Below are 143601 nucleotides of genomic sequence, written 5' to 3'. Positions count from 1 at the left end.
ACTGCGGGCCCCCCCACCCTCCTCGTGCTCTCTCTCTCTCAAATAGATAAAATCTTTTAAAAATTAAGTTTAGAATTAGTATCATCTTCCAGGTGAATTGAACTTTTTACCAGTATGAAGGGACCCTCTTTATCTAGTGTGTTTTTTCCTAAGGACAATTTTGTCTAAAGTTAATGTGGTTTCTCTAGCTTTCTTTTGGTAAATATTTGCCGGGTATATAAAAGCCTATAGCTGAATTTTACCTTTTTATCTAGTCTGGTGATCTTCGTGACTAGAGAGTTTTGTCTGCTTTTATTTGTGTTTACTGATGTGTTTGGATTTCTGGCTACCATCTTATGGACTGACTGGGGATTTTTTTCCCTCTTCCTCTTATTTTACCTGCTCCCTCCCCAACTGTTTGGAAGGTTTGTCCTGTATGTCAAATTTTTTTTCCAGTGGTTACCATAAGCATGTATGTTACCATATCTAAATTAAAGTCCGAAGTTACTCACTATCATTACCCTCCTACTGAATTACAAAAAGACCTTAAGATATTTAACTCCAATCATGTGCCCCAGTATGGTCAGTTACTGCCCAGTATTGTAATTCTGTCTTTTCCACCAAAAATTAGATGTTCTTTTTATTTTTTATACAGCTAATGTTTATTTAGATTTAATCAAATTTTACCATATCTTTGCTTACTATTCCTGTTAACATTCCAGTCCTCCTTTCTGGGATGATTTTCCTTCTACTTAAAATGAATTCTTTGGAATTTCCATTGGGGAAGATTTGTTGTTGGTAAATATTTTGTTTGTGAAAATGTATTTTGCCTTATGCTTGAAAGGTAGGTTTCTAGGTTGACAGTGTTTTCTCTCAGCATATTTGTAGGTGGTGCTCCCCTGTCTTCTATGGGCTCTCAGAGTTACTCCTAAGAAGTTAGTGGTCTGATGTTGTTCCTGTAAGATGGCCTGACTCCTCTCTGCCTGTTTTTAAGACCTTCTGGGTAGCCTTCCTACCGTGTAGTGTTACCTCAGTCCATCCATGTGTGGATGGTATTGGCATTGCGTGAACTTTATTGGGTATGTTGGGTCTGAGGATGGGAATTTCAGTCATTCTAAAATAGTGCAGTTAGTGGAACTTTCTGTGGCCATGGAAATGTTCTACATCTGTGCAGTCCCATATGGCAGCTGCCTGCCACGTGTGGCTAATGAGAATTTGAAATGTGGTTAGTTGAGGAACTGTGTTTTGATTTTTAACTTAAATAGCCACTCCTCGCTAATGGCTGCCATGGTGGGGAGTGCAGTTGTAGAGAATTCCCAGAAGTGATTATTTCGTGAACAGGCCTCTTCCCCATTCTCTCTCTCTGGAACTCGAATTAGCGTGACAGGGTCCAGAAGACCTCTGACTTCTTACTTTCAGCCCGCCATGTTCTTTCTCTTTGTGCTGCATTCTGGATCATTTCTTTGGCTCTTACCTTCGGTTCACTACTCTTTCTTTGGGCCTCATCTGCTCTTTTATCCATTACTTTTATTTCAATTATATTCTGTTTTTAAAAATTATATTTGGTTCTCTTTCAAATCTGCTTGGTCATTCTTTATAGTCCCACTCTTTGCTCATATGTTTAAGCTTCTGTTAAGCATATTAAACATTTATAGTTTGTGTCTGTTCTGGTATCTGAAGTCTAACTCAGCCATCTGTTTCTCCTCACTCTTACTCATGGTGCCTTGTTTTCTTGTGTCTTTTGTATGTTTGTATGTGTGTGTGTTTTTCCTGTGAGTTGCTCATTTTCCTTGGAACTTCATCTGAGGGAATTTTGATAACTAGATTGAAGTTACAGTCTTCCAGAGGGAATTTGTCTTTGCTTATGCCGGTCTCCTGGGGACACTACATTCTTGTGGCCACTTTAATTCCTGGCTCAGTGTTCTTCCATCCGTTCTGGTAGCAGAAATACCTCAGATGTCAGGGGAAATTTCCCTTATTTCTCTACTTGGGTCGATGATAAAACAAGTTTCCTTGCTGCCCACTTTGGAATGACAGATTTTCTCTTTTCCCCTTATTCTGAAGTCCTTTTGGGCTGCCAGTGTCTAGCTTAACACAGGAATCTCTCTCTCCTACCTCCCCCAGGACTGCCTGTGGCATACAGACTCGAACTCAGGGTCTCTGGGGTCTCAAACTCAGGGTCTGCAGGAGACTCCTGGAGTGGAATCCTGTCTCAGCACATATTTTTCTCCCAGGGTTTCTGCTCTCGATGCCTCTGTGACCTCTCTAGAGACTTTCCTTTTGTGCTGACTCAGCAATGTGTTTTAAAAGGTGTTTATGTGTGTGTCTTTTGCTTTTAGTATTCGGCACTTTAGTGTTTAGTCTGGTGGTGGGTGGTTCAGGGTATTGGCCTGCCATGTGTGCTGGGACAAAATCCAAGTCAGAGCTTTTTTTTGAAGATTTATTTATTTTAGAGAGACAGAGAGCACATGCATGTGCATTAAGTGGGGGAAGTGGAGCGAGAGGGAGTCCTCAAGCAGGCTCCCAATTAGTGTGGAGCCCATCGTGGGGCTCGATTTCACGACCCTGAGATCATGACCTGAGCTGAAATCAAGATCAGGCGCTTAACAGACTGAGCCATCCAGGCGCCCTCCCAAGTCATAGCATTCTTTTTTTTTTTTTTTAAGATTTTATTTATTTATTTGATATGAGAGAGAGAGAGAGAGAGAGAGAAAGGACAAGCAGGGGGAGTGGCAGAGGGAGAGGGAGAAGCAGGTTCCCCGCTGAGCAGGGAGCCCGATGTGGGGCTTGATCCCAGGACCCTGGGATCATGACCTGAGCCGAAGGCAGACACTTAACCATCTGAGCCACCCAGGCGCCTCAAGTCATAGCATTCTTTATAACAGACTATAAAGTGAGGGAAGGGAATATGTGCACACATAGAGTCAGTCTCTTCTTTGGAGGGGAAAAAGGTAAAAAACAAAGTAGTTACACATTTTAGTGGAAACCAAACCTTAAGTCAAGTGATCAAAATAACAGACTGTGGTGGGCATATTTCACTTTCCAGTTGGGGTTTCTTTTCTTCCCCACCCCTCTTGTTGACTATTAAAAGCACATGATGGATTTAGCCCTACTTATTCATTTTTAGATATTGTAAATACAGTGCTTGAGGATGTTACTCAGTATGACTCAGTTCTTCTAAGCTATTTTTAGTCTCTGAAAATGGAGTCATACAGTATCATTACCTGGAGAGGCAGGAGGCAAAATCACCTGTTGGTGGTGGTTCTTGACGTCAAAGAGACTTCCCAACTTTAGGGGTAAGTTAAGGAAGGTGAAGAACTTGTTCTTCACCATTTATCTGGGAGCTGTTACCCGTCATCATTCCGGCCTCCTTCCTTTGAACTCCGAATGAGCTCAGTGCCAGGCCCTCTGCTGCACTTGGGATGTCGGCATAAAAGGCCTCGTCCTAGCCTCAGAGAGCACTTCCCAAAGTTGTAGCTCCTGGAGTGTTGGCTTTCTGCTGGGCACAGTGGGGGCTCCTGGTGCTGCTTCTCAAGCCCACAGGGCTTTCTAAGGAGCTGAGTCTTGAAACGTCTGGTTTTTTCTTAAATTCACGGAGTGAAGTTTTGCCCTTATTCTATCACATCAGTCACTTTGAAGATACGTCTATAACACATCTTGGCAGTCTGCAAGACCAGACTGTCTTGTAGGAACCAGGCTACCCAGTTGAGCAGATACTTCAGCTTATCTGTGCCTCTCTTGTGCTGGAAGGATAAGATCTGGATCCTTGCCTAAGGGAGTTGACAGTCAAAAATTAAGGAGCTGTTTGAAATGTACCAGTTAAACGTCAGTTTAAATGTATTTTCTAACGCAAATTCACAGAAGAGGGCTTGAAAATGTAGATCTATGTGTTAATATGATTGGTCTGTCTCATGGTGGTTGTGCCCAGGAGCTTCTGTTTCATCTTTTAGCCTGTTTTGAATTCTCAAGATTTTGAGTAATGAATATTTGTTGCTTTTGTAATGAGGAAGAGAACAAGTTCTTTCCCATGTTTCCTTATTGTCATTAACCGGGCCCTGAACGCAGGTTCCCAAACTTACCCACCTTCTGTTAATTTGCTTTGAATTATACTAAGATGAAAAAAGTGTTTTTAATGAATGCTTTTAAATAGTAAGTGGCACTTCAATAGAAAAATGCTAATGCATGCAGGATTACAAACGGAAACTTAAAATTTTATTTTACTTCCCTAAGCACCGTGTTTTCTTCTTCCAAAGGAGAGAAAGTATGTTTTTTAATTTTTAAAAATAACTAAAAACTTACTGAAAACCAGCACTGAACCTGAAGTTACTAAAAATTGGTGCTTTATAAATACTTTTGTAATTTTAACCTGCCCGACTGTGCCCTTTCCCTCAGGAGCTTGAAGGAAGCAGGGCCTCTAGCCCTCAATGGGCAGGACTGGGTTTTCATCACTTCCTTATGTTCCCTGCCTTCATAAGATTTTGGAGTCGAGAATTGAATTTAAGATTTTACAGCCTTTTTGTTGATGTGTCAGACTTTGTCTTGTGATTGCCCTGCCCAGTTAGTAAAGCACATTCAATGTCCTCAAACCACCTCCCCAACCTAGAAAACCCAGTATCTTCTAGATTACTGAGATTTGTAGTTACCTTATATTGATTTATCTTAATCATTTAAAGCCAAGATGATACCAAAGAACATGGAGATTGTGTATAGAATTCTGATACTTAAACTACTTCTAGTATTGACTGCTCTATCTGTAATATTTTGAAAACCATTCCCCTTTCTGATAATTCAAAACATCTCATTCTGTTTCTATAGTTTGTGTTATGAAAGTAACAGATCTCTAAAATGCAAGTGGTAGTTTTCCTTAGACTCCCCTCTTTGACTCATTAGCAATCTCTGCTGTAAAGAAAGATTATGGCAGTGGTAATAAGCTTCCTTCTGAGGGAGAAATTGGACTCTTACTAAAGTGCGTGGATATTTTATGAGCTATGATCGTGTTTCCGAGACTTGAGGCACTGATGGTAGAGCTGTGGTACCCCAGCTGCGCCGCAGCCCCCCATCCGGAGAGCTTGTTAAATCACAAATTGCTGGGCTCCAGCCCCAGAGTTTCGGATTCAGGAGGTGGGGCTCAGAACGTGCATTTCTCCCAGTTCCCAGGTGATGCTGATGTTGCTGGTTTGGGATCACACTTTGAGAACCACTCTGTGGAAGATGAAAAAAGGAGAATCAGAACCCGAGTTCTACTCTTGGTTCATCCTGAAAATCTGTGGGCTCTAGAATGGGGGAGGGGGGGCACAGTAGCATGCCTGTGAGCAGTGAGTATGGTTTCTTGTGTTTCAGTGACTTTTCTAACTGGGTTCATGTGATGCTGAAAATCAAAAGATTGGTATTCTCAAGGAAAGGCTGGTTTCTTGTCAACTTGTGGGTCATTTGTATTGTATGCAAATGGGTCTCTGATGATTATGGTGGCGAGGTGGCTGTGGCTAATTATTAACTTTTCCTGTTGCTTTTAAGATTTTATTTATTTATTTGACAGAGAGAGTGCGAGAGAGGGAACACAAGCAGAGGGAGTGGGAGAGGAAGAAGCAGGCTCCCCTCTGAGCAGGGAGCCCGATGTGGGGATCGATCCTAGGACCCTGGGATCATGACCTGAGCCGAAGGCAGACGCCTAACGACTGAGCCAGCCAGTGCCCCTCCTCTTGCTTTTAGTTAGACAGAAAACAGGCCATACAATTGTGTATATCATTAGAGTTTACAGTAATCAGCCTTCATTTATTTGCTTTGTGGAGTATGTGTATAATGATAACAATTTCTAATTCACTAGGGGGATTACTAGGTAAAGGAATCCTGTTTTTTAATTATTTTATAATTCATATAATCTGATATTTGCATAAATCTAAGTTTTTAAAAAATCTTATTTGTAGTGTGTGCCTATTTTGGTGAATTTGAATTGCATCAGATTCAGTTTTCCTATTTTCTATTGAGAAACTATCCAGGTTTCCCCTGAAGTCCCCTTAAAAGCCTTAAAGAAGTAAAATTTTGTTAAAGTATTTATTAAAGCGAGAGAAAAGGTTGAGTGTAATCCCTGAACTAGAAAAGTCTACCTTTGAATAATTGATTGGTTTGGACCCATGCATGAAGGCAAAGGTGTGCTTTGGAAGATAGTTTTGTGATTGAGAGCCTGTCTGTGATCCCGTAACTTGCCTGTAGTATCTCTGAGAATTAACACGTGTCTAAATAAGAATGGTGCAGACAGATACTTTAAATCTTTGTTGGCATTTACGCCATTCAAAGTCTATTTGTTGGATCCATAAACAGTATATACTATTAGTTATGGAAGGAATACATTTAATTTTCACTGTCTAATGTTAACATTAGACTGTTATTATACATAAATACCAAGGGATATGTATGAGAAATGTTAAGTATGCCACCAAAAGTCAAATGCATGGGTTTGTTTGTTTTTCATTCATCAGCCTTTACCCAGAACTTAGAAATCCATGCAGAATGCATGTATATTTTTCTACTCTTGAAGATTTATAGTCTGATGGGGAAAACACTTCAGTGTCTTTAAATGTTACAGTTGCTGCTATAGAAGTATATGCCATGTACAGTTACGGCACAGTAGCTGGAGTCAGAAATGAGACCCTCCATTTTCCTGCATTCACTTTCATTGGAAACTTGAGTAGAAATGAATTTATGGCAGTAAAGAGACTGCAGTTTGAAAAGTTCACGTAAAAATAAAAGTGTTAAATACTCAGACATACATTAGTCATAATGCAGAGGAGGATCGTTTGTCTACTTGAGGACATTAGCGAGCAGTGTCAGATAAATGAGGACACATACTCAGTTCGAAGTCTCTTTTAAAGAGTTCTTTATTAGTGACTGCCCTTCCAGGACAGAAAGTACATTTCACAGAAAGCAGATGTTTCCAGTCTCCTGGTTGTGATCTAAAATTTTATCTGAGACTGATCACACTAAGCCACTTTTAGGAATCCGTAAACAACACGTGCCATGCAGAGAGTCAGGCATGGCTCTTTCTGAAACCCCATGGTCATAGACATAGTCTCGCAATGGTTAAAACAGATCTTTTGATTTCCAGCTTACCAATTTAATTAAAATGCTTGGAATGTTTTATATGCCTGGTTTGCAATACCTCCAGTTTATTCCAGATTAGGGATTCCCAGCTGGTGAGCTTTCAGGGGATGAAACATGGTCATAGACTGTGTGTCTTTTTCACATTTGCAGTACTGTTTTAAATATATGTGTCAGTTGTGTTATTAATAAAATATGAATACATTTATAAATGTGAATGACTTCAGGTGCTTTTTTGGCATTATGTACTTATCAATGAATTGTACTTTTGTATAATTACTGTTGTTTGTGGGGTGATGTATGTGTGTATGAATTAATTTTGAGGGGCACCTGGGTGGCTCAGTTGGTTAAGCGTCCGCCTTCAGCTCCGGTCATGATCCCAGCATCCTGGGATCGAGCCCCACGTGGGGCTCCCTGATTAGCGGGGAGTCTGCTTCTCCCTCTCCCGCTGCCCCTCCCCTCCACGTGCACGTGTGCTCTCTTTCTCTCTCTCTCTGTCTCTCAAATAAATAAATAAATCTTTAGAAAATTAATTTTGAGGTTGTTGAGATCCCTCTATGATTCAAGGTAGTTATTGCATAAAAGCCCATTTCCCTTATTAGTATTTGCTTTACCTTAAGTTTTATATTTAGGAGAGAGATTTTATTGGGTTTTCTATTAGAGATTCAATGAACAAATATGATTTTATATAATCATGAGAGTTTGTTTCAGTGCAATGGTGGTGGTAGAGCACAGAGATTGGGAGTGTGGGCTCCAATCCAGATCAAATCCAGCTGCGTTACTTAGGAAAGTTACCTAATGCTTCAGGTACCTCATCTGTAAAATGCAAGTAATAATATGAACTCAAGTGTGAATTCCACAGTCCAGGTAGGGAAAACATAGAACTTTATTTTCCATTAATAATTTACAGCAAAGTATGTCCCCATCCTCCCGGGGAAGTAGAACTGTCATCTGTGAGTTCACAGACCTCCTCCTCTTTCCTAGGCTTAGGTATAATTTGAGGATGGGCATCCCTTTATGACGTCATGGCCCAGGGGGGACCCCACCCTGCCCTCCACCACCTCTCTGCGCAGCGTGGAGGTACTGCTTGCTCTTCCAGTCTGCGCCCTCAGTGGGGTGGTTCTCTCCACATGCCCTTGCTGTGCCCGAAGGGGTGGGAACCATGCTGCTGTTGTCATGCTCTCGGGGACACAAAACTCTGCAAAGCTCAGACACTGTCTGTCCTAAAGCATTAATGGCTGTTCCCCTCCGGTCGATTTGCTGTTTCACTGGGGCTCTGCCCCGGGCTCACCATTGCCTCTAGACTCGGTTCTGTACTTCTCCGTCTCTACCCCAGGCTTTGGGAGTGGAGGTGGCGATGTGCAGTATTTCTCACAAGTGTGTTTTCTGTGTAGACCTAGCGTTCCCTCTTCTTAGGGCCTTTGGAACCCGCAACCGGGAAGGCTGTTATGTTCTGCCATGTCCTGTCCCTCTCCCGAGGCAGTGGGCACTGATGATTTGGGTTTGGGGAGGTGGGGGTAAAGACAAGGAAAACAAAAACCCTAGGGATGAAAGAATGACATTTCAAAAATACTGTCTCTACCAAATCATCTCAAGAATTAAGTAAAAATTCATGCCAAGGGCTTACCAAGTGTCTGGCTTATAGCAAAGGAGAGTTGTTACGGTTCAGTGGTGTTATTTGTATTGTTATAACAGTAAACTGTAAACTAAGATCTGTTAGACCCCAAGATCAAGGGTCCACCTTAACTGTATTCAGGGAGCTGAAACAAATTTTTCTAATTTCATGTTACACTTGTGGAGGCGATCAGCCTTTCTGTCTGCTTCATATTTATCCGAAACTTCGGATGAGTTTCCGAATTGGGGTGTCTGACAATTTGAATTTGAGTCTTTTGCCATGGCCTTGGTGTGCCTTGTTAATTCTGGTAAATTACCTTTCGTACATCAAAACAAGATAGAAACGAGGCCAAACGTTAGAGGCATGGAGGACAGAAGTGTGAATAAGTCCACGGAGTGCGCTAGCTTTGCTGGAAGAGCTGTGCTGTTGAGCAGACCCGCTCCCTGAGCTCAGATGGCACATGTCGCCGCATCCTCGCCGTGGTGGGTCACCGTGTCACCCTGTTCCTTCAGTACATTGTTGAATACCTGCAATGGGCCAGAAACTGTTGGAGCATTAGGAATACAACACTGAAGGAAAGAACTAAAAGGCCCTGCTCTCGTGAACCTTGCCTTCTGCTGGTGGAGGGGATGGCAGGGAACCAGGGCGGTAAGTCGGCAGCTACAGCTGGGAAGAAGAGAAGTTGTCCGTGAGCGCGCGTGCACACCCAGCGCTAGCCGGGCGGCCAGGGGAGCCTCGCTGGGAAGGTGGCCCGCCAGGAAAGGCCTGAAGGAAGGTGCGAGCACTGTTCCCCACCCCAGCAGCATCTGGGGAAGAGCAGCGGGACCCTGGCTGGGCCTGGGGTCCTGTGGGGGTGACGAGGCCTGTGACATTCATTCCGAGTGAGATGTGAAACTGCTGGCTTTTTTCTTTTTTTTTTTTTTTTAAGGACTTGGGCTTGCCTTTATTGGCCAAAGCTAACCGTGGGGAGTTAATACTCTGTTCACTTTCGTATTATTGGACTTGTCTTATTTTATCTCTTCTTGAAACTTGATTGTATTTAATTAAAGTCGCACTAGGAAAATTCCGTGCAACATTTAAGCCAGTCAATGAAAGAGCTATAAAAGGATTGATAGAGTATCCTTTTTTAAAAAAAAATTGTATTTTAAGAGCACACTTCTCGTGATGAGCACCGAGTAATGTATGGAATTGTTGAATCACTGTATTATAAATGAAACTAATATAACTGTACGTTAACTACAGCAGAATTAAAAATAGATAAATTATTCTTTTATATACGAAGACTACCTCAGTCAGGTCAGTTGAAAATAGCTTTTAAACGAAATTTAAAAAATCTTGAGCACAGTGAATTTTAGATTCTATCTGGTAGAACTTCTCAGATGTCTCCTGGTTATACTGAGAGCAAATACATACACCTATCAGCCCACTTGCTTATTTGGAGTATAGGATAGTTGGTTTGGCAGTCATCATCCTATCAGCTTAACTGGTGTTCACCCAGACAATAAGTAAAATATTTCCAGACTGAAAGATTTTAAACAGATATAAAAATATTTATAACCGGTTACAGCCAACGTCATTCGTCCTCTAACTGGAATCACTGCTTGCTAACGCAGTAACCTTTCTGAAGTTTCAGCAATTTTGAGAACAGTAGTGTGAGAAACCAACGAGAACACCGAGAATTGGGTCAGAATGTTCTCACAAGCTTAGAAGAAGTGGCACCATCCTGGCTTAGGCTTTTGAGATTCAATGAATCTTTATTCTTTTCCTGGTTCCATGAGTGATTTTTCTTCTGGGGGGGATAGGAAATATATTAGGGAAATTTCATATTGTGCTTTAAAACTTCATGTCTGTGATTTTTAAGATATGTCTAAGCAGTTTGGCATGATGCAGTATTTTTATTTTATAACTTTTCGATTTATAAAAATTTCAAACACAGACAAAAGAAGGATAGTACAGTGAACCCCCTCAGTATGTACCCATCACCAGCCTCAACAGCTACCAACTCCTGACGGTTTTCTTTCCTCAAACCTTCCTCACCTATTTTCCCCTTCTTTCATTATTTTGAAGCAGATTCCGGATGTATTATTTCATGATAAATATTCAGTATAGGGGCACCTGGGTGGCTCAGTCAGTTAAACGTCCAGCTCTTGATTTCTGCTCAGGTTATAATCTCAGGGTCGTGGGATCGAGCACCGTGTCAGGCTCCTCGCTCAGTGTGGAGTCCGCTTGTCCCTCTCCCTCTTCTCCCTCTGCTCATGTTCTCTCTCTTTCTAAAATAAATAAAATCTTGGGGCGGCTGGGTGGCTCAGTCATTGGGTGTCTGCCTTCGGCTCAGGTCATGATCCCAGGGTCCTGGGATCGAGCCCCGCATCGGGCTCCCTGCTCCGTGGGAAGCCTGCTTCTCCCTTTCCCACTCCCCCTGCTTGTGTTCCCTCTCTTGCTGTCTTTCTCTCTGTCAAATAAATAAATAAATAATCTTTAAAAATAAAATAAAATAAATAAAATCTTTTAAAAAAATATTGCAACATATACCTCCCCAAATAAGACTTTTTAAAAACATAACAATTATTCCTATCATACGTAAAAATTGAGAATAAATCCTTAATATCTTGAAATATGCAGTCTAATGGAGTATGTAAACATACTCATCAGTTAATAATTCACTGTATTTAAATGTCTTGATAATGCATTAAGATAAGGACTGCCATCTAGTTAACTAGATGCTTAGGTGAAGGTTAAAATGATTATCGATTGGCATTTGTATGAATCTGCCAGTGTTAATTTAAAGCAAATTTGGCCATAGGTGGTGTGTCTACAGCTCACATACCACAGGTTTTAGAATATATGTATTGCTTTCCACTTGTCGACTCACTGCCCTTAACAGAATCCTCAGCAGACAAGGCCCTTCTAAAGCCTTTCTGTGCAGTTCAGGTGGTGCCAGCAATGGGCCGATGCTTAGGATTAGGGGAAAATGGGATTATATAGTCATTTATTACATCAGATGTGACCTCCAAGTGATACCTGTAGTTGGTTAAACTCCAGTCAGACCTTGGCTTTCTATCACAGGATTGGTAAATGTATATTTATGTATTCTTAAAATAAGATGGTATTTTCATTCTTCACTTTCAGCATGTTTTGCACAGAGCACAGAGCACATGGGCGAATCTGGGAAGGTAATCCTAGGGGGTACAGGCTGCATGACCCTCTCATTGTTGATTGCTTAGCTTGGACTGTGGTTCTCCTGGACCTGTGGGCTTTGAGGAGAATTGAATGGACATGCTGAATTCAGTGTTTGTTCCTTACTCTTGTGCCTTGACCAGCTGCCTTGAGTAAATCCCTGTCTCAGTAGGGCCAGATCATGATTTAGACAACAATCAGAAGTGCTTTTGTGACATTTTCAATGAAAATGGGTTTTAGGCAATTATCTGAAAAACAATAGAATGTAGTTTACTAAAGTAATGCAGTACCATTTTTTTTTCCTGTTTTACAAACAAGAATGGTATAGCTCTTTAAATTTAGAGATCTTACAAGTATGGGGAACTTGACAGTTACAGTTTCTGTAGTAGTCTTTCCTTCTACCCTAGAAGTAAGGGTGGACTTAATCCTATGGGAAAAAAAAAATGTTCTCCTGGTTGTGATGGCACATAATCTTTCTCGGCATTTCGGTTTAGCCTATGTTCTTTGCTTACTAGAATTTGCAACTTTAAGCAACTAGGTAGGCTTACCTTAGAGGGTATAAAAAAAGTAAAGTCAGTCTCTGTCTTGAGGACCTCATGGTTTTAGTGTTGTAAAAAAACAAACAGCTGTACAAGACCATACTCAATATGAAAATGAAACATACAGACCACCTCACTGAAGCTCAGAACAACCTCTCCCCTGCTTCCTCTGCTTTGGGCCCTCCCGGCTAGCACCGCCCTCCCTGCCCACTGTGCCGCCTCTGTTTTACTAGTCTGTTCTCTTGATCACACCGTATCTCCCATTAGCCTTGGAGGACAGTGGCTCTTCCTTTCTCCTTTTCATATTCTTTTGGAGTGATTAGTAGTAGATACTCAGATGATTTTTTGAGTAGGAGCCAGGAGCCCCTGGGGGTGCTAGAGAGGCCAGGCGTTGCATCTCACAGCCCTGGGTGGAGATCCTGGCTTCACCGCTTTCTTGCTCTTTGACCACAGGCCCATTAATCACTCTGGGCTAGGGTTCCTCATCTGTAATTATGCAGGCATGTAAAACTTCTGATGTGCAGGAAGGTCTCAAAGAGTATGAAGAATCGTCCTCCCCTTGCCCAAATACGAATTGTATCATCACTGGGAAACCCTGGCCTAGGCTAGATCACTCCCTAGGGTAGACATGGGGTACCTCACCTGACTCACAAGAGGGAGGGATGAAAACCTTAACAAAATGGGGAGGGGGGGTGGTCCAGTAAAGAGGGAAGAAGAGGGCATGAATGTCGTTGATCCTGATGGTGTCTTACTGGGTGAGAAAGAGTAATGGGGGCCGGAGGGGGGGGGTGGTATTATGGAATGGGAGATAGGCCAGATTTTTAGATTATGGAGGACCTTGAATGTCAGGGAATGAATTTGAACTTGATCTTAGGTGATGGGGTATGATAAGTTTTTGATATGTGACTGATGCGTGTTTTATCAAGGGAGCTTTGCCGCAGCCTGCAGAGATGGCTGTGTGAGAGGGAGGGTCGCGGCAGGAAGATCAGTCCGGGGCTCCGATATCACGGAGGGTACAGGGCAGAGACCCGGGTTAGATGCCACTTCTTCCACTTACCGGTCATTTGACCTGAGGGCCAGGTACTTAGTGTGTGTAACTGGTGTGAGTTGCTGTTTTTCCTGCAAAGCTGAGTCAGCTGCTACCATAGGGCTCTTTTGAAAATTAAGTAAGGACATGTGTCGAGTGCCTCAGTCCCGGGGATGCTAGTCCAACTGCACTTTTCCTCATCCACTTGGTTTTCCCTCTTGGTCATGTTATTGATTTGCAGGAAGGACCAGCTGGAAGGGGAAGAAGAGGAAGCTGGCAGAAATCTGGTCAGAGGTATATTTCGTGTCTCGTAGAAGGTGCCTTGTTGGGACCTGGCCATGGAGCTTTCCTGTCTTCTCGATCTTCAGATGTTATGAGTCCCTTATTTCTAAACTTTTTCTGTCTCTTGCTTGCTTTGTAGCCTAAATTTCTTCATTTGATCATGTATGATTCATTCTTCTGTTTTTGGCATGAGAGACTTTAAGTTAGCTCTTTGCATTGTGCTTTATTTTCCTAGTGTTGGCAGTCTTATTTTACTACCTTAGACTTGTGATACATTAAAAACCAGCTCTAGTTTTGTGGTTTGCTGTTAGCTGTAGAAATCTAGAAGAGAAATTGTCCAAAAGAGGAACCACTGTTAAAAAGAAGTCATGATTGGGGCACCTGGGTGGCTCAGTTGGTTAAGAACTGCCTTCGGCTCAGGTCATGATCCCGGAGTCCCAGGGTCGAGTCCCGTGTCGGGCTCTTGGCTCAGCAGGGAGTCTGCTTCTCCCTCTGACCCTCTCGCCTCTTATGCTCTCTTTCTCTCGAATAAATAAAATCTTAAAAAAAAAAAATAAGTCATGGTTTAGAGTACTGCTCTTCATCCAAGTAGCAGTTTAGAGCAGGCATTCCTCATGTAACCCAGTGTGTGTGTATGGATGTTGAAGGAAAGTCATCATTTTGAGTAGTTTAATTTTAAAGATCTGTGTATTTCACTTAAGTATAGTAGTGTTCTTGAAATACTTTAATATAAAGTTTTTTTTTTTCCATTTAAGACAGGGGATATTCCATTCAGACCCTTCAGAGAAATGGACAGCCTGGGTCTGTAATAAAGTTGTGTTTTAAAGCATAGGTCAGTAATTGTATATGAGAATATATGCACTGCTACGTACAAATTAACTTCAGAGCACAGATCAGAGATTAGTATTCCTCTCCTTCTTCACCGTCCCCTTCAACAGAATCCACACCAACCTCCTCATAATCCTCCTGGTCAGCCACGTCCTCACGGGCCACAGGAAACTCTCCTTCCTCGATGCCCTCGCCCACATACCAGTGAACAGAGGCACGCATGGCGTATAACAAACTTGTGGTCCAGGTGAGCCCGGGCGTCAGCGGTGACCATGCTCAGCACGCTCATAGCTCGCTGTACTTTTTTTTTTTTAAGTCAGAAAACCAATGTTTTATTCCTAGAGCTCTGCCATATTTCTAGCGGGTGCTGATGGTCACCTGCCACACACACACCAGGTTGTCTGTGTAGCCGGCAAACAGAGTCTGACCATCAGCAGACCAGGCCAGAGAGGTACACTGGGGTGGCTCTGCCTTGCTGCTGGTACTGATAACTTCTTGCTTTAGTTCATCTATAATGATCTTGCCTTCCAAGTCCCAGATCTTGATGCTGGGGCCCGTGGCAGCACGGAGCCAGTATCGGTTAGGACTGAAACACAGGGCATTGATGATGTCCCCACCATCAAGTGTATGAAGGTGCTTGCCTTTGTTGAGATCCCACAGCATGGCTTGGCCATCCTTCCCTCCAGAAGCACAGAGGGATCCATCTGGAGAGACAGTTACAGTGTTCAGGTAGCCCGTGTGGCCTATGTGATTGGTCTTCACAACAGGTACCCCAGTGGGAGGCTGGTAATTCTGCCAACTTTCAACCTGTTCAGGTTAGCGTAGGTTCGGCGTTCAGTATGGCCTCGTTGTCCACCATGAGGCACAAGCAGAGCGCTCCAGGATGGTGTGGGTCGTGAGGATGGAGTAGGGCTCACCTACAGCTATGGAAACCCGGGGGAGGGTAAATGGAGAACTCCAGCGTGGACTTCTCGCCATAATCGACAGAGAGACGTTCCATCAGCAGGGAGGTGAGACCAGACCCAGTTCCCCTCCAGAGCTGTGGAAAACCAAGAAGCCCCGAAAACCTGTGCACTGGTCGGCCAGTTTCCAAATTTGGCCCAAGACAAGGTCAGTGATCTCCTTGCTGATGGTGTGGTGCCCTCGGGCAGTTCCTGGCAGCATCTTCCTTGCCTGGGAGGAGCTGGTGGTGGGCACCAGTGCCACTTCATCAATGACCGTGGGTTCCGGTCTATAAACACTGCCCCTGGCACATGCCTGCCAGCCCCCATCTCCCTGAAGACGGCGTTGAAGGCATCCGCTCTCCCCCAGTGGTTTTGTCGCTTGGCGTCTGACCGTCGCGCTGGACACCATGTTCCAGGGAACAATCTGGGCCCCAGGCTGGCCAGCGTGGACGGAGATGCGCTCACGCGTGGTGGCTGCTTTGTGGCTGCCCAGCAGATGGCCGAGAGCGGCAGGGGAAGGGCTTGCTTCTTACGCGGTGACTCCTGGGTGGTCGATGTACAAGAACCTGCCAATGTAAAATATTTAACTTAAATTCTTGAAATAGGGCCGAAGGGAGTTGCAGGTCATCTAGTCTAAGCCTGTCATTTTTCATGTTTGGAAGCTGAGGCCTAGAAACTCAATATTCAGTGTCTTTTACTTTATGAAATAATCATGGTTATGATGAGGACCCAGCATCATTAAGGAGAGACTTTTTTTAATGAGTACACTTTCAGGGTAATCTTTTTGAAACCAGGAAGATACGTAATACTTACCAAAGAAGGACCGTGAAAAAGAAATTTTTTAAAAATTTCATCCATTTTGATGATTGAGCTTTTAGGACAGAGAGGGCAAGCGGGAACTGCCAGGAGGGCATTGCTGAGAAGGACAGAGGCCACGTACAAACTCTGCTGGGAGATTAATAATTTCTACCCTGGGCCCAGGAAGGAGCAGGGGAGCTGATGTGATGTATCCTACATCTTCTGTTCTGGTTTTAGTGGTGCTTGATTCCTGTAATCTGCTCTTCATTTACTCACAGGTTATATATACAATATCCCCTTTTCCTCCTGAATGCTAGTAGGTTTTTTGGGGTTTTTTTGTTTTTGTTTTGTTTTGTGTTTGTTTTTTTTGCATAGAAACGTCAGGGAAGTCATGCTAAAAGTAAGGTGTTGATTTTAAAAACTCTTTTGTAAATGTACCTTTGTATTATATGACCTCTGGCTTATTTACACTTAGCAGGACTAGCACTTCACCGAGGCCTTTGCACTTGGCTGTTCCTTCCTGCCATACCTAGCCTTACGTCCTCCTCCATCCTTGTTCCTCACAAGCTAGCTCCCTCATTCTTCCGTTCTCAAAGTCACCTTCCCCAAACACCTTAAGGTAGCCCTCCACCAGCCCGTTACTCGATCACATCACCCAGTTTCTTTCCTTGTACTCACCACAGCTGGAATTGCCCTGTGTGTTGAGTGACTGTCTCTTCCTACTAACAGGCTCTGAGGGACGGTGGACGCGATGTATCTACTTGAACGGGGCCTGGCAGTGGTAACTGCCTGTGACATGTGATGACCACATGAATGCGTACCCACCATCTAGCTTCAGTCTGGTTGCCCGCCGTCAGCTTCAGCGATTCCACTGCATCCCAGGAGAATTGCCTCTGATGGCGTTAAGCTGGAAAAACGAGGATATTGGGAGAAAATTCTTCACCAAAACTGTGGTAGAGTTTTAGGAGAGTAATTAAATGATTGGGATAAGCATTGACATTGTGCAAGGTAATGTTTAGTTTATAAACTTGGGAGATTTATGATTACTTGTTAAAGTACTGGTTTTTGGTTCTTTTAGCTGAGACAGTAAACCTGGACTAATGAAGTTTTTCATCTCAAGAAAAGTGCACTTTCTGTAATTTCATCACGGAAATAGGGCGATTGGATTTATTTGGAAATGGCAGAGGATTCATTAGCTCGAACATCTACTAAACACCTGTTAGGAGGTAGCTACTGTGCTGTGGTGATGAATGGATTAATAATTCATCCATCTAACATCTATTTGAGTGCTGTCAGGTGCTGTGCTGAACAAGATAGAGAAGGAACTGACAGTGTAGTAGGTAAGTTAACAAGCAAAAATAGTGTGGTGTAAATACAGTGATGGAGAGGTACCGCGTAGGCCCAGCGGCAGTCCGCAGGAGGGGCACATAACAGATCTCAGAGGTCTTAGGGTGCTTCCCATAAGTGGAGCCTAAGCTGGGACCTGAGAGATGAATGGGGCTTAGGTAGAGAAAGAGGGAAGGTCTGTACAGATTTGGAGTTCATCAGTGTATGGATGGCAGACCCTTTACGGGTGGCCTGTCTCCAAAGGGAGCCTGAGAGAGGACAGACAGCAGAAAGGGAGGAAGTAGTGGGCATGTGCTCGAAGCTAGAGGGAGGAAAAGGTTTCAGGAAGGAGGGGGTAAACAGCAGAGTCAAGTGCGGCCAGGAGGCCAGCAGAGAGGAGGGCGCAGGGGGTTAGCTGTGGGAAGGTTGCTGGTGTCCTCGGCCAGAGCCATGCCAGGGGCACCAGCTGACAAAGCTTGAAGAGCGAGGCTTGAAGAGTGAGGAGCAGGTGAAGCAGACGCTGTGCACACAGAACACGAACCGCTGTTCTTAAAATTGTAATTTCTTAGATTAAGAGAAACATGCACCCCAGTGTTTATAGCAGTAATGTCCACAATAGCCAAACTATGGAAAGAGCCAAGATGCCCATCAACAGATGAATGGATAAAGAAGATGTGGTCCATATGTACAATGGAATATTATGCAGCCATCAAAAAATGAAACCTTGCCATTTGCAATGATGTGGATGGAACTAGAGGGTATTATGCTAAGCGAAATAAGTCAGTCAGAGAAAGAGAAGTATCATATGATCTCCCTGATATGAGGAATTTGAGAAACAAGACAGAGGATCATAGGGGAAGGGAGGGGAAAGTGAAACAAGACAAAACCAGAGAGGGAGACAAACCATAAGAGACTCTTAATCTCAGGAAACAAACAGGGTTGCTGGAGTGGAGGGGGTTGGGAGGGATGGGGTGGCTGGGTGATGGACTTTGGGGAGGGTACATGCTATGGTGAGCACTGTGAATTGTGTAAGACTGATGAATCACAGACCTGCACCCCTGAAACAAATAATACATTATATGTTAATTAAAAAAAAAGAAACATTGGTCAAAGGAACACTTGGAGAGTGAGGATGATGGAAGGAGATGGGAGAGGTTGAAAATCCTGGAATGGCTAGAAAGTGGAACTTGGGGAGTATTGTCCCAGTGGGCCTGGGGGTCAGGTGCAGATGATCACTGTAGTTCCCTGAGAGAGTTTCTTTTTTCTTTTCTTTTCCTTTTCTCTTCCTTTTCCTTCTCTCTTTTTTTTTTTTTAAGATTTTTATTTATTTATTTGACAGGGAGAGATACAGCAAGAGAAGGAACACAAGCAGGGGGAGTGAGAGAGGGAGAAGCAGGCTTCCCACCGAGCAGGGAGCCCGATGTGGGGCTTGATCCCAGGACCCCAAGCCAAAGGCAGACGCTTAACGACTGAGCCACCTAGGCGCCCCAACTTTTTTTTTTTTTTAAGATTTATTTATTTTATTGGGGGCCTCGGTTGCTCAGTCAGTTAAGTGTCTGCCTTCCGCTGAGGTCCTGGGATCGAGTCCCGCCTCGGGCTTCCTGCTCAGTGGAAAGTCTGCTTCCCCCTGTCCCTCTGCTGCTCTCTCTCTGTCAAACAAATAAATCTTAAAAAAAAAAAAAAAAAGATTTTATTTATTGGGGGGGCAGAGAGAGAGAGAGAATCCTAAGCAGGCTCCCCACTGAGCACAGAGCCCAACACAGGGCTTGATCCCAGGACCCTGAGATTAGGACCTGAGCCGAAATCAAGAGTCAGACTCTCAACCGACTGAGCCACCCAGGCGCCCCCCCAACGGAGTTTCCTCTTGGCCTCTCCTAAATTCTTCCTTTCTTTCTTTGTCTTTTGTTTTTTGAAGTTGGAGCCCAGGCGGTACGGTAGTTCGGTAGTTCGTGTAAGTCCCACAAATGCCCTAAAGCAAACATTAACCCTGAAGCTTATCACATCTGCTTTACAGTGTTTGGTGACTGTACTGAAAGTATCTTACTCTGCTTTAAGGCTTCTGTTGACCTCTGAGAGCCTGTCTTTGTTTCTCTGACTTGTTTCTCTGGCCACTGGCCACTGTAAATATTTGAGCACCAGCCATCAGCTACAGAAGGCTAATCCGTAGAAGGAAGAAAAGTGCAGTTAGGGGGCCATTCATTTTCCCCCACAATTGTACATCTTTATTTGTACAGTCTTCAAAATTGTGGTAAAATATACATAAAATTTACCATTTTAACCATTTTAAGGGTATGATTTAGTGGCCTCAGTACATTCACGATGTTGGATAACCATCACCAATTTCCAAGTGGGAACTCCGCATTGTAACTAGACAATAACTCAGCATCTCCCCTCCCAGCCCGTGGTAGCCCGTTCTCTTCTCTGTCCCTACGAATTTGCCTCTTCAAGGTGCCTGGTGGAAGTAGAGTCCTGCGATATCTGTCCTTTGGTATCTGGTCTCCTTCACTTGGCATGGTATTTTCTAAGTTCATCCATGCCTGCGTCTATCATTCCTTTTTGTGGCTGAATAATACTTCAGGGTGGTTGGTTATATACTGTTGATGGACTCTTGAGTTGCTTCCACCTTTTGGCTATTGTGAATAATTGCTATATCAATGTTTAAATAATTTAAAATTAATGTTTAGTTTTTAATGTTTATCAGTTACAATAACTGATTTAATGTTTAATGTTAACCTAGTCACAGATGATGGAATTAGTTGACATTTCTGGGTTAGTTTCCATTGATTTCCTCTCCTCATTGGGGTCTAGTTTCCTGCCTGGTAATTTTTGATTGGATGCCAGACTTAGTGAATTTTACCTTTGTGGGTGCTAGATAATTGTATATTTTTCAAAACTTTCTTGAGCTGTTTTCTGGAATGCAGTGAAGGTACTTGGAAACAGTTTGATCCTTTTGATGCTTTAAGTTTTGCAGGATGAGATGAGAAGAGCCTTTTGGGTGGTTTTCTCCCCACCACTGAGGGGATACCTGTCTGAGTAATTATCCAGTGTCCTGTATCACAATCCTTTTCCACTATGGCCACTGGGAACCCTAGCTATTTCCAGCCCTGGGCGAACTTTGGAGATGGTTCTACCTGCTGCTTCTATGGTTCTTCTTCCCTGGTTGGGCGGTTTTCTTGTCAACACGTGCTGCTCAGGACTCAGCTGGAGACTCAGAGGAAGGGCACCTCTGCAGATCTCCAGAACACAGTCTCTGTGCAGCTGCTTCTGCTCCCTCTTTGCCACCCCCACTCCCCCAGTCCTGTCTTCTGAGTCCTCGGTTCTGAGAGATGACAGGCTTTGCCTGGGCTTCCTTCCCGCCCCGTGGCCGCAGTCCCCGTGGCCGCAGTCCCGGTGGCCGGCAGTCCCCGTGGCAGATCTTGGGCTTACCTTGTCTCCCCTCTCAGGGAGCACTGTCCTGGGCCGCCTGTTGTCCACGGCCTGAAAACTGTTTCACGTGTGTTGTTCGGTGTCTGAGTTGTGGGATGTGGGAGGGTAGATCCAGGACCTAATATTCCAGCTTCTGTGAAGCTGAAGTTTGTCCCCTATTTATTATGACATTCTGAAGTAGGTTTTGTCCAATTGGCCTTTTCCCAGGACTGATTATCTTAAGAGAAGAGGGGCCCTGGTGTCCCGCTTCCCTCCTCCCTGCTCACCTTTCCCGTGTCCCGCGTAGCCGTTCTGCAGTGACCCCTGGCTGCTGGCTGCCTTCACGCATACCCGTGTCCGGTCGGCCAGCCATGCGGGGATCCCGAGCCTTGGTGGCCTCAGGCACGGATCTGATGCAGTCTCCCAACCGGCTGGCTTGCAGAGGGGGTCCGTCCTGTGGGCCAGCTGCAGCCACTTCCTTCTGCTCCCCTCGCCTGCACCCCGATGCGAGTGAGGGCCGCACAGCAGCGTGGGCCTCTGCAGCTTCATCCTCTTACTCCTCGGTCTTCTGTTCCATTTACTTCAAGTGTAGTTCAGTCTGTAGACCGCGCGCGTACAGTCGGGGTCTTGCTTTGTTACCAAGTCGACAGTGTCTCGTCATCGAGGTGTTTGGACTACTTATATTTAATGTGATGATGGACTTGCTTTGGTTAAGGTGTACCATCTTGCTGTTTCTTCATTTGCTGCATCTGTCTTTTGTTTCAGTTTGTTCTTTTCCGTTTATTTATAGATTATTTAATAGTATTCCTTTTTATCATTGGCTTATTAGCTATTTATACATACATGTTTCTCTCTCTCTCTTTCTTTCTTCCTCCGATTGCTTTCAGGCTCGCAGTATGACACCCTGACTCCACACATACGGGAATTCAGTCACAGTGTACTCCCACATCTCCCTCCTGTCCTCTGTTTGGCTGGTACATTTTATTTCTCGATATTATAAACCCCCCAATACATTGTTGTTGTTCTTGGTTTAAGAGTCAGCCATCTTTGGGGCGCCTGGGTGGCTCGGTCGGTTAAGCATCCAACTCTTGGTTTCGGCCCAGGTCGTGACCTCATGGGTCTTGGGATTAAGCTGCGGTGGAATCCGCGCTCAGTGGGGAGTCTGTGTGGGGATTCTCTCCTTCTGCCTCTGCCCGCCCCCTTACTCTATCTCTCTAAAGTAAATAAATAAAAGTCATCTTTTAAAAGTTACTTATCTTTTAGGGAAAGTAAACAATGAGATTTTTTTTTTATATGACCCACATATTTACCATTTCTGATGGTCGGTGTGTGGGGGGGTGTGCGTGTGGGTGTGAGTGGGTCTGTGTGTGCACCTGCATTCAAGTTTCCATCTAGAAACCTTCAGTGAAAAGAGCTTCCCTTAACATTTCTTGCGGTGTCAATTTGTGGTGATAAATTCTCTCAGCTTTTGTCTGTCTGAAAATGGCTTTATTTCATCCGTAATTTCTGAAAGATGTTTTTGCTGTATAGAATTCTAGGTTGATAGTCTTTGTTATTTTTCAGCACTTGAAAGATGGATGTTGACTTGTGTTGTTTCTGCTGGGAAGTCTTTGGTTGCTCTCTTTCCCTTTGTAGGTCATGTATCTCTTTTTTTCCTTTGATTGCTTTTAGGATTTTTCTCTTTATTGCTGATGTTCCATGATTTGTTTATAATGTCTCTTTGTGTGGTGTTGTGTGTGTGAGTGTGTGGGGGGGGGGATTTACTCAGATTCTTGAATCTGCGGGTTATCGTTGTCATCAAATTGGAAAGTTTTTGCCATTACTCCTTCAGAAATTTCCATACTGCCTCCCTGCCCCTCTGGGGCACATGTGTATTAGACTGAGTGGGTCTGTCTCACAGGTCACGAAGGCTCTGCCCATGTTCAGAGCCTCTTTTCTTTCTGTTGCTGTTTCTTCAAGTTCACTGATCTTTTCTCCTGGCATTATCCGTTGAGCCCATCCAGTAAATTTTTTAATTTCAGAAATTGTATTTTACATCTGTAGTCGTTCCATTTGGATCTTTTTTATAACATCCATTTTTCTCATTATAATCATATGTTCCTTTAAGTCCTTGAACATATTTATAGTAGCTGTTCTAAAGTGTCTGCCAATTTTATTATGTCTGTCATTTCCTGGTGTGTTTCTAGGGACTGATATTTTTGTCCTGGGTCACATTTTTCTCTTTCTTGGCTTGTCTGTTAATTTTTTATTAGGTAGTGGACATTGTGTTGGCATGTTGCTGAGTGTCTGGATTTTGTGTTCTCCCTTTAAAGGGTGTTCAGGTGTGTTTGGTAGGCATTTACATTACTTGTGAATCAGTCCAGTTCTTTCAAGACTTTAAGTTTTGTTGGGGTGGGGAGTCCAGAGTAATCTTACCTTAAGGTGCCTTTAGCCCTGCCCTAGCCCTGTTGGGGTCTCTACCATGAATGCTTTGGATGTGTTCAGTGAAGCTTCTCCACTCTGGTTCATCGTAGCTCCCAGCTCTGCCCTGACCTCTGAGTATTTTCTCAGCCCACAGCTCTCCTGTAGTTGTTGTTTGCTTAGTTTTAAAGAGTTTTACCCTATTGTGTGCAGCTTAGTATTCATCAGCAGGCTCACAGAGACCTCTGTGCAGGTTTCTGGAGCTTTTTCTCTGAGTAGCTGCTTTGAGAGCCTGTCCTCAGTTGCTGAGCCTCCTGGAGTTCTGGTCTCAGTGTCTCTTCACCTTGGCAGGGCCTGTGCTTTCTGCCTGGGGTTCTCCGCTTGGATTCTTAGTGTTTGGGTCAGACGGTGCCTCCAGGCAGAAAGCTGGAGGCTTCCTAGGGTTCACCTCATCTGCTTCCCTTCTCTCAGAGTTCACTGTCCTCTGCTCCCTGTTGCTCAATATCTGGAAACTGTTGTTTCATGTGTTTTGTCCAGTTTTCTAGCTGTATACAGTAAGAGGGAAAGTCTAGTACTGGTTGCTCCTGTGGCCTCCTATGATTTTGGTTAATTTTGTTATTTTAACTACTGAAATTTGATGTATGACTTATTCATTTAATGTACTAGTCTTTCTCTTCTCTATTTTATTTGGTCTGTACTATAACCTCTTTCATTCTGCTTTTAATAGTTTAATCCTTCTAAGGCCCTCAGTGGATTCAGGTTATACCAGGGAAATGATACTGAAGTTCCAGGGCACACAATTATTTTTGCCACCTTGCATAGAGTCAGTATCTCGCAGTTTATCCGCGAGGTCTCCGGATAACAGTGAAGACTGCGTGCTAGCTCAGATCCCCTTTCCTGTGCCTTTCCCTGGTGTGCAAGCGAGCCCTCTGAGAGTCTTTGTGTTGTTTAAGAAATACTGATTTTAGGGGAAATTTCAGTTCACATGAGGAACTTAAGGCACTGAATATAATACAATATTTTGACAGATTCCTTTGTGATGACTGTTTCTCTTAACTTTCATGAGATAATGTGTTTTTTTCCCCAAGTGGGATTGTTGGAGTACTTAGCACAAAGTAATCCGTGTAGTAAAGGGCCAAGTAGAATTTGGCCACCATGATCATTAGCACCGGATGAAAGGGGCTGATAGCTAAACAAGAATTTATTTTACAGGACAGTTTAATCTGAACTAAGTTTTCACTCTCATGGGGAAAATAAATATTTCAAGGGACTTTGTGCCATTTTGGAAACTATGCTGAGTTTATATTAAATTAAATATGATGAAATGTTGAGAGATTTTTTTTTTTTTTTTTTAAGATTTTATTTATTTATTTGAGACGGAGAGAATGAGATACAGAGAGCATGAGAGGGAGGAGGGTCAGAGGGAGAAGCAGACTCCCTGCCGAGCAGGGAGCCCGATGCGGGACTCGATCCAGGGACTCCAGGATCATGACCTGAGCCGAAGGCAGTCGCTTAACCAACTGAGCCACCCAGGCGCCCGAAATGTTGAGAGATTTTAACATGGTTCTTGCTTTTTGTTTGTGGCTTTAAAGTGCTAAAAATAAGGTGTTGTCATTCTGCATGTCTGAAGTCATAGTGAGTTTCAGGTGCCTTTTTAAAGTGATCACAGTATGTTTGGGATGAATTTATTTGTAATTCTCCCAAAATATCCCCTTGGGATTTTGGATGAAACTGCAGTAGATTTATAGACTGACATGTTTATGGTGTTATCCCTTTGTTCTCAGGAGCATGATGTGATTTATTGATATGTCTTTCTTCACTAAGGTTCTTCATGCCTGTGGTTATCTCTCATGCTTTATAGTTTGGTTTTTGTGGCTATTAGGAATATCCTCCCAATTGTATTTTTTTAATCAAGTTATTATTTACAGAGAAACTATTGACTTTTGCCAGTTTATCTTAGAATTGGTTTTATTAAATTTTCATTGTCCTATTATTTTTGCAAATGATTGGGGTTGAGGGACTCCCTGCAGACCATCCTCAGCATTGCTGTACTATCCCTACCTGCATTCTGTATTGCATATACACGGGGGTAGGGGGTGTCTGGAGGGGGTAGTTGACCCTACTTGGAGGTGGGGCTCGTCCTTACAAGATCTGATGAAGTGACAGATTACAGAAATACCTTTAGTGGGAATAAGTAACCCAGTCCTCACTCAGCTCTTTGTCTTGTACCCCAAGGCTAGTTCAGACCACTTGGTGGGCTGGAAAGAGGACACAGTTGTGCAACAACTTTTAGCCCAATACAGAATGTGTACATAATGTTCAAAAAACCCAAAGGTCACGATAACTGACATTTACAGGGCCCTCTGTGCCAGTCACTTTTCTAAGCACTTTGCATTTATGACTTCATTTATCATTTGTGTCACGAGGCACATGCTGTTATCCTTATCTTATTCTGGAGGAATTTGAGACAGACTTGAAGGAATTTGGCCAAGTTTAGAAAGCTGTTGAAATGGTAGTGTAGGGAGTTGACCCTGCGTGGTCTGGCTCCAGAGTCCACTCATCATCGCCATGTTACCAGTGATTACATTTCCTCTCCCTTTGTTCGGGGAATGAAAACCATTGTCAACAAACAGTGCTGAGGCCCCGGGGGACCGGGTGGGGGGCAGACCCTGTTACTGGGAGTGTGTGAGTTTTCAACCAGTGGTCTTTGGGATTTGGGGAACTGTTTTCTTTTACACTTTTGTGTCCCCTTTTTTGCTACAAGTCACATGTCCTTTAACAATCAGGTGGGGGGTAAAGTTATCTTCCTAACCACAGCTAAGTAAGTTTTTATGCGCTTTGCCCTGGAGGTTGCAGAGTGGGTTAGTAACCTTGCTGCTGTGATAGAGAACAAGGTAGATGTGCCAATATGAACAGTCCTAAGATTAAATACAACATGGAGTGTAGAGGAACATAGGTACTGTGGTTCTAATTGGTTCTCACGCATGCGAACACGTGTGCCAAATGCATGACTTTTTGAAGGCTACTTTCAAATCTGTTAGCACTTTGTGCCGTTTGCAGGAGGAGGAGAACATTTTGAACTTTTTACTTTTTTAGACTTCATTGTATTGCTTTTGTTGTTGTTGTAAAATGTATTATGTATATTATTTTTGTGCAGTGAAAATAACAGTACTCAGAATGAGAGCTCCAGGAAGATGTAGCCTTTTGTACAGATTCTGTCTGCCTCCCAGTCCTAGTCCTCTTGTAAGTTACGCTTTGGAGGAAGCATTGGGTATTTTCAACAGGATTCTGAGCTTCCTAGGTGGAGGTACAAAACAGTGCTTTCAATTTTTAATTTTGTTGACCAGGCAATAGGTTTATGTTAATTAAAAAACAAAACAAAACAAAAAAACAAAAAAGCACCAAGATTGTGCAAAAGGGATGAGGCTGGAAATTCCTCTCCTATCTGTCCCCTCTCCCAGCCAGCTGGCTTCTCTCCTTGGGGGCTGTTACCAGTTTCTTTTCTATCCTTACAGAGATAGTCCATGCACATACAAGCAGAGGCAATTCCCCCCTTTTCACACAAATGGTATACCTTGCTTTATTTTCACACACTCATTAGAGATGATTGCACCTCTGAAAAAGAAGCAAACCCCTAGTTCTTTTCTGCTGCGGAGCTTGGTGCTCCGTTTGGCTGTGCTGGGACACTTGCTATTGTAAACAGCGAGGCAGTGAATACCCTTTTGTGCATGTCACTTTGCAAACATGTGAGTATTTCTAGAGGATAAATTCCTAGAAGAGGAATTTCTGAGTAAGAGAGTATGTGTGTTTGTAATTTTGGTAGACATTACCAGAACTGCCTCTCACTTCCATTCGCACTATAGGAATAACCTATTTCCCCGAACCTACGCCTTCATCAACATGATGTTGTTAGGAGTTTCATTTTTGTTTCTCTGCCATGCTGATAGGTGAAAAATAGTATTTGTTTAGTTTTATAAGTGAGATTTTACATTTTTTAGAGTCATCCTTTTTTTACTGATTTGTAGGTACCCTGTGTAGAGTAGGGGAACTACCCTTTAGTCTGTGATAATGAATTGCAAATATTTTTTCCCTGTTTGTCATTTACTTTTTATCTTATTATATTGGCTTTTGCCAGGCAAGGCAGATATGCTTTATTGGGGCAAAGAGAAATTTCTCTCTCCCTACCTTTTAAGGATTGAAATTCTGTTTCACATTTGAAGTCCTCCTCTACTGCAAGATTATTTTTCAAATTCTCCTAAAATTTCCTTTGGTACTTTTTATAGTTCCCTTAAAAACCTCTTTTATTATGGAGAATGTCGAACATAGTAAAAAACAGAATAGTATAATGAAGCCTAAGCAGTCATTACCAAGCTTCAGCGACTGTTGACTTACCTTGTTTGGTCCAAGACCCCATCCATTTCCTTGCTCTTACATAATTTCTGAAGAAATGTCAGATCTTTTATAACTTCATCTGTAAATATTTTAGTGTATATTTCTAAAGATGGGTAGTCCTTTAAAAGTATAACCACAGGGGCGCCTGGGTGGCGCAGTCGGTCAGGCGTCAGACTCGGTTTGGACTATGGTTGTGATCTCAGGGTTGTGAGATAGAGCCCAGCGTCTGGCTCCTTGCGCAGCACAGAGTCAGCTCAAGTTTCTTTCTCCCTCTCCCTCTGCCTGTCCCCTCTGTGCTCATGCACCCCACGCTCCCTTCCCCCTCTCTCTAATAAATCTTTTAATTAATTAATTTATTTATTTGACGAGAGAGACACAGCGAGAGAGGGAACACAAGCAGGGGAAGTGGGAGAGGGAGAAGCAGGCTTCCCACGGAGCAGGGAGCCCGCAGGGCTCGATCCCAGGACCCTGAGTTCATGACCTGAGCGTAAGGCAGACGCTTAATGACTGAGCCACCCAGGCGCCCCTAAATAAATCTTTTAAAAAATGATTTATTAAAAACTAAATAAAAATAAAATAAAAATATAACCACAATACCATTTTGATACCTAAAAATTGAATACTTTTAAATATCACATAGCTCTTAAGTATGCAGACGTTCAATTGTCATATCATAACCTTTTTTTGCATTTTGTTGGACTCAGAATCTAAATAAAGTCTATGTATATTGCAATCGGGATCAATCTCCCAAATCTCTTAAGTTATGGGTTCCCCTATTCCACCCCCTCCCCCGACAGGCTTGTTTTTGTCTTTGAGATTTGTTAGAGAAAATGGATTCTGTAACTTCCTACATCTGTATTTTCTTACCGCATCCTCATTGCATAGTTGAATATATTCCTATATATTTCCTATAAATTGGTATGAGGATCTAGAATGGCAATAAGATGCAAATTCCTTTTTTAAGTATATTTCATAACTGGCATTGTATCCCATCAGAAGGCAAATAATTTCTGGCTGTCTTTTGGAGGCACTGTGCTTAGATGCATTAAATTATTAGGGATTGAAAATGATGTTTTAGTTCTATTATTCCTTTTTCATTTATTTATTAGCTGTCCTCAAGGTTCATCCACATTTATGCATGTTGCAGAATTCCTTCTTTTTAAAAGCTGAATAATACTCCATCGTATATGTATGTATATCACATTTTCCTTACGCATTCATCTGTCAAAGGACATTTGGGTTGTTTCCATACTATGGCTATTACGAATAATGCTGCAGGGAATACGGGAGTGCTGATATCTCTTTGAGATCCAGATTTCAATTCTTTTGGATGAAGACCCAGAAGTAGCATTATTGGCTCATATGGTAGTTCTAGTTTTAATATTGTGAGACATCTCCCCTCCCCGCCTCCCGAAAAAAGAGATCTCCATATTGATTTCCATAGTGGCTGTACGATTTTGCATTAGCTGGAATGTTTTATAGAGAGACACTTCTTCTCTGGTACTTGATTAAATAGTGCTACGGTTTATAAAGGAGAGGCAGGATAAATGCCTGTTTTTTTTCACCTGTATTTACCAGTTTTCAAAATTCCCTGTATCCTAAATGGTGATCAGTTATTTTTATCATTTTGAACTCACAGATTTAAATATATTTGATGTGTTAGTCTACTGCAATTCTTGTATTGTTGCTTATATTGTCCCGTATTTGGACAGCAAGCTCCTCTGCAGGTTGGAGCCTGTGTCCTTTTGATTCGGTCATAGCAGGTTTTGCTAGTGTCTTTCGTATCTGGTAGGAAAAGACGTTCCAGGCCCATCTTTGTATATTGTGTGTGGGTTTTTTCTTGTTTGTTTTTTTCCCTTTGAAACCTGAAATCAGCCATTTCTTTAAGTAAATCTAATTCCTTTTAATGAAAAATGCTATTTGAAGATTGTAATCTGGGCACTCGCTCTGTGATTCCTCCCTTCCTTCCTTTAGTGTAAATATTTGGACCATCTTGGAATTTATATTGGTATAAGGCATGAGGTAGGAATTCACTTTGGTCTTTTTCCAGAGATCTACCCATTATTATGAAACAGTATAATGTCGTCATAGTTCTTTGTTGTACTCTTGCATACTATTATTATACATGTCTTTGGGACTAGTTGTGGACTTTCTACTTTTTCTAGTCTCTGCTTGGTTTTTGGTGAAAAAAAAATTTTTTTTATATTCTTTTTGTTTTTATATGGCCAAATTTTAGAATCAGTTCTGTTTCAGGAAAAAAAAATCTGTTCATATTTTTATTAAAATCGGTGAACAGTTGCTATCTGGATGATCTAAAAACATGGGAAGGTTCTTTGTATGAATTAAGTTTTTGTAGCATAAGAAAGTATCCCCAAACTCATAACTTAAAACAACAGAGACAAAATTTTTCTTTAGTTCTGTGGGTAAGCTGTGGGTGGTTCCAACGATTTGGAAAGCCCAGCTGAGGCTGGATGAGCTTTGAGTGGCCTCCCCGCAGCGCTGGACTCTCACCTGGTGCAGCTGGGCTGGCTGGGGTGGGATGGCCTCATCTGCAGAGGCCAACCCGGGCTGGTTCAGCGGTCACTGAGGCGAGCCTGGTGACAAGACAGGCAAGGCTCCATGTGCAAGTGCTTTTCATGCCTTTGCTTCTGTCACATTTGCTGTTATTCTGCTGGCCAAGGCAAGCACATGAACAAGACCAGAGTCAAGAGATGGAAAAATAGCCTTCGCTTCCTCATGCATTGGAGGAGTGGCAAAGTCATATATTGCAAAGATGGTATTCTTATAGGGAGAGGAGGATTTCTTGTGGCCACTCTTGCAAATAATCTGCCATATTCCCCAGTTTTTCCAACTTTCAGGAACATTGTAAAGCTTTTTCCAGATCACTTTCTGCTTTCTGCTACTGTATATGGTGTCTCCCTCCTCCCATTTTAATTTAGAATTCTTGGGCAGGTGGTACATGTACACAATTAAAATGGAAATGATGTGAGGGGCGCCTGGGTGGCTCAGACGGTTGAGTGTCTGCCTGTGGCTCGGGTCATGATCCCAGGGTCCTGGGATGGGGCCCCGCATCGGGCTCCCTGCTCGGCGGGAAGCCTGCTTCTCCCTCTCCCTCTGCCTGCCACTCTGCCTACTTGTGCTGTCTCTCTCTCTCTCTGTCAAATAAATAAATAAAATCTTTAAAAAAAAAATATAGTGGCTCAGACGGTTAAGTGTCTGCCTGTGGCTCGGGTCATGATCCCAGGGTCCTGGGATCGAGCCCCGCATCGGGCTCCCTGCTCGGCGGGCAGCCTGCTTCTCCCTCTGCCTGCTGCTTCCCCCGCTTGTGCTCTCTCTCCCTCTCTCTCTCTCTGACAAATAAATAGATAAAAATCTTTAAAAAAAAAATGGAAATGATGTGAAAGGAAATCCACTGAGAAATGCACTCCTTCCCTCTCCCACCTCTATAGGTAACCAGTTTTAAAATAATTTGTTTCTCTAGTGCTTTTTGGTGGAAATACTGGCAAGTATAAATATCCTTCTACCTAGGAAAAGCAGTAGTCTTCTGTATGCCCTATTCTGCAGCTTGCTTTCTTCTCTCCGTGGTGCTCTCATTCCACACCAGTGCAGGGAGACTGTTCACATTCTTTCATTGCTGCCTAATACTCCCTTATGGTGACAGACTGTGGTTCACTTAACCAGTTCCCTGTGACTAGACGCTAGGGTCGTGTACAGCACCGTTTGCCATAAATACCTGGTACACAGAGATGCATCTAGAGAGTGGAGTCCCAAAATGAGATTTCTGAGTCAAAGGGTCAATTTATCTTTAAGACTATAGTGAGATAGCATTTCTCCCTCCCCAGATTGGCAGAATATCCAAAAGTTGGGTAATTTATTCTGTCTGTGAAGCTACAGAGAACCATTACTCTGACATATATATATTTTGCTGGTAATAGTTTAAATGGTACAGTCCCTAATGGAAATCTGGCAGCATCTTGCAAATTAATTTGTCTTTCTTTATGTGTGAAATTGAGCATTTTCTTTTAAATATGTTTAAGTGCCATTTATATTTTTCTATAAACTGTTTCTCTGCCCATTTTTCTGGGTTGCTGGTCTTTTTCTTAAGTTCAAGAAGCTCTCTATGTTAGGAAGAGTAACCGTTTGTGGTATGAATTACATCTTTTTCCTTTATAAGTTGTGCAATATATGTTAATGATTTTTTTTTAAGGTTTTATTTATTTATTTGACAGAGAGAGACCGCAAGAGAGGGAACACAAGCAGGGGGAGTGGGAGAGGGAGAAGCAGGCTTCCCGCCAAGCAGGGAGCCCGATGCGGGGCCCGATCCCAGGACCCTGGGATCATGACCTGAGCTGAAGGCAGACGCCTAACGACTGAGCCACCCAGGGGTCCCTATGTTAATGATTTTTTATAATAACTTTGTTCCCAGCCATGTTACAGGGGTCAGCAAATTGTGGCCCATGAGCAAGATCTGGCCTGCCATGTGTTTTTTGTAAATAAAGTTTAATTGGAATGCAGCCACGCTCATTTGCATAACGTGTCTGGTAACTTTTGTCCTAGAGCAGCAGAAACAGACCGTATGGCTTGCAGAACTTAAAATGTTTAGTATTGTGCCCTTTGCAGAAAAAGGAGAACCGACCCCAATTTGAAGCAACTACATCAAAGTGTTTCGTATGATGCAGCCATTTTGATCTGGCCTTAAAAATAAAAAAACCCAATTAACTTCTTGTGTGTACGTGCAGTTATGAAGCCGTGGGCAGAACAGGCAGTCACACGTGGGCGTCAGAAGTGTCTCTTTTGGCACATTACTTGGTCAAAGTGACGTTATGTATGATATAGCCCGTTTGCCACCACCTAATCAAATAACTATTAGAACACTTTTGTCCAGTTGTTCTTATACACAGTACATAAAGAAGCTTTGATCTGGGTGAGTTTGGGTAGGAAGTCTCTTAAAATCATCTCTGTCTCTAGCAGTTTGGTTTGGTTCCGAGGATTTCCTTGGTCCCAGTCCTTTCCAGAGCTATTCTCCATGTATGGAGTACAGGGAGGGGAAGTAATGTGGACATGGATGGTGCAGTGTGATTTATTTATGATGGCTATTCAGAACTTTTCTCTTCCTCTTGTGATTGTATAATTGCCCTTTGTTACACTCAGATTTAAGATTAGTCTAAATATGTCTTGGAAATTTATATTCCTATACTCAGTGAATTGCTATTTACATTTCTATATGTCTTGGAAATTTCCAAAATTGCTCATCTAGTTGATCACTAGTTAAAAAATTCCTCTAAGTGCATCATATTTCAAGAAAATAGATACAAGCCCATTTTAGGAAAAAACATTTAAAGAACATACCAGTTTCACTGGTGGTTTATTCCCGAAATTTTTGCATAAGAAAAGTTTTTAGCCATTCTTTATGGCTGCTACAATTCTTTGTAGAAATTTCTTCTTTTGGGAGAAGATCTTTTACTAGAGCAACTATTAAAATAAAACTTAATGGAACTTTATCATCCTGACTATATTCTTGAATAGGTCATAAACACGTTGCTTGTGAACATTTAAGGAAACGTTATTTTTTTTTTTAAGATTTATTTGACAGAGGGAGCATGTGTGTGCTGTCTCTCTTGCGGTCTCTCTCTGTCAAATAAATAAAATCTTAAAAAAAAATAATTAACATATATCGCACAACTCATAAAGGAAAAAGAAGGTTGAAGATCTGGTTAGAGTTCATTACAATGCAGTTGACAGGGAAATTTGGTTATTTTTGTGACATATGCTTCGGGATAATAACATACCACGGCATCATATTTCTAGGAGTTTCATGTAATTTTTAGAACACTTAATTTTATTTTATTTTATTTTTATTATTTTTTTAAGATTTTATTTATTTATTTGACAGAGAGAGAGTGAGAGCAGGAACACAAGCAGGGGGAGTGGGAGAGGGAGAAGCAGGCTTCCCGCTGAGCAGGGAGCCCGATGTGGGACTCGATCCCAGGACCCTGGGATCATGACCTGAGCCAAAGGCAGACGCTTAACGACTGAGCCACCCAGGTGCCCTAGAACACTTAATTTTAATAACATATCTACGTAAGTATAATGCAGGAGGGTTGAATATCACTTATTTGACAATGCTCCCATGTAATTTAACATACCAAATAAGCCTAATTACTTTAATTTCTCAAAAAAAATCTTTGAAACATTCTGTGGGCCCTTTGGAACACCTCAGATTATGTGGTCAAAAGACTTTATTTTAGAAATTGATTTGGGGGAGTAGGTCAGAAATATCAAAAGGTTTGGACATTTGATTAAATAGAATCAAGTCATTATGAAACAATTATCCATTTAATCACAATGACAGTACAAGATTTCAAAGGCAAATACAGGTTACAGAGTTGTGAGCAAAATTTAGCTCTTTTCCTGTTAAGACTCAGTTTTCTTAATCAAAGAGCTGATAAACATAGGAAATTATTTTGGCAAATAATAATTGTTATGCAGATAATGTAAAAGGTAAAGAAAAACTTTTGTTTACAATTTCTTAGGGAGAGCAGACCAATAGTTCAAGAGAACTTTGTACTTTTAACAAACAAAAAAAAAAAGGTTGCACCAGGGTACTTTTGATATTAAAACTCATTTACTTATTTAAATTTATCCTCATCTCAGCCAGTACTGACCACACATAAAGTTCTTTCTGAAGACTGTTTCTCCATAAAACTTCTACAAGTTTTTTTTACATTCAAATGGATTTTGCCCTAAATTTTCCCTCTTTGAATAACCAGTCCCACTTGAGGACAACATTATTTTCTTTTTCTCCAACAAATATGTATTTTCATTCCTCATATTTTTTCTTATGAAAAGCACATCCCACTTTCCTCACATACCAAGTTGTTTCCCTTGTTGTTTCCAGTGATCTTAATTATATTTGTTAGAATTCTTAATGCTTAGAAACCTTAATTTCTAGTGGAAACAGGGTAGTAAGCAATTGTGAACTGTCATGCCAGAATTCATTAGATTGGCAGATATATATTTTATATGAATGTGGTGTTTTTCCATAGTACAGTCTTTCAGTAAAGCATAAAGTATGATTATTAACAGACCCAAATTTATTCTTAGTTTCTGCATTGGTAAGACAGTAGATAAGCCATGTTCATTACTTAATGTTTCCTTATTTTATCTTATTGGAAATGATCTAGACAATCAATGAATTTAACTCATCATTTAACTTAGCAAGATTTTAAAATCTAGGTTACCAGAGATTTCGGAAGCTATTTAAAAGTTTACCTACAAACCTTTTTATTTTATTTATATCTATTTAATTTACTTGTTCTTAACAGTTATACCCATAAAATTTGATGAGGCATCAGACAAAGTCAGCTGTTATTCTAAGTTTCTTTTTCTTCTGGAAGATTTTGCAATAGAGATACCATGAACTTATTTGACTTTTAGTAAACAAGCAGAATAAACGTTTTATATTTAATGCTGATAACTCTAAATACATGTCTGCAACCTTAAGTTAGTTTTAATACCAAATATTGCCCCAGATCACTTGAACTTGAAAAACATTTGGGTTAGTTTCTATCTTTCTGAGCTTTAGGATGGCCAGTCCTTACAAGTGCATGCCTTCAAATCAACTAGCTCTTTTATAAATTAATTTTAGCAATACCATCCAGAGGTAGAGAAAATATCTCACATTTACAATATACATGGACACACAAAAAAATGGACAAGATACAAACAAAATCTTAATTTTCTTTCTACTAATATTTGTGGAGAGGACATTACAGTCCCAGTTTTTAAATACTTTTTTTTTCTTCAGTTTCAGGAGATTGTGTTTACATTTCAAAGATAAGATTTATAATTTCAAGGGACAGAGAAAGAATATAAAAAAATTTTTTCCTAGACTTTCAGGGTAATTGCTATTAATTGCTATTTAAAATTTACTTTTTTTTAAGGTATAGAACAATTGTGTTCCAATATCTTGATCTCTTATAATATGTACAAACATTTTGAGAGGAATAGGTGAGGCTTGGAGATTGGTAAAGTTGGTGAGCTTTAACTTGTTTCTAGAGTTGTAGTTCTGGTTTTGTAGAGGTTTGTAAAAGACAGTTATTCCTAATTCCCCAAAGACCTGGATTACAGCCTGAATATCAAGGGATTGGCCCTTATTTTTTTTTTAAGATTTTATTTATTTATTTATTTGAGAGAGAGAGCGAGCATGGGGGGGGAGGGTCAGAGGGAGAAGCAGACTCCCTGCTGAGCAGGGAGCCCGATGTGGGACTCGATCCCAGGACCCCGGGATCATGACCTGAGCTGAAGGCAGTCGCTTAACCAACTGAGCCACCCAGGCACCCGATTGGCCCATATTTTTAACTAAATTTGCTTCTCTATATCAGGAAGAATTTTAACTAAAATGGGAACCAAGAGATTTATGACTTTGTAAGGTATGTATAGAGCATTTTAACAAAAGCCTTTTTTTCTGGGTACAAAATTTACCCTTGGCTTTGATTACTCCCTGAACATTGGCCTTTTGCAGATCATTTGTATAAGGCCTAGGAGAAATTTTGGTCATCTATTTCCTCAGTGAAGGCAAAGTTGTGAAATATAGTCAAGTAATCTAATTACTCCCTAAATTAGGTAGGGTCTTTTGAAAGTAGAAGTAAAAAGATTTTAGAATTTTAAAGATCTGCAGCTGTCCAGGGGATGTGAATTCTTTCACAGCGGGGTAGTCTGTGAAACGACACTGTACAGGAATGCCCAAGGCAGGCAGAACGTGATCCCAGGGCCCAGGAGTGTAGGAGCGAGGCCAGCCGTATTGCCAGTCTCAGATGCTTTTGTTAGATTTATTTTCTGGCTTTCAGCTCTTACATGAGCATCCTAGATACCTAGAGCCTAGAGATTAGGCCGGAATGATCTCTGTAATTCAGAGGGAAGTTAAAACAGGCAGGTGAGCCTGGATTTTAAGAAGGGGAATTTACTTTGGGTGTGGACATTTATTTTTAAGTCTTAGGGCTAATTTCTGTTCTTTTGTCTTGTCAGGGGAGTCTCTGAGGCTAGCCATTACACTAATAACACAACTGAGCTCTCTCTCTCTCTCTCTTTTTAATATAGCCAGTTTAAGGGATCCATTGTCTGGCCATTGGTGAGTAGGATCTATTAGTAGCAACTCAAATCAATAAGCCTTTTAGTGGCTTAACCAAAGATGCAAGAGGCTTCCAGAGAAGGGCATAGATGATGCAGACCCCATGATCCAAAAGTTTACTCCCGAAACTAGTATAAGAACGTTTAAAGGCACGGGCAGTAAGGATGGTGTCTCCCGCATCCCACGAGAATGTGAGATGCCTCCAGTCACAGGCCTACTAATCTGTAACACCAGGCAGGTGCTTCTGGAATGGTACTCAAGCAGTGAAAGTTGAGATGACAAAAGTTCCTCTCGGCTGGGACCTCTCGTGACAGACACCCCTGAGAGCTGGCACAGCTGGACAGAGAGAGGCTCGGATCCCCAGTCTATTCGACTGGCCACCAAGGTGCACCCTCTGGATGGTGGAGACCAAAGAGAATATTCCCATTGGTCATAAAGCCAAGCTCTTGGAACATGGAACAAGATGAAAGGAAAACTCCAAAAGCTTTATGTAAGCCTTGGATCTGCTGGAGCCACACTAATACCTGGGAGGGATGTGCTGTGGGGTTGAGGACTGTGTGTTGTCTTAGAGTATACACCTCATTGTACAGAAGTTTTCTTGAGGTTGGCAGGTGACCTAGTGTTAGTCTACCCTGTTGTGGGGCCAACTTCTCCTATCACGGGAGTCCTCTTGAGGTGGCCAGTGCCCTAGCAGCTTTTAAGTGCTCGACCCCTGCCCACCAATTTTGTGGCTTTGGCTTCCAAGGTGTCCCTTAGCAACAGATGATAAACAATAGAAGAGACACAAAGGAGAACAGAGACCATCTCTGGGAGGAAATGGATCAGTAACCAAATGTAACCAGAGTCACTAAGCCCAAGGAACTAGTGCCACAAACATTTTCTCCTGCTAATCTGAGTTTAGAAAGTAAGAAGAGGACTCTCACCATCTTCTCCATTGACTCTGCAGGTAGAGATTCCGGGAGGCTGACATGGTAAGAAATCTCACCTTCTGTGGCTGCTGGTCCGATGTCCCAGGGTCTCCCAGCTGCACTTGAGTCCGGGGTGAGCGGGGGCTGGCAAGTTAAAGTATCCTGCCCAACCACGCCAACTGTCCAGGAGCATGAATTCCTGTCCCTTTCTAGGGACATTCCTGTCCTTCTAGCTGGACTAAGAATCAAATTGACATGAGACAGATTAACAGGAGAAAATGAAATTTAATAGCATACGTACAGGGAATCCACACAGGCAAAATGAGGTATATGTAGCTGAGGTACAGGGGTGCAAGACCTGGCTACGGGGGTCCCAGACAGACTGGTTTTGGCCATTCGCCACTGACAAAATCCACAGGCAGAGAAAGGAGCCGTGGTAAAAACAAGAAAGGAATTGATTTCATTGAGACCACCCACCAGGAAAACAGCACCCTAGCATCTCAAAGACTGTCTCCAGAGTGCTGAAAGTACTTCCAGGTCTGTATAAGGAAAATGTGGGGCAAAGGTGGGTGGGTACGTGTAGGTGGGTACGTCAAGTGTTGGGGTCAGGCATGTGGGGTCTTGCTGGCTCAAGGCAGACCTTATTGCTTAAGGGGGTAGTTTTGGTTCTCATGCTTTGTCCACGGGGACTTTTTTTTTTTTTTTTTGGCCTGAGTTAAAAGATAAGCTGGACAGAAGAACTTAATCAGAAAGTTTGAGGTCAGAATGCAGGTGGTTGAAGTCCTCCTTCAAATAGGAGGTTCTGAACTAAGATGGGGGCAGGGGTCTGGGGCTTCAGAGGAAAGGAGTGCATTTCCCAGGGCAGTGAGAAGAGCAGGTATCTGCTAATTAGATGGTTGCCCTGCCCTACAGCTGGGTCATCAGATACAGTTTATCTCAGCGAATAACCCTTATTCTGGGGAAGACCCTCAACGTGGATTCTTCTATGTGGTTAAGGGAAGGGCAGATGTTTCTCTTGAGCTGCAGGGTCTCATTGCCTTCAGCTGAGAATAATCTTCCTACTAACGTGGTCCATCTTGGGGGTGGCCTGCCCTTGGCCCCAACACCTTCTTTGGAAGTTTTAAGAGCAACATACCCAAAATGTGATAATCGATCCATGTCCTCTGGGAAAGAGTTTCTTAATGTGTGTGGCCATCTGGGACCTCAACCCGGCCCTAAATTCACAGTTTTAGTAACGACACAGGGGAAGCTGTGGAAAGCATGCATAGCAGGCTTTCTGAGGACTCTCGGGCAGGAAAGGATAAACAGTAGTTGGGTGGAGTTGGATGATGGCTTCAGAATTCAGAAAACTTAGTAGGTTGGGGCAGTGGCTAAATCTAACAAGATGAAATTTTACAGGGGTAATTTAAGATTCTCTGTTGGATGCAAAGTAACAGCTGAACAAGCGCAGGCGAGGATTGAACTGAAATCACAGATTGTTATAAACCGAAAAGCATTTAAGTCTTAATCATTTAGAATAAGGACAAATACATCTGCATATATTAAAGGTATAATAATGCTCTTAGAGTCTATTAAAGGAAGTTCTTTTTCTTATGATCTTGATGGTTATGTAAAAATGAGATAGAGGAAAGCATTAACGGTATACGATTTCACAAGAAGTCAAATGAGCGTGCTGAAGTAAAACACGCTTGGCATTTGAGGGCCGCCTGGGTGGCTCAGTCGGTTAAGCGTCTGCCTTTGGCTCAGGTCATGATCCCGGGGTCCTGGGATCGAGCCCGCATCGGGCTCCCTGCTCAGCCGGGGGTCTGCTCCTCCCTCTCCCTCTGACCCTCCCCCGCCAAAGCTTGCGCGCATGTGCTCTCTCTCAAATGAATAAATAAAAAATCTTAAAAAAACAAAAAGCAAGCTTGGCATGAACTAGTTATATAGAAATATCACTTACATGTAAAATTTCACTTCTCAGGGGTCACATTAATAAAGGATCTGTCCGTCTCTTGAAATTTTTTATTTTTAGTTTTTGAGTGTCTCTGTTTTTAAAGTGAGAGAGCTACATTACTGAAAATTTACTGCTTTTCCCTAGATTTAATTATGATTTATATAAAACCAGAGAAGCAGGTGCTTAAGGATGGGGACTTGTCCTCTGCATTTTGACCCCCACATGAACTTTCTGCAGCCCGTTTTGTTTTTTTGTCATTTTGAACTTTTTAATTCTCTTGTTCACTTTAGGTTCTAGTGTTTTGTTTTGCAAAATAGGAAACGCAGTAGTGTTACTACATCCAGTGTTTCTCTTTTATTTAAAATGTCGTCTTAATAAATTCTTTGGTTTGGGGTTATTGGTTTGTATCAACTTGGGCTCTCTTGGTTGTGTGACAGAATCTGAACTCCCATTAGCTTAGGCACGAAAGGAGACCCGATGGCTCTTGTGTCTGAGAGCAGGAGAGCAGCCTCAGGCTTGTCCCTCGAGTGATCCCCTCAGGACGTTCTTTCTCTTTGTCATTCCACTCTGTACCTCAGCTAGTTAGCCACTGGCAGCATTTTCAGAGAAAAAGACCCTTGCTCCCCAGCATCTGTATCAATTTCTAGGAAAGAGTTCTGATTGTCCCTGTTTGGGTTATGTGCTTACCAATGGCTTGGAGTCAAGCGGGAAGTTTCCAGAAGGAAGGGATGTGGAGCAGACAACATAACAGATGTTTGCGACGTGGTCAAGAAGATTGAATACTTTGATACCCCTCTGTTCTCTCTCAAAAGGAAATGTGTGTTAAGGATGATGGGTTCCGCACATACCCGCGGCGTGGCGCCACAGGTCTAGTCCAGTGCCTGGACCATCGAGAGCTTTGGATCTGTAATGTTTATTTTACTGTCGCTAGATGATGGAACTTATGTTCAAGATTGCGGTCTACTATCCCTTCACCTTCTTCTATAAGACTTTTTGGTATTGCTGTTGAAGAGATTGTTGTTGACGGTATGTTTTCAACATACAGTATCCCATCCCCTGCTGTCCAGGAACTGTGTAGAGACTTAGCTCCTGAAAATACTTGAGTCATTTCTTAAACTGTAGCCAACGCTGGAGAAAGCAGCATCAAAAAATGGACCTTTTCTCAAAGGCCGTACAAAGCATAGGGGGACTGATGGGCATTTGGGGTGGAGGCCAGCATCTCTGTATATGCTGTCAGTGGTGGAGCGAGGGAGAAGCCAGATCCAGATACCAGAAAAGCAGGTAAAGAGAGACAGCGCCCCGAGGGTTTCCGTTCTAGGGGCTTCCGGGCTACCTAAGCTTGGTAAGAGTGGTTGCTCAAATTTGTTTTCTGTTGACACGTTATGCTCATTTGGGGATGTGCTTTTTAACATTTTTTTGTTCTCTAAAATTTCTCTCAATTCTAATTTCTAAGAAGCATCTCTAGGATTTTTTTTTCAGGCGGCTTAAATCCATGTTTCCATAAACCTACAATGTTTATATATATTTTTCCATGGCTAAAGTTCAGTTATATTTAAATGTGGGAGTTTCCAGTTTTCGTTTTTGACTTGTTCCATCAAGTTGTACATTTGGTACACAAGAGGCTTTGGTATTCTGTAGTGGGGATTAGATTTAGCTGCATTAGAAAAAACTTGTTAACCGGGATCCCTAAGGAACAATAACCAAGCAGCAGGCGGTTCATCCGGCTCTTGGGTGCACACCAGGCCCTTCCCAGGAAGCTCGCAGTCCTGGGGGCCATGCCTGGCCCAGGGACCCTCTTCACCCTCCTCACGGATTTATCTGTATCTGCCCTTGATGCGTGAGGAATTGAGGTTGGGGTGATGTGGTTTTTAAAAAATACCCCACAACGTGACCAGCAGAATTCTGTCAACTATTGCAGCAGTATGAGAAAGAGCCATCAGGCGCCCCGTGTCCTGACCCCAGGAAAACTGTCGTGCTCACAGTTCTGCTCCGGCCTGCTCCGTCCACCCCCTTCCCAGCCTCTCAGGACGGAAGGCCAGGAGCTGATGCCGTTCTGTGACTGACAGACCGGACCGTTTGTTTCTTTCTAACATTTTGTTATGAAAAAACCTCAAACATGTAGAAAACTTGAAATCATTTTCCATTGAACACTATCAGCCCATCTAAATTCTGTAAACAACATTTTACTCTACCAGCTTTGTTGCATATTCATCCCTCAGTCTTATCATCCTTTTTTTTTTAATGTATATCAAAATAAATTAGTATTTGGAGGGTGGTTGTTTTTTGTTTTTTTGTTTTAACCTTTTACCAGTAGCTGTGAATCCTTAATCTTTGTTCTGAGATTTCAGGCATCATTAAGCAAGTGTGGGGAGACTGCACTAGCAAGCAGGAGGGCCTAGCGCAGTTCCAACCATATGGTGGGTGTTCAGTAAATATTTGTTAAATGAGTGCAGTTCCATTAGTCCTGTTTGACTAGCTCTGTACATATACTTGAACTTGCCACTTAGGACAGTTACTTTCCAAATAAATCGTCAGTTTCCTAGGTACATGAAGATGGACCTTCTTTTATGAGATAATCCATGAAAGACAATTATTTAGAATATGAAACGGATTAAAAATATATATTAAGTACTATAAAATATATATGATACCTACTTTTTACCACAGTGATCATCTTGGAATGTGTACATAGTGGTATTCCCGGGAATCCATGTTTCTGGGTTGACGCACACCACAAGGACCCTCTTGAGGAAGAGGCTGAAGGAGCAGCCCCACCTCCCATCAACCAGAACAGCTTCCCTTTAGTCTGTTTTCCATGGAATTAAGATTTTATTGCAGGAAAAGTTTGAAAATCACAGCTATTAGGTCAGCTAACCAGTATACACCACCCTGTGGAGGCTCTCGTATAGTGGGTAGTATTCCAGGAGAAGAATGTAAGTATATCTTGCTCCCTGGATCTTAAATTCTGAGTTTAGTTGGCTAGGGGTACTGCATCATTAAAATTCATCCCAGTGGCTCTAGATAAAGAATAGTGAGCATTTTCACTGCCAGGGAATAATCTAAACGTATGAATCTTACATGAGTGTACACATGTGTGCATCTGTGTGTTCCTTTAGTCCCTGAGAGTGAGTGTGCCCAGAATGAACGATGTCTCTATTTTCACTTCTTACCTCTGTAAAGAAAGGGTGTTGGGGCACTTAGGTGGCGCAGTTGGTTGGGTGTCTGACTCTTGGTTTGGGCTCAGGTCATGATCTCCGGGTCTTGAGATCCAGCCCTGTGTCGGGCTCTGCACTCAGTTCAGATCTGCTTGTGATTTTCTCTCCCTCTGCCCCCGCCAAATAAATAAATCTTTTAAAAAAAGAAAGAAACAAAGGGCATGCTTTTCTCTCCCCTCCCCCGCCGATGAAATAGGTGTGTTTTGAGAACATTTTGGGATCTGATCTCTGAAGGCAGTATGGGCAGCTACCAGAAACCTTCCCTGTTTCCAAAACAGAGTAGGGGCCCTCACCGTTGGTGTCCTCTTTCCTCACAGTAGGGCTGATGAATCATTTTGGTAATATGTCTTCCTTTATTTCAAAACAACCATAGCCACGGTCATGAGTGTTCATGCCAGCATGTTTACAAATTGTATGATAAAGATTGTTTGATTTTTTACTGTGAAGTTTACATTTGTAACTTCCTCTGTTTGTCTCTATTCCCAATAGGCTCGGGTTATGTATGATTTTGCTGCTGAGCCTGGCAATAATGAACTGACGGTTAATGAAGGAGAAATCATCACAATTACAAATCCGGTAAGAGGTTTTAAAATCTGATGGTCTCTTAAGGACAATAATTATTTTTAAGATTTTATTTTGTTTAATAAGTTGATAATTCAAACCCACACAAATTTTTACCCTGTTGTTTATGAAGTATTGATGGTGAAGTAAGACTCTATATTTTATAAACAGTGAATAAAAGTTAAGTCCCCTAAAGGTAGTTGGATGGGGTTCCATCAGACAGAAATGGAAGGCGATGTCCCAGACAGATCCCAGCCAGATCACAGGTGTAGAGATTAGAAAACATTCAGTTTCTTGGAAGTCACAGCTGAGGCTGATTGACAGCCTGTGCGCCAAGTGTTTGGCTGAATACTACACATGTATTCTTGACATGTTTTCTCCATGAACTCTGTGAGCTAGGGACTTTTAATCTGTGTTTTACAAATGAGGGTAATGAGACGTAGAGGGCAAGCAAACTTGCCCAAGATCACTTTGTTTATAAGTGACAGAGTAAGGGTGCAAAACCACATCTGCTTGGCCTCTGAGCCTCTGCTTTTTCTCTCTGCTGGGAACACAACACGTAAACAAGGGTCCCAGGGGTCCGGGGCACATATGTGCCAGTAGCAGACAGGCTAAGAAAACTGGCTCTTCAAGCCAAATCAGACAGGATCTGTGGGCCAGGATGTAGACTTTGGACTTCATTTGTAAGTAGTGGATTCATTTAAGGGTTTTCTTCTTGATGTTGTTGTTAGGCAGGTGATGTTGTGAGACTTGCATTTCCAGGAAATTAATCTAGCACAGGTGTATTGAGTGAACTGGCGTGGCGGGAGCCTGGGGATGCGACTTCAGGTCGTAGCAACAAGAATTGAAGAAAGCTGAACACAGGAGGCCTTGCAGAGTCAGACCCAGAGGACTTGGTGCCAGATTAGATACTGTTGGAGAGAAAAGAGGCAGGGATCCCCAAGAGTTTTGGCCTTTGACCTGAGAGAATGGTGGATTTATTAAGTACGTGAGTCAGAGAGAAAAGCTTCTTTGGGACGATTAAATGAGTTTATTGTTAGATATGTGGCGCTTGAAGAATAGTAAATAATTAACCCTTCCCTACAGCTTTGCCTCAGTTTAAAAATGGAAATGGCCGAGCTGGAGGTGAGAGCTGGGGATAGGCCAGCTCTCCGGGACACCTTTGAGAGTAGCATGTGAAGAAGGTGGCCGGGACAGCTGGAGACGTCCTGGGAAGGGAAGGAGGAGATGCAGGTGTTCCTCCAGGTGGGGGGACAGGGGCCTGGGACAGCGCAGAGACCGGGGAAGGAGAACGGGAATGACCAAGAGAGGATGGTGGCTTCTTAATACTGATAGTATTTTCAAAACCTGTCTTAATATGTTTTAGATACAAAAAATAATTACTGGGTAGGAAAAGTATATATAGTTTTAGATAATATACTAAGTGTATATAAGTAAATAGTTTATTTTTAATCATTAGAGAGATTAAAGATTCTTTATCTGATTTTTTTAAATGAAGAAATAGTCTTCATTTCCTGGTAAAATAGTATTTAAGTTGTTGTCATGCTCAAAAATGGACAAAGTAGTCGCTTAATGTGATTTTTATTTTTATTATTTTATTTAAAAAAAACAGTTAAGCACCTGACTCTTAGTAATAAGAGTAATAAATCTGTAAATAAATAGTAATAAATAAATCTGTTTTTAATAAATAAAAATAAGCCATTTATTTATTTAAATAAATTTAATACGCCATTTATTTAAATAAAATAAAATAGTAATAAATAATAGTAAATAAATAAATAATAAAAATAAAAGGAGAATGGGGAATGACCAAGAGAGGGGAGAGGCAGAGGGAGAGAACAGCCCCAACTCGGGGCTCGATCCCAGGACTTAGAGATCACAACCTGAGCCGAAGGCAGATGCCCAACCATCTGAGCCACCCAGGTGCCCCTTCAAATAATTTTTAAAAAATGTATTATTAGGGCACCTGGGTGGCTCAGTCGGTTAAGCACCCGACTCTTAGTTTAGACTGAGGTCTGATCACAGGGTCATGGGATCAAGCCCCACGTCGGGCTCCAAGCTGAGTCTGCTTAAGATTCTCTCTTCCTCTCCCTCTCCCTCTGCCCCTCCTCCCGCATGCGTGCTCGCTCTCTAAATAAATAATAATAAATAAAATCTTAAAAAAAAATGTGTTATCTAAATTCAGATAGGTATTAACTAATTGAGACATGATTCATGAACTTAAGACAACTCTTATTTTAAGGTGAAAAAGTAGGACTTTGTTGAGATAATAGATTGAAAAGTGGGAATTCTAGTATATTTTATAATTTAGTTTAGCATTGTTTATCCAGAAGAATGAAGGAACCATGGATCAGTTAGCTTTTCCTAGATAATAGGCAATCCCAAAGCTTAGTGGCTTAAACAAACAACCATTTATTGTCTTGCTCAGGAACCTCCAGGTTGGCTGGATGGTTCCACTGACCTGAGCTCCCTCACACGTCTGCAGGCACCTGGTGGGCAGCTGGGGGCTCAGTGCTTTAACACGTGGTCCTTCAGGTGTCTGGCGATTCCCCTGCTGAGGGTTGGCTGGCTTGGGGTGGGGAGTCCAGGAGACTGAGCCTTTTCTCTGTCATCTAGCAACCGAAGTTATTCACACAGCTCTTTTGGAAAAAGTGTGCAAAGCCTCTTGAGGCTAGACTCTGAACTCACTCTATGTTATTTCCACCTCACCTCATTCTGTTGGCCACAGAGGTCACAAAGGACAACACAGATTCCAGAAATGAGGGTGTCATTCTACTTCTTGACAGTCGGGGCTGCATTTTTGTCATCTGCCCCCACCCAGTGAATAGAGAGGAATTACACATGGATGACACTCTAGCCTATTGAATGGGCTACTTTTCAGTCTTTGATCACTTGTTTGATTTTTCTTGTTTTTAGATGATATCATTTTCCAGAGTAAAGAGAAGCCTTAAGAATTTATAACTTTGGGCACCTGGGTGGCTCAGTTGGTTAAGCGACTGCCTTCGGCTCAGGTCATGATCCTGGAGTCCCAGGACCGAGTCCCGCATCGGGCTCCCTGCTCGGCAGGGAGTCTGCTTCTCCCTCTGACCCTCCCCCCTCTCATGCTCTCTCTATCTCATTCTCTCTCAAATGAATAAATAAAATCTTTAAAAAAAAAAAAAAAAAGAATTTATAACTTTGAGGGCGCCTGGGTGGCTTAGTAGTCCGTTAAGCATCCGGCTCTTGGTTTTGGCTCAGGTCATGATCTCAGTGTTGTGTGCTTACCCTCACTCGCTTGCACTCCCTCTCTCTCATATAAACCTTTTAAAAAAATTTATAACTTTGAACAGTGTTAGCTCTGTGGGAATAAAGAGCTTAACATTAATTATTTTTTCATGTATAACAAAGCAAAATTTCTGTAGGAAATTCCAACTATAATGTCATATTTTTTTCTTTTCTCTCTTTTTTAAACTTTATTAGGATGTCGGTGGAGGATGGCTGGAAGGAAGAAACAGCAAAGGAGAACGGGGGCTTGTTCCCACAGACTATGTTGAAGTAAGAACTTATTGTCCTATAGTAATTAAACCTGGTCTTTGTCAGACATCTTTTTATGAATTATGGAAAGTAGCAACTTTATTTTTAATAAAAAAAATTTCCATTGTAAAAGTAATACCCGCTAATTATATAAAACATGAAAAATACATTGAAGTAGAACTAAGAAAAAATGTTACCTATAGACCCAAGCTCCAAAGAGTGACTCCAGATATTTAAATTAAGTTCCTTCTTGGGAGAGCAACTTCTAATTATTCTGGATGAATGTCCCTATTTTTCCTTTGTTTATATTGTGTAATCGCTGTTGCCTATAGTACTGTTTATATTACGAGTTCATTCACAAAGTTTAAAAAGATTTTTTTTTAAGTAGCTCTCTTTGCTCTGTGCTGGTTTAGGACCTATCCCTCAGCCCGCACTCCCATTCCCATAAACAGAGGGTCTTGGATGAGCTCCTGGGAGCTACTAACCTGGTTTAAGCTCTGTGCCCATAGATGGCAAGGATAGTGTTCCAGCCCCTGGAAGGAGCCTCCCACCTAGGACACACTCAGCTGACAAACCCCCCTCTGAGCCAACCTCCTGGCGCCCCCTGCTGGTTGTCTGTAGGTCACTCAAACTTGAGTTCTGGACACTTGGGTCAGCTTGCCTCTCCCCCCTCCGGTGACCAACTGAAACCAGGGTTGCCTGGTGCCCTGTGAGTCAAACGGAAGTGAGATCAAGAACAAGGGCCCTCTGGTTCCCCTCAAGCAGAGAGGAATGATGCCCCGGGGGGATGTTTACCTGGGTGCTGTCTCTCTCCCTGTTGTTCTTGATGGAGAGTTGGGGTGGGGAGTTTTGAACCCTCTGGAGAATCCGATGAATCTGTGGCTCTTCTTCTCAGAAATCTGTGCATGTGCATGCACCCCAGGCTCGCCTGTGCAGTTCCAGAGGGCTCACAGGCCCCTGGACTCAGCCCACCTGTCTTAATGTTTGTGTCATGCTTTACCTCTGTGCACTGTGCAGGCAGGATCCTAAAAATGGACAAAAGGAGAACAATCTGAGGATTTAAGTTGGTGCTGGCATTGATTGCATTTTCTAGAACTCTGCATACTTCTAGAAAGGAATAGTTAATATAGATGTTCAAAGGCTACCCTACCTTTTAAGAATATAAACCTCTTTTCCATAATAGATGACAATTTTTGCTTGCCTTTAGAGACTCTGTGAACTACCCCTAATCTATGAAAAAACTGTGGTTCTTTCTAATATTCAGATTTTGCCCAACGATGGAAAAGACCCATTTTCTTGTGGAAATTCAGTGGCTGACCAGGCCTTCCTCGATTCCCTCTCAGCAAGTACAGCTCAGGCCAATTCGTCAGCTGCCAACAGTAACAACCAGGTGAGTCTTCCGTCATCTGGCTGGACTGAGAGAGCAACGCATCTCTGACGGCTCACGATGCGTTCTAGCGGTTGCCGTTCCCTGAAAGCACAAAGTAGCTGTTAGATGTCTGTGTGGCATTTCTGTTGGGCATTAACAAAAACTTGCCTGTTAGACCGGCTGAAGACTGTTTTTAAAGTTGATTATAAGAGAGAATGCAGGGTGTCGTCGAGAGTTGCTTCTAGAAGTCTGGCATGATACAAACACAGACCCCTTAAGGTGCAAATATTCTCCCAAGTGGGGGAGGAAAGGCAGGGTCCCACGCTGAGGCGATGAGTGTCAGAGCTCCAGCCGGAACAGGAAATGATTTCTCTGACCTTGGCGTGTTTCTTACACTCTCATCTTGCAGATGCAGTGCAGGTGAAAAGTGGCCGCAAATCCAGCGCTCAGCACGCACTACTGCTATTGTATTGCCTCTAGGAAACTTAAAGCCGCGGGACGAGTTGAGAGAAATACACTGAAATTCGGCATTAATTTTAATGAAAGTTTGACCGGTTTAGGTGACTCTGCCTAGTTCAGTTATCGTTAAATGATTACCTTGGGTGAGCAGCAACAAGAAAAGTCAGAAGATGGAGATCAAAACGTTACCGCTTCCTACATCCTTAGAAACAAATGGGCTTTAGGGCATGTTATTTCTTGATATTCTTTAACTACATAGAAGGTTTTCAATTATGTGAAGCGTCATAGTCCTATCACTTAGTAATTATTTGCTTACAGAATGTTTATATCTTAACCTTCCAAGATAATTTATCCAAGTGCTGTTACCATATGTTAACTGCAGATTCTATACATTTTGATTTATTTATTTTTTAAAGATTTTATTTATTTGAGAGAGAGAGAGTGAACAGGGGAGGAGCGGAAGGAGAGGGAGAAGCAGACTCCCCGCTGAGCAGGGAGTCCTGACTCGGGGGCCCAATCCCAGTATCCCAAAATCATGAACTGAGCTGAAGTCAGACGCCTAACCAGCCGAGCCACCCAGGTACCCCGATTTTATACATTTTTAAATAGCTTTTGGTGGACATCCTGAATTACAAATTAGTCTGGCTCAATATTTAAAATTCAGAGGCAAAGTGGTCACCGTAGTTGAGCATTTCCCTGCATTTTGTTACTCTAGAACACCTGAGAACATTGGTCAGTTAAAGATTACTCAGGATAAAACATGAAGAAACAGTAGTCAAGCCTCACTTGAAGTTTACCAGGGATTCTCAGCATGAGTGCTGTGGATACTGGGGCTTGAGCTCTGCGTTGTGCGGTTTAGCAACACCCCGGCCTCTGCTCTCTGCGTGCCACTAACATCTAGTTGCCCTCAGGTGTAACCATCAAAATTATCTGCAGATGGTGCCAGATGTCCCCTGGGGGCAAAGCCAACTCAGCTGAGTTTACCGAGTTAAACAAAAACATCCATGAAATGGGTTTGCATCGAGTAAAAGATAACATTTTAGTAAAAGGGAATGATGCTGAGATGATTTAGAATAAGCAAAGGAAACAAAAGATGAAAAAATATTCATCCTATTTTAATTCAAGGACCTACTTCAGCTGCTGTCTCAGGATGGACTAAAGCACTCTGACCGCAAATTCACCATCAGGCTCAAGTCTTACTCTGTTACAAAGTAGCTTCCTTGGTATTTAAATGTAGCAGTAGGAACTGAGTAGCATAAGTCGAAATAAAACCAACTTTTTGAAGGTGGATTTTACTAATCCATTCTAACATTAAATCTAACCAGATCCTTTGAAAGCAAAGAAAAAGTGAACTGAAACTAGAAGTAACAAAATATAGAAAGCATGACCATAATTAATTAACTGAGCATTTGGATTTAATTTAAATAAAAAAAAAATTTTTTTTTGAGAGAGAGAGTAGGTAGGGAGGGACAGAGGGGGAGGGAGAGAGAGAATCCTGAGCAGGCTCCATGCCGAGCCTGGAGCCCGACGCGGTGCTCTGTCCCACAGCCCTGAGATCACGACATGAGCCGAAATCAAGAGTCAGATGCTCAACCAACTGAGCCACCCAGGCACCCCCTTCTCAAGTAAAAACATCTATGCTTTCAGTTATCTGGAATAGAAGAAGAATTTAAATAGACCAAAATGGTGGTGCGTTTATAAATACCATGAAAAATGTCATGAATAAGAAACCAGGCAGCCATTTTTAATTGGTAGCTTTTAAAACTTTTGCTGTCAGGTTTACTCATTCTTTCATTCTCTGAATGTCAATAGGAAAAAACTATTTTTGTTCCAGGGTTATGCCCGTTGGGATTTTCTCATTACTCTGGCAGTGTGTGCTCTCCCAGGGGACAGTTTTATTTGGAGGAGCCAGCCCTGCCCTCTCCCCAGTCAGGCAATGCAGGGCGCACCTCCCCTTTCCACCCTGCACACCACTCCAGATCAGTCTGTGTTTGCTCTCCTCAGCGCCAGTTATTTTAAATCTGGCTTTCTTCCCACACAGGCAAGGTGCAAATAGCCAATAAACGTAGGAAAATACTCATTTTTAGAGTCTGCTATTAAAGGGTCAGAGAATTAAAATGTTTTAATACCGAGTGTGAGGAAAGGCATGTTCAGACAGGCATGTTCCGATGCAAAGCTGGAGGAAGGATAAATTGATGAAGCATCTGGAAGGCAGTTTGATAACATGCATTACTATTTAAAATGCATGCACTCTCTGATGCAGCAGTTTACTTGCAGAGCTGCCCTTGGAACACAGCCATGTGGGCAGAAGCTTCGCCGCACATGGTTCCAGCAGCAGGAGGCTGGGACACATGCGTCGGGCAGGAGGGGCCTGGCCAGGCAGACCCCAGGGCAGCCCCGCAGGGGGAAGCATGCTTCCCGTGGGAGCAGGAATGTAGATTTAGACGCACCGATGTGGACGTGTGATTGTTTTCAAAGGCATATCAGTACGGTAATGGTACCTTTCCCAGGCTCAAATACACACACACCACAGATGCAAATTGTGTAGAATATTTATCAAAGGATAACCCAGAAATGAATCGAATTCTCATTGTTTTCTTACTCAAATACAGATTTTTAAGTTGCATGAGGACCGCTATTGCAGTACCTTTAGAAAAGAAGAATCATTTTTTAGTGGTTCACCTTAGTTTCACTATCAGTTCTCTATCTGGGATTTTACAGCTTCAAGGGCGATTCATTTGGGTGGCAGTGCCACCAGCCTCATTCAGAGACCTGTGGACAGTTGCCCTCATCTTGATTTGCACCCAGTTATCAGGGTTTAAATTATACCATTGCCCCGAGTCTGAAAAACTGCTCACAGTAGATCTTTACAAACCTCCTATATGGCTGCCTCTGTGGACTGCACATTACTTAAAGGTTCTATGAACGTAGATGTTTCATCTGAAGGTTTTAGAGATTTCTTTTTCTATCTTCGTTAAATACTGGCAAGAACCACCTACCTGGGATAAACTGCTTCTCTGTTTCTCGCGCCGCATCCCAGTTCCCTGGGAGTCTCTGGTTTCCTCCTTCCCGCTTCCTCACCCCCTGCCACCTGCTCTGGCTGCCCCACCCCCGGGGGCGGGACGGGGGCGTGGGCCGCACCTGAGCCTGGCGGTCAGACCCAGTGTGACAGACCGGCTCCACTGTATGAGCTTCCGGAGTTGGAGGACAAGAGCCCTTAGAGGAAGTTACACACGGAGACATTTCCTAAATACTCTTCCTTCTCGTCTCCCTTCTACCCTTCTCCAAGGGATGTTCTCGATGCCTTACCCTGGTTCATTCCAGCCTCTCTCCCTCTCCTCCAGCCACGGACATGTCTCTCCAATCTTGAGTTTTCTCTTCGGTTTACTCCATTTCCAGCTTCTTGTTGACCGTCTCTATCTGCCTCTCCGTTCTGTCCCTCAAGATGCATCATGAGCAGATCACTCAGCATTTCCCCACAAAACTGGTTTCTCTTTCTCACTTTCCCGTATCTTTTCTCGGGAATGTTCTTACTGCCCTCCTTTCATTCCTCTGTGAGACCCTCGCCTGACGGGCATGGCCTGCGCCCTCAGATGTGAAAGGGCAGGAAAACCCTCGCTTCTCATCCCAGGACTCTCGCTTCTGTGCCTCCACTTCCTCATCTGGAAACTCCCGTAGAATGGCAGGAATGTGCAAATGGAGAGACGGGCTCAAGTGTTCAGAGCAGTGCTTGGTACTCAGCAGGGACTTCGTGATTGTTCGTTTTAGTAGCTCGGATACCACTGCCTCTAAAATAAGATGGTAAGTATGTCAGTTCTTTGCTCGAGCAACTCTCGGGGCTCCCCCATTGCCTCCTGAAGCGCAAGACCAATTCTACATGTCGAGAGAGCCGTGTGTGGAGCAGGGGGTCACCGTCCTGTCAGTAATCATGCAGACCTGGGACAGCGCACAGTAGGGAAAGTGTGTGAGAAACTCAGCTGCACTTGAGGTGCGACTAGATACTTTTCCGGCCTCAGTTGTATTTCTCTGATTCCCTAGCATGGCCCCGTCCTTACTTTATTCTTCCTTGTGTATTAGGCTCCGGGCCAGACGGGCTCTTCTCCAGATACGCCCCGTGCCAGTCCCCCTTCTCTTTGTCTCTTTTGCGCTCTCCTCCAAGAATGATAGAATAACTCCTCCTGTCTTTCAAGTCTGCCCAGCCCCCAAGGTTCAGCTCAAATACCGCACCCTTTATGAAGCCTTGTTTGGTCTTTCCTTCTCTCGATTCCCTTAGTGCTATTTGTGACTCTTATCACAAATTTATTTGTAAACTTGCAAGCTTGGTGAGAAGCAGAGATTTTGTCTTATTTTTTTTCTATTCCCATAACCTATAAGAGGCCTCGCACCATACTAGAATGTTCTGCACATGTTGGAATGATTTTGTTGTTGTTCTTCCATAAATACAGCAAGAGGTATTTTACAGTGGAAAATGTTACGAGGTTTACTGATTTCAACCTGAATTCTGTCAAGGGAGGTTGTGTTGTTCTCAACATTGGCTGTAGGACTAGAAGCCATCATAACACCTCATTCTACCATCTGCTGATTCAGAAATAGTTCATTCCCTTATAGGAAATCCACTGGGATTGTTAATTACTTTTTAACCATTTAGATATTAAACAAATGCTCAAAGTTAAGTGGGTATTTAGGGAAATAACATCTTTTTATTCAGAGCTTTTCAGTGTAATGGTATTATGAAGGATTTTTAATTGGTTAAGGGATAAAGAAGGCAATAGTAATTTTATGTTGGAACTACATTTGACTTTATCATTTCTCCAAAAAAAGTCCATTTTTAGGCCATCCTAAGGCCATTTTGTAATTCATTTAAAAATAAATCAGAAGAGGGGCGCCTGGGTGGCTCAGTTGGCTAAGCGACTGCCTTCAGCTCAGGTCATGATCCTGGAGTCCTGGGATCGAGTCCCGCATCGGGCTCCCTGCTCAGCGGGGAGTCTGCTTCTCCCTCTTACCCTCCCCCCTCTCATGTGCTCTCTCTAATAAAATCTTTAAAATAAATAAATAAATAAAATAAATCAGAAGAATGCTTCACACAGGTATTAGGTTTGCTTATTATTTCATTATCTCAAGTAAGATCTGTAATGCCATAGACTTCTCACCATTGTTTATTGAGGTTTCCTCTTTACAAAACCCTATTGGAAAGGTTCTCTCCGTCTCCCCAGCCCCATATGAATCCCTTTTAATGGACTACAGGGCTTTGTAAAGAAGGTTGTAGACATCTGTTTAAAGGATTTGCTGACATTTTCTCCAGAACTGCATCAGGCTAGCAATACTAACTTTCCATGCTTTTTTGATCACAGATCCTTGCTTTGTATAAGACAGCTTTATGCATCTAGGGAACCTTTCCAAAAGTACATGCCATGAAGTTCATTGTTGAGGGTGGTTTGTCATTGTTGTTTGTTTTCGTCTAACAGGAAACAAATGACAAAAGGGAAGGATTTGTTTTGTTTTTTACCTGAACACTGCTTTGATGAAGGGCCAGTGAGTGTTGTTATAACACAGCCCATCATCAGAAGTGTCTGTAAGCCCATCTCTCGTGGACTTTTATTAGATCCATCTGGAAACTACTTGTAGCATCATCCTGTTTGGGACATACAGTGACCTGTTTTAAGACTTTGCGCTAACAAAATAAGTCAACTCTCTAAACTAATACAAATATTTCCTGCTTCTTAAGTTATAAAATAAGTTTTCATTTTCTGTATTTAAAAAAATAAATAACTGCAGTTGACATCTGTGGGTTTAGAATGTGAATTAACAAAGGGTTTGTTAAACCCGTTAAACTTTTTGGGTCATTTCCAATCAGTACAAACAGCTTTAATTGGTTCTTGTGATCCAGCCTCATTTTTTTTAAAGAATGTAGAAGTTTTATATTCTGACCAGTGGTTTTGTGATGTTAGTAGAGGTTCATCTGAATTAAATTAATTACAAATAGATAATGTCCTTTGAGCAAAAGATCGATAAGGAACAAAACAGGAAATTTTACAAATTCTTCTACATTCTGAGTAGAAATGGCTGGGCTCTCTACATAAGAAAATTTTATACCCTCTGTAGGCTCTTCTGAGAAAAAGAGTTAAGTCTTTGTCAGAAACTGTTGAAATGTGCTTGGGCATCACAGTATTCGCTTTCTGCCCCTACTTCCTAACACAGCTGGCATGTGGTCATCATATGTCTGATGAAGGAGAGATGTCACATAAAGACTTTGGTGCCTCAGTCCTACAGATGAGTTGTCAAAACAAAAGAAAAAGAAAAACATAAATAGCCTCAGACTTCACAGAGCAAGCAGTTTTCTTTTCATTCCTGTTGCAAATCCCTGGACAAAGTCTTGCCCTGGAAGGAAGGAATTTTGTAACTAGAAACTTCCATCTGTGCTTCCAAGCAGGGGACCATTCATGAGGTGTAGTGGAATGAGAGGCCATGGCAGGTAAGCCAACTGACAACAGACAGAACGTGTGAGTGTGGGATGGAGGCACAGCAAGAACTCCACTGTGTGGTGACAAGGGGAACCTTTGATTGCTTCCACGGCCTCTCCCCCAAGGTAACAGTGTAAAGGGTAGTGAGCCCGTGATTCGGGACTCCTCTTACCTGGCAGACTTATCAGGCCGAGGGGTCCGCATTGACCTGTATTGATTGGAGCATCTCCTCTAAGGAACCAGGTGGGCAACCAGGGCCATGACCACCCATCCGTTTCTTTTGAGCCGTCGTATGTCCTTTGTACTCACATTTGCTGGTTTGATAGAAAGCCAGATAGAAAGCGATCTTAATGAAATATATGTTACCTTTTTCATTAATTCTCAGACCTCAGTAACCCTCAACGTCCAGCCTAGTGTAGGAGGACGCACAGAGAAACAGTGGCATCATTACCCTTCTCTGCATCTTGTCCCGGTAACTCCTGTGTGGCTACTCTTGTGATGTGTGCAGTGAAAGTTGTCCTTCTCAGACCATGTCTTGTGTGCTTCCCGGGAGGCCAGTGAATGAGTCAGATCTCACCACTGTTATCCAAAGTAGGAGTGTGCTTCTTACTGGTCCGGGTTCCCCGAAGATGTCCTATAAGAAGCAAAATACAGCAAAATATAACAAAACCAGAACCTATCATTTTTGTGGACTAGTGTTTTTATTTTCTTTAAAAATAATTTTTAAGAAGAACCCTTTATTATTATTGAAGCAGTACATATACACTGTAGAACATTAGAAAATTCAGGCTAGCCAACAGAAAAGCATCACATCCCCACCATGCACTACTGTTTACACCTTGGCATATTCCTTATTTTCCCTGATGAACGTGGTTATCCACATGTATACCCATATGAGACACGTATAGTACATACTCTTTGTAACCTTTTAAAAGTTGACAGTCATTTTCAGTAAATTTTCATCTTATGTAATATCCAGACCAACTTTAATTTTCCCAGCAGACCCCAGAATGTCTTTTACAGCTTGTTTAAGAACTGGCGTTCAGTGTAGGGCCCAGGCGTTAGGTCTGGTTATGTCCACTGTGTCCTTCACATGTCTCCTTTCTTTCCAGCACAGCCCCTACTTTTTTATTCTTAGTTGGTTTTCCTGTACAATTCCCGTCTTTTGGATTTGTCAGATGGCTCCTTTGGTATTGTCCAAGTTGTTCCTCTATCCTCTGTACTTCTTATAAATTGGAAGCTGTACCTAAGGTCTCAAAGGATTCAAAGTGAACATTCTGGGCAAGAATGTACCATAGGGATATTGTATATTCATGCTACAGCACATCAGAATCAGCCCACCGTTACTGATCAGAATGACCTTGGGTCAGGTTAATGGCAGTCTTCTGTTTCCACCGTCTGGTCATGTTCTCTCCTTGTGACCAGAAGGTAATCTGGTGTTAATTCAGTGCTATTAACCATTTACCTAATAGTTTGCCACCAGTTGATATCTTTGCCTGAATCAATAAAGCGATTTCTTCCACATTTTCTGAGGTGGCTTTCTTCTGTAAAATAGCACTTTTCCTTTATCAGTTGGAGCTGGTTAGCTACCTTGGAAAACAGTTTCTACTGGAATTTGGTATAGATGTCCAGTTCTTTCCCTTTCACTGCCAGATTGCCGGGTAAGAAGTTGCTTTAATAGCTTCTCAAGTAGTGACAAATGAGTTTTCCTATTTTTTTGGTATTGTTGTGGACCCAAGGGTTTACACTGATCCCGTGTGTTCCCACTGGTATGGGTTTTTCTTTTTTATGCTTAAAATTATCACCCACTGGAAGCCCATCAAAATGTTTCCTCTGTCTCATCAATATCTAGAAGCTTTCTTGCTCTTAAATATTCTTGCTAATTCTGTTGTCTGTGTCATTACTGGGTCAGCTTTGATTGATTGGTTTTTCCTCATTATGGCTCGTATTTTTTGCTACTTTTCATGCCTGGTGATTTTTTATTGGAAGCCAGACCTTGTGATTTTTACCTTGTTATATGCTGGGTATTTTTGTTTTCCCATAAATATTTTGGTGTCTTGTTCTGGCATGAAGTTAGGTTACTTAGAAACGGTGTAACCCTTTCACATTATTTTTAATCTTTTTCAAGTGGGACCAGAGCAACGTTTAGTCTCGGGGTATTTTTGCTTCTCTGCTGAGGCAAAACCCTTTTTGGCAGTGTACCTGATGCCCTATGCTCAGGAGGTTTTTTCTTCTGGCTGGTGGGGGTACTTAATCCTTTCATGTGGTACACTCACTAGTACTAGCCCAAGACCTGGGGTACCCCTGTGCGGCTCTGTAGAGGGCTCTCTGTGCAGCTCTCTGCCCTGGGCTCCCCCTTCTATCTCCTCAATTCACAGGGACCACTGGTCTTTTTGTGGGTTCCTCATCCTGATCCGTGGCCTGGAAAGTCTCTCTAGGCGGGATCAGGTCCTTTATTGCCTGGTGTCCAATGATTGGGAAACGGTTTCATGTATTTTGTTGGTTCTTTTTTTAATAGTTTTAGTTTTAAGTGGAAAACTGGATCGTGTTGATAGCCTACTTTGCATATTAATTGATTTCCAAAGTCAAGTTTATCTACATCTAGAAAATGGAGATAATACCACCAACTTAACAAGAGAGTTGTACCTGAAAAGTGCATCCTCGTGATACCATGTGAGCGTTCTAGTAATGACTTCCCTACTGGAGAGCTGCGGAGCTGGGACTCAAAGCCTGGGAACAGGGCTCCACAGCTCTCCTCCTGACACCAGTTCCAGTTTGGCCTTGAGTAGCTTCATGGGAGTGTATCCATTACCTGTTGTCGCGAGGACGCTGCGTACCGAGCCAGGGAGAGCCTCCAGAGCACGCCCCAGAGGCCTTTGCTCGTGCGGGCACGGCCTGACTGGCTCCTGCCCTCACCTGGGCCCGCTGGGTGTCACTGACACCGTGCCTCCTCCTCGTCAGCCAGGTGGCTTTGAAAACACTGGTTCAACATCTTAACATTCTGAAAAGCTTGGCTTTGTGTTTCCTCTGGAGTTTCTTTCCTTGGCTGTGTGACTTGCATGATATTTGTTCCATTCCCTCTGTGCTGCTGAGGATTATTTTTGGCGCTTCAGTGACACCGTGATGTGACTGACAGCAGCAGTCTCCAGAATGCGCACTGACCATAACCCACTCCTCCTCAGTCGGGGCTTTGCTTTTGCATGTAAAATGTTTGTGAACGGACAGCATGCTAGAATTTTCTGGTGCACTTAGCCCTGCCACGAATTTGCTGTCTCTAGTTAAAAGCTTTGGTATGCTCTTTTTTTCTTCACTTACTGAGCACCCTTTTTGTTTTAAGGTGGATATTTTGGCTCAGATTGGTTGTATTGAAAGTCTCAGCCAGTCACCACCTTCTTCATCTTCTCCTTCTCCTTCTCCTACCATAAATAAGGTAAAGCTCAAACTTGAATGCAAGAGGAAATAAACATTTACAGCCCCTCAAAGTAGCCCTTTTCCGCAAGTGAGGTGATTGTTTCAGGTGAAGTATCTTCCAGAAGGCCTTCTTGGGGTGTGGAGACATGGGGTGGAATCGGTAGGAATTGGCAGGGCAGCTGGGATTTGCACCTGGGGGAGTTTGTCACCGAGACTTGTTTGGGGATCTGTTCCATGGGCAGTGAGAGCTAATGAAGGGTTCTCAGTCACGTGGTTGACAGAGTCAGGAGCTGTTTGGTACCATAAAGGGCAGGCAAGGAAGAAGTTGAGGACCTTACAGAAGGAGAGAGGAAGGAAAGCCAGAAGAAAGGGAGAGAAGAGGCTGCTCTGGGTTTGAAGCCTTGGCTCAGGAGCAGAATGGGTTGTTTGGCCAAATGCCTGCGGTTGGGGGCACAAGGGTTATTGGGATTGAGGGCAAAGGGGTCAGAGGCCACAGGGTGATTAAACCAGGTCCTCCTAGCAGGTTGTTACAGGAGGGGTTGGGCTTTGAAGGATCTGGCATCTAGCACCCAGAAAATGTTTGTGCCAAGCGCCCCAAGAAGGGATATTGGGGGTTGAAAACAGAGAGGTCAGAGGCCAATGCATGGCAAGGTGGGTTCAGAGAAAAAAGGAGACAGACTGTGTGAGCTGGCTCCTAGTTGTTGGTATTAGAGGAGGGGCCCTGGAAGTCAGTAAAGGCCATCTGAGAGCGAGAGAGAGTGGTCAGTGATCGAAGCTGGAGAGGTGTCCAGTGGGCCAAGCTTTGAAAGATTTATCAGCAAGAGTCACCTTGAAACAAGATAGAGGGAATGTCCCAGGAAAAACAACAGAGAAGGAAGCAAATAATTACTAGATTTGCCTACAGGGATTTCATAACCTTAGGTAGGAGCTGAGATCATATAGGTAACCAAATATATAGCAATTACTATAAGCAATTTATAAACAAAGTAGTTTTATTTATTTTTACCCTAATTAATTTTTTTTGTAAAGTCCATTCATTTATTTTTAAATTTAAGTATGCTTAGCATGAAGTGTTATTTTAGTTTCAGGTACAATGATTCAGTAATTCTGTATATTTCTTACTGTTCATCTTGATAAGTATACTCTGAATCCCCTTCATGTAGCTCACCAATCCCCCCCATCTCCCCTCTGGCAACCACCAGTTTGTTCTTTGTATTTAAGAGTCTTTTTTTGTTTGTCTCTTTTTCCCCCTTGTTCATTGTTTGTGTGTTTGTTTTTCTTAAATTCTGTATATGTGTGAAATCGTATGGTATTTATCTTTCTCTGACTTATTTCACTTAGTATTATGCTGAGGTCCATCCATGTTGTTCAGATGGCAAAGTCATTCTTTTTTATGGCTGAGTAATAGTCCCCTCTGTGTGTGTGTGTGGTCTTTATCCATTCATCTATGGATGGCCACATGGGCTATTGTAAATAATGCCGCAGTAAACATAGGGGTGCATGTATCTTTTCAAATTAGTGTTTTCATTTAAATGCAGTAGTTTTCAAAAGAACTTTTTTTTTTTAAGGATACTTGCTCTGAATAGTTCACATCTGATTGTTTCCTCGATGTCGATGAAAATCTTTCTTTGCTAACATTATAGTCTTAATGTTACAGCAGTGTTGACCTTCAGTCTTCTTATCCTACTTTATAACCCTCTGTTCCTTTTCAGTTTCCTTCATGTAACTTGCACCAGCCTTTCTGAATCTGAGGCAGACTGCCTCGTTTCGAATTCTAAGCCTGAAATTCCCGGCCAGAATTTCAGCCTGGCTGCCTGACCAGAACCCATGCCCTTGACTGAGCTGCCCTCAGCCTATCATTTCACGGGGCCGGGGGGCTCAGTCAGGACTTGATGGAAACACTAGACAAATGAATGTCTGTACTTACTGTCCTCTTACTATCCAAAATTTCTGTACTTCTTGAAGTTCTCATTCTGAAAATAAAAACCTCATAGAGTTTGGAGGGCACAGAGTATATATTGCTGAGTATAACTCCCCTCCTCAAAGAAAACCAGGGAGGAAGGGCTTCTCTTAAGTCAAGTGTGCTTGTCAGGCCCTCAGCATGACTGCCTTCATTTCCAGTATCCGCTAGACTGCCTTGCAGGTATCACCGTGTAAGCTTATATTCGAGAAGTTCACAGGCATCTGGATGAAATGTCCTTCTGCTGTTAATATTTGACTTAAATGAAATAGGATTCCAGCTCAAGAACATATCAGTTTTACTTCTAATTCAAACAGAAGAAATCATCCCACAGAAAGCAGTGATCCTTCAAAATCACTAGTAACTTCATTCTTTTTCTTGAAGGTGTAAGAGATGTTTGAATGGAATCATACTTCACATGTAAAAAATACACTCTGGTTCTGGTGTGTGACAGGCAGTTATCCCCACATCTGTCAAAAAAGGCCAACCGTGGTAGTATTCTAGAGAATTAGGTATTTTAGACAGTTTGGGTAACTTTCTTGCAAATTCCCCCTTTCTTTGTTCCTTTTTTTTTTTTTTTTTTGACACAAGTTTTTTTTTTTTTTTTTAATGTGAGAAAGAAGACCCAAAGGGGAAAATTTGCTATTCCATGTTCTTAGATAAACAGATTCAATATCGAAATTGTTTTTTTTTTTAAAGACACTGTTTGTTTTCCCTGAATTTATCTGTAAGTTTAAGGTGATACAAGTAAAAATCAACACATTTTTCAAAATTTGACATTCTGATGCAAAAGTTTAGATTGTTTTACTTTTTTTTTTTTAATTTTTAAATTTTTTTAAAAGATTTTATTTGACAGAGCATATGCAGGGGGAGAGGCAGAAGCAGGATCCCGCCCAGCAGAGAGCCCAACATGGGACTCGATCCCAGGACCCTCATGACCTGAGCCAAAGGCAGACATTTAACCAACTGAGCCACCCAGGCGCCCCTAGATTGTTTTACTTTTAAAATATTAAGCTGATGCTAAAGTTGATGTGTAAAAATAAACCAATAAAAGATTTATGCTAAAGTATTAATGTTGTTCTATCTAGTGGGCTCACAAGTCACTTGGTACTTGTACAAATGGATTCCTAGGAAAAAGAGTCCAGAAATAGGCCCAAGTCCAGCATACGAGTAAGGTGACATTTCAATTCAGTAGGGGAAAGATGGATTTTTCAGTAAATGGTATTAGGCCAACAGACTGACTACAAGAAAAATTAAGTCAGATTCCCACATTATTTCCCCCACCAAAGTAAATTCCAGGCAAATCAAAGATTTAAAATTTTAAAATCAAGGAAATAAAACCCCCCAAAACTGTGGTTGCCTCAAGTGGACAGGGCAGGGTGAGAAGTGGGCTGCAGGTTCTCTCACTGTAATAGTCCTTGAAACTGGATGCCATGTATTGTTTTCTCCAAAGTTTTATTTACGCTATTAATAATTGAACTGTAAAATTACTTAAAGGAATAATGGGAAAAAATATTTTAAAAATTAATTTTGGAGCATGGCAGAACCCATTGGCAAGTCGGTGGGAGCGTAGGAATGAAACTGTCAAATGGAACTGTACAATCTCTTTGGAAACAAGCAGTTTGACAGAATCTGTCAGCTGAGAAAGCCCATTCTCCTTAGCCCACCAGTTTCTCTTCTGGGGATTGCACATGGTTGTATTGGACACGTGGGGAAGGATGTACAAGGAGGTGCACTGCAGCATTATTTATGGTAGCAAAACACTGACAGCACGATACGTGAGCATCGGCATATGCTGGTGAAGCTGTGGGAGTTAAATATGGTGGAACAAGCCACGGGGAAGAGCCACGTCACCCGTATGTGCTGATGGACCACGGAGAACGCGTCAGGCCGCGAAGTGAAAAAAACAAACACAAGTGCAGAGCACAAAGGTTTAGAAACAAAAAGGACCTCTGTGCGCGGGATGTTCGATGAAGTATATGGAAGGAATTCATTGGTGGTAGTTGTCTGAAGAGAATGACTGGCAACCTGGTAGCATATCCTTTTATTCTGTTTGTGTGTTTGTTTTTTTTTTTTACTGGGAAGGTATGACTTTTCCATATAAAAATTAAAACCTAGTCAAAAATATAGTGGATTTGCTCTAAAACAGTTAAAGCAAATAAAACAGATCCTCGTCAGCATGGATAATCTCAAAAACATGATTTAAGTGAAAACAAGACAGCTTGCAGAGAGACACATCCCATGTGATGTTGTGTAGGTCAGTTTTAAGAACCTAAAGCTGTTACTTAGGACTGTGTATGTATGCAGTGGAGGTATGGAAACATCCTCAGGAATGGATACAGTTCAGGGAAGTACTTGCCGGGGGGGTGGAGAAGAAGGAGCGAGTACGACAGCCACGTGTCATAGTCCCTTTGTTACTGGCTGTCAAGTTCCAAGGAAGCAGGGCAAAAGATTAACATAAAAAAAAAAAAATGTATGAGGTTGATGCTGCTCTTTGTGCTTTCCTTATCTATTTATTTAAATGCAAAATTATTATTTAAATTTAAAATTGTTTTAAACTTCTGTCCGTTTTTTGCAGCACCCCTAGTATGTTCTGTTGTTAAGTGATTCCTACTGAATTGAGTAGTGCTTTTGAGAAGTCACAAATGGTCTTTCTCCCTTTTTTTTTTTTTTTTTCCCTCTGACAGCAGGTCAGCAGTGGCAATGACCCCTGGTCAGCCTGGAGTGCTTCCAAATCTGGAAACTGGGACAGCACGGATGGCTGGGGGGCCAAGCCAGAGGGGACCACGACCCAAAGAAACACCTCCAATAACTGGGACACTGCCTTTGGTCACCCCCAGGCCTACCAAGGACCAGGTGAGGCGGGGGCTCTGCCAGTGCCCGGGCCCACCCTGAAAGTGACTGGGGAGGGCATTCGAGTTAAAAATAGAATTTAATCAGGGGCGCCTGGGTGGCTCCGTTGGTTAAGTGTCTGCCTTCAGCTCAGGTCGTGATCCTGGGGTCCTGGGATCGAGCCCCACATCGGGCTCCCTGCTCAGCAGTGCCTGCTTCTCCCTCTCGCTCTGTCTCTCCCCTCCGCTTGTTCTCTCTCAAATAATAAAGAAATAAAGTCTTTAAAAAAAAAAAAAGGTATTTTAAAAATAGAATTTAATCAAAGGAGCACTGTGAGGCGCTCTTGTCACTAGCAGCAAACCTAGATTTCTGGACCCAAATGTGGGTAGTCATTAATTATAATCTCTAGTCCCAGCTCCGCGATCCATATCGGAGTCGCTTGCAGGGGCCAGGCTCACAAGGCAGGAGAGCAGAGCGGCCCCGTGGCTGTGGGAGATGGAAGAGGACGCGGTCCTCCTGTCGCCAACAGATTGATAGCATTGCAGGAGACCCAGCTCACAGTCCTGGTCCTCCACGGTGCCGGGGACTGGCCAGCTCCATTTTTATATCCTCTTCCCACTCTAAAATCTTAGCATCTGACACACATTTGTTTTAAAACCTTGGGCCCAAAAAGTGTGTATACAGATCGAGTATGATTTATCACCTGCTGGTTTATGACATCTGACCTAATGGTTTTTCCTCTTCCTTAACTACCTGTTTTAATGGAGATACAGAAGCAAAAGAGGAATTTGTAGACCGGGAAACAATTCAGGAATTAAGAAAAAGGGTATTTATGTCTGCTCTGAGATTAAATAAAAAGACAGATCCGCCCCTCATTTTTTTATGACCCGTGGATGAGCACATCCCGTGGAGAATCGAATGTGCTAGTGGCCGGGGACTTGTGCGCAGGAGACATGAAGGGCGCAGGCTCCCGCTCGTAGCAGGAGTCACGGGCCGGTGGAAGGGCTGCGACCCCACAGCTGACCCCAGTTCTGTACCAACTCGGCCCAGATCCTTCCAGTACCTTCTGTTCTTTTTCGTTTTCATTTTGGCCTTTGTCTCTCGGCTTCTCTTGGTGGCACCCTAGGGCCAAGATCCCAGGGCATTTTTCTGTCTAATGGTAAAAGGACACGTGAGGCCATCAGGGTGGGAGACAGAGGCCCAGACAGCGGGAGGAGGAAGTGGGGGTGGGGGGAAGCCGGCAGCAGCGTTTGTACCCGACAGAGACCACTGTTCAAATGGGAGGCTGCGGGCGCTGTTAACGCCCCCTTGTCTCATTTCTTCTCTTCCCCTCCCTTCTCCCCTCCCCTTGTCCTTCCCTCACCTGTATTATCCTTGGTGTTAAAGAATTCCTTTTCAAAGATCTATTATCTGCCTTCCATCCTTCCTCCCCAATATTCGTGACTGAAAGGGTATTTGATCTGCTTATTTCCAAGTGTATAAAGTGAGAGTTACCTGTGTGCTGGCTTGGCTTGTGTACCCTCCACGGAGCTGCTCCTAGTCTGCACTTCCCTGAAGTTCCTCACACTGACAGCCTCATTATTTCTAACTTGTCTTTTGCACTAAAAGGCAGAATCCAGGGTTGGAGCCCTTGCATGGACTAGAGCACCCTCACTCTGCATCTGCCTTACATTCCTGTGCTACAGCTTCTCTCCTTTTTTTTTTAATTGGCTAACGCAGTCAGTAGTCACTATCAGAAAATGAGGTCGTTCCATTTTTATTTTGTTTTTCTTCACCGGTGATCTTCTGTGCCCTCCCCTAGCCACCGGTGATGATGATGAGTGGGACGAAGACTGGGACGACCCCAAGTCCGCTGCTCCCTACTTCAAGGATTCAGAGTCAACAGAAGCAGGGGGTGCTCAGCGGGGCAACAGCCGAGCTGGCTCCTCATCCATGAAGCTGCCACTCAACAAGTAGGTTTAAAGGGCATCGGGGAACGTGAACTCCACGCAGAAACAGAGGGGAGATCCAAGGAGGCTTTCCTCTTTTCAGTGATCTGGGAAGTTTGGGGTGTCATTTGATCATTTCTATTTGGATCTTAGCTTTAGAAGCTCACTGGAAGAATTTTTTTTTTTTTCTTTTTAAAGTGAAATATTTGTTCTGTTTAATGATCTGCCAAATACCGTTTTTACCTTTGTCAACTCCATGGCACATTGATGTCACAAGAAAGCTAAAAATAATAATAATAATAGTAACTCCTTTAACTGTTTTCCTATTTGTTGATCACTTACTGTGGGCCAGGCATTGCGCAGAGTGGCTTCCATGAGCTGTCATGTGACCCTCGTATCCCTTTGTAGTACATAGACCCTGTTTCACTATGGGAAGAACTGAAGCCCAGAGAGGTTAAGTAAGTGTCCAGGCTTGCACAGCTGGTAAGTCAGGATCCCAGGCATTCCTTCAGTCTCTCAACTCCTATGCCTAGTATGTTGTAAGACTTTGTTTCATTTAGATTTCTCTGAGATGTAAAACGAGAAGAGTTTGGAACAGTATTTGTAGACTCAGTGCCTGACAGGGAAGCGTGTGGGAAGGGGTGAGTGTGGACGGAGCACCGTGGGATTCCCCGCGGGACAGACCTGCATGAGTCTGTAGTTCACACAGGTCGAAGGAGACACAATTTATGACTTCCCTAGGAATCCTCGAATTCTCTTCTTACAGCAGTGTGCCTAATAGAGTTTTTCTAAAACTACCACCACTGTTTCTCCGTGTTCCAAGTCCGTGATTCAGAGCAGGAAGGAATGTTAATCTGTGTCTGGAAACAGTTGTAAAGAGAACGTTTGCTGTGTACCTGGATGTCAAGGTCTGGGTCTAGATCCACACATGGAAGTTTGAGTCCTACTGGTTCCGCTCTGTATGTTTACGTAGCATCAAGTGATTAGATGAGCTGGCTTTTAGCTACAAGTTCTTCCTACTTGTCTATCCACTTTCTTCCATTATGTCTTTTCATGTTCAGTTGCATGCATTATAAAATTAGTCATTCACATTGACTCGATCCTTTTCTTAGAGTGGAAGGTGAAGTTCTCAGTGTGGTCTGCAGTGATGTAAATTAGCATAAATTACAAGTGCATTGGAACCCATCTTACTGTAAAGTATCTCTCAGCCCCATTTTGACAACGAGGAAGCGCAGACTCCATCACGTGTGTGGCCTAGCGTTCCTGGCTGCTGGTTAGGGAGGCTCTGCCTCGTGCCCAGGCTCCTGATCCTGCTTTCCCTGCCTTCCTGTGCCCCACGCTCACCTGCTCTCCTCTGCTGTATGATCTTGGGAAGTGGGGTGACCCGTTTGAGCCTCAGTTTCCATATCTCTGAAGTGAAGGGGCTGGCTTTAATTTAAAATTCTCGAAAATTTCAGTTCAGGCTGAAACCAAATCAGAGGAGTCCTAGATTGACCCAGTACCTCTGAGGCATCCCTCTCTCCCTCTCTCTCTGGTGCTGAGAGCTGTTTAAAATCCTGTGGCTCTTTTTTTGTTATTACTATTTAACTAGACTAGCATATAAATGACTCACAACAGTCATTAAAATTTTTTAAAGTATTAACATTTTTCAGCAGTTAATCCATTTTGTATGACAGCCGTGTTCCTGTCATGGAGCATAAACCTTACACTAGAAGAGATTAGAAATTGAAGTATACTCAAGCATTATAAGAATCCATCTTGATAATACTGAAAGAATTAATAAATTGCACTGCTGTTCAATAAGTATTAAATGAATCGGCCCTAGAGGTTTGCTGTGATCCCTAAGAATACCGAAGGAAATGTGAAATGGGACCTCTGCACTCAGAGGCTTACAGTCTAGTCAGGGAATTGTCACTCTGTGTAATCCTCCAATTTTTTCCATCAATATTTTCTAGCAAAAGTACAGGTTATTTAATAAAACTGTTCCAGATTAGTCCATTATGCATTTCGTGTATTCCTATAACTCCTCTGGGTCTTGGAAATACAAATACTTTCTCTAAGGTACTTATAGTCTGCTGTAATGTGTAAATGGATTATGGTGATTAAGCATGATAAATTATATAGCAGAAGTATGGTCAGAATGTCGAAGAAGCCCAGAGAGAGCTGTACCTGAGGCTGTAGGGAATACTTTCAAAGAGATGATGACATAATTAGAGATAAGTTTAATTTATGAATATATATACTAGGCTCTTTATATAACTCTCTCATTTAATTCCCTCATTCATTTAATTCCCTTATCTTAAAAGGCAGGTCATATTGGTCCCATTCCTCCCACAAGGAGACTGGAGCTCTAAAGGTCACATAGCTATTAATTGTTGGAGTTGGAATTCAAACCCAAGACCATTCAGCTCCTAGACCCCTCTTTGTTCTCTCATGTATGAGCTGTGCTTAAAGACTGCCTAGGGGGGCGTCTGGGTGGCTCAGTCGTTAAGCGTCTGCGTTCGGTTCGGGTCATGATCCCAGGGTCCTGGGATCAAGTCCCACATCAGGCTCCCTGCTCCACGGGAAGCCTGCTTCTCCCTCTCCCACTCCCCCTGCTTGTGTTCCCTCTCTCGCTGCGTCTCTCTCTGTCAAATAAATAAATAAAATCTTTTAAATAAATAAATAAAGACTGCCTAGGGAAAAGAGGTAAGTCATGTGAGGATGAAGGAAAAGACAGGCCTCTGAGACCATCACATTGGCTTTTAATTTGGTATATGAATGAAATAGAAGTAGTGTAGCTGGTTTTTTGTAGGAATAATATTTCTTTTTCTATTGTAGGTATTTTGCTTTCTGAGGGTCCTTTTTTTTCCTGTTTATTAAAAGAAATTCTAAAACCCAAATTAATCTTGTCCTCTTTAGAAGTAGTGCTTTGGATGGCTGTATGTTTATTCCAGCTTTTCTCTGATTTTAGAACGTTTGGGGTCTCTACTAAGGAGGAGACTGGTTTTCTTTTGTGTCTTGTAAACCAGTTCTGAAGACGAGTCTAAAAGAAGATGGCTTATGAACAAGTGCTTATGAACAGTGACGGTTTCTCTGGGATAATTGTGGCCTCCTGCAGGGACTATGTTGAAAGGCAGCTTCAGTTTGGATACAAATGCTGGCGTGTGGCCACGGCCCCATGTGTTCAACTCCAGGGGCTGTGCTCGGTACTTTCTCCTCCCGTGCCCCGGGGGACAGTTTTCTAGGCTGCCCTTCACTCTGTGGGGTGGTAGAGTGTTTCCGATCCAGTTAAGCAAGTAGAGCACCCATAAATATCACACTTCTGGAGTCAGACTGTTCTCTTACCAGATAAAGCTTAATTAAATGACTAATTGGCCATTGAACAATCTGATTACATTAGGTTTCATTTACCAGTTTTCCTAGTCCTGCTACATCTGAAAGGCAGAACAAGGTTAAAACTCTTGTATTAAGGAAATGTGGACCAGAGTTGTAGAATTCTGTAAGGAAAGACCTAAGACTCACACACGGCCATTTATCTTCATGACTAGATTTCCTGGATTTGCAAAACCTGGAATGGAACAGTATTTGTTGGCCAAGCAACTAGCAAAACCCAAAGAGAAAATTCCTATCATTGTAAGTTTGTTCACTTTTGTTTGCTTCCTTTGTTTCTAATTAAGCTCTTTTTATGATATCTTAAAGCTAAGAGGGTTATTAGTCTTCTGGAAGGTATTTTTAACACATTTAATGCTCCAAATAACTGACAGTATGTATTCGTATTGTAAGAGTAGTAAAGATAATTGGCATCAAGTGATGCCTGTTTTTATATTTAGATATTTTTTAATTTTTACCTCTATGACTATTAGTAATTGAACCAACCACGTCTATAGTATATATTCTTTTAATAATTTTTCTTCTCTAAAGTGTCTTGAAGACATGCTGTCTTCCTGCCAACTCTGTATATTTAGCTAATAAGCCCAATTCAGATATTTAGGTTTCTGCCCTGGCAAAGTGCATGCATATTATCCAAATAAGATGCCCTTTCCGGGGCGCCTGGGTGGCTCAGTCAGTTAAGCGGCTGCCTTCGGCTCAGGTCATGATCCTGGGGTCCTGGGATCAAGCCCCACGTCCAACTCCCTGCTCAGCGGGGAGCCTGCTTCTCCCTCTCCCTGCCACTCTGCCTACTTGTGCTCTCTCTCTCTCTCTGTCAAATAAATAAATAAAATCTTTAAAAAAAAAAAAATGCCCTTTCCACTGCGCTGGTAATAATTAGTCTTTCCTCCAATAAAGCAGCTGTCAGGTCATAGTAAGGACTAAGCAAATACAAGCTAGGAGTTAGTGACACCATTAAGAATCTCTCCCTCAGAATAACTTGATTATTACATAACATGACATATAGGCTCTCTGTTTTCACCCAAATGTTGATTGCTGATAGATTTTCTTTCTAAGCATTATCGAGTGCTATATTTCCAGATGAATTCTGGAAAAGAGAACTCTGGCTATCTTTTGACCCTATTGACTTAACCCTGTAACTGTAGGATGGGGACGGGGTTGGGGGAGAGTCTTGAGTGTAATTATCATAGGCCCAAACAAGGAGGAGGAAACATCTGGTCTTATTCTAATAATCTCTAGGTCCTGGGAAACTTGATAAAGTGCAAAAATGATACTGGATTATTATTATTATTATTATTATTATTATTATCATTATTATTATTATTATTTGTTCCTACATCTTTGAAAAGCTTGAAATCCTAGAAACTCCAGAAAAAAGGGCTGTGACCAAGAGCCCCTTTCCTCCTTTTTCCCTCAAAGCAAATTTGGGGTAATTATCTTCTGAGTGGTTAGATTAAAGATTATTTTAACTTTTAAATTTTTTCTTCAGACTTTTTAGTAAATACTGAACATGTATTGTTGTTGTTTTCACTAAATTTAAAACTCCACAAGACTAAAAGCCCTCAAAGGGGACTTTATCACAAACATGATAGTGTTGTAGCTAAAGTATCCCAGCGTCGGAGTTGTCCCGTAAGTGTCACGTAGACCTGGGCCCCCTATACCCTGTAAGCAAGCCACCTGTGCAGTCTCCTTGCATGGAAAGGGAAGCTGAGGGATAATGCCTTCGAGTCTTCAGAAAACCAAGAGAAAGCAGATACGTGGTTCTTTGCTCTTAAGGCACAGTAACCCTGCCCACTAATAAAATGTGAGCCCCTGGATATTGGGCCCTAGTTGATCAGAGTGGCCTCTCTTGGTCCCACTCACTGAGGGTGGTTTCCAGAGATTCCTGCCCTATAGCTTTCAGGGTTTTCTGGATCTGGGCTCCTCCCTGAGGAGTCATAGTAGCTTATTGTCAAGATCTTCTCTTTAGTCCCTTAGTAAGATTGTTTGAGCCCTGGTCACCTCCCTGACCTCATAACCTCTGAACTTTCTTACCCCACCCTACTTTTTCTTTCTTCTACCTTTAAAAAGAATTAGGACTGAGTATACGGAAAGTGAAAGTAAGCATTGAGAAAGTTTGAGGGCAGTTTGACATTGTCAAGACATCCAGGTGTGTAATTTCATATTTCACAAAACTACCAGTCTGTGATAGATTGGAAATCTTTTAAAACCAGCCCGTCGTCACAAATGACTAAGACAACTGGACTAGAGAGAGGAAATTGTGTTCCATCGTACACTCCCCTAGAGGAGAGGGAGACAGACATCTCTTCTCCATGGCCTGAGATGCCCACATGGAGAGCAGAAGGGTTTGTCCTAGCAAGTGTGTCTTTAAATATATAACCTTATCAGGAACAGAGAGCATTCATAGAACTTCACAAAGAGCAAGAATGACCCTCCACAGGACTTGTAGTCCTAAAAAGAATCATTTGATGATTTATCAAATATATTGACTATTTTTCCATATTACAAAATTAACTCTCCCTGAAACGTTGTGTAGGTTGGAGATTATGGCCCAATGTGGGTTTATCCTACCTCTACGTTTGACTGTGTGGTAGCAGATCCCAGGAAAGGCTCCAAAATGTACGGTCTGAAAAGCTACATTGAATATCAGTTAACACCTACTGTAAGTATTGACGTTATCAAAAACAGAATCATGCATGCATTCCTAGCTAAAATTTGCTTTTTTCTTCATTTTCCATAGTTGGCATTGGTAATGTTTTCTTCTCTTTCCCTTGTATTTTAGAACACTAATCGATCTGTAAACCACAGGTATAAGCACTTTGACTGGTTATATGAACGTCTCCTGGTTAAGTTTGGGTCAGCCATTCCAATTCCTTCTCTCCCAGATAAGCAAGTCACAGGTGAGTGCGTGTGACACTCAAATGACAAGTAATGAGACAGCAGAGCATCTGTCCTAATGTATATCAGTAATGACATTTTCCATCTTCTGGAAGAACAAGATGTAGGAGTTTGGAAAATACTGTACGTGTATATACACTGTATATAATATGTACACCTAACGAGAATGTTTCATGAAATTTCCTATCAGAGTTCTTATACACGTATCTTAAGTTCTAGCGAAGGCATTGTGTCCTTCTTGCTACATGATTTCCTGTAAAAGTAATATGTGAATTCTTTAAATACGAAAAATGACACCTGAGAAAATAGAAATGATCCAAATAGCCTGAAATGGAAATAAAAATGTACGATCCAAATGATGTTGTGCAGTCCAGCCGTGTTGCTTTCATTAGAGGTATGGAAGCATCAGATATAGAAGCCACAGAGCATCCAGGTATTAACGTAAGAAGTTGTCAAGTTTTCCACTCAATTATTTTGGTGACTATTAATATTTAAATGTTTTTGTTTATCATTGATAATGACTCTGTCCTGTTTCTTATTTATTTAACGTGTCCTATTTGCCCTGCTCCCCCTGCCTCAAATGATCCTCTGGTAGATAATTCACAGTGCTACCAAAGCCCCTTGTAAATATGCAGTCAGAGAGTATTTGTTTCTCTCTGCTTTGAGAACTGTCACTGATTTTTTTTTTTTTTTTAAATCTCCAGCCTCAAATAGAACCTGGAGTATCAGTACTCAGAACTCAGTATGTTTGTCTTGGAATAAATATGTAAAGAAGCTGAGCTTTACTGAAGATTAGAAAGAGTTTAGTATGTGGCTAGAAAATTTGCAGCTAAATGAAACTAGTAAGTATAGAAAGGAGAGGATCAAAGATGAGAGTAAGGCCTAAAAGGTCAGCACTGGAGAGGCCTCGAAGGAAGAGCGACCTCGAAGGGCTGACCTGAGCCCGGTGGGAGGATGCGTGGAATCTGTGAAGGAAAGTTTCTTTCCTGGGGGTCAGGGAAGACGGAGAGGGCTGAGTCCTCATTCAGCAGGAGCTGAGGTGGGTAGTTGGAGAGGGACAGGGAGTCTGGCAGCCAGATGGTGGAGCCGGCTCTACACACTTCCAGTGTCGTGGAGACAGGTGTCCCTGCCTGCTGGGTGTCCCCTGCACGCTGCTCGTGCACGTGCTCAAGTCAGAGCCGTTCGGCAGGCTCTGGTCCACACTGCTGAAACAGGGCTTCGAATCTGATTCCAGAGCTTGCTCTGTGAACGGACACGATGTGACTCCGCTAGTCCTGAGCTAGAACAAGTTACTTTAGGATAAGAAAGTCACTCTCCTTAAAACTTTACTTTGTGCTTTACTTTGCTGTATGTTTAGGTTTCTGTGAAATTTTTTGAGGAGATGGAAAGTTTTGTTTTTACAGAAGTTGTTTTGATTGTGACCTTTTTTTTTTTTTTCTGGAAAACTTTTCAAAAATTTCCAGCTGTGCGTAGCTGAGAGTGGGGCTGCATTGCCCAATGGCTGAGACAGCCTGGCTGTCACCTGGGGTGCTCCTGCACGTCCCTCGTGGAGCCAGGGTGGCTGAGTGGAGGCCGCGGCCGGGAGGCCAGGTTGGTGTAGACTGATTGCGGCTTCCTTCCACCCCGAGGGGTCACCGTGCCCCCCATTCAGATACTCACTGTTCCTCCTTATTGTTTGACATCACAGCTTTCCTTTTACAAATAAATTTAAATTGATTTCCATGAAAACTTCAGTTCTGCCTTTCTCCTCGTTTTCAAATTTCAGTCTGTTTCTTGAGTTTTATGTTCTCCTCTGTCAGCTTGGTTAGCACATTATGTGCTTCATGGTGTCCGAATAAACAGACTAATGAGCTACTTGAGGGTTGTAGGGATTTCTCCTATCTTTTAGGCTTTAATACATTGTTTATCCTGGACCAAGATAACTCAGTGCTATTTTAAAGCATCGTAGAGTCACAGTTCTCCCCCCATACGAAGGTTTGGTTTTTTTAAAGTGCAGGCCCGAAGCCAAGGGGGTGTCATAGAAAAGCAAGAAAGCAACAGCCGCTCAGTCTGAAGAAAGTTGAGCTTTGATTCACTGACTGGGATATGTGCCGAGGAAACCGAAAAGCACAGAAGCCACTTTTATTTCTCCCTTCTCTCGTTTGCCTCCTGCCTGTGGTCCCCACAAAATCATTATTATATAAACTCGCCTCTCACTTACATCCTGGAGAAAAGAGAAAGGAATGCCAAGTAGATGATGTCATGATATTTCTGTGGACTTGATAATCATTCCATGAGAAACTTACAGCTAACATTTTTTATTTGTTGATAGATTTTGGTTTTTTGTGAAATAATATTGAATGAATCTGGTTTTATTCCTGGGTGCAAACTGGTATACTCACATACTTGGTAAAAACCTAAGGTTTGTTGAAAATGGGGAATCAGAAATCCCCCTCCCCCGACCTTCTTTCTAGTTCTCTGGAATCTGGTAGGAAAATCCTAACGAGCACAAAATAACAATCTGAAGTCAGAGTTTGGAAATAAACCAGCAAAAAATTTTTCAGGAGGGATAAGAATGGTTAATGAATTAATTAATTTCAGTCAATGAGTACGTTATAAACTCTCCACTTTCTCCTAATGGAGAATTCAGTATAACCCAGGTTCATGTTGACTTACTGGGTCTTTTCTGCCCAGGAGGTGGGTCATCTTCTTTCCAAGGGGTGAGACTTTGTTTCTTCGTAGTTTAAGGTTCTGTAGCACTTAATCTCTACTCCTAGGAAGTGCAAAAATTGAATTGTTTTAAAATACAGGCAGTGTCTAGACCCAGCATGCTGTTCAAGTGACACCTTTTAGGTAATGAGTTTTTGCTGTGTGGCTCTGTAGTGCTCTTCTTTTTAAAAGAAATTTGTGCTTATTTGTACTTATAATTTCTAAAGGAAAGGCCAGGCTGCATTTTTTAAAATTTATTTGTAAACTTCTGTACAGTAAACGCACTCCTTTTGGTGTATAGTTTTAAGAGTTTTGACAACTATCACTACAGTCTTACACCCCCCACCCCCGCTGTATTCAACCATCACTCCCCCAGATTCCCTTGAGCTGCCCCTTTATACTCAGCCCCTCCCCCTAGTTCTAACCCATGACAGCCCTGATGGGTTCTTTGTCTCTACAGTTTTGCCTTTTCCAGAATATCATTATAAATGGAAGCATATAGACCTACCTCAAGAAGCAAGAAAAATCTCAAACAACCTAACCTTACACCTAAAGAGCTAGAAAAAGAAGAACAAACAAAGCCCAAAACCAGTAGAAAAAAGGAAATAATACAGAGCAGAAATAAATGAAATAGAAACTAAAAAAAGCAATAGAACAGATCGATGAAACCAGGAGCTGGTTGCAGGAAAAAAATGGAAGCGTACAGAGTGTGTCTTCTGATTGTGGCTTTGTTCACTTGGCATTGTGCATTTGAGATTCACGCATCTTGTGTGTATCAGTTTGTTTATCGGTGCACTCGTTGGAAGACATTTGGGTTTCCAGTTTGGGGCATTTATAAATAAAGCTGCTAGAAACATTTACATACAAGTTTTTGTATGAATGTAAGTTATCATTTCTCTTGGGTGAATACCTAAAGGTAGAATGACAGGGTCATTTGGCAAGTATAAGTGTCATGTTTAAGAAATTGCCTGTTTTCCAGAGTGGCTATTCCATCTTGGAATCCCCACCAGCAGTGGATGAGAGTTTCGGGGGCTCCACATCCTTACTTGCACTTTTCGATACTGTCAGTTTTTCTCTGTTCTAACAAATCTATTAGATATGTAGTAGTACCTCATCATGGATTTAATTTGCCTTTCCCTTGTAACTAGTGGTATTGAACATCTTTTCATATGCTCATTTCCCTTCCATATATTTTCTTTGGTGAAGTGTCTGTTTAAATATTTTGCCCATTTCTCATTAGGTTGTTTTCTCATTATAGAATTTTGATATCTTTATATTCTGGAAACAAGTCTTCTGTCAAATAATGTGATTTGCAAATAATTTGTCCCAGGCATGGCTTGTCTTTCTCGCAACAGTGTCCTTTGCATAACAAAAGCTTTTAATTTTAATGAAGTTCAAAGTACCAATTGTTTCTTTTATGGAGTATGCTTCAGATATCATGACAAAAACCTCTTTGCCCTAGCCCAAGTTCCCAGTAATATTTTCTCCAGAAAGTTTTGTAGTTTTAGGTGCATTTTGAGTTAGTGTTTGTGTAAGATGTGAGGTATGATAAGGCAGAGGTTTATGTTACGCATCTGGGTATCTAGTAGTTCTCACACTATCTGTTGAAAAGAGTATTCTTTCTCTGTTGAATTTCCTTTGCGTTTTGTCAAAAATCAATTGAACATATTTGTGTGGTTTTATTTCTGGACTGTATTCTGCTCTGTTGATTTATGTGTCCATCCTTTTGCTAATACCACACTGTCTTAATTAGTAAATCTTTAAATTGGGTGGTATAAATCCTCCAACTTGGTTCTTTTTCAAAATAGTTCTGGACTATTTTTCATTTGCCTTTCCATATTCATTTGAGTTAGTTTGTGGATATCTATAAATAATCATGCTGGGACTTTGATTGGTATACATACAGTTTGTAATTGTTATATCTTCCTGATGTAGTGACTCTTTTGTAATTATGAAATGTGTCCTCTTGTCTCTAGTGAAATTTCCTGTGTTAAAATCTATTTTGTCTGATATTAGTATAGTCACTCCAGTTCTCTTATGGTTACTGTGTGCAAGGCTTATCTTTTCCCGTCTTTTACTTTCAGGCTGTTAGTGTCTTTGAATCTGTATCTCTTGTTGACAACATTGTTGGAGCTTGCTTTTTTATCAGGTCGGGAAACCTCTACATTTTGATTAGAGTTTTTGGATCATTCATATTTACTAATTATTGACCCAGTTAGGTTTACATTTGCCATTTTGATATTTTCTATGTGTCTTGTTTGTTCCATTCCTCCTTTACTGCCTTTCTTTTGTGTTAAATATTTTCTGATGTGCTGTTTTAATTCCTCTCATTTTTCCACTAAATTTTAAAAATTATTTTCTTAGTTGTTGCCTCAGTGGATACAATATGCATCTTTCTATAATGTTACAGTGCACTTCATATTAATACTCAATTATGGTAAAATTCATAGAAACTTTTCTCCAGTATAGCTCTGTTTCCCTCTCTCTTTTTATGCTCCTGTCATCATATATTTTATATCTATATCTGTTATAAATTGAACAATACAGTATGATAATTATTGCTTTCTACAATCTTGTCTTTAAAAGAAATTAAGAGAAGAAATTAGGAAAAAATGCATCTTTTATGTTAATCCATGTATTTCTGCTGCTCTTCATTTCTCTCTGTAAATTTGGGTAATTTCCTTTTAGCCGGCGGCAGTATTTTTTTAGCCTGAAGGACTTCCTCTAATATTTCTTTAATACAGGTCTGCTATTGGTTAATTCTCTCATCTTTGTTTATCTGGGAATGTCTTTGTTTTGCCTTTATTTCTGAAGGATAGGGGTACTGGTTGTAGAATTCATGGCTGACAGTTTTCCTTTCAGCATGATGAATTTGTCTTTCCATTGCTTCTGATCTCCATTGTGTCAGATTCACACACACACACACCCACACACCCACCCACCCAAAAATCGTGAGGCATTTTTCACTTGCTGCTGCCAAGATTTTGTTTCTGTCTTTCAGCAGTTTGATTCTGCTGTATCGTGGTGTGGTTATCTTCATATTTATCCTAGCCAGGTTTGTTTAAAGTTTTCCATCAAATTTGGGAAACTTTCCCCTGTTACTACTGCAGATAAATTTTCTTCTTCTCTCTTCTCCTTTGGGGATTCCCATTACCGGTATTTTGGTGTGCTGTATGTTTTCTGAGGCCCTGTTCATTGTGCTTCCATTTTTTTTCTCTCTATGCTTCAGATTAGATAACTTCTATTAATCTGCAGATTCCCAGATTCTTCCTTCTGCCATCTTGAATCTGCATTTGAGCCCCTATAGTGAATTTTTAATTTCAGTTATTGTATTTTCAACTCCAGATTTTTCATTTTAATTTTTTATAAGTTCTTTTTCTTGAGAATCTTTGTTTTGACTCCATGTCATATTTCTCTTTACATTTTTAAACATGACTTCCTTTAGTTCTTTGAATGTATTTCTAGAAGCTGCTTTGTGTGCAAAATTCAACATCCAGAAACATTAAGGGACAGTTCCTATTGACTACTTTTTTGTTGATATGGGTCATACATACCTTGTTATATCTTTGCACTCTCTTAATTAATTTTTTGTTGAAAACTGAACAGTTTAAGAATATATTTTAGCAATTCTCGATTCTAATTTTTCCTCTCTGAAGGTTGTTGTTTCTCCTGTATTTGTTTGGTAAGTAACTTGCTTAGGCTCTGAAATCTCTCTCCCCTGAAGTTCAGTTATTTTTGTGTTTTTTTTCTTTTAAGTTTGGCTTCCTGGGGTTCACCGTTGTGTCTGTGTAGATTTGTGGTAAGCCTGCCTCAAGCCACTAAGGCTTCTGTCCTCTGCTGATGGATGTCTGTGTGGGTAGGAGACTGCATTCAAAGCTCAGATAATTTTCAAGTTGGCTGTCCTGGCTTTTACTTTTTTGTGAGCCTTTTTGTGTCTCCCTTACAAGTGTGTGCAGCCACAGAGTTGGCCAGGGGTATGTGGCTGGCTTGGATCCCATCTGGACTCCACTGTTTCTGCACACAGCCTCAGCCTGGAATATGCTTGGCCCAACCAGGCAATCTTGGCTAGTGGAGCCGTTGGCCCTTTCTGTTCCCCAGCCTCTGGATTGTCCCTGCCGCCACCACCGAGCACGGGCATGTCCCCCCGCTCCAGGTCAGGCCAGCCTCTTACCTCACTAGGGGACCTGCAGTGGCCAGTCTTCACGGCCTGTCCTATATGGGCAGACCTTCTGTGTCCACCGAGGAGAGGGTGGGGAGGCCGAGGGGCAGTGGGGGAGACAGGAGCAGCCCCACGCCAGACATTTCCATGCTGCAGATTTCCACGCTTCTTGCATAAAGTTCAGCCGTTTTGCAAATATAAACACTTCTCAGATGGCTGTTTGCCTTTGGTTGATTTCCAAAACACTTATTTTTGGTGGCTTCTGTCCAGCTTTATAATTGTTTTGGGGGGATGGGAATAGCTGATTGCCTCACTCGACTGTAGCTGGAACTTTCATCTCCAGAAGCCTTTTAACTAATAGTGGTTTTGTTTGGGAGGCTTATAAAAATGTCCAGTGTTCACTTGATGACTGGTATGTCAGGCTTGTTAAGCTGATTTTCTGCTCTTAAAACAGAAATATCACTCATTAAGCTATCTTTTAGAATGGTCATAAGCTCTGAGATGGTAGCTTTTACTACCGCATTAATGGAAAATGGCTTTTTCTATTTTTGGCTTAAGTAATTTAAAAAACCAAATGGAATAAAGAGCTCAGTCATTCTGAGTTACTTTTCATAAATACTAAGTTTAAGTTTGTGTATCTGAGATTATATTGCATTAGGACACATTTTTATAAATACAGAAATTTTATGCCCTTTGTAAGAATTATTTATTAAATTCCATTTTCTTGCCCCCCTTTCTTGCCCCATAAGGCTTCATATGGTCACACAGAATGGGCATAGTCTTAGTTTATCAAAGTTTTTCATACCAAGATAAGATTTGCTTTTGAATTTGTTGAGTACTTAGGGATCCTTGAAGAAAATCGCACTTTGTGGCTGTGGTTTTTCTTGTCACAATTAAAAAGCTTGTTAATTTGTTAAATCAGAATCTCATTCTTATAAACTAAAGTGTCTGTTGTATCTTTCCTGTGTCTCTCTGAGCATTTGCTGTGTTACAGCTTGTTTTTAGGTTAGTGAGAAATTACCATGGTCTTTACCTTTTACTAAATAATGTTCTACCAAGTACCCGTAGATACAAACGGCTTTTCCTTTGTGGTGACGGTAACTCGCTTTACACTGCAGTCTGCATCACTCTTGCTGTGCCCCTTGCAGGTCGCTTCGAAGAAGAGTTTATCAAAATGCGCATGGAGAGGCTCCAGGCGTGGATGACCAGGATGTGTCGTCACCCAGTAATCTCAGAAAGTGAGCTTTTCCAGCAATTTCTAAATTTCCGAGATGAAAAGGTAGGACCTGTTATTATGATAGTCTTAGGTCATATTGAGAATTGTCATGTTCACATCAGTTTTATGTCTGAAAGTTAAAATTATGTCAGTTAGCTATTTCTCATTTCCTCCAAAGACAAAGAGGGGACAGAAACCTAGGTCTTCACCGTAGGAAATAAGTCACGCTATGTGGAAGAATGCTTGCCAGAATGGTTTTCCATAAATTGGGAATGGATTGGCCCAGAGTTGGCAGGAAGTGAATGATGTGATAGTGTGAGGAATTTTTTTCCCTAGATGCTTTTAAAAATACCCAAACTGGATCCAGGATATTATCCATATGAAGTGAGGGAAATAGAGTGAATGATTTCTTGAGATCCTTTTTTTTTTTTTTTTTTTAAGATTTTATTTATTTGGCAGAGAGAGACAAAGCGAGAGAAGGAACACAAGCAGGGGGAGTGGGAGAGAGAGAAGCAGGCTTCCCGCTGAGCAGGGAGCCTGATGCGGAGCTTGATCCCAGGACCCTGGGACCATGACCTGAGCCGAAGGCAGATGCTTAATAACTGAGCCACCCAGGTGGTGATTAACATAACATTAAAAAAAAAAAAAAATCCTCTTTTGACCTTGCAGTGTGGTAACATCATGAAAAGAAAAGTAGATTCAGAAGTGGACCATCCTTCTCAAAACCGAGTCATTTTTTCCAGAACTATAGTTGCATGTCCAGAGTAAATGCTGGTCTCTTTGTCCCCGTGGATAGTCATTCTGCCAATGGCCACGTGTTCTTTGTTGAGAATCAAGAAAACATTGGCTGTTTGACATCTCATTATTGTCTGCTTTGGAAATAGTTTTCTCTCTCTCTCAGTAAGCTTTTACTCTATAGTATATCTTTTTATCCTGTAAAGATGGTTTCTCCATATTTCTCTCATAACAAATATTACGTATCTTAGAAAACAGTGCAAAGAATAAAAGCGTAAGTTAGCTCAGATGCCAACAGCAGATACAAAATAAGTTAGAATCCTAGAAAAAAAGTCATTAGATTATTTTCATGTCTAATCAAATACTAGCATATTATATACTTTGTTGGAACTTTCAGACAGATTTACTTGCTAAACTGCTTTGTAGTACTTTTCCCTTGTTAATGTGAACACATTTATAATAAGTATAAATAATCTGGCTCTGTGTATGCTTACAGACATAGGCGTACACTTAATGTAGTATAAAATATTTGGGCCTTATTCTCAGTTGCTGCTTATTTCTAGAATTGGCAGGCTCATTTGAGTGGGTTGCATGTAACCAGGCCAGGAGCTAGGAAACAGGGAGGTGCTTCAGCATTTTTTGTCTAGATCGTAGCTCTGGCCTTGCAAGGTGCCCTGGAAAACTGATTTCTCTGGTGAGATGTAATGTTCAGCCATAGTATGCCCTGTAACCATATAGTGGTGAAACTAGGTTCTTTGAGTGAGTTACTTTGTAAACTACATGGAATCCCCTCCCAAGTTTGTTGCCTTTAACAAAAGTCCTGATTTTCCAAAGATTTGATTTAGAAAGCACTTCTTAAGGTTGTGTCTTATACAGAATATTATTATTAAAAATACTAATACATCTAGACACTGCGGTTTGGGTGGATTTGATACAGTAGGAAAAAGAAAGAACTTGGAGTCAGGGCTCTGCTTCTAGCTCCTACTGTGATCTTGGCCACGGCATTGAATCTCTGGGTCACAGTTTCCTCACCTGCTAAATGACTGTGTAAAACTAGATAATCACTAAAAACTGGGATTCTTTGGCCAGAAGTAGCTTGTGTAGATGGATGGACATAATAAGTTTTCTGTTACTAGAAATAAGTGGTTAGTACGATAGCTGGATATAAGACATTACATATTTACATACCAGCAATAAATGAAAACAAAATGAAAGTCTAAAAAAACTATCAGAATAGCATAAAAATATATCTAGGAATAGTATAAGAAAATGTACAGAAAAACTCTACATAAAAAACTATGAAACATGTTTGAGAGAAATAAAACCTGGCTAAGTGTTCCAATGCTGTTTCATGGATTGACGAGCAGAAGAGATGCTATACATGTGGAAAATCAAAGCACCAAGAATAACCAAAGTACTCTTGAAAAAGAATGACGTGGGAGGAGGGCTTTATTGGATATTAAGACTCATTACAAAGCTAAAATAATTTTAAAAGCATGGTATTGGCATAAGGATAGACCATGGAACAGAATAGAGTTGGATGCTTGATTCATGGCAAAGATAGTGCCAAGAACAGTGGAGATAGGACAGTCTTTCCAGTCAATGGTGCCGGATCAACTGGATGGCGTCATTGAGGAAAAATGAGATTTGGTCACGACCTCACGACAGTCTACTGTTGATTTTGTTAGGGATGACACCGGAATCGTGGCCCTGTCTATTAAAGGTATTTATAGGTGAAATGATACTATATCTGGGACTTCCAGTAAAATCAGCAAGAAGAAAAGAAAAGGTAGAATGGAAGGGAATAGAAAAACCAAGACTGGCAAAATGTTGATACATGTTGCAGCTGAGTCTGGGTGGGGGTTAGACTTTTCTCTGTACTTTTATACGTGGTTGAACGTTTCTGTTGTATACAGTTTTGTTTTTTTTTTAAATCAGTTCCAGGTGGTTTGAAGGTCTAATGTGAAAGGCAGCATAGTAAAGCTTCAAGAAGGTTACATAGGGGAATATCTTCATACCCCTAAGGTAGGGAAGGATTTCTGAAATACGACACAAAAATGACTAGTCACACAGGAAGAGGGTGATAAATTAGACTACATTAAAATTAAGAACTGCTGTGTATCAAAGAAAGCCTTTAAAGGTGAAAAGCAAGCTAAAGATCTGAACATACAATAACCAACAAAGGGCTGCATTTTGGAATATATGAAAACCCATACAAATCCATAAGAAAGATAACCCAGTAGAAAAGGAGATTTGGTGTAAGGTACCTCACGAAACAAAGTGTCTCAGTCATCAACAGATATGTAGCAAACTACTTAACCTCATTACCTCATTAGTCATCAAGCAAATGCAAATTAAAACTACAGTGAATGCCACTGTGCACCTGCCGGAATGGCTGACATTAGAAAGACTGACCAAACCAAGCTCTTGGTGGGCTGAGGAGCTTTCAGGCACTGCTGGTGGGTGTGAAATGGGTAAGACCAGTTTGGAAAACCACCTGGCATTACCTGCTACAGCTGAACGTTTTCCACCCAAGCGCACCCCTGGCAAAAGGGTGCACGCGTGCAGCAGGAGTCACGTACATAGCAGCTGTACTCGTCACCTGGCGGGGCCTGGGGGGATCCCAGTAGCAGGATGAATGAATAAGCGGGGGGGGAATGCACACAGTGGAACGTCGTGCCACGGTGGAATCCGCAGACGGCAGCCTGACGGCACTGTGGCCATAGCTCCCGAGCACAGCCTGAGCCCAAGAAGCCAGACACAAGAGAGTACACGGAGAGTGGCCTTTGTTCAGAAAAGCTAGCAGACCCAGATGAGGGACGTGTGCTTAGACAGTGAGACTTGAAAGGAATGTGAGGAACTGGGCAACATTAAAGAGCGCATCCTGGTCACCTCGGTGCGGGAGGGAAGGGGAGGTGATTGGGAAGGGGCAGAAGGGGGCTTCTGGAGTGCTCGCTTTTTTCCCTCGGCCTTGGGGTAGTTCCCCACATATCACGTTGTGAGAACTGGTTGCTGTGCACTGTTGTTGGGGCACTTTTCTGTGGATGGATGGATCTATATAGATAGATCTTGCAAAAATACGTTTTGTTTTTTTTTCAGTAGCGCATATTACTGGCTCCTGTCTTGTGTTTTAGGAAAGCTTTTGTCTTTTTAAGAAAACATTTAACCTAAACTTTGAGGCACTTGGTTGGGACTCCCAGGGGTGCTGAGCTCACTGTGTTAACGTCGCCGCGCCCTGGGAGAGCAACGGGATGGAATTACCTCCCCCCCGAAGGGACTCAGGCTCCCAGGGACCACTCTGCACGTCGGCACTGTCCGTGTACCGACATTACACTGGGACGTGCAGACACCCCACGGTGTAGAGGGCGATGGCGTGGGAGCTGCTGCCGAAAATCAGAGCTAGTCAGTCAGTGAGCCGATTGCACTAGGGAGTTTGAAAGACCAGTTTGACTCCGCTCTCCACTGTGACATTATAATGTTCTTATTTGCAGGAATGGAAAAGTGGAAAGAGGAAGGCTGAGAAAGATGAGCTGGTGGGAGTTATGATATTTTCCACCATGGAACCAGAGGCGCCTGACTTGGACTTACTAGAAATGTGAGAGCTCTTGTCACACCTGCCTTCTTCCCAGCCCGTGTCCCCCTCCCGTGCGTGCAGGCCGCAGCCACAGTGCAGGGTGCGACCGTGATCGCGTGGGGGCCACGGTCAGGTGACCGGGAAGACTTCGCTTGCACGGGAAAGCACGGTCTTTCTAGCCATAGCATCAAAGTGTGCTTCCTTTTTACCTTGAAGTCCGTGGTTTCTTAGCTGACACGGAAATTTCTAGTCGTATCTAATACAGCATGATAAGACAAAGTAGCCCAGGGCCAGCGCACACCCACGTAACAGTCAACAAGGCAGAAGTCTCTGAACATCGCCTTGAAGGAAGCAAATCTCTAACCTGCTTTTTTGTGCTGTTTTTCAATTTGTTGTTTTTAATTATGTAATTTTTTTAAATGTAGGCTTGGTTGAAAATCAAGTAGTTCCTTTTTTATGTAAAGGCTAACAAGAAATCTTGGGGTTTTTGTTTGGTTTTTTTTAAGAAGTTTTTTCTTATAAAATTATCACTTATGTGTTACCAAACGTAAGAAGAGAAGAAAAAAGAAAAACACAATCTTGCAACTACCCAGAGAGAAAAATCAATGTTAATGCGTTGGCCTAGGTCTGTAGTCTTCTGAAACGTCCTCTGCACATATGTATCTCAGGGAAAAATTGTTTAAAAAGGAAAGACCTCACACTGTGCATTCTGTCTTCTAATCTGTTTTTGTTTTTGTTATTGTTTATTTAACATGATACTGGGATGAGTTTTTCAGGTTGGTACTTCTTACATCCTCAAAGAACTGAGATGTTCAGTATCACTTACCTGGCTGTGTCCAGGTTACCTTCGGTTCACTAAAGTACTTGCTGGAATGCATGAAGACCCACTCAGTACCTCCACTGATAGAATTCCACTCAATCATATGTTCAAGAAATCATGATTTTATATACTTTAGAATAATTTTAGTTGAAAGTCACAGGGAATTGAGAGGGGAAGGGAAGGAGTTAAAATTTAAATGGCAGATTTTTAAGTCATTCTTTAAAAATCTGTTGTTAGATTTTATTTATGTGAGAGAGAGAGAGAGAGAGTGAACCTGAGCAGCAGGCAGAGGGAGAGGGAGAAGCAGGCTCCCCGCTGAGCAGGGAGCCCGACGGGGTGCTCGATCCCAGGACCCCGGGATCATGACCTGAGCTGAAGGCAGCCGCTTTACCGACTGAGCCACCCAGGCGCCCCTTCTCTAAAAATCCGAATCAAGCCTGGTTAAAGAGCAGTTGTTACAATGCAAGAAAACAAGTACCCGCGGTTACGTTCGGCGGGAGTCTCCCCCGACCGTGTTGATTTTTCTCCTCCTCCTCGTCACACTGACTGTTTGGTAGCAGAGTCAAGGACATGCCTTCTTGTGTTTTGCCCCACAGAGAACAGAAGTGCGACGCCGTTGGTAAATTCACCAGAGCCATGGACGACGGCGTGAAGGAGCTGCTGACAGTAGGGCAGGAGCACTGGAAACGGTGCACGGGACGTAAGTGCCGTCCCCACGCCAGCTCTGGGCCCTGGTCGTGGCGGTGCACGCTTGGTCTGTGGCCTTCACCGCACTGAAGAGCCATGCGCTCGGACGCAGGTGCCTTAGTGAACTGAAGGAATGTCATACCCACAGCCCGGTGGCAACCTCACTTGTCAGCCCTACTCAGGCAGCAGAGAATCGACTCCAGCAAAGCCAGTTCCAGAACTTGCATAAAACACCGTGTTCCCTTAAGTGTTTCTAGTTATTTGGGGTTTGTAATCTACGGACCATTAATCTTTACTGCATGTGTAGAGAGTACTTGTTATTTTTAATCTCATGATTGTACTTTTTAGGCTTTATCCATTTGGTAAGTAAGATGTTGTGTACAGAATCTACCTCAACTTACGATGGGGTTGCATCCCAATAAGCCCATCCTGAGTGGAAAATAGCCTAAGTCGAAAATGCGTTCAATATACCTAACCTCCCAAACACCACAGCTTAGCCTGGCCAGCCTGCCCTTGGGCAAAATCCTCTCACACAGAGCCTGTTTTATAGTAAAGTGTTGAACATCTTGTGCCGTACTGGAAGTGAAGAACAGAATGGCTGTCCGGGTGCAGAGTGGTTGTCAGTGTGCTGGTCGCTGACCCCCGTGGTCGCCGGCTGGTGAGGCTGCCGCTGCCCAGCATCACAGACAGGGTCCTCCCGCAGATCATAAGCTCGGGACAGGAACCAAATTCAAAATTCCAAGTACGGTTCCTAGTGAATGCATATTGCTCTGGCATCATCATGAAGTCAGATTGTTAAGTCAGGGACCATCTGTATTTGCTACAGCCCTAATTTTTTTTTTAAGATTTTATTTATTTATTGGACAGAGATCACAAGCAGGGAGAGAGGCAGGCAGAGGGAGATGCAGCCTCCCCGCTGAGCAGGGAGCCCAATGCGGGGCTCGATCCTGGTACCCTGGGATCATGACCTGAGCCAAAGGCAGACACTTAACCGACTGAGCCACCCAGGCACCCACTACAGCCCTAACTTTTAGGAAAGGCCAGGATAGTTGGCTGTGGAAAGCATGAGCTGGGTCAGACTAGGAGCAACGTGAGCCCGGGGGACCCTGCCAGCCATGGCTTCTACCTGCTCTTTCCATGTCCTCGAGGACTTCTTATCCCCACCCCCACCCCAACCCCCCCTTCCCTTTGTGTCTAGACTGTCATTCTGCTGACCTATGTTGTCCTATATTCCCTGGCCCCTCACGTCACATAGTCCAGGCAAGGAAACTGTCACTGCCAGCCATGGGGGTCACACCAGCCAGCTGCCCTCCCACCTCGGAGGTTCCGCGGGCCTCGGAGGACAGGTCACCACTGCGGTTCCGTTCACATGGTCTTCGAGGGCCAGAGACGCTCAGGAGTTTCCTCCCCTGTCCACCCGTCCCGTCCTTATCACCAGCTCAGCCGCCTGAGTCCCAGAGAGAAAACTGAGCTCTAGTTACCCAGAAAGTGGTGCTGCGAGTCCCTGACTCAGTAACCTAACCTCATATGAAGGCTAGTAGGCTAGCCATAAGGCTGGTATCTAAGAATTTTCTGGCCTTCAGCTCGTACACCCTACAAGAATACTGGTTGTATTCAGTTTTATTTTGTTTTTCTCTTAAAAATGGCTTCTACTTTGAATAATAAAGCTAATACATACCCACTTTTAAACTGTGATACTCCGCATAGGAAGGAATTTAATTATCTGTTTTGTAAAGATTTATTAACAAATGGTATTTTTTTCTAAAGAAGGGAAAAAATAAAATTTGAAGTCAAAAAATAATTTTAACGAGTAAGAAACTGAATGTGGGGGCGCCTGGGTGGCTCAGTCAGTTGGGCGTCTGCCTTCGGCTCAGGTCATGATCCCAAGGTCCTGGGATCGAGCCCCGCATCGGGCTCCCTGCTCGGTGGGAAGCCTGCTTCTCCCTCTCCCACTCCCCCTATTTGTGTTCCCTCTCACTGTGTCTCTCTCTGTCAAATAAATAAATAAAATCTTAAAAGAAAAAAAGATAGAGCACAGTTAATAGCAATATTAAGATCCATTAAATCCAGACCTGAAATCTAAGCCTTATCAGGAGTTGGCAGACTGTGGCCTGGAGGCCAGATCTGGCCTGCTGTCTGTTTTTGTAAAGTGGAACACAGCCAGGCCCACTTCTGTACGGATTACCTGTGGCTGCTTTGCTCTTACAGTGGCAGAGTCAAGTACTTTCTTTTTTTTTTTTTTTTTTTTTTAAAGATTTTATTTATTTATTTGAGAGAGAGAGAATGAGAGAGAACACATGAGAGGGGGGAGGGTCAGAGGGAGAAGCAGACTCCCTGCCGAGCAGGGAGCCCGATGCGGGACTCGATCCAGGGACTCCAGGATCATGACCTGAGCCGAAGGCAGTCGCTTAACCAACTGAGCCACCCAGGCGCCCCAAGAGTCAAGTACTTTCAACTTTCAAGAAACCTGTGGCCCCACAAAGCCTGAAATATTTACTGTCTGGCCCTTTGCGGAAAAAAAAGGTCCTGCTTCTCACTGAATGATCGTCTACCATTCACATAATACTCGACATCAACAAAACCACTCGCAGCGGCGGGCCATCCGTTCGTGCTCGAGAACAGTTGCTCCATTCTCATGGCACGGCAATAGGATGCCATATCCTAAATATAGCACTAATTAGGCCTGGAAAGGGGAAGTACCAAATGCAGTATTAGAAAACAAAACGCACCGCCCTCCTTTGGTCACAGGGAGTCAACTCATGAATAAAAAGGGGAGTGACGCTTTTGTTAGTGATTTCATTGTAAAATAATTAATTTTAATTGATAATTAAGAGCTTAATAATTAAGCTCTTATGAGACCATAATAATAGTAAAGCATTGAAATCTGTATGTTCTTTGAAAGCTAGAAGGGCCCGCAGAGATCATTTCGTTAATCATGTTATACAGTTGAGAAAGCTCAGATCCCTCCTCCCTGGTCCTGTTGAGTCCTTCTGCCATATTTTTCTCCACACCTTGTTGCCTTCAGTTTTGCAAATAATCATTGATGCATACCTAACAGTGGGGAAAGCAAGGCGTTTAGAATCACAAGTACCACATCCACCATTTGTTAGCCATGCGACCCTGGGCAAGTCAGTTTACTTAGCTGAGCCTTATTTTCCTAACCCGCGGAACGGAGATGGTGTGTCTGCACGCGGTAGAGGGGTTGTCCTGGTGATCACCTAGGACTCGGTGCAAGTGCTTGGTCAACTAGAAACCCTCTTCCAGATGAGCTCCCAGGCGCTTCAACTTAATGCCATGAGTGAGGATGTGGGGCCAGGGTGGTAGTTCAGAATGAGAGCATCCGACCACGAACTGAACAATCAGTTAATAAAAAATGTCTTTGAAAAAAATCATGAATTTAAAAAAGCCAGTGATTTTATTAAAGAATATAGACTCTTTTGAGTCACTTCCAATTTCTTTTATGACAAAAGTAATCACTTTCAGGAAATAGTCAAATCCCATTCCTGTTTGCTCAGAGGACTAGTTAACAATGTCTTCTTCTTTCTCTTTCAGCGTTACCCAAGGAATATCAGAAGATAGGAAAGGCCTTGCAGAGTTTAGCAACAGTGTTTAGTTCCAGTGGTTATCAAGGTACGGCTGTATTTATTTATCCTTCGGGCCCTTAGTGTCTTGTGCGGACCAGCCACCCCCTCGGGCTCTTGCAAGCACACACAAACTCTGCAGCTAGGGACCTTTGTCACCGACACTTCAGCTGGCTAGGCTGCCCCACTCAGCACTTCTGTACCCTCACCTTAACTACTTTTGAGAAAAGTGGAGCGTGGTTGTACTCTGTGTTTCTTGCTAGCTTCTTAGCCTTTCTTTGCGCTCAGAGACCGCTCTTGTGTTGCCCTGGAACAGGCAGCTATGATAAGTCACCCTCTGCCCTTACTTTCATGTCTCTGCCAACCTCAGAAGTCAGGTCCTCCTGTTACAAAGTCCGGAATTTGTCAAGGCCGTTTGGAGGGAACATTTTGACTAAGTAACAAATTCTCGTTGCCTTAGGTCTCTGCGTGACCTAGAATTATTCTCAGCTGTGTATGGGGCGTCTTATGTACCATACTGTGCATCTTACCTGTGGTGTCTCGGATTCATTGTACTTTTACATTGACAGCACTTGTGAGAACAAGCTAGCTGTTCTCCTTTCTATTTTGGTTTACTTTTGCTTAGTTTGCTCAGTGGAGCAGGTAGCAAGTAAAAGTATTTGTCAGGTGAGTGGCACTTACTAAATTTACATGTGTCCAATCACTTACAGAAATGGCAGAATTGGTACTTTGGCCATGGTGTTTATTCTGATACTCAGGGAAGATAGTCTGTGGAGGTCAGTGTCTGAGCGTTTTTAGGAACAAGAAATGAGTCTCCCACCAGAATGGAAGATTTGGGGCTCCCACATATGAATATTTCTTTTTGTCCTGGCTGAATTGTGTCTTATAATCCCAACTTTTAGATTGGATGGGAGCCCTGAGGATTAGTTCATCTGGCCCCCTCATGTTCGAGATGAGGAACATAGGCCTGGAACGATCAGCCTCCTGGCCAGGGTGCCACAGGGGGTTGACGGAGGAGCCAAGTGTAGGGCCACCCCCATTGCTTAGGTGCCGGCAGGACTCCAAGAGCACTCTCATCTTTCTGCTTCTCTAGTATCTTGATGGGTGGAGAGCTTGTGTTCTGAAGATGCTGGACCCCGATCAGTGTCCCATGTCAGAACTCACCTGAATCTTGCCTTCCTTAAGCCTCCCCCCAAGAGCTCTCTGTCCTCCAGCCCTGCCCCCGCTTCCCGCCATCACCCCTTAGTGCACAAAACCCCTGTGGGAGAACTGGCTCTGCATTTGGGGCTCCCCCAGGTTCTGGTCCCTCATACCAGCCCCCATGCATCTGGTAAAAGCAGAGCAGAGCCTCCCGTCCCAGCCAAGTCCCTCTGCTGTGGAAGGCGCCCTTTTCCTCCGCTCTCCCCCGGCCTCCAGACCCGACAGCTTGCCTAGGGTGCGAGGCTCAGCCCTTTCTGAATTGAGTTCCTTTGGGTTTCTTCATTCCCGCAGTGCTTCCGTGACTTTACGGAGAAATATGATGGTTTAGTTTATTTTGTATTATTACACTGAGAGCAAAGGTCTTGGCAGTTGTCCCCATGCTAACTGGAAATAGAACCGCTCCAAGGTGAGATTGTAAGCCTAACAATGATCCTTCCAGTAGCATGGACCCAGACTTGACTTCCATTCCTTGAAGTCAGAAAACTTAAAAACCATTCAGAGCTAGAACACAGAATTTGTAAATAGCAATTCCCTTGTTCTCCGGGTCAATGCCAGGAGAGACAAACCACTCACCCTTCACTAAATGTGATATTAATAGAGGGCACAGATAATTGAACCAAAAGTCTTGAAAAGGGGGGAAGAGAAGACAGTTGGTAATCTGGGAAATGGGTCCTAAAGATGTCCTTTGTAGCTTTATACTGTACATAAGTCTTTCCATATATTTCTTGTTCTGTAAATTTCAGTAAAATCTGCGTACCTTCCAAATGATCGGCTTCTCTCCGGAGTTTTCTATCTGTATAACTTCAGCCCGGAGCAACCTGGCAAAAAGGCAGGATAGAGAGGGCTGGGGGGGGGGGGGGGTTGTGGAGGAGGCCCCGGCAGGATGAGGACATCCTGGAGGGGAGGTGGCGTAGGAGAGGACCCTGAGGATGCTGTGCCTTCTCCGCAGCGCCCACCCGTGTGATCCCTCCCAGCCATGCCTCACTTGGCGTGGCTTCCTTACTGTTTTCCCTGCTCAGAGCTATCAGTCCGTGTGTTATCAAGTATTCACATTGCAGACGGCACTTTGTCAAGTATTAAAAGTACTCAGTGTAATGTGCTTTACGGGGAATATCATTCAACTTCCTAGAGATCTTGTTTTCAAAGAACTTCTCAAGTGCCCACAGACTAGCTTTTCACGTTTCAAGGCAAATGAGGGTCAGCAGAGTTGAGTGCTGTGTCTTATCACGTCTTCCTTTGCTCAGCCGTGCTGGTGACATGGGGCAGTGCTGCACTCTTTGATCTTGCAGTAATTCAGAGGATTCCGGTTCCTAAGAATATTTCGGATTATGTTAAATATAACCTTCCATGCTCCCTCTCTGAGTACAGAAACTGATACTGGAACAACACAGAGACTATTCGCACGGCCTTTGTGCAGATCCATGAAGCACTTCATATGGATTATCATGGAAAAATAATGGATAAAAATATTTAGATGGTTATCTGGAGCAGAGAAGAGGAACGGGTGTAGAAGCTAGACCTCCGGTTTTATCTAGTTTTACAGATTTTACTTTGGAACCATGGGAATGTTTTACATTTATATTCTACATTTATTATTAGAAAACAAATTTAAAATGTAAAAGAAAAAAAAAAATCCCTAAAAAGCAAAAGCAAAATAAATCACTTGATACATCAGGATGAAGGCATAACCACGTAGAGAAGAATTATTTCACATCACCGTAAAACATTATATCAATGATTCTACATCCCTAGTAGCAGATTCCTTAAAGTCAAAAAGACTTCAAAAATATTTTGTTTTCAGTAATTATATAGTTAGCAATAAAATATTGGTATTGTTATTCTAAAACTTCTAAAACTATTTTACATATTGTAGGGTAAAGCAAATACGTAATTATGTTACTGTTTTTAGGAACTAAGTTTTTTAAATGAAAGAGCTAAACAAAAATCAAAAGTTTTAAAATACATTATGAAAAATCCTGAAGTCCTAAATTTGAATTGGAAATATCCATATGAGCTCATTATGGTTTTCCTCTTCTAAAAAAAATATATTTTTCCTTGCTGTGTTCATTGAAAAGGCCTAGAAATACCCAATCCAGTCACGAGAAGCACCTCTGGCGCCCCCCACAGGGGGATTTCTCAACACTGTTCCTCCCAGAGGAACCAGAGCTCCTAGCAGAACCCAGATGCTGATTTGAAAAGCCTTCCACTGGCCAGTAAATACAAAGAGCATTAGTGAAAATAATACTTTCTCTGCAATGAAGCTTATCAAGTATGTGTAAATCCAGACTTGCAATGATACTTTTTTAAAAAGTTAATCTGTGACCTTTGGGGAACGGTTAGAGGATCAACTCATTCTGAAAATGGTAAAGAGAAAGAAGCAGTGACCAGGTAGTCGATAAAGGAGAGTTCCTCTTTATAGAAGTGCTTCAGATCAAGAAGGAGTGATAGGAGTCGAAGAGCAACACTTTGCCAACCGTTCCTAAAAGGAAAGATCTAGATGGTACAGGGAACAGAGGACTGTGTTATCACCACAGACACAGTCAGCAAGACCCAGGCTGCAGGTACCAAGGCAAATACCTGGTTTCTTCAACGGCCCAAAAAGAAATTTGCGAGAAAAAAGGGAGGGAGGAGAAAGAACCTAATGATTGAAGAAACACTTCAGCTCTCTGCCATGTGGGCTTTCTCTGAGTCCTGAAAGCAGCCAGCTCGATTCCAGATACCAGGGAGCTGCCCACTGACCAGATAATTCTACAGGAGCAGTTCTCATTTCTCCAGTGTGATGTTGGTATTGTCCTTGCCTTTTAAAGAGTGCTTATCTCTGACATAGAATTTATGGGTGCATTGTAATGTGGCCAGCGAAAGGGGGAGGTAGGGGATGGATGGTGCAGGTGCAGAAAGACTGGCCATGAGCTATTCATTGGGAAGCCAGGTGATGGGTAGATGGGGACTCATTATACTGTCCTCTAGTTTTGAAAAGCGTAGTGTTTGCCATAATAAAATTTTTAAGTAAAATAAACGAAGAGAAAATACTCACGAGCCCTGATGTAGCTGTACTGATTTCCAGGCGAAACCGATCTCAATGCTGCAATAACGGAAGCAGGAAAGACTTACGAAGAGATTGCCGGTCTCGTAGCAGAACAGGTACCCCCATGGCCACCGGTCCCAGTCCTGGTGCAGATTGTACGCTGTTGGACCCCCGTGTTTCTTTAACCAATTTTAAAACAAACTTTGCAAATAGATCTCCTCTTCTTTTCTATCTTTGTTCATTGTGTATGGTAATAGTGTTTCTTCGGGTAAGCCAAAGTGATGGATACATTTATCACCAAGAAATCTAAACGAGTACCTTCCAGTGTCGGTGGCTCAGATCCATCCTCCGTCATCAGGGGGTTGGAATGTTAGGGCAAGAGCACCGTTCACGCCACTGTTTGGACTCTTGGCCTGCCTGAGGCCGGCTTGACTCGGCTGGTAAATGGCAGGCTCTCAGCATTCAGCAGCCTACTATGGAGAAGGCACCCATGCGGGCCCAGGCAAGGGGTGGGTCTCTGTTCCAGCCACGTGGCTTTTATTGGGGCCTTCAGTGGTCCAATTCCAGTTCTTTTTACAGAAAACAGATAATAAATTCCCTTAAGGGGAGTAGGCATCAATGTTGTTTCAAATCCCTACATTAAAGTTTCTCAGATGACTTCTTGAAATACGCGCACACACGCGCACACACCTTCATGTTGGTCACTGACTACCACTACTTATAGAAAAAGATTAATTTTTAAAACTGTGCATAACATAGCTATTAAAAATTATAATTCAGGGGTGCCTGGGTGGCTCAGTCGTTAAGCGGCTGCCTTCGGCTCAGGTCATGATCCCAGGGTCCTGGGATCGAGCCCCACATCGGGCTCCCTGCTCTGCGGGAGGCCTGCTTCTCCCTCTCCCAACTCCCCCTGCTTGTGTTCCCTCTCTCGCTGTGTCTCTCTCTGTCAAATAAATAAATAAAATCTTTAAAAAAAAATTGTAATTCAGAAAAATTGAAAAATATTAAGTTGCCACTTAAGAGGACTACCAGGTTTGTTTGGTTTTTTTTTTACGTTGGGTGAGGACTACCAGATTTTTAATAATAATTTATATTCTCTGCTAAAACTTAGACATTAAATGATTACATCTTATTTGCTTGTATATAAATAGTATTAACTAGTTTTTTCCCCTACAGTATCACATTTTGAGCCACCTCAAAATAACTAATTTTACCAACCAGCCTAAAAATGATGTAATGTTTTATCATTTTCTCTCCAATCTACGATTGAGAATGTAATAGTCTTGGAGGTTGTTTTCTTTCAGGAAAACTAGGCTGAATGTTAGCCCTTGATACACAGTAACTCGTACCTGAGGCTTGGCTCATACAGTCCTCCAGTACGACCCTTTTCTGGATTTCTCTGCCAGTAATAACCAACCTGTGTCTCGTTGTAGCCAAAGAAAGATCTCCATTTCCTCATGGAATGTAATCATGAATATAAAGGTTTCCTTGGCTGCTTCCCTGATATTATCGGCGCCCACAAGGTAACTTGATCCCAGAAGTGCAGACAAGATGACATGGGTGAGCCAGGGCCGTGACGCATGGCCACTGAGCGGGCCCAGTCGCTCAGTACGGCCCTGAGTCGGGGAGCTTTCTGAAACCGGCCGGAGCTGCTTGGGCTGTTTAAATAGTGAGGTCCCATAACACGTTTAGACTATGGGTAGTTTCTTGTTTCTTCGAGTCTATAAAAAGATTACTTTGAGGGAACAAAAATGTGAAAAAAATATTCCTTTATGCCTATACTTGGGTCAGGTATCAAACAACATAATCATGCTGTTTGAAATTCAAGACAAGATTAGGAATCCTGCTTGCCCTTTCTCGTGGGACCCCTGTCAGCTGCTTGGGCAAGTCCTCAAAGACCCTTTCCCGTCGAGATGAAGTAAGATATTCTGTCCCCCTGGGCCTGACGAAGGGTTTCCTAATGAAAATTTAAATGGTCAACATCGATTTTATATTTTTGTACTAATAAGGAAACTATATAATTCCCACCATAACGGTACTTTTAAACTGAATTTTGAAATGTTTTGGGGTGTCCTCACATTTCAATTCTGGTTCCTTTTTCTCTGTTTCAAACTCTACATATTATTTCAGAATAGGGGCATTTTATCAACTGTCGTATTCTGGGATACTGTGATGCACCTGGATTTACTAGGAGAATCTCTACAGAGGCTGGGTCTGCGACCTTCACAGCCCTGGCATGTGGCCGTTTTAGCATTCAGCTTAATAATCCAGGTGTCAGGAAGGGAAGCCTTGTGCAACTTCAGATAATTTAATGTCAGGATCAGAACATCGATGGACACTTAGGTGTTTCCACATCGTGGCTGTTGTGGGTAATGCTGCGGTGATCCTGGGAGTGCAGTGGTCTCTCTGAGATAGTGATTGCTGGGGGAGTAGGTCTTAAAAATTCTCATCACAAAGGAAGAAAACAAACCAACTTGTAACTGCGTGAGGTGATGGCTGTCAGCAACAGTTAACAGTGGTCGTCGTTCTGCAGTATATACAGACATCAGATGATTATGTTGTACACCTTAAACTCATGCAGTGCTGTATGTCAATTACATCTCCACAGAACTGGGGGGAAATAACATAAATATAACAAAAATTAAAATCTCAGTTAAAAAAGCAAATCAGAAGAGTTAGCTTGTCGTAGGGATCTATGTCAACAGCAGAGTTTGCGTCATGGAGCCTGATGTATGCATGAGTGTAAAGTTTTTCTTTGCAGACTGCTCTGATGAGCACTGTGATGATACTGAGGGGGAAACATTTGGCAGCTGTATCCCTACTTCTGCCTGAGTATTGATTTGAAATTGATGCAGCGCTCCTCCCGGAAACCAAAGTAAAGCTGCCGGTCAGCGCGCTCCAGCACCTGCGGCCAGCATGCCCCCGAACAGAGACAGAGAGCCGGGCGCAGGCACGAGGCTGTCCCTCATTGACCTTCTAAACCCCCGATGCCTGTGTCCGTCCCCTGCGCTCCTCCCGTCCCGGCACAGGCTCAGACATTACGGAAATAGAGTGCTGTTTGCTTTTCATCCTGTTGTAGCATAAAACTGTCCATTTTAGCTCAGTTCTGTTTTTCAAGAATAGCAACCCTCTTGCTTCCAAGTGACTTGCAGGAAGTTATATTTAGGCGCTTTCCTACGTTCTTTCTTTGTGGGAACATTTTTTTGTTCAGTAGCTGGTCAGTTGTAGAAGATGTAGGCATTGTTATATGATAAACGAATGACTAATCCTCTGAGCGTTGTTTTATTAACACTGTTGCATGTGTATTTCACAGGGAGCAATAGAGAAAGTGAAAGAAAGTGATAAACTGGTCGCAACTAGTAAAATCACCCCCCAGGACAAACAGAACATGGTGAAGCGAGTGGGCACCATGTCTTACGCATTGCAAGGTAAGACTGAGCAAGGTCCGTGCGCTGCTAGCGAAGATGGTCCCTCTCCCCAGCGGAGGTGCTGTTTTCCTGGCTGGAGAGAAACTAAGCAAATAAGAGCTGATTTCAGGTCCCCTCCCAAGCCTGTCGTTTGCAGGATCCCAGTGTTAATGGAAATGAACCCCTTTCCCTGATCGAGCCATGAATGACAGCCCGATTAAACCCATGCGTCTTTATTATTTCTCAGAGGCAGTGAAGATCCTTTTATAACCCTTAATATTAGCTCCGATCATGATGCTGTGTTAGGTCCCGAAGTTCAGCTTCCAGCCATTTGTAACCTCTATCCCCGGGACTGTAGAATGTAAAGGGAGCTTGGACATATTTTTGGGCAGAATTTGAGTGTTAGTAAAAAGAAGATAGTAAATGGTTTTTATATATTTGAGTGCTTTCCACCACACAGGAGCAGTGAACGGATTTTTCCTGTTTCGGTGGACAGACGGAACAGGCATGGGCAAAGGAGAAAGGGGAAGGATGTTCTAGTTTGAACAAAACCACACAAAATAATGGGACAGGATTTCTCATTGACGTTCAGGAATAAGATCGACTTACAGGCTGTTGGGGAATGAGTGTTGGTGATGGTGGGGGGCCTTGAGAGCCGGGCAGAAGAGCCTAGACTTGCTGTGGGCATTAAGAAGGCAGTAAAAGGTTTGATGGTGGGGGTCAGGGGGGTACACCACTCAGGGAGAGGGTGGGAGAGGTTGGGGGGCAAACGTCAGAAGGCCCACGCAGAAGACCACTGCCTCTGTGATCTGAGAGTTCTGGGCCTGAAGAAGACGTGGTGCTCGGGGAAGAGAAGGAAGCATGTTTGCAGACTTTTCCAAGGAACAGCCCTCAGGACTAGGTAATGAGTGGGACAAAAAGGGACCAAGGTTTCCAGAACTAAGACAAGTGGGGGCAGAAATGGGAAAACCTGAGTGAAGATCTTTCTGAAGGGTTTGACATGGGGGATTTGGCTTTGAAGTTTTCCAAACAGATAAATGAGAAGCTTCATACAACTTGAGATAATAGAAAACTCAGAACAGTGCCCTTTTCGTAGGAATATATGCCAGCAACTGGCTTTCCAGGTGCTCAGAACGAGGGAAGAGGCAGGTGGCGATGTGATGGGGCCTCTCTTGAGTTGGTGATAGGGGGGTTAGGGGCGAGTCCCGAGAGACAAATTCACTAAGGGAGTCCTCTGTGAATAGATATATTCAGCAGAGTTGAAGAACAGGTGTCCAGATCCTCTCACCTGGTAAGAGGTTGGGTTCTGGGAGCCCTGATGCTCAGCAGCGAAGCTCCATACAGAAGAGGGTCCCCCTGCGTCACACTCACCCGTACAGCCTTTCAAGGGCACCCGAAGAAACCCAACCCAAGAGGGAATAGGCCAGGGCCCACCGGGTGCCTCGCTGGGTCCTGCATCACAGATGACGTCCACAGAGAGTGACCACCACGTCAGCCTCCTGCTCCATCTGTTCTGGGAGAACAAAGTCCACATGTGGGTGATTGTATTGGGTTCACAGTATCTCCTCTGCAAGTCAACAAGTCATCCCTCTGCTGGAGAGTATTGTTTGCGCTCAGATTATTTTCAGATGAGTTTTCTAGCTTCTTTATAAAGTGATTTGTCAGGAACTGGCCCTGCCCTGAAGCCAACCAGATGAAACCGAGCAGAGCAAGCTGGCGCTGTCTGTGGAAGTTTGGGGGCTGATTGATATTTTGGTTTTGGTTGTAGCTGAAATGAATCACTTCCATAGTAACCGGATCTATGACTACAACAGCGTCATCCGCCTGTACCTGGAGCAACAGGTGCAATTCTACGAAACAGTAAGTCAGCCTCCCCAGGCCCTTTGCATGCAAGCACATGCGTGCGTGCGCACACACTCACACACACACAGGAGGATTCCTGGTAACATAACTTTGACCGTGTAAAGTTAATCTGCTTGTGTTTTTTAATCCTATGTAATAAACCAAAAGAGATTAATTATTGAGCAGGGGTTTTTTAAATCCCTTTTAATTATCTCTGCCTTTTCCTTTTTGAATCATACTGGGTTAAAAAAGGTTTCTCTTATGCAAGAAGGGGTCCTGACGCTGGTTGTGAGGCCCCTAGAAGTCCTTACTGGGAGGTTCCCCACCCCCACAGCCTCTCTCTGCCCAGGACAGTGAAGGACAGGAGGCCCCTGGCCCTGCAAGCTCTCAGCTGGGGATGGAGCCTGGCACCACGGGCAGGCTTCATGAATGAGCTTTCATTGTGCACCAAAGGAACTGTAGAAAGAAAACGAGAGAGAGAGAGAGAGAAACCTTAAATACTTAGGTTTGTGACATTTAGGAAACAGTCACAAAAATGTAAACTTTTGTAGTCTGCTTAGTAATTTGGTTGTTTACCAGAATGTCCAGAAAACAGGGATCTAGCGTGTAAGTGGAAACTTCGACATCTAAAGGCAGGTTCCGTAACTGTATCATTGACCATGTGCTGGCCGCCATGCTTTTACTCAGGGTTCCACTGTTGCCATGGTATTCTCGCGTGTGTGTTCAGAATGATGGTAGGCCAGCCCCACACTCCTATGTGTGCACGTGTCCTCTTTCAGCAAAACAGTGTGGAAAATGTCAGTCTCCAACAGCAAATTCTTGAAAGGGAGTTGTGATCAGTGTGCTTGCTGCATAGTGTGAATTGTGTGTTGGAAGCAGTTGGTTTTGGCCTGAGTTTCCAGAAGGAATTCCCTGAAGCATTTTTATCGCTCACAGCGTGCGGTCCCTGGGCTCTCTGTGTAGTAACCGCTGGCGCTGTGCGGTTGCGTCTCATGCATTAGAATCGAGATTGCATTTATTCGATGTGAGAAGAGCGTTGAAGGGCAACTTCTGAAACTCCGATCCTGTTGATTTGATAGACAATCTCAAGCCTAAGTGAGGTTTAATTATCAATGACATTGTGACTCAAAATAGGAAGCCGTGCATTTTAATCACTGTCCTCGTTAGAAGTAACAGTTCTATGAGAAAGTAACCCTTAAATACTAAAATTCCCATACTTGTTCATGCAGCAAACATGAATTGAGTACCTATTATATACTAAGGACTTACTCCAGTTACTTGGCTCCAAGAATGGCTGTGACATCTGTGTCCTCAGGGCAGGCCTGGGCACATAGCCCCAGCTGCGGTCCCGCACTGGCTTTATCATGGAGGCGCGGACGGTCTACACACGGCGGACCCGCAGCGGGTGGGATCCGGGCGGTGTGCTCGGCCGCGGGGACTTGGGAGTGCACGGGTGTCCGAGAACACAGGGGAGCCTCAGCAAGCACGACCCCCACCCCACCTGACTCCTGCTCTGGAAATGCTGCTGCTGAGACAGGCACCGGCTGTGCCAGAAAGAAAGGGGGCTTCCTGCAAGCTGGGGGCACCGCCTCTGGCAGCACCATCTGGGGTTTGGGGAGGGCCCCCCGGCTGGTTGGTGCTGGAGGAGACTAGAAGCTTAGCGCGGTTCAAGTCTGAAATGCTTGCAGTGTCTGACTCGTAAGAGATGGCAGGAGTAGGATGCCGTGGGTCCTAGTGGGACTGGTAGCTCAAGATTGTCTTGTTTCTTCACCAGATTGCAGAAAAGCTGAGGCAGGCCCTCGGCCGCTTCCCGGTTATGTAGAACACACCGGAACATGAAGAGAACTCCGAAGTGCTTCTTCCTGACTTTGGGCAATGCAATCTTATTTTTTTTCCCCCTTCATCAAAAACAAAAAGGAACGAAAGAACGAAAACCAAAAAGAAATAGAGTTGCAAAAAACTGCGTCTGTTTTATTAACCAACCTAAATGCATCAGTTACGTAGGGATAGTCATCTTTGGTTCATTTCCACCTCCGTTATTTAAAACAATGGAAATTGTCTCTATTTTTGGAAAGTACTTAAAGTTATCAGAATTTTGAATGGAAAATTAGGGGTTTCCCCCACTGATATTTTACATAAAATTGTAATTTTTACGTCGTCCATGATCTTCTGGGTCTTACCCAATGTCGGATAATTACTAATTGCTTTCTTAAAAATATGAAATATACCAGAATAAAAAATATATATGTTTGTATATTTTTATAACTCTTTCCAGTCCGGTGGGATTCCTGTCTATTTAGGAAAATCTACATGCCTTTCAGTGACATATTTACGACTCCAGTGCTTCTGTTTCCAGGAGGGAGGAAGCAAAGAGGGGCTCCTGGGAATTCTGGCGCCATCACGGTGGCTCGGGGTGGGGGGGTGCTCACGTGTGCCATGAGAGCACGCGGCTTGGCAAAAACTGAGGATCCCATTCACTGCCCCCGCTTCCCTCAGGAACGTTGCTGAGTGTCCCCTTCCACGAGGAGGGCTTCCTTCCCAAGCCTGGTTAAGGCATGGTTCTTGCCAGACGGAGTATGTTGAAAACATTGGGGGTATTTGTACAATGTTCCGACTCTGCTCCCAGGGATGGCGCCACTGCGCTGAGTCCTGTGCTCAGGAAGGAGTGCTCCCCCAGAGCTTCACCCTGAATTGGAGTCTTCAGCTGTTCAGTCAGAGATAGTGAGACATGTTTGTGAGGGCCGTCATTTGCCGCTTGATTTGGATGGTAGACAAGCGGGCCGGGGGTGTTATCTGAAAAGATGAAAAGCACAGCTTAGTAGACCTCTCCGTCCCCCCAGATGGAAAAGTTTAGGGACTGATAAGGGTGACAACCTGGATAATGCCCAGTAATCCCGGGAGCTTCTGTGTGTAAGAAGTTCAGAGTGATGTTCTTCCTGACCACATCCGAAACTTCAGATGGGATTTTTGTGATCACTAGGACTCCAGTTAACGGCATAAAGCAAAACCTAATCTTCGCAGACTGTCAGCTTTAAATCTGAACACTCACAGACACAATCTTCCTCCTGCAGATGAGCGTGTCCGTCCTCCACAGTTGCCTTACGACATTATCCCCACTGCTTTCATTTTCCTGACCTAGTGATTATAGTATAGAAAATGGAAAGTTTGGGCCAGCACAAATAAAATGAAACCAAAAAATAAGTAGAAGAGGAAATCAAATGAACATGAATAGGAGAATTTCTTGTTCTTTAATATCACGGGTTTTGTTAATGTTTTATAAGTAATTTTCCCTACCTGATTTTTCTTTCATAAAATCTCATAGAGCAATGTTTATGATACAGCCATTTAATATATGTACAAATTGTAAAGAATATGTATAAATGTTTAAACAAATGTAAGAGCATGTAGAAGCCAACATATAAATAAATTGTTAAAAAACCTGTACAGTAAATTCTGAAAGCACTTTTTCAAAACACTTTTTAGTGTTTGTGTGATTTATTTTCTTTCTTCCTTTCTTCCTTTTCTTTCTTTCTTTCTTTTTTTTTGGATAATTGCTTCTTGCCTCCAGCTCCTGAAAATAGTCCAGGTGATGGATTTTTCCCCCAAACCTAATTCTCCTGATAATGAATTAATAATTTAATTCCTTAAGTCAGAGTCACTGATCCTGGAAGCATGTCATAATCACCAGAGAGCTGTAAGAAGCAGATACTGGTGCTGATGGCAAGTATATTAGGGATCCACAGAGAAACAACCGGGTGTGTGCATGCGTGTGCACGCACACCTTACGTGATGTTTGCTCTTCTCCATATCCTGTAACTTAATTCTATGGTGTAAAAATCTCATGTTATAAGATAAGAGAATAAGAGGGGAAAGAAGTCAGATATTTGCTTTTACACACACGCACACAGGTATTCAAACAAAATGAGAAAACATGACAGTTAAAATCCTTTTATTGGGCCCTCAGCAGTGGCCGGGGCCGGGTCAGCCTTGGTGAGCGAAGTGCCCGCTGCTGAGCCCACGCATAACCTCCATCCCTGCCACCGTGGCACTTTGTTCGTGAGCCCACTGGGACATGACAGGGGTGGCTGGGGAAAGAGGCTGACTGGTGTCCACAGAACGGGCCATCCTATCCACTTGATTATTAAAATCCTCTTCCGCGGAGGTCACCTTTGGTGGGCATTTTTGGGACACCGAGATCTTCAGTTTCTTGAGGACAGGTCTGTCCACATTCCTCTCCCCCAAATTTCTTTCTCACCAGTTGTCCAGTCCTGTTCCTTTCAGGTATCTGACCATCCATCCGCCAAAGCATGGCCACAGCCCAAGAATGGATAAATATCCGCCCAGGAGGCCATTTCTCCTTCCGAGCAACATGAGCAGCCGGGCGCACTGCTCGATGTTCTGCCCACGGGGAGGATGTCCCTCGACCGTGTCCTTCAGGCATGTCCCGGGGAGGGGCTGTGGTGCTGCAGCCGTCTGCTTTCGGGTGGCATCTACATCCCGTGCAGAACCACCTGTAACCCAGGCCTGAGTCTTCTCTTCCTCCGTCAGCTGATCTTCGACAGCTCCCCAAGCAGCCATAGGTCAGGCTGGGAGAGAGAAGACGGTGTAGCAGGAGTGGGGACCGTGGGCGTTTGGGCCACTTGTCCCTATGGGGCCTGCTCGGGCCTGATCACGTATGTACCACTTCCGTTTGATGATGGAGTGCTGCCATGCGTCCCCGACTTCATGGCCCGATGGGTCAGATGGCACCCAGTTCACGAGGGGCAGCTCAGGTCTCGCCGTAACTTGGGGGCCCATGGGTAAGCGTTTAGTCTCTCCTGAGGCCCAGTAGCAGACAAGAGCTGTTTCTCACAAGGGGAGTCGTTATCTGGGTGGGGATAGCAAGGCTTGGCTCCCAAATCCTAAGGGCTCGCTTTATCACTCAGCCCTGCCGAAGGCTCCAGACGGCATCCCTGTCTGCTCGGACATTCCAGGTGCCTTTGGCTGCACTGGATCCGACGGCCCCAGCGTGAGAGCAAAGCAGCCTGCACGGCAGCCTGGATCTGCTGGGAAGCCTTCTCTTGTTCTGGGCCCCACACCAAGTATCTGCACACCCTGTGGCCTCGTCAAGTTGATGATACCTCCCATGTGTTCTGATTTAATCGATCTGAGGAAGGGGCTAGGAAAATGAAGAAGGAACCTAAGGGAAAAAAATGGCAGGAGGTACTCAGAAAAATGGTAGCTGACTGCGAGCCGGGAAAAGTAACAGGAATTTGAAAGTGAAAAATTACCCGTTGCATGTTGATACTTAGAAAATTCTCCTTCAAGTGGCAACATTTTAATGACCTACTGTATATTTCGTTCCCTATGGGTTCAAACACATCATGTGGTTCTTAGAGGATATGTTGATTTCTTATTTTATTTGTACCAACCGTTATCACAGAAGAGCTCTAATTACAGAATAATTTATAATATTAACAAATCTCGACCCTGTAAAAATCAGTATTTGGAGAGGAGAGGTAAAGGCACGGTGGAAGAATGGGGTCAGTCTCCTTGCCGAGACGGTCCACACAGGCCTCCCCTGCAGCGGGCAAAGGGCCCCAGCCCTCCCCCCAGGAGCAGACGGAGCAGCGGGACCGACCAGGTGCCCTATGACACACACACTTAGCAGAAGAAACACGCATCAAGCCCGGAGCAACGTAAGATATCCCCAAATAAAGAAATATGCCCCTACTTGTGTGTCTTAATTTTTTCAACCTGTTTGATTTAAAATTCTTTTCTCCAAGAAAGTAGAATTTGAGTTCCTTTGGCAAGGGGGGCACTTTCCCATGGGTCTCTTGCACTCTGCCTGGCTTGGCCCGCTGTGCCAAGAAGGAAGAGCCTGGACTGTTTTAGACCCGGGCCATTTCTCAGGGCTGTTTCCAGCAAGCATCCTTGATGGATGACCTAACGTCTTCTTCCCGGAAGAAAAGCAGCCTTGCTTACTGCTCGCTGTGAAAGCTTCAGGCTTCTCTCCTGTAAGACAACCCACTCACTCCATGTGCACGCGTCCCTCGGGGGTCTTCCGACCCCCACTGTCCCCCAGGGGCTTGCAGGTCAGGGAGAAGACGAAGCTCGTGCTGTTTGGGGCACCACGGGTAATAAAGTCTGTGGTCTGCCTCACCGAAGCCTCCTGCCAGTGTCCGTGACACAGTAACATTTATTTGCTCATAAATAGAACAAAATCAAATCCCAGACCCAGCCGTTACTTTTGTAAGAAAACATTTCTAAAAAAGAATAAGAAAATGAATAAAACCACCAAAAATATAGACCGTGAAAGGATGAGGAATAATCTGTCACACTCCACCAGCAAACAGTATAAAAGAATAGGAGAACAAATCGAAGTTTAAGCAAAGCAGAAAGGAGATTTTTTTCCCCCAGCTTTATTGAGCTATAACTGACATGTCATATTGTATGAATTTAAGTGGACGGTGTGATGGTTTGATACATGACTCTTATTTGCAAATGACCACAATAAGGTTTGTGAACATACCCATCCCCTCACGTAGTTATAATTTCGTGTGTGTGTGGCGAGAAGCTTTAAGATCTACTCTGTTAGCAACTTTCGAATATATTGTCAACAGTAGCCGCTGTGCTGTACGAGAATATCTGAATGCCGTTGGCAATTCAAAGGACCATGGTGAGCCAGTTGGAAGGCCGTGAAACCTCTGGGGAGAAGACCGTTGGGCTTTTCAGTCAACAGTAAGTTCGGAGGTCTGCAGGTGGAAGTACATGTCCACATCTTAGGCCAAAACAAAAAGGTCAATGAAGCGATCGGTCTGCAGGATTTGCAGAGCTCTGTGGGCAGAGAGAGAGAGAGACCGGTAAGGTGTGTAACTTGGGCTGGGCAAGACCAGCTGCTTGAAGATGTGAAGTAGTGTTCTGATAAAGGCTGAAGACTTCCCACCCAACCCATGGCTCATGGCTGGGAGCTGCCCTGCAGAGAGAGCGCCTGGAGCAGAGTTGGGGAAGCCCGGGAAGTGGGGTTGGTGGTGAGTCATTCATTCTGGAGAAAAGCCACTGACTTCCTGAAAGTAATGTTGGTTTACTGGCAAGCTGGAGTCATGCACTTCTCCCCGGGGTATAAAGTGACGTCACAGCATGTGGTGAACGTGAACACAGCCCCCTCGGCTGTTCTGCAGTGGTTCTCAGCCAGAGGTAATGCAGCCTCCGGAACACATTTCCTGAGGCTGGTCTTGTCGTCTGGTGGGTAGAAGTCAGATGCTTTGAACATCCTCCAATGTAGAGAACAGCCCTCGAAATAAAAAATTATCCACCCAAAATGTCCAGAGTACCCAAACTGAGAAACCCTACTTTAAAACAAACAGACAAGGGGCACCTGGGTGGCTCAGCCGGTTAAGCGTCTTGAGTCTTGGTTTCAGCTCAGGTCACGATCTCATGGGTCGTGGGATCAAGCTCCGAGCTGGGCTCTGCACTCAGCAGGGAATCTGCTCGAGGACTCTCTTCCCCGTCCCTCTCCCCAACTCGCATTCAAGCTCTCTCGCTCTCTCTCTCCCTCTCTCAAATAAAATAAATCTTTAAAAAAAAACATAAAGTGAACAGACAATTGCTCTTTGCCTGGGGACCAGTAGATGGTTTCAGGTATATACCGAAGGTGCTCAGTAAATGCATGTGGACGAGAATCAAGGCTATTATCGGTAAAATCTAAAAGAGCCCAGGGTAGTTGGGGAATAGAGGCAACAGGGGCCGCACTAAGGCTAAAACCGCAACACTTGAACCAGGGAACAGAGCAAAGCTAACAGTGAGTTTTGCTAGTGGTTCTTTGGGGGGATGTTCATGAGTGATCTTTATCATAAAATTACATTTTTCCGAGCTTTTTTAAATTGAGCTTGTATTGTAATTCAAAAAAGTGTTTAAGCTCTCGGAACAATTTCGTTTTGCATGTTAGTACCAACTCTGTTCCCTGCGTACTCGTTAGTACCCGCAGTGCGCTGGACAGACTCCCTGTCCAGCGCACGGACCTCAGCGCATGCTGTTCGCTTCAGCCCTGGCACGGATGATCAGCCCGCTAAGGTGTGAAGACCGTCCTTCCCCTGGAGAAACCCTTGGTAGCATGAAGAGACCTGAATTGTGAGTTGGAGTCCGGGACTCTGGTCCCAAGTGTGACGCCAGCGTCTGTCACCTTGAACAAGTCTTGCACGGTCTCTGCCCTCAGTCTCCTCCTGCACGAAGTGCCAAGACGAGAGCAGACTTGTCCCAAAGCCCTTCCCAGCACTGGGAATGTCCGTGAATCACTTAGGGAAGAGCAGGGCGGGGGCCCCAGGCCCATGGCCTCCTGGCTTCAGCTGGGGGGCAGCGCCTCTCTGGGACAGCCACCCCAAGTGACCCCTCTGGGGACAGTGCCAGTGGGCTTCAGGGCAAGGCCGGGGTGTGTCCAGGAACCTTCAGCTTCCATCACCTGGTGGCCCCGCCAATTCAAAAGCCGCACGTGGCCGCCAGTTGCACCAGCTGCTCCAGGCACATCTCACCGGGCAGGAGACAAAGGGGAGCCTCCCAGCAGATGGGATCCAGGGTGAACGTCGGGACACCCCCTTTCTGCTCCAAACCTTCTTGACCTCAGAGCGGTCAGCAAGCACGAACTCACTCTGCCGCAGTCACGAGGTGGGGCATGGCTGCCCACGCTCTCTTCCAGAATAGTGACTGGCCTGTTGTCATGCACGGGGATGGCAAAGCCCAGGAGTGGCACCCCTCTGCTCCAGCCCCTTCCACATCTGGAGAGCATTCCCGGATTCCCTTTGCCTTGGCGAACCCTGGTCCTTCACAAATGATGGCGGAGCTCCAGAATCTTCCCACTTCCCAGAGTTGGTGTTGGCTAAGTTACAGGCAGGGAGACTGGTTCTCCCCAGAGGGAGGCCATTCCATCCTGGAGATGGAGGCAGACCGCTTCTCACTGCTTCTCACCCCCGGTTTGCCTGCTCCGGGTTACTTTTCTTAATTGATTCCGTTCTCTGATTGGCCCCCGTCTATTTTTGGCAGTCAGACATTAATAATGGTTTTCTATTTTGTTCCTTAGCCATCAGAACATAAATAATTTTCCAGTGAAGATGGGAAAGAAAGGGTGGTTAATACTAGAAAAGTTAGGGGTGCAGGGCTACCTAGAATCACACGTAGATAGCAGCCCTGTGCTGGTGACCCCGCTTGCCGGTTCCCTCCCACGCGCGTAAGGAAACAGCCTCAGGCTAAGTTCAGTTCCCTACTTCATTTAATACATGTTGGCTGGTAGGGTTATGGATTCACCTGGACCTCAGCCGGATCCTGCCGAGAGCAAGATGGGGTCACTCCTGCCAGGTGGGGTCCTGTGTCCAGCAATGACGCAGGCAGCAAAGGACTGCAGCTCCCAGATTTCACAGGGACCAGCACCAGCTGACGACGCCCCGGACTGACAAGCAGCAGAAGCAGGGGAGGTCTGCGGGCCCCAGACCGATTCAATCCCTTTAAAAGGGGACAGTTTTTGCAGCTGTCGGACTCTTCAGACCCTGGCCACTTTAAAAAGGCAGCTCTGCCCGATTGATCTCGAAACAGAACTGAGATCCTTTCTTCATGGCTTGAACATAATAAACAGTAAGTGCCGAGAGCTGACCTGGACTGGACCAGGGCCTCATCTCAACTACGCGCCCACGGATTGCGAGTTTGGTTCGTTAACTCGTGTTACTTGTGTTAACTAGTAGTTCGTTAACTACATGTTTGGTTCGTTAACTCGTGTTACTTGTGTTAACTAGTTCGTTAACTACGTGTTACTTCCTACCCTCTGTGTTACCTTTTTCTTTTTCTTTTATTTATTTGAGAGAGAGCGTGCACATGAATGAGGGAGCAGCAGGGGCCAGAGGGAGAAGCAGGCTCCCCTCCGAGCAGGGAGCTCAATCCCAGGACCCTGAGATCACCACCTGAGCCACAGGCAGACGCCCAACCGACTGAGCCACCCGGCGCCCCTGGGCTCAGTTTTAAACTGAGTAACGTTTTTTCTTGCTCTCTTCTGCAAACCTCCCCTCCTTCCTTCTTAGCCTTTTGTTTCAGGAACCTGGGACCCCCACCCCTCCCCGAAAAACATGCGAGGCTGGCAGCAAGTACACGACTCCTGTTGAAACCGGCTAGATCCTGTATTTCCATATAAAACCCCCCAGCCCCTTTGCAGGGCAGGGGTTGCAGTTCTGAGGGCCTTAACCTGTTGCAGCCTCCTTTGCCGGGCAGAGCCACACAGCTAGTGTTCCTCTTTATTCCCAAACTCTTTGTGTTATAGTTCAGCTGCGAAGCCGGAGGTGGATTTTGGACACCTGCAGGAGGCGGTACATAGTTTACTACGTCGTGGCTCTCGCCTTCCTCTGGGCCCACTGGTGCACCACGCTTCCCCATCTCCATAAAATCAGGTGTCACCGTGTGCCTTGCTCCGGCCAAAGCGCAATGTGTGCACTTGCAGGGGGACGCACGGGATTGTGGGTGCGCATCTCTCTGGCTCTTCGCGGCCCAGGCTGACAAGGGGAGGAGGTGCTGAAGGGTTCAAGCAGCTTAGAACACTGAGCCAACACACAGAGGGGAGGTGGCCTGGGGCGCTGCTCCCCCTACCCTGCCCAGAATTTTCATGAGAAGAAATAACCCCTGCCACTCTGAGCCACTGAATTGGAGTTGTGTCTTAGGCTAACACAAGCTACACCGCATCCCCCCGACCCATGTAGCCGCTCATTACTGAGCCGGAGTGTGAATTCATCCCTAGCCCTAAACAGGTGTCTGGAAATACGCTGGCTTAATGAAGCAGATGTAGTTGAAAATGGGCCATTTAGAAAACTCTCAACCCACCTCAGAATGAAGAGCAGGAAGAAGCAAAACAAAAATTTATAAAAGCAAATAAACCACTTTTGTGAGATTGAGTTCTTTTGTTGATGTGTTGAAATCACTCCAGACAGATCGATCGATCCATTGTAATTCAGAAGGGTTTGTTCTTCCCGCACCAACATCTAAACAGAATGGAAAATGAGTTCCCATAAACTGTAGGCCTATACCTACAATGGCAGAAGTATTGGCCCCCTTCACCCTCCCTGGGGAATTAAGGTTTTTCTTGAGGAGCCCTCTGTTCTTTTTTTTTTTTCTTTTTAAAGATTTATTTATTTATTTATTTATTTGAGAGAGAGAATGAGATAGAGCATGAGAGGGGGGAGGGTCAGAGGGAGAAGCAGACTCCCCGCCGAGCAGGGAGCCCGATGCGGGACTCGATCCAGGGACTCCAGGATCACGACCTGAGCCGAAGGCAGTCGCTTAACCGACTGAGCCACCCAGGCGCCTGAGGAGCCCTCTGTTCTTGATCCTCTTCTTTGGGATAATAGTAACTGCATCTTTCTAGTGCCTTGGATGTGTCTTTGTAGTTAAGATTTACTTCCCACCATCTTTGGAGGTACTTCTGTGAGCAGCTTTTTCTAATTTGCTTCTGAAATAGGAATTCTTGGCCTTGCAGTCCACGTAATACCAGGTGTGTGTATCAGTGAATTGTAGCCGGGGCGCAGGGGTGCAGGAGTGTCTGGCTCCGGGGGTCCCAGACAGACCAGGGCTGGCCACTCGCCACAGACAAACCCCAAAGGCAGAGAAACAAGTGGGCGGGGGCACAGGAAAGGGATTTATTCTAGCGAGGCCAGCGCCGGGAAGACAGCGGACTAGCATCTCAAAGACGGTCTCCAAAGTGCTCCAAGTACTTCCAGGTTTATATAAGGAGAAATGTGGGGCAAAGGCGGGTGGGCATGTGCAGGTGGGCCGTGAAGGTCAAGTCCGTCGTTGTCATGGAGTCAATCACGGCCAGGGTCTTGCTGGCTCAGGGCAGTCCGTGTTGCTTGAAGGGTGGTTTCGGTTCCCATCAGGGGAGGCTTCCCCCACAGGGTCTCCCGTCTGAGCCGAGAGACCAGCCAGAAAGGAGAACCCAACGGGAAAGTTTGAGGTCAAAAGGGAGGCAGCCGAGCCTTCAGCTCAGGTCATGATCCCAGGGTCCTGGGATCGAGCCCCACATCGGGCTCCTTGCTCAGCGGGAAGCCTGCTTCTCCCTCTCCCACTCCCCCTGCTTGTGTTCCCTCTCTCACTGTCTCTCTCTCTCTCTGTCAAAAAACAAATAAAATCTTTAAAAAAAAAAAAAAGGGAGGCAGCCGAAATCCTCTTTCAGAACCACATCCGATTGTAGGGATATTATTCATGTGCATATTTTGCATTTTTTGCAGTTGGGGAGCCACCGCTGATTTCTAACATTTCTGCAGAAAGGGATTTATACTTTTCATTATCTTTTGAAAGGTATGGGTGACTCAGTTAAGGATCCAGAGCTACTGCTTTCAAGACAGAGTCAATTTCCTCATCTAACCAGACTTGCTCACATTTCATCCGCCACATCCTGGTCTCGTTTTTCTTTTCCTTATAACACACAGACTGAAGGAATGTCATGAAGAGGGAGGGGTGGCTAATCTCTCAAGTGGATGGGGGGTAGTTCCCACGAGGCCCTCAAAGCTTCCAGCGGGTTCCCCCGGTCAGCAGTCCGAGCGAGACCCAGTATTTCAGTCCATGCGGTCACTGTGGAAAGCACCAGGGGCTCTGGACGCCCAGAGCCTCTGTGGTAAGTGGTAACGGATGGCAGAGTGAAGAGCTGCTCTCCCCCTTCGGCCAAAGGAGGGGAGAAGGGGAAAGGAGCTGAGCCTGGAGGAGGAAGGAGAGAATCCTTCTGCTATGGAGGTGTGTTTCTTTTCAGAGCTGGCGGCCCTGTGTGCGGAGTGTGAGATTTTTGTAGGAAGGGTTTTGGAGAGAAGAGGGAAAGTTGTGGCAGACAGAAGGGAAAGAGAGGGCAGTAAAGAGAGTGAGAAAACCCCTGGCTCTCTCGTCCCTATTATTGTTTAAATAAATCCGTGCAGGCCCGGGGGGGTGTCCTGGGTGGAAGGCAGGAAGCAGGTGGAGCTTGGAAACCCCTCTCTGACTGCAGATACATTGCTGCCCGGGAGGCTACAGGGGAGCCGGATGGGGGGTCACCACTGATTGCTAACATAAATATGCTTAGGAGCACAAACTCGGGGCTATTTTTATAGGTCAAAAGCCATGTCTTGGGGCGCCTGGGGGGCACAGTCGGCTGAGCATCCGACTCTTGGTTTTGGCTCAGGTCATGCTCTCTCTCAGGGTCCTGGGATCGAGCCCTGCGTCGGGCTCCGCGCTCAGCAGGGAGTCTGCTTGAGGGTTCTCTGTCTCTCCCTCTTCTTCTCCCACTAGTGTGCATGCTCGCGCTAATAAATAAATAAATAAATCTTTTAAAAAAAAGAAAAAGCCTTGTCTTTATTGAGAAGCAAACAGAATACCTCCTTCAACGAGGGATCCTTTGGGAAACTCTAGAAATAACGACCTAAGAGGGGATAGGAGCCAGCTGACCCTGGGTCACAGCTCCCTTTTACTTTCTGTCTTGCTCACGAAGCTGCGACAGATCCTTTCTTAGTTCTCATTGATTCATGTTCGGTTTTGTGGCTGAAACAGTCACGTAGGTTGATCTGAGAAAGGCTGTCGTATTTATTCAGTTGCGAGCTTTGTCTTCCATGCTCCCTGTAGAGACACGTCTGCAAGTACAGTGACAAGGTGACCTCCTGTTTCTAGAGCGATGCTGGAAAGACCCATGATCGGTGCCTTACTCAGCAAACTAGGCCTGCTCAATTCGTCAGCAGCACAGTGGAAAAACAAGTTCTCTCCAAGAGAGAAAATATGAAATCAGAGGCAGTGTAGCCAACAGAAAAAAACACAGGGTGAGAAGTCCGGAGAGCTGGTGTCCAATAGCAAGTCCTATCAGGGCTTCAGTGTCTTGTAGCAAATCAGAAGTCATTCCTGTCCTTTCTACTTTGTGATTGCCTTGGGAGGAAAGAAATGACATATGGAAAAAATTAAAATAACATAACTGTTTCTAAGGCAGCACTAAGTCTTATACCAAAATAACAACAAGACTGATTATCAGATGCTCGCTGTTCTAGACATGAGAGACACTGCTGGTCAGCCAACCCCAAACCCATTCATTCCCATTCCCTTTTCTCTCTTGTCCATCTCAACCAAAGAGATGGGGAAAGTCCCCATTGTAGCTAATGCCAGCCGTGTGACACAGTTCTGGCCAGAGATTTAAGTGGAAATTTGTTGGGGGCTTCTGGAGAAAGCTTTTTGCCTTTTTCTTATAAAAGAGACAGGCCTTGGATTCCTCTCTTCTTTCTACCTTGAATATCAGTGTGATGGCTGGAGCTGAAGCAGCCATTTCATGGTCATGAGGACAGCGGGCCAGTATGCTAATGATGCAGTAGGTTGGGTCTGAGGACCCAGAAGGGGCCCAGCAGGACCAGCGAAGAGGGTCCTTGACTTTGTGCAGGGTAGAAATCAAATGTGAGCTGAGAAAGTGAAAGCAGAGTTTATTGAATAGCATAAGTGACAGAAAATAGCAGATGGAGTGTCTGGGAGACTTGGAAGGGATAAGAAAACAAGTCTCTGCATCGTTTGGGGCTAGGGGCTTATATTGTAAAAGGAGTCTAGGATAAATGTTCCTTTAGGAATTCAGGATAGGGTCTGACCAAAGGTGACTGACTGAGTAATAGGTGTTATTTTATAAATCACGGAAGGTAGGGGGTGTTGATGCCAGTGTGGGCTGGGGTTTGTTCAAAGCTAATGTCCTGGAACATGTTTGGGATCGAGCTCTTAGATATGATCAGGTTTTGGGAGCCTAGCACAAAAACTCAAAGAATGATTAATTCTCTTTCTTTCCCATTGGAGTGGGAACATAGCTTCTTTGGTTTTCAGTCAGAAATATAGGGGGCCCCTGGGTGGCTCAGTGAGTTCAACTTCTGCCTTTAGCTCAGGTCATGATCTCGGGATCCTGGGATCGAGCCCCGCATCTGGCTCCCTGCTCCGTGGGGAGCCTGCTTCTCCCTCTCCCTCTGCCACTCCTCTTGCTTGTACGCTCTCTCTCTCTCTCTCAAATAAATAAATAAAATCTTTAAAATAAATATCTAGAACATGAATAAATAGGGCCTCAAGGGAAAACAGCAGAGATGGAGCCTTCCTAACATGGAGTCCTTTCAGCTTCCCTACCCCCCTAAGAATTATGGTACAGAAAGAAAGAGCCGAGAGCAGCTATCCTGCCTCTAGATAACCTACCTTGAGAGTCCTGGTTCATCTAAGACTTTTAGAGTTGAGTTTTCTGTTGCTTCCAGCCAAAGCCTTCCAAAGTACCCCTGACACACTGGCTACAATATATTATTACTGGAAGATATAACTAATTTTATTCAAAAGGGAATGACCATGTAATGATCCGAAATTTCACTGTACTTTTCAAAACGAATTGTATGACGAAGCAAAATTTAAGAGCAAATGTTTTAAAAATTTCTATTTCAGGACGCCTGGGTGGCTCAGTTGGTTAAGTGACGTGACTTTTGGTTTCAGCTCAGGTCATGATCTCGGGGTCCTGGGACTGAGCCCCATGTCGGGTTCCCCACTCATCAGGGGGTCTGCTTATCTTCCTCTCTCCCTTTGCCCTTGCCCCTGCTCACACTCTCTCTCTCTCAAATAAATAAATAAATCTAAAAAAAAAAGAATTTCTATTTCAATAATTTTTAAACGTACAGAAAAATAGCATAGTTGTAGATGCATATTTCATTTATATAATTTAAAATTTTTAATTTTATTTCATTTTATCTCCATTACAAATTAATATTTTGGAAGTTTTCAAACATGCAGAAAAATACACCCGTCAAGGAAGTGTTTCCTTTCTCACACACCCACAGGAGGGGTCATTACCCAGCCTCCCATGTGCATTGCTCCAGAAATGGGGAACTTACTTGTACACAGGCAGCCTTTTTCCTTTTTGACCCCGAATTGCTCGAAAAATCTTCTGAACGTTGAACTAAAACTTACCCCCCGTAACTTCTTCCCCTGCTCCCTGGAGTGACGATGATACAGGCATTTTCTCTATCTATGGATCCTGGAACCCACTCAGAAAGGAGGTATTTCGGAGGAGGGTCAAGGATGGAACGGAAACAGGCCTGCCCATCCGCCGAGGTGGGAGCACATTCCAGAGGCCTGAGCCTCCTCCTGAGTGGGAATGTGGCCCTCCCCACTTCCTCCCCCTTCCCCCGGCCAGCTGTTTGCCTGGCTCTAGTGGGAGGCATAGGAGGGGTGCAGGAGAAAGACCTTGGCTGTCAGAACCATTGAGCTGACAGTGACTGAGCAGCCAGAATCCAGTCCAGATCATCGTCCTGCTGCGGGGAGGTGCTCCCTGAGTATGGAATGGAACCGACAGACGCTAGCTGTTTGTGGCATCTGAAAGGCCCCACACCCCGACCTGGGACAGGTGTGCTTTGGGTGGGTGGTTTTTCCAGCTGTGATGCTGGATGCAGGCCCGACTGGCAGCTGGTATACCTGTGTGCAGAGCTTGGCCGTGGCCACAGAAGGGAAGAAAGCTCCCCGGGTCCCCAGAGCCCCCAGGTGCCCACGCAAGCAGTCTCTGTTTCAACCCATGGAAGCAGCCCGTGTTGTTGACCTTCTATAGGAGAAGGAAGGGAGGGAAGGAAGCCGCCCCGGACCTGGGGGCAGAGAGGGCAGGCGCCGCACAAACACGTGGGAGAGCGTCAGAATCACTGGGGCATCTGGATTTGCAGAGCTCACAGCTGTCCATGCGGGAGCCGGTGGCTGGGCTCGCTCTGCTGGGGGAGGTTGAACTGTGTCTGGGCCGGCTCTGGGGCTCCGAGAGGCCACGCTCCTTGAGGTGAGCTATGAGAAAAAGCAAACAAGCCTGTACCCAGCTCCCTGGACCTCAGGGCTAAGTGCAGCCCTGTGTGTGCAGGTGAGTGTAGATAGATAGATACAGTGGCATATATTCCTTTTTCACAACAATAATAATGAGCCTCCAACCACCCTCCTCTGAAGGCTGCCTGACACCCAACCCACTGCTTTGGAGCCAGGCCAGCTCTCCAGGGAGCTGAGCCACAGGACAGGAGAGCCCGGGGGGGTGGGGGCGGCGGCCCGGACGCACAGCTGTTTCTGCCCTGAGTGCCGGCAGAGAGCGAGACAGGAACTCACTTCATTTCCTCGCAGCCCGTAAATGTCAGCTCAAGCAGATGGGCAGCCCAGTTTTCCTGGGCTGTGGGCTGCCTACGACAGTGAATACAGAACCACCCTCCTACTGCCCCGATCCCTGTAACTGCTCAATGTTTCTCCCGTGTTATCAGTACCTTGTGCATCGGTATTTCGATTCTGGACTCCGGGAATGAAAGACAAAGGCATGTATCATCTGAGCTGCCACAGCAGCCCCGTGTCTACCTAAGAGGCTCAGTTTCCCAGCCAGCTCCAAGCAGCTGTTCCTACGCCCTCATTCTTCACTCAGCAAGGACTCCTTGAACACCAGGTGCCGGGTGTCCAGTAGTAACTGTACAGACACACCCTAGCTTTGCAGAGCCAGTGGGATAGTGGGGGACACGCGGACTGATGGCTAGCACCTCCCTAGTGCCCGCTCCGGCCCAGCACTGTCCCAAACCTTCCGTGCATCTTCCTTCTCGTAAGTCCTTACAAAAGATGAGGCATCTGAGGCACCAGGAAGGGAAGTAAATTGCTCAAGATTGCCCAGCGGGGAGAAAGGGTAGATCCAGGCTTCATACCCAGGCCGTTGGGCTGCATTGTTCTTGCCTTGGACTCCTACGTGATTTTGTCTATGAAGGCGGCCAAGTCAAGCCCAGATGCGTGAAGGATTCAGAGAGTGAACTGCTAGCAAGGGAAAGGGCAGGGAGACGTGGCGGGGAAATCGTGGGGTCAGAGTTCTGGGAAGGGTGAAGGCTCAAGAAAGAAAGCTGGCCTAGGAGGGAACTTTCTGAGCATCACTAAGGATAAAACCACAATGGACGGGAACGACGAACTTGGGAAGACAAACTCATTGGTCACCATTGGAGGATGTTAATGGACCAATTCGCGGTCATTATTTGAACGCTAGTAAATAAAGGAAAAGAATCCTATTCTGCCTGTTTTGTTTGTGTGCCCACTGGGTGACATAGAGTCGATGGGAATTTTCTGTTTCTAGAAGAATTTTGGCTACAAATGAAGAAGGAGTGAGAGAATAGAACGTAACTGTTGGCAAGGATTACAGCATGGAGGGCCAGGGGTAGCTACGTCACCAAGAGGAGCAACCAGACGGATGCTTCCTGATGGGAAGCACACACCACACCCACGAGACAGAATCTGCTCAAGCTTCTATATCTTCCACCTCTCCACCCCCCGGGCTACAGATAATACAGAGGGCAAAGCAACCTGCGGATGACGCCACAGGGACCACACTCAGCAGAGTCCCGTCATCCCCTTAATTATGCTCCATGCCAACCAGAGCCTCACCAGAGAAGTGTGTCTGGAGTGTTCACCAGGCTTTCAGCAGTGGGGAACCTGGAAGCCAGCCCAAGAAAGCAATGAGTGTGACGAGAGTGATGGAGACCAGGAGGTATGGGGAGCGGTCACAGGACCTGGAGGGTTTCGCCGGGGAAGCTAAGGGGGTTCAGAGTCACTGCCTCCCCAAGTTTCCTGTGTGCTTTTAATCCTCTGAAGGCGATAACTCGATCCTCAGGCACACAGAGGGTAAAGCAGGAAGAATCGAGATGTAAAGAAGAACCACTGGATCCCCACCCATCTTCTGCAAGTGCTTCCATCGGGGCGGCAGTGACCTGCACCTGGCTGGACCCCAAGGACCAGTCTTCGTCCTGCCGGACCCGTTGCAGCCTCTGCCATCGGCTCTTTGAGACGCTTCCTTCCCTTGGACTCCAGGACCCTATCACTGCTGGCTGTCCGCCCACCTCACGGGCGTCCCCCCACTCAGTGGCACAGGCCAGCTCCCAGCCTCTGGCGGACTCATCCAGGCCCCAGGCTTTAAATGCCATCGGGATGCCCATAGCCTCCATATTTACATCCCCGCCCAGCCCGCGCCCACGGACAACAGCCTTGCGTGACCTAGCGCCCACGCGACACCTCCACCTGCACTTGCAATAGGCCATCCCAAAGTCACATGGCCCAGCCACCTCCCTCCGCTGTCCCCATCTGACGGCAATGCCATCTTGCTCTGGCCAAAAGCGTGGGGTTGTCCAAACTCCTGTCTTGCCCCCCATATTCTTATCTGCTCTAACACCAAAACCCATTGGCTCACCCTTCAAAAGCCTACGCAGGATAGGACCGTTTCTCTCCACCCTGCTCCCACCCTCCTCGGGGCACCACCAGCAGTGGCCTCCCTCTCTGCTCCCTGCTCTCCCTCCCTCTGCCCTGCACTCAGGTTTCAACATCCCAGACCCTGGGATGGTCTGATGAAAACCATACCTGAGCATGTCGCTGCTCTGCTCCCACCTCTCAGAGCGAAAGTCAGGGTCACCGGGGCCCACGTCCCCTCCCCCTCCCCCGTCCAGGCACTCCCTCCTCAGGGGTTTGCACTGGCTGTTCCTGGCACCAGAAATGCCCTTCCTGAGACACCCGCGGGGCTCATTCCCTCGATGACGTCAGTTCCTAACTCTGACGTCACTTCTCAACGAGGCCCCCACTGACCCCCGTTTAAAACTGCCCCCCCAGCACACTCCTGTCCTCTGCAGCACTATCACCACCTAGCATGTTATGCATTTTGTTTGTCTGATGTCCCCTCTGTGACAGGGACTTTGCTTTGTGTGCTGCGGCGGTTTCCCCAGTGTCTAGAACAATCCTTGGCGCACAGTAGGTGCTCAGAAAATATTTGTTCACTAAATTCATCAGCCGGGGTAAGAATCACTGCAATGGACGACCACAGAGCTGCGAATCCCCCGCCCTCACAGGACGACAGGGTACTAAGAGGATTCATTTCTTCACTGGACTGGCTTCTCTGGCTCCCACGAGGAATCAGGCACCGTTCTCGGACCGGGGATATGCCTGGAACAAATCGGACAAAAGCATCCCTGCTCGGCGAGCTTATAACACAGCGGGAGGAGGGTGACAGACACAAGTAAGTAAATAAACAAACGGTTTCTTAGAGAGGGACGCGTGCTAAGGAGAAAATTTGAGCAGGGAAGACGACTTATCTCATGAGAGTGTATTCGTTGGCTCGGCCACTCGAACAAAGTTCCACAGACGGTGGGCTTAAACAACAGAAGTTTATTTCTCAAGGTTCCTGAGGCCGAAAGTCGGAGATCAGTGTTGGCAAGTCTGCGTCTTCTCCCTGTGGCTTCACTCGGTCTTCCCTCTGTGCGGGTCCGTGTCCTAATCTCCTCTTTTTACAGGGACACAGATTGGATTAGGGCCCACCCATGTGACCTCATTTTAGCTGAATCGCCTCTTTAAAGGGCCCGTCTCCAAACACAGTCACATGCTGAATGTGAATTTGGAGTGACACAATTCAGCGCATGACGGCGGGTTAGGTGGGTGGGGGACATTTAGGTAGGGACGCTCAGAAAGGCCTCATGAAGAGGACGGTTTTTAACAGATCTGAGAGAGTGAGAGAACCAGCCACAGGGATGTGTAGGGGTGCAGCATTCTAAGGGCAAAGGCCTGAGCAGGGGCCCCTGGCGCATTTGAGGAAGAGCAGAGAGGGGTAGGTTATGTGTTGGCTGAACAAAACAGAAGCTGATGGCCCCGGAGGGCAGGGTCCTGGATCACAGTGGACGTGGGCTTCTGGGAGTGTGGCTGCTAATTGGGGGCCAGGCTCGTGATCTTGGGCCAGGAGGGGCAGGGGTGATGTGGTAGAGGGAGGCAGTTATTCTCCGAGTGCTGGAATGCTGCTCCTGGCCGAAGGGAGCCCCCGGGCGCAAGGTTGTACCCATCTTGAAGGCCAACACTGGTCGATGCATTCAGGACACCTCCAGGGGCCACCCCTCTCTGGAGGTCCTGAGGGGTCGGTGAGGTCTGCATGGCAGCTCAACTTCATTCTCCCTTCCCTTGGCATAGGGCCTGAGAGCCCTCCCCAGTACACCAGGTCCTGCTCGCAAACCCCACCAGCGCAGAGTCTGTGTCACAGGGAACCAAACCTGAGTTCATGGGGAGGCTAACAGTGGTCAGACCCTGGATATATTTTTAAGACATTGCTGACAGAATTGAGACATTCTCCTCCTTTGGCAAAGAACCGAGAGAGGATCAGCTGAGGTTGTCCCTAGCTCTAGGATCCCATTATCTCCTCAAGCCCAGGGGACTTGGAACACACCTTTTAGAGACAACTATGCCACAGCAAATGTTCTGGGCTTTTCCCACCCTTGGGAAAAGGGTTCCCATTCCCACCCCCTTCCTGGCTTTTTGGGGGTTCAGCCGGGGCCAGGCCTTTGGAAGGATGATGCTTCCTACCCTCCTTCTCGACCCTGCCTCCCACCGTCCTATCCCTCCCTCTGAAGAGCCTGGCCTTCCTTCTCATCTCTAGAGGAGATTCCTTCCTCACCTCCTCCCCTTCCAATCATGGGCCCTCCAGGAGCCTACAGCTCAGGAGCAGAATATGCCCAGACTTTCCCCACTCAGATGGGTTCCCTTGCCTCCCCAGGTTCCACTTGCCCGTTAGGTATCGGAGCTGAGCTTTTTCTTGAATGTCTCAAGCTCTGCTACTTTCTCCATCTGCTAACTGTGCCCGTGTCCGGGGGAGGGGGGGGGCCCTTGGCCCATCAAGGCAGTGTGCACGTAAGGCTGCTGCTTCGTCAGCCACCCATGTGGACGGTTCACTCCAAACCAGAGGGCAGCGACCTGAAAACCCAGCAGGCTCCTGGCTCATTCAGCCACTTGTCAGAGATAAGGGGGCAACCACTACAGTTCACTGAGTCTAAGATGCACACCGTACCATTCCTGAAATCAGGTCATAGCCAACAATTTAGTTACATAGGTGAGCGGGCAGCACTGTTTCTCAGCGGCACCTAAAATCGTGCTTCGTCTTCCAGTTGATTGTGTCTTAGATTCTATAAACGGTAAAGCTCAAGTGCTGGTCTTCACCGTAGGAAAGTTTCTACAATACGTACAGCATGCCACGATGCAGAGCTTCAAATTATGTGATGCTAGAGAAGGCACAAAAGAGGGGGAGAGTTAAAATTTTAAAGGACTAGGTCCTCCCTGAGATCTTATCCCTAATTTGTGAAACAGAGCTAAGAGAAAAGAATATAAAAACATGTCTCAAGCAACACATGAGCAAATGAGAGCTGAAATGTACATCTGTGAATCTGAGTACATATAAATGCTATTTCCTGGGACCTCATCATTCTAGGAGGGCTTCCTGGAAGAAGTGAGCTTCAAGTTTAAAAGAGGGCCAGAGGCTACTTTGTATCATTTCATGGGTAAAGCTCCATTTCACAGAGGAAGAAACTGTGTGGACAGCTTATGAGCGTCATACCTGGGATATCCACACTTTGTAACTAAATTTGTGAGCAACTGGACTGAAGGCTGAGGAATGATTTGAATCTCTGCCAGTTGTTTACATTTACTTTATTTCCCAATTCATCACCTGGGAGGCTGTCCACAGAGGACTGAATATCTGGTCATTTCCTGTCATTCCTGAACGTCTGCAAGGGCACCACAGTGTCCTGCTTGGCACTGGGGACTCTGCTCCTTCTGGAACGTGCTCCGGAGACAAAGAGCCCGACCCACAGTCTTCAATGTGAGCAGGTTGTGGTGAGAGATGCCCTGGTGGTTTGGGAGCCTGGTGGAGGTCTCTGGGGCTGTGCATACATGCCCATGACAGGAGAAGGAAACAAAACCTCCACACCCACCCAAGGAGCCATTCTGGGTAAGCCCTCTCCCCTCTCCCCTCCCCTGCAGATGAATCCTGGCATCTGGTTAGAACCCAGTGCCCTGAGGGGCCCTGCCTCCCTTCACTTAGCTGCGAGGGCACCCGCGGAGGGGCAGCATAAGCCAATGAATGATGCACGGATTTGTGCTGAAGTCCACACGCCCTGAGTACAAACTGGCTGATGGCAGTGTCTGCCCCGAAGTCAAGGATGATACCCCAGAATGGGAGGAGGGGCTGCAAGAAGGAGGGGAGAAGGCGGCTGCAGGGAGAGGGAGGAGACCCCTCGCTCTGCACCCACCAGCCCTTCACAGCTGCCCTGCTTGTTACTTCCCGAGCTTTCAGCCCTGACCTCTGACTCAGCACCCATCCGGCAAGCGTGAGCGGGTCGGACGAGTACTGCCGCCATCTGACAGGTCAGGAAAGCTGGCTCAGAGAAGTCAAGGTCACATAAGGGGCCCGCCTAGAAGTCACAGTCTCAGTTTTCTCTGAGACAACACGCCTTTGATCCCCTCAAATTCTCCCTGGTGTGGAAGCGGAGCACAGTATCCTCACCTATAGAAAGCTAGTGAAAGGCAACATTTATTGAACCCTCGCCACTCGCCAGGCACTCACTAAGCCCCTTCTGGGAGTTAACTGGAATCCTCAGCTTAACCTTAAACCCACTTCATCCGCAGGGCAACTGAGGCACAGGTGAAGTGACTGGCCCAGGGTCGTGCACCGCCCGGGCTGGGACCGGGGAGGGCAGGCCGCGGACTCCCGCCTCGCAGCGCCGCGGGCCCGGGCCGGGCCGCCCTTATAAGGCCGGGCGATCCTGCAGCGTTTTCAGGCTCAGTGGGGCACCCCGCGGCCGCGTCCTCCTGCGCGCCCAGGAATGTGTGGAATCTTCCTCCTCGGCGGCCGCCCGCCGCAGGGAGGACTTCCCCTCCGGCCGGGGGCCCGAGATTAGCCCCCCGAGCACAGCCCCGGGGGCGCGGGGCGCCGACGCCAGGCCCGCCCGGCCGCAGCTGCCTCGCCGCCGGGGGGAGCGCGGCGCCTTCGGGCGCGGGACGCGGAGGCGGGGAGGCGGCCGTGCGCCCTCACCTGCCCCGGGGCGGCGCGGCGGGGGCGGGGGGAAGGCCGCGGAGGAGGCCGGGGAGGAGCCTGCGCGGGGCGCGGAGCCCCGGCCCAAAGTGAAACTCCGGGCACTTGGCGGGCGCGCGGGGAGCGGAGACGGGCTGCGCGCCCTCGGGCCCGACGCGCCCCGGCGCCCATGGCGCTGAGCAAAGGGCTGCGGCTGCTCGGGCGGCTGGACGCCTCGGGGGAGTGGAGCGTCCTGCTGGAGGCGCGCGGCCGCGGGGACTGCCTGCTCTTCGAGGCCGGCACGGTGGCCACGCTCGGTGAGTGCGACCGCGCCGCGGACCCGGGGCTGGGAACGCGCTCCCCTGGTCTCCCGTCCCGGGGGAGAGACGACGCCCGAGGCGAGGGCGCCGGCCGTGCCCAGACTTCGAGAAAGGGGAACCTCCCTTCCCCGAGGTGACCAGTCCCGGGCGGCGCCGAGACAGCCGGGGCGTGGGGTCGCGCGCGGGGTGCGGGCGGCCTGTTTGAGGGGACCCCGGGGACGCCAGAGTGCCCCGCAGGCCGGGCCCAGGGCGCGGCGGCCCGCAGCACCTCCTGGGGGTCTGCCCTCGCCGCGCCCGCCCGGTGGTTGCGCTCTTGGAGAGCCGGTGTGGCCTTCTATGCCCCCGCGCCCCGCCGGGACACGTGACAGGTTCACCGCGATCCCAGGGGATTGACCTAGGAGCCGCCCCGACCCCGTGCCTGACGCTCGTTTTCTTTTGCACCTGTTGATGAAACCAGTGATTGCCCGTTGGTTTGTGTTGGCTAGCTTCTGTTCCCGAGGGGATAGGGGACACAAACACGGGAACACAGACCCCGGAGAAACCTCTGATGGAACCTGTATTGACCCCACGTAGATACTTGGCCGAGAAGCATCAGTTTTGCAAAGTGCAGAACTTGTAAGCAAATGTACCACCTGGTGACTCTACCTTTATGCTGGATGTATTTGTAGATGCCAAGCCAGTACATTTCACGTCCGTGCTTCAGGAAGTGTTGAGACTGGCCTTGTGCCAAGGACTTTAGTGGTGATCTCATTTAACTTTCACAGTTCTGCAAAGGAGCTACTGTTAACGCCATATATTATAGATGAATAAACTGGGGCCTGAAGAGGCTATGAAACTTGCTTGACCCAAGGGGACACACCTCTACCTGAGTCCTATGCTGCTGCTTTTAAAGATTTATTTGAGAGTTGGGGAGGGGCAGAGGGAGAGAGAGAGAATCTCAAGGCGACTCCTTGCTGATCTCACACCCTGAGATCATGACCTGAGCTGAAACCAAGAGCCAGGTGCTTAACCCATTGAGTGTGCGGCTGTTTTTATGTCATACAACACGTGGCATCCTGGTATCACCAGCCAATCACCCTGTCCCTTGTTCTGTGGCTCACTTCATGGGGAAGGCCAAAGTGAGCAAAACCAAGTAGGACTGTTAGAACTTTAAACTTGAACGCTGGAGAGTAGGCTTCCAGCTGGTGTCTTGCTATACCATCTTACCTTGTTCGTCCTAAACAAAGCACAGAGGAAGGTCACTGTCCTTTAGGTTCTGGATGACCAGGGCACTCACTTCCACAACACTTTATAAACGTCTCTAGTCTTTTTGCCCCCCCACCCCCATATTTGTATGCATGGATTCTTCAGTTAGGATATGCCTCTTGGAAGAATCATCTCTTCTATTTCAGTTTCCCTAATCATTTCATTAGCATATAGTTGTCGGGCTTGTTTTCAGTCGCTTGGTTACTGAAACAGTGTCTCCAGCATTGTTAGTACCATAGTGTGCCTCCAGTCGTTGATTAAATTATTATCAGATTATTCCAGTTTGTGCTCTGTCCCGAAAAATCCAAGTTTGGTCATTTGCTAAGGTCTTGAAAGAAAACCACAGAAATTTCCATTCCATTTTAGATGTCTACTTCATACCACATTTATCAGAGCCAAGAGATTCATTTCATGGTACAAAAATACTCCTTCATCAAAGAGATTAAAACGTCCATCACTTGGATTACGGCAACGTTAGGCAAGGTTCATGCACATTTAAGAGTTCCTTTGAAGCCACTTGGAGAAAAAGACTTTATTTTTTCAGAAGTGAAGACTTTAAAATGATTAATGAAAATAATACAATGCATATTTTCCATTTGGAAATTCAGTTTGGGCTGTGATGCATGTATATTACTTTGGTGACTACAGTCCACTGGATTCTAATACAGAGGGTGTAATGGAAGGAATTGGCTTGTCTTCAACTCATGTGCAGCCCACATTTGTCACTTAACCAAGGATTCATTTTTAAGTAGAACTTAGGCCGAATACTTAATTTTTAAAGTCTGTTTTTCTTAAGTGAAACTATTTTTAAAAAGCAGCTATAGCGCTTGGTGCTATTGCCGGTCCAGAGGAGGATTATCAAAGCCTTCTGTTACTAGAAAGTTGTTGTTTCGGGCTTTTCAAGTATCCGAAACACGCCACAATTTGATAGAATGGTTCTGAATTTGAAATTCCCATCTGTGTTTCAAAGGGCTGGCTCCTTTGCTTTCCTTTCCTTGACAAGGAAAAGCGTACTTTCATTTTTTTCCCCAGAAGGTTTCAATGCCTGCTTTTGCCTGGGACCAGACATCTGTGGAAGCCGGCATAGCCGCGGTTGGAATCCTGACCACTCACCCTTTCCATGAGGTTCAAGCCTGGGGGCAGCTTCCTCTCACTTAAGCTGTGGTTTCCTGTGATGGGTCTCCCCCCCGGGAGGAACGGGGAGGAACCAGAGGCCAGGCAGACTTATGTGGATGGTTTATTGCCATGTGGGTGGTGGTTTCTCCCCAGCCAGTGAGCGTTCCTCTGCTTGTCCAGAGGCAGATGCATGCCTCTGCTTTTAGGGAGAACAGCAGGAGAGCTCGTGTGCCCCACAGCGGGCTGCAAGCACAGCTCTTCAAAGGCCCAGGTTACCCCACAAGGATCCACACTTGAAAGCCTCTCACCACCCGCAGGGGCTCACAAAAATTGCTTCTTGTTTCCAGGCAGTGCTCAGAGACAGTCAGGGCCTTGAGCTGGGCTGTGCATTTAGGAAAAGCTGATGATCCTTTGCTGGTCTGGCTGGGCCCCGTCCTGCTGTTCGTTCCGCAGTGACTCTGCACCCCGGTCTCCACACCTGGCCATCGAGCCTGCCAGCGGGAAGGTTGCCGAGGGACTACTTCTAAATTCCTGCTTCTACAAGAATTAGGTTGAGAGTCTGTCTTCAGAGTAGATCTGTGGGAACAGGGATTCAGAAGCAGAAAAGCCAAACATGTTGGCCTACGTTTTCTCGGTGCCTGATTGGAAGGTAGGAGGTTTCTCAAGTACAGGTGGAAAGCCATAGCATGGAACAGTTCCCCGTGGTCCGCCAGCCAGTTAGCACGCAGAGCTTCTCTTACTGGCACATCTGGACGAAAAGTCCTTGCTGTCTTTCCTTTTGTCTCTTTTAGACCTAGTGTGGACCAAGGGAAGGGAAGTGCGCCTGTTGTTCGGGGATTTCATTTTCAGAACACACACAGATACTCCAAAGTTCAGCCTTCTCCAAACAGCCCCCAGGAAGGGTGGCCTGCGAGTGTCTCTGTGTTTGCCCGGGTGTTTGTGAGCGAGTGCGACCCTGCCTCTTGCCCCCAGCCACGCTTGCTGTTGAACAGGGAGCCACGGCCGCGGGGGTGGGGGTGGGAAGGAGGCCTGGGAGACTTAATTAACTTAATTAGTGAGTGTCCCTAAATGACGCTGAGCTTCTGGGGGGAAAGTTTCTGTGTAAACACCGGGCCTGGGCTTTTCCCAGCTGCTGTGTTTATATGGAGGTCACAGTATCCTGCTTTGAATTGCTGAAACGGCCACAGAGCCAAGCAAGGCTTCTGCTAAACTGTTGCCTTGCTCACTCTCCCTGGCTTTGCGGCCCAGAATTAGTCAGTGCCTTACAGTTTGACCTGCTTAAGGGCACTTGAGAGGATCGGTTGAGTGGCCAGGTGATCAGCTGTCCTGGGTGGAGACTGCAAGACAGGGAGGGCCGGGGGGGGGGGGTGGCTCCAGGCTGCTGACTGGGGGACACCAGGGCAGCCCCCACGTGTGGGCCTCCCCGGCTTGTGGCCGGGTCCTTCTTCCTACTTGGTGGTATGCTCAGCATGATAGTCACGGAAACGCAAACTGGGTTAGTATGTACTTCTACCTGTCGTTTGTGTACCTCGCCAGTAGGAGTCTGATGTCATATCTTGCCAGGCTCCTTTTTGGGGCTCTGTGGCTCAAAAACCTTTCCCATAACCTTTAAGTGTGAACATTTTCAAATGTACAAAAGTAGAAGGAAAAACAAATCCCCTGTACCTGTCACTCAGCATTGGTATCTGTCAATATATTTCAATTCTGTGTTACCTGTTCCTGTGTTTTTTAAAGATTTTTTAATATTTTATTTGAGAGAGAAAGAGAGCAAGTGAGAGAGAACATTTTCGGGCGGGGCGAGTGGTGTGGTCGCCAGCCGCCTCAGTCTGAAAATCGGATGCCTTTTGCGGGGGTGTCTGCAGCGGACCAAGCTGAAGGCTTGAAAGCCAAGCCCCCAGGGCTGCGCAAGCATCTCCGGGCCGCATTTGCAGTGGATGGTGCTTCTGAAGAGATGGGCGCAGTCAGGGCGGTGTGGCCATAGACAGGACGGGCTTCTGTCTTCCACACACTGCTGGATGTTGTGCGGACACTGGTGGATTCGTCTGGGCGCTGGTAGATGAGGGGCTCTCAGTGGGCAGGCCGGGGTCCACCTTCAAGGCCAATGCAAAACAGCCCAGTTATGGGCACTTTCTAATTGTGTTCAAGGAATGCTGGAAGGAGCTTTGGGGTACTGTTATGTACCTGTAAGTCATTCTTGAGGATGATTTAATGAAAACCTGGAGAAATACACATGTCCTTCCGGCACCTGGTGGCTCATTCGGTTAAGTGTCAGACTCTTGGTTTCAGCTCAGGTCATGATTTCTTGGTTTCAGCTCAGGTCATGATCTCATGGGTCCTAAGATCGAGCCCCTTCTGGCTCTGTGCTCAGTGGGGAGTCTGCTTGAGATTCTTTCCCTTTGCCCCTCCTCCCCCACACGCTCATGTGCACATGGGTGCACATGCTCGCTCTCAAATAAATAAATCTTGAAAAAAAGAAATATGCATGTCCTTGATCCAGTATTAAATGGATAGAAATTTACTTCAGGATATATTCATATAGCATGAGCTCATTTTGCTTTGCAGATGTTCATTGAATTTTTAGCTAACTAAATAAACCTTGGTCCAACTTGATAATAATAGCTAACATTTATGGAAAAAAATGGCTAACATTTATGGAGGACTTACCATGTGCCAGGCACTGTCCTAAGTGGTTTACATGTATTGATTTATTTAACCCACACACCAAGGCAGGTATTAATTATGATTCCATTTTACACTTGGAGAAAGCAAGGCACAGAGAAGCATAAGCATTTACGTGAGGTTCTACCTCTAATTAGTGGTGGAGTCATGATTTGAACAAGGCCCAGAGGCTCTAGAGAACAGTACATTCAATAGAATCTCATCCCTAGAAAAAAGGAATGTTCAGGGGCGCCTGGGTGGCTCAGGCAGTTAAGCGTCTGCCTTTGGCTCAGGTCATGATTCCAGGGTCCTGGGATCGAGCCCCACATCTGGCTCCCTGCTCAGTCGGGAGCCCGCTTCTCTGTCTCTGCTTCTCCCCCTGCTCATGCTCTCTCTCTCAAATAAATAAATAAAATCTTTAAAAAAAAAAAAAAAGAAAGTTCAATGTGTGTATGAAAAAGACTAGGTGTGTCCTGTTGTCTCTGTGCTTATTTTGGGTTTCAAAACACGTGTGTCATCAGTCAGTGCAGATCAGGGGTCCTAGTGAGAGTAAGTATGTCGAACATTCCTGTGGGGACTGGATTTTCATTGGATGCTTGTGTCAAGAGGAGCGTTCAGGCTTGGGAAAGCATTTGCCCACTTTCTGAGCAGTGTGTGTGACAACATGAAGGGGACATCTTCAAGAGAAACATGTGGGCTTCGGTCCTGCGTTCCAGCAGAGCTGAGGCTTGCCCTGGGTAGTATCCTTCCAAGTGGATGTCCCCAGCACCTAGAACAGAGCCTGATTAGGACTCAAAGCTCTGAAGAAAGTGCTAGGTTTCTTAGCGTAGAGACAGCAATGAGCCACCAGGCTCCCCAAGGACATGCTTCTGAGTGTGAGGTGTGTCACACAGATAACATGTTGGACTGGGGTCTTCCCGAAGATCTCAGTCGTGGGTGGGGAGAGATGCCTGAGTGAGTGCATGCATCTTCCTGTCCTAAGTTTGCTTGTTCTTGTTGGGGGTGGGGGCAGTGCTCAGCCAGCTGGGTGGACAGAACTGTGTTTTGCACCCAAGGTGGGCACTGCGCATCTGTCTGGGCCTGGTGCTTAGCAGAGGGCCTGTGCAGGAAAGCTGGATGTATCTGGCCAGGTCCTGGGGGAGTGGCAGTCCGCACTCACGGCTTATGAAGCTGGAGGGTTGCCATTTGCTTGCAGCGCTTCCTGGTTCAGAAAATGACTGCAGCGGGAGGATTCACTTGGAGCATATTAGCTAAGGAGCGCAGGCAGGGCAGTTCCTTCTGGTGACCCAATTCTTGGGAGCAGTTCCAAAGGACGAATACGAAAGTCTGAACTTAATTTTATGGCAGTTTTTTGAGGATCAGGGACTCTCCGGGAGAGCCTTCTGTAATATCGTGGAAGCTAGTACTTAATTCTGTTCCTGCATCTCTGTGCATTCCTGCCCCACCTCCTCCCTTCTCGGAGACCGGGCCTGATGGATGCCCCCTCCCTGACCTCTTGGAGCCCCTGTCCAGCCTGACCACAAGCTGCTGTGCTCTGCACCCACTACCCAAGAACAGGCCTTATCTTCTGCCGCTTCTGCTCCTTGACAAGGTCTGCGGCGATGCTCAGGGCAAAGCAGGTGATAAAGAAATGAAGAGGGGGGGCACCCGGGTGGCTCAGTCGTTAAGCATCTGCCTTCGGCTCAGGTCATGATCTCAGGGTCTTGGGATCGAGCCCCTCATCGGGCTCCCTGCTCAGTGACAAGTCTGCTTCTCCCTCTGCCTCTGTGATCGCTTTCGCCCTCTCTCAAATAAATAAATAAAATCTTAAAAAAAAAAAAAAAAGAAATGAAATGAAGAGGAACCTTTGTCCTTTAGAGCATTGTGAGGTCTCACAAAGCAGAACTTGGGCCACCAGAGCACTCCTAGTTTTGAAATTGATGTGGGATTTGAGGAGGTGGGGGAGAGGGCAGGGTGGTCACAGTGATGCTCAGACCCAGCATAGAACTGGGATGGTCTGGACACGCATCAAGATCTAGGAAAATGGCCAGATTTAAGGAGGGTATGATGTACAGTTGCTTATCTCTGCTGACCAGCCGCCTTTTTGTATTCAACTTGTATTGACTATATTACTGATTGATGGTGGTAATCTCTACTCAGAAAAAGCAAGTTACATCCCTTGCCTCAAGTCTCACCCTAGAATGTTCCAGTGAGACCTCCACTAAACCCTTCACCTGTTTCCTCTGCAGCCTGCTGGTAGGAGAGAAAAGACCTGAATTCCCACCCTGGCTCCTTATGCTAGTCCTTATCTGTCCTTATCTGAGGGAATTAACCTCTCCGGCCTCAGAGTCCACATCTGAAAACCAACGAATGACAAGCTGCATTGCCTTTCCTTCTCTGGAATTCCATGTTTCTTAAAAAAAAAAAAAAAAAAATTAAACACTAAGCATAAGCAAATAAGCAATACCCTTACTTTACACATCTAGTTAAAATAATAAGCTACCCAGAAATTTGAATCTTAGGAAAGTGATCTGGCAAGGTAAAATCTAAGATGGTTCAGATCTAAGTCTGAGCTGAGAATCTAATGCTATACATTTTTTTTTATTAGAGACTTATGAATTAATTAAGGCATGAGATTCTCTCTCCTTGGTTCTGCCCCTTTCCTATAACTGGCAGAGAAAATTTTTAAAAGGCAATAACAATTTAGCCGCAATTAGGGACACAAAGTAAGGTATTTATTAAAATATCATAAAATGTGCTAAAGTAGTAGCTCCTTTAGTTGGTTCTTATTAGCATCTATTAACATTCTGAAAATCCTACCTTTCGTCATAAACATAACTTTGCTTTTTAACAGCCTGCTCTGGAGTGGGGAGTTTGTGTGTCTGGGAATGTGTGGTCTTGTTTCAGCAGCTTTACTGACTCTGTTGTGTGAACTTAACATCGCCTCAAATCTTATCCGTGGCTGATAAATCCTGTATGTTGGAAAAAACTCCGTAAGCTGAGGAGACAGTTTTCTGCAGCTTCTGCTTCCCTCCAGGTGGAGCCAAGCCCGATCCTGCTGGCAGAAGGAGTGATAGAAGGCGGTCCGATGTGGCAGTCCAAGTGCTCTGGCCCAACGGAACTGTGACACTCACGTCATGGCCTGCTTCAATAATGGGCTTGTTTTTATGTAAATGGTGTAGATAAAGAAAGAATATTGGAAAACTTGGGCTAGAAATAACTTGCCACCAGCCCAGGCCTGAACCAAGCCCTTGTGATAAGGTCCATCATAGTGGTATCCGTTTCTCTTTTACCCAGACCACCAGGAGGGGTGAGGGGAGGGGCCTGTGGCTCGGGAGGGGAGGGGCCGCGGACCAGCCGGATAGGGAGGGCGGGTACTAAGCCCCGTTTCCTCCACCACCTTCCCTGCTTTCCAAGCTGACCTGTCTAGAGGGGGCACTTTTTTGTAGTTCACAGAAAGGCACCCTGTGGGGTCTAGGCTGCCTTGGAGAAAGAGACCAGAAAGGCCTTCTTCTAACTTGTATGGCGGTGATAAAATTTTAATCCAACTCTGGAACTGGTGCTTGCAGCTTACGCGCGCCCCCCGCCCCCGCAACATAGGGGTGCGTTACAATAAGAGCACACACATGAAGGGAGGAATTGTAATGAAATGCCATCGCCTGCGGATGAATGTCTCCAGACCTGGGGGGGGGGTTTCGGGAGTGTGTCTGACTTCGGCACTCTCCGCATTAGGGTTCTGGTTCAGTTCGCTGTTAGGAAATTTAGGTTGCTGAGAGCTTACTAGAATTTTGTCTTAAAAGAGAAAATAGACCCAGATCCAAGACCGGGGGAGTGATCCTGTAAGAAAAGTTGTGAGTTTAGAGGCTGAACTTTGTGACTTTAGTTTGCTCACCAGCTTTCTGCTGGGCCTTGTAGGAGGGGCCTCAGTTTTGTGGCCTCTGTGTGCTCGCCTCCTGCGCACCCTCAAGTCTTTTGGGTGCAGAGGACAAGATTGTGCACTTGGAAGATTCAGGAGACAGATCCTGAAGTACCTGTAAGTGAAATGATATCATATCTGGGATCTGTTTGGCAATACTTCGGGAGGCAGATGGATGGACACGTGCGCGCACACACGGGAGGGGAGGGAATAGGTAAAATGAGACTGGGAAAATGTTGGTAACTCGGAGTTGGGTGATAGGTATGTGGAGGTTCGTGAGACTTAGTGAATTAATAAGCTGGCTGCTTTTCAGGCTCAGCAGATAAAAATTGATGGCTTTCCAATATACTATCATGAGTCAATTAGGAATTAGAGTCTCACATAGGAAAGCAAAGATTCCTCTCCCAATGACAACAATTTCCGAGAATAAACATAATAAAATATGCACGGCCTAAAAGAAGAAAGCTATAAAACTTTACTAAAGCACCAAATAATTGGAAAGGTATACTGTGTTCTTTGATAGGAACATTGACACTGTAAAGATGTTCTTCTCCAAGTAATCTATAAATGCAAGTATCTATGAGTAAAATCCAATTAAATTCTAATAGGAGTTTGAGAGAAAACATAAGGGGCTGACTAAAGTATATGTGGGACTCCCCGCACGCTTAAATGGCAGCCCCATATGGGTGGGGCAGAGGCTCGGGACAAAAATGTCTGAGTCATCCTGGTCCTACTGTTTTCCTCCACTCCACCCAATCCCCCAGCAAGTCCAGACCTTTCTACCTCCACAAGGATCTGGATGCCACCAGCTCTGCCTCCCCTCCCCCCTCTCACCCCCACTGCTGCATAAGTACGGTGCTTCTCCAACCAGGCCCTCCTGCACTTGGACTGGCGGCTGCCACCTAACTCATGTCCCCGCCACCACTCCCAGGGCTTCCCCAGCCCCCATGCAGGGACCTGCTCAAGCCTGCACCACCTGTGACCTCTGCCCTGGCTCCTTCTCCTCTCTCACCATTTCCTGAGCTCACTCCATTTGAGCAGTCCTGACTGGCTCCTGCCTCAGCAGCTTTGTACTTACTGTGCCTTCTGTCCCCAGTGCTCTCCCCGCAGACCTCGGCCTCGCTGTGTCCTCCTCATTCGGGCTATCCGGATGATTTGGGCGAAACTTTCCTGGCCACACTAGCCGAACTGGCCCATAGGATCCACACTCCCCACACCCCCGTTGTCTCTGTTCCGTCACCTGCTTTCTTGTCTTCATAGCACTGATGACCAAAAGCACCTTCATTTGCTTGCCTGTGTACCGTGTAACGTTGTTGACCTCGGGAGTGCAGGCTCTGTGGGAGCAGGATGTTGCGGGTTGCATCCCCCAAAAAGATCTGTCTGAGTCCTAACCCACAGTACCACCATAACTGAATGTGACTTTATATGGAAATCAGGTCTTTGCAGCCGTAATTAAGTTGTAAACTAAGGTGAAGTCATATGGGAGTAGGATGGGTCCTTAATCCAGTAGGACTTAGTGTCCTTATAAAAAGAGAAGACACAGAAACAGACACGCACAGAGGGAAGATGGCCATGCGAAGACAGAGGCCGGTGTGGCCACCAGCCAAGGACCCCCAGGCCCCCAGAAGCTGGAAGAGCCAAGGAAGGATCCTTCTCTAGAGCCTTCAGAGGGAGCATGGCCCTGCTGACACCTGAGTCTGGAATTCTAGCCTCCAGAACTGTGAGAGCATAAATTGTGGTTATTTTAAGTGCCCCAGTTTGTGATACTTGGTCCCGGCAGCCCCAGGAAACTACGACAAGGGGCATTTCTGTCTTGTTCAGTACTGTCTTCTCAGCCCTGCCTGTTGTGAGGAGCAGCTCCAGAAACACTGCGGAATGATGAAGGAATGGCAAAAATAGCCAGGAGGATTTTGAAAAACATCAGTGAAGATGAACTTGATCTACCAGATAGTAAAGCATACTATAAAGCCGTAAGGATGGTATAATAGAGGAGCGCCTGGGATGTTCAGTCGGTTAAGCGTCTGCCTTCGGCTCAGGTTAAGATTCCAGGGTCTTGGGATCAGGATTGAGCCCCACATCGGGCTCCCTGCTCTGCGGGGAGTCTGCTTCTCCCTTTCTCTCTGCCTGCCTCCCCCGCATTGTGTTCTGTCAAAAAAATAAATAAAATCTTAAAAAAAAAAAAAGAATCGTATAATAGACAAAAATCAGTAGATTAGAAGAGAGGGCTCAGAACAGACTTATGTAAGTGGATTAATTTAGTTTATTATAATGGTGATGATTTAATCAGGGAAAAGGTGGATATTCAGCAAATGGTGTTGGTACAATTGACCAGTGCTGTGCCGGGTGGGGCTTTTCCTTTACTCAGCCAGGGGTTCAGACCGGGTTCCCCTTGGATTGTCTAGTCTGAAAGGAGGAGGGCAGAAACCTCAGCTTGCCCCCAGGACGGTGCTGGCTGTCCATGTCCAGGGGAGTGAGTGGTCTTTGCAGGAGTTTTTGCAGGTGACTGTTTGCACAGCCATCCGGCTGGTAACTAGCTTCTCCCCCCAGCTTAAAGCCTTGTGCCCTGTTAGAAACCATATTTCTCTTTTTTTAAAAAAAGATTGTATTTATTTGAGGGGAGAGAGAGAGAGCGAGCACAAGAGCAGGGGGAGGGAGAAGCAGACTCCCTGCTGAGCAGGGAACCCAACACGGGGCTCCATCCCAGGACCCTGGGATCATGACCTGAGCTGAAGGCAGACGCTTAACCGACTGAGCCCCCCAGGCACCCTGGAACCAGTATCTCTTATATAACCCCCAGAAGTACAGATTCCAGGCTTCACCCAAGCCCCAAGCCTGGTGTCCTCGTCAGCAGGTATAATTCATGTCTGTCTCTTTCCTGTTCAGAGGCAATTGGCCAATTAAGGTCATTTTTACCATAAGCAATGTTATCTCGTAACATAGTTGATGGTTTACCTTTATGGGGTTCTTGGTTTTGTTAAGCCCATGGGGATGCTAATTAAGTTAGAGCCCTACATTATATCATATATTAAAGCAAATCACAGAGGCCTTTAAGGTGAACTATAAAGAGCCCCAACTTTTAAAATACTAGAAGAACATATAGGAGAAGCTTTCACAGTTTTATGGTGTAGAAAGCCTTTCTAAACAAAGCATAAAACTCAGAAGTCAGAAAGATAAAGACATCTGACAGATTTAAGAAATATTTCTTTATTAAAGTATAACATAGTATAGAACAATGAACAAATCCTAAATGTACAGCTCCGTGAGTTTTCCCAAAGTGAACACACCCACATGACCAGTGCAGGATCTGGAAACAGAGCCTTGGTGGCACCTTGGACCCCCTGCTCAGCTTCCACTCAGTGTCAGACTGATAGATTGGACTACATAAATATGTAAAACTCCAGGATATCAAAAGACACCATAGTTTAAAAGGTAGTTTAAAAATGAGCAACAGCCTGGAAAGAAACTGCGTATAACCGTTTGCAACATATAAAAGGGTCAAATACTGACAATCGTTGGATATAAAAGAGCGCCTATAGATCACAAAAAAGGACAAATAGTTCACCAGAAAAGATAGCAAAGGATATCTAAGTCGTTCTCAAGAGGAAAACTACAAATGACCCGAGCCACAGGGCCAGCACCGCCCACTCTGCTTCGGGCAGTAAGCTGTGCTGGTTCTGTTCTCCATTTTTCTTTCCATCTCCTTCCTGGGACTCAGGTGTGGAGGCCCCAGGACAGACACTGCATTCCACCCAGTATGACCCCTCCCTCTGCCCCCCTCCCCCGTGCCGTCCCACCTGTCTCTCCCCTTAGGCCTTGATCCCTTTCCCAGGAGACATTTGGTTCTTTCATGCCCTGGCCCCCAGGGCAGCCGCACAGGCCTCCAGATAAGCCCAGATTGGACTTGTCCTGTAGGGGACACACCTGCTCAGGTCCAAGCCAGGCTCAGTGCTGGGAACATCAGGGCAGGGCTCAGGTGCTTGAGGCATGAGCAACAGCTGTGGCAGGACCAGGAATGGTAGAGAGTAGGAGGGGGCCACCACTGCCGGAATGTGGGGCAGGTGGTAGGTATGGCATCCCATTCAAAAAGGCCAGAGTTGGGGAGGACAAAATAGGCCCCCAGGAAGGAGTGTGGAGCCAGCATCAGAAGCAGCAAAGTGTTCATTCTGTAAAGGAGAACTTCCCCAGAGAGAGGCTGCTGAACAAAAGGATTTCACAGGTAAATGACTGAGGGAGTCTGGACCTGGCACCCGCCCCCCCTTGGAGATGTGCCGCTCAGGCTGTGTAGTAAATACAGCTGGTCAACTAGCCCAGGGATCCCAAGTATGTTTGACCTTCTGTTCACAGCACATCAACACACACATCACATCTTAGGATACACCAGGGTCTCTTGGGGTGCATTTGGGGAATCGCCGCTGTGAGGTGATTCAGATTCTAAGGCCAGGTTCTGACCCAGCCACAGACTTTTCTGTTTCCAAGGCTGGAGCTAATGCCAGGTACAGAAAGCCTCTGGCTGGTTGGTAAATCAGAGGAGGCAGTTCCCAAATCAATGATCTGAGAAGGTTTCTTCTGCCCTTTTGTAAAAATGGTGTGAATATCTTCCCCTGAGGTTGTGTGGGGCCTCTGCGAGTAAGCAGGCCTGTTTAATTAATAGACACATATGGAGGAAGAGGCCAAACTAGTCACAAAAGATGCCCCCAAATAGTACTAGTGTGTTATTCACACACTAGTGCCTAGTGTGTGAATAACAAGGCACACTCATGTGTCTGCTCAGAGTTGAACTTCCTTCATCTTCCTGGGCCTGTGTGCCCTGTGGGCCCGAGGTCACATCCAGCCGGGTTGCAGCTCTGCATCTTTGTGGTGCATCTAACACGAGTGAGTGGCACACGGGCGTTCTAATCACATCTCTAAAGCCAGTTTTCCCACTAAATAGCAGCAATGGCAGTTTTTTAAAAATCAAAGAAGCCTGAGAAGTGAATTATAGCCTGTTTTCTGGATTCTGGATTAAAATATAGAGTAGGAATTGGCTTTTGGTAGATGGATGAAGTCTTACCTCAGCTTCCTGGAACTGTGTCCTGACCTCAACAAGTCCCTCACTCAGCAGGCTCTCTGAACCCCGCCTTCACCTGCGCGCACTCCCCCAAACGGAGCATTGCTGGGGGTGAGGCAGGCATCCTGCTGCTCACAGCCACCTGGGGCCAGGGTTCCTCCTCCTCCCCGAGAAGGACCACTCCTCGGGACGCACACTTCTCCTTGCTGAGATCTCCCTTCCTCCTGGCCATGCTCTCCGTTCATAGAGGAGCTGGGCTCCTGGCTCCCTGGGTTCTCTTCCACCACAACTCCTGTCCCCATCCTAGCTGAGCTCCTGGCCATCAGCATGACCCACCTGCTCCGCTGGCCTTGCTCTGCCCTCACCGTCTCATTGCCAAGCCCTGCTTTGCCCTCACTTCACCCTGCTAGACCTTCTCATCACCAGTTATTACGCCACCCTGCAAGGTCAGCTTCGGGCACCCTTCACTACCTGCTCCCTCCCTCACGCCCGACCCAGACAGCTCTGCCGCCCTGCAACCTCCCGGCCACCGTCACTGCCCGCACACCCCGTCCCCCATCCTTCTCTGGCTTACAGTGCGCCCCCAGCCTGCACACAGTCTCCGCTTGGTGCGTGCCAGGCAGCCCCCCAGCCCCAGATGAGGCCACGGCCCCTCCGCCCCACGCATGCGCCCGTGTTGCCACGTGTGGCTGGAGGGAAACAGCACCGCGCTGACTTCTGGCAACTTCACGAAGGGTTTTGGGGTTTTGGTGCTGGTCCATAGTCTCTAGGCTCGCAGCATTTTCCTCCTCTGGTTGCTCCTCCGCTCTCCAGGATGGCCCTTTCACACCTTCTCAAGCCCTCAGCACCTTGACGCTCTCAGCTAATGTTTTGCTTCCTATTGCCCTGAGAAAAGAGAAGGAATTAAAAGGAGAACTTTCATGAGCCCCACCACCTGACCTGTTTGCCCGGTGCTGGCGCTCTCGCCACCTTCCCTCTGTTACAGCGATGACCCCCATGCTCCTCTGCGACCACCTTTTCCACCCATGTCCCCCCCACCCCCATCTTTAAAGACTGTGCTCCCACTCTTTCCCCCTTTCCTTCCTAGCTGGGTGATTCCCACCATGAAACCAACAGACAGTTGGATCTCCTGTTAAGAAACCTTCTCCCGGCCCCAGCCCCTCACCTCCTTTCTCCATTCACGTGCATGACGGGCTGGTGCACGCGTGCTGTCTCCGCTCTCCTCCCATCCTCCCGTGACACGCTTCGGCCAGGCTTAGGCACTTGCCGCTCCTCTGAAGCCCTTCGTCAAGGTCCCCGTGACTTCCACCTCGCCGGACCCCGCAGAGGTCTGTCCTCCCTCCAGCACCACCGAGCGGATCACACCTCCTTCCTGAAGCGATGCTCCTTCTTCTGGGCGTGTTCCTGCCTCGCTGCCATTCTCCTAGGGGCTCAGAGCAAGCCCCGGCACAGAGGTGCACATCTGGAATCCTTGTTGAGGGATGGAGTTGAAGCAGGACAGGGTGTGACTTTCCCTTTCAGCGCCCACTGGGCATCTCACGTAGCACAAGAAGATATATGTGGATCACGCTACATGGCTTCTAAAGGGGTGTGTGTGTGTGTGTGCACACACGTGCACACACATGCATGCAAATAGGGCTTCTCTGCAAGGGGGAGGCTCTGAGGAGGGGTTGTAGCAGGGCTGGGAGGGGCTGTTCAGCTGGACGGATAACTGAGGAAGGAAGAAGAGAGAGGGATGTCCCGAGGAGCTGGTTTGGCTGGTCAGTTAGAGAGGAAAGTGGAAAAGGAGCTGTAAGTAGAACCTCCAGCGCCAGGCCAGGCCCGTGGACCTAATTTGTTAGTCATAAGAAGCAAACTGAAGGGCTTGCTGTATGAGGAAGTGACGCATCGGGACTCGCTCCAGGAGGAGAGCCTGGGGGGGGCGCGGGAGAGACTGGAGGCCCAGGAATGAGATCTGTGGTCAGGCCGGGAACCCTGCCCCCAGGGAGCGGGTCTGCAGGATCCGCCCCCACGTGTACAGTGAACACGCACATATTTGTAGAGAAACAGGTACGGTTGCGTTTCACGCTGGCTCTCCTCCCTGTGTGGCGCCCCGCTGCCCCTGTCCCCCGGCTCCGTCAGAAGCATGCTCAGCATGGGCCAAAAGACTCCGCGGTAGAGGCTCAGTGTCCAGCCCTGCACTGCAGCCCTCTTGTCCCAGGAGCCGGCCTCCTCCTCCTCCGGTCACAGCCACAGCGGACCTTGGTGCAGGGAGGGGAGTGGGGAGGGCCAGGGAGGGCCCACCCGGCTGCACAGATGTTTTTTCAGCTGTGGCTGCAGGAGATGATACATTTCCCCTTTATTCTCTCTGGTCGGTTTGCACAAGCTCGCACAGCCTTGGTGGGACGCAGCGCATTTGCTTAGGTACTGTGTTTCTGAGTGCCCGCCCCTGCCCCACTCCCCCCGCTCGCTCTTTTGTGTGGCCTGGACTTTTTTTGGTGAGAGAGAGAAGCAGTGGGGAGTATAGGAAAGTTTCTTCTTGGGGCTGCCTTGCGTCTGCCCAGTTGGCTTTCATCATGGCTCACGAGCTTCGGTTAGACTGATGTTTTGATTTGCATTTTGCTTAGCAACCCTCCTGCGCCTCCACCTGCCCCGTCTGGGGAAAAACCATTGTCTTTCGGAAGAGCGGCTTTAGCTCTAAACTGATAACTCTGGAAGGAACAGCCGTAAACCAGTCTGACCTGAGCTCGTGAAGGAGACGCTGACCACAAATGGTACCTTGGTCTTGGGCGGTCCGCATTGTGAAATTGACCTACTTATTTTTGTGACATGTGGGCTGGGCTTCACTGGGATTTCCTTATGGTGTGTTACTGAGGAATACATTATGAAAGAAAGAAACTTGTGGTTCTTTGATTATTGATCTGGACTGGCTGTGTGCAGACCAGGAGATGGCCTGCGTGGCCTAGGTTTTAAAAGAAGCAGAGCACGCTCTGGCTACAGGGCTGACTCCTACTCCTTACGACACTGGCCCCAGCCTCGGGACGGCGGGCCGAGTTTGCCTGGCTTTGGGGCACGCCACCCTCTCCCTGGCAGGCCTAAGTGGCGGCTGTTTCCCTTCCATTCCCTTGGCCCACTGGCCCAGGGGGTGGGATGTGTGTCCCCTAGGCCACTCTTTGCCACCTCCAGACATTCCTTCCCTCCTCCGTAAAAGCACTTGAATCTCAGTGTATGGTGCCTAACAGAGATCTTCCATGGCTCATCTGAACTTCCAGACTGTTACGTTCCCACTGGGGGTTTAGGACGGGAGCCACAGCTTGCTGGCAGAGCAGTATGGGGCGGTCTCCCGAACGTTCACCCAGCCCTCAGGAGACCCCAGGCCCATTCCACTCACCTGGTGTGCATGCCATGTCCTCGAACCAGGACAAGGTTCACCCATAGGATCCAGTGTTGGGTGGCTGAGCTTCCAGGGTCCCCTCAAAGGACAGGCTTGTTCATTCCAAGAGTGTCCCCATGGCCCCGTCATAGTTATTATAGGTCACCTGTGGTTCCTCGTAGCCCAGATGCCTTCTACCAGTCAGGACTATTTTTAATCATAAGCCAGGCTGTCTAGTAACATAGATAACTTATATCAGGTTACCAGGGAAACAGGACTGGAATGTTAACCTGAGGTCAGTTCTCTTGCAGGCTCTGTTAACCCTTTGCCCACACACATCGGGGACCCCATCACCCATTGCCCTGTGTTGGAATTACCTGGTGATTTTACCTCGTTTTCTGCCAGTGTCGCCGATGCTGAGGCTTGCCCTCATTCTTGGTAGCTTCAGTCATCATGGTGACCTTTCTGAAGCCCTTGCTGACCTCCCCCACAAGAAGTGTGTCCTCCACCCTGGCTCAGCCACTCTCTCCCGCGGCCAGGCCCTGGTCCCCCCACTATCTGTGTCAAACACTCACTCTGCACCTACTACCCCCACCTTTTCAGCTCAGCCCTTAGTTCTCCAGTTCGGTGATCTATGACCCTGCTAGGATTGTGATCGCTGACACTTCCATGGTCCCGCGCTGGCCCCTGTGCCTCCCCTTCAGATCCACAGGTCATAGCCACCAGCTCCGCCTTGCACCTCTCCCCCGTGGGTCCTTGTCCCTCTCGTGCTTGGTCCTGCTCGATTGGTGATACCACCAGTGAGATCCTCTCCTCCTCGCCTGAACCCTCCTCTGCATAGCTGGAAGTTTCCAGAGACCCACTACCATGCTGATAGGTGTCATTGCTACTTCATGATCCCTAAGTCCAGGTGGGTCCTTCGGTGACTGTCCCAATGGGCTATTCACAAGCTCTGCAGCTTCTCCTCCTCACTCTGAGCTGATGGACTTGCTTCTCGCTACACTGAAGCCCTGAAGCATTTGGGAGGGAACGTCTGCACACTGGCCGCGGCGGCCCACCCCCCCCCACATCTGGCCGCTGTGTGCTCCTTTGTCTCCTATTAACCATGATGGACTGTTTTTGAGGGTGGCCCCCACTTAGACATCGGATTCCACTGACCTTCTCCGGGGCCTCGCTCCAGCATCTCCCTCTCTCTACTACATCGGTTTTTACTGTCCCAGAGCATTTCCACCATCACGTGCGTGTGGGTGCAGATGCACACACATGTACACACACATGCACAGGCATATACATATGCATGTACAGACAGACACATGTACACACTTGCACAGACATATATACGCATGCTCGTACACACATATATACACACATGCACACATATACACAGACATATATACATGCACGTACACAGAGACACACATATGCGTGTACACACATAAATACATAGCACATGCATGCACATACACACATGCACGCACACACACACCTGCATGCATATGCAGACATATACATACATGCACGTACAGTCATGCACACACATACACAAACATATTCATGCATGCATGCACATACACAGACATATACGCACATGCACACACATACATACATATATGCACGTACACAGACATATACATGCACGTGCACACATACCTATATACACACATGCACGCACATATACACACACGCGCAGACATACACACATATACACGCACATGCACAGACACACGCACACACATACATACATGCACATACACAGACATATACATGCACGTGCACACAGACATATATACACACATGTACGCACATATACATGCACACACAGACATACACACATATACACGCACATGCACAGACACGCACACATGCACATACACACACACATATACGCACATGCGCACACATATACCCCCCCACATACACACACACATGCACACACAGAGAATTCCTCAAGGAATTGTCTCTACCCACTGTCTCTGTTTCTCCCTCTCCATTCAGCTTCTTGCCCCTCAACTGCACGGACATTGCTCCTTTCTGGGCACCAGCGCCTAACTGGAAGGACAGACACTTTGTCCTCATCTTACGGAACGTAGAGCAGCATCTGAACTCGCTGACCCCTCCTGCCCCTTCAAACACTGTCTTCTCCCACCTCCAGGACACCACACGTTTCTGGTTTTCCTTACATCCTTTTGGACATTTCTTTTCATTCTCTCTGATTTTTGAATGCCCTGTTTCCAACACTCACTGCCCAGGTGATCCCCTCCAATCTCCAGATTTTAAATACCTTCCGTTTGCTGGGGACCCCATTTGTATCTCTGGCTGGACTTCAGGCCGGCACAGCTCTGCCCTCGCCGTCTGCGCTGGGGCGCCCGTGGGCACAGCCGGCTCGTCCGTCTGCCCTGAGCTCCTGATGCTCCATCCCAGCCTGGCTCCAGCCTTCCCGTTGTCCAGGAGGAAGACTTGGCCTCATCCTTGGACCCTGTCTTTCTCTCATATCCCACATCAGGTCTGTCCACAAATCCTTTTGGTTTGACCTTCAAAATATATGCAGATAACTGGTGATATTAAGGAATTACGGTTAAGTTTTTTTAGATGTGATAATGGTATTGTAGTTACATTTTTATTTTATTTTAAATATTTTTTTAAAGATTTTTATTTATGTATTTATTTGACAGAGCAAGACAGAGAGACACACAAGCAGGCTCCCCGCTGAGCAGGGAGCCTGACGTGGGACTCTATCCCAGGACTGACCTGAGCTGAAGGCAGGCGCTTAATGGACTGAGCCACCCAGGCGCCCTGTGGTTACATTTTTTAAAAGGAGCCTTTATCTTTCAGAGATTCTTTTTTTTTTTTTTTAAGATTTTATTTATTTGAGAGAGAGAGAATGAGAGACAGAGAGCATGAGAGGGAGGAGGGTCAGAGGGAGAAGCAGACTCCCCGCCGAGCAGGGAGCCCGATGCGGGACTCGATCCCGGGACTCCAGGATCATGACCTGAGCCGAAGGCAGTCGCTTAACCAACTGAGCCACCCAGGCGCCCCACTTTCCGAGATTCTTTCTAAAGTGTTTATAGATGAAATGCTAAGAAGGTTGGGATTGACTCACAATAATCTAGGGCAATGATTTTCACCTGGAGGACTCATTAAAACAGATTTCTGTGCCTCAAGGCCAGAGTTTCTGACTCAGTAGGGCTGCAATGGACCCGATCGTTTGTATTTCTATTGCTGGTTGATGCCTATTGTCTGAGGCCTACATTATGAGACCCACTGAGGGAAGGTAGAGGAGAGTGGTGGGAGGGGTATGAGTGAACAGGGTTGGGCAAGAGCTGATAGCAGGGGAGTTGGTGGGGACGTGGTAGTGTGGGTCCATAGGGTTGTTCCAGTACTCTATTTTTCTTTAGAAGTGTCCAAAGTAGAAAAGTGTGTGTGTGTGTGTGTGTGTGTGTGTCCAGAATTTGACTATTTCTCACCACC

At 45.3% G+C, this 143601-nt stretch overlaps 2 protein-coding genes across 3 annotated transcripts in view; both read left to right on the top strand.

The window, feature by feature from the left end:
* The first annotated feature begins 37317 nt into the window (after window positions 1-37317).
* SNX9 (sorting nexin 9) lies at window positions 37318-100948 on the top strand. The gene is made up of 18 exons (XM_021693104.2): window positions 37318-37322; window positions 43486-43572; window positions 47017-47091; window positions 48335-48460; window positions 63421-63586; window positions 65364-65514; window positions 69021-69105; window positions 71399-71524; window positions 71645-71762; window positions 79756-79886; window positions 84050-84153; window positions 85549-85652; window positions 89192-89269; window positions 93485-93561; window positions 94879-94968; window positions 96759-96873; window positions 98621-98712; window positions 100469-100948. Exons 2-18 carry the CDS (start codon window positions 43495-43497, stop codon window positions 100514-100516), a joined length of 1764 nt encoding a protein of 587 aa, XP_021548779.1. The 5' UTR covers window positions 37318-37322; window positions 43486-43494; the 3' UTR covers window positions 100517-100948.
* A 21676-nt stretch (window positions 100949-122624) lies between these two features.
* The window catches only part of SYNJ2 (synaptojanin 2), a 96482-nt gene continuing 75505 nt past the window's right edge, over window positions 122625-143601 (top strand). For both annotated transcript variants that reach the window (XM_044917357.1, XM_044917356.1), the window contains exon 1: window positions 122625-122817. In XM_044917357.1, coding sequence (XP_044773292.1) covers window positions 122691-122817 — 127 coding nt within the window. In that variant the 5' untranslated portion in view covers window positions 122625-122690. The remainder of the gene's footprint in view (window positions 122818-143601) is intronic.

The sequence above is a fragment of the Neomonachus schauinslandi genome, chromosome 8, assembly GCF_002201575.2.
Source record: "Neomonachus schauinslandi chromosome 8, ASM220157v2, whole genome shotgun sequence".
NCBI lineage: Eukaryota > Metazoa > Chordata > Mammalia > Carnivora > Phocidae > Neomonachus > Neomonachus schauinslandi.
This window is presented reverse-complemented; position numbering and strand designations above follow the sequence as displayed.

Bases quoted from the DNA above. Each gene is read 5' to 3' on its own strand.
- SNX9 (XM_021693104.2), top strand. From the start codon at position 43,495: ATGTATGATTTTGCTGCTGAGCCTGGCAATAATGAACTGACGGTTAAT. The intron at 65,515-69,020 runs GTAGGTTTAAAG...CTTCATGACTAG, and splicing joins ATGAAGCTGCCACTCAACAA to ATTTCCTGGATTTGCAAAAC. The intron at 93,562-94,878 runs GTACCCCCATGG...GTCTCGTTGTAG, and splicing joins CCGGTCTCGTAGCAGAACAG to CCAAAGAAAGATCTCCATTT.